The sequence below is a fragment of the Leptodactylus fuscus genome, chromosome 2, assembly GCF_031893055.1.
Source record: "Leptodactylus fuscus isolate aLepFus1 chromosome 2, aLepFus1.hap2, whole genome shotgun sequence".
NCBI classification, from domain to species: domain Eukaryota; kingdom Metazoa; phylum Chordata; class Amphibia; order Anura; family Leptodactylidae; genus Leptodactylus; species Leptodactylus fuscus.
Window position 1 is genome coordinate 10437564 of NC_134266.1, and position 102104 is coordinate 10539667.

Below are 102104 nucleotides of genomic sequence, written 5' to 3' on the forward strand. Positions count from 1 at the left end.
AGCATGTGTTTTTCTTGGAATGCTGTTTCTTTTTGGACGCCATGCATAACGCCTTTTTTTATAACCAAACAACTCATTTTTTGTTTCCAAAATGAAGCTGCCTTGTCCAAATGTGCTTTTTCATACCTCAGGCAACTCTATTTGTGGCGTACGTGCAGAAACGGCTTCTTTCTCATCACTCTCCCATACAGCTTCTATTTGGGCAAAGTGCGCTGTATAGTTGACCGATGCACAGTGACACCATCTGCAGCAAGATGATGCTGCAGCTCTTTGGAGGTGGTCTGTGGATTGTCCTTGACTGTTCTCACCATTCTTCTTCTCTGCCTTTCTGATATTTTTCTTGGCCTGCCACTTCTGGGCTTAACAAGAACTGTCCCTGTGGTCTTCCATTTCCTTACTATGTTCCTCACAGTGGAAACTGACAGGTTAAATCTCAACGTTTTGTATCCTTCCCCTGAACAACTATGTTGAACAATCTTTGTTTTCAGATCATTTGAGAGCGGGCTGTCCATGTTCGACGACCATCAAACTTAACTGAACTTGAATTGTTTTGTAGAAATCCACAGACCACCTCCAAAGAGCTGCAGCATCATCTTGCTGCAGATGGTGTCACTGTGCATCGGTCAACTATACAGCGCACTTTGCACAAGGAGAAGCTGTATGGGAGAGTGATGAGAAAGAAGCCGTTTCTTCAAGCACGCCACAAACAGAGTCGCCTGAGGTATGAAAAAGCACATTTGGACAAGCCAACTTCATTTTGGAAGAAGGTCCTGTGGACTGATGAAACAAAGATTGAGTTGTTTGGTCATACAAAAAGGCGTTATACATGGCGTCCAAAAAAACCAGCATTCCAAGAAAAACACATGCTACCCACTGTAAGATTTGGTGGAGGTTCCATCATGCTTTGGGGCTGTGTGGCCAATGCTGGCATCGGGAATCTTGTTAAAGTTGAGGGTCGCATGGATTCCACTCAGTATCAGCAGATTCTTGAGAATAATGTTCAAGAATCAGTGACGAAGTTGAAGTTACGCCGGGGATGGATATTTCAGCAAGACAATGATCCAAAACACCGCTCCAAATCGACTCAGGCATTCATGCAGAGGAACAATTACAATGTTCTGGAATGGCCATCCCAGTCCCCAGACCTGAATATCATTGAACATCTGTGGGATGATTTGAAGCGGGCTGTCCATGCTCGGCGACCATCTAACTTAACTGAACTTGAATTGTTTGTCCAAAATACCTTTATCCAGGATCCAGGAACTGATTAAAAGCTACAGGAAGCGACTAGAGGCTGTTATCTTTGCAAAAGGAGGATCTGCTAAATATTAATGTCACGTTTCTGTTGAGGTGCCCATACTTTTGCACCGGTCACATTTTGGTTTAATGCATATTGCACATTTTCTGTTAGTACAATAAACCTCATTTCAATCCTGAAATATTACTGTGTCCATCAGTTATTAGATAGATCAGACTGTAATGGCTGCTGCAAACACCAAAATATTTAGAACTAAAATGATTAAGATTAATAGGGGCCAAAGTTTTTCATAGGACTGTATATATAGTCCTAGGAGTCCTGACAGTGTCATACATGATGTTTTTAGTTGATGTAAGCTCTAGATTGTACCAAACCTATTTTACCTATAACATTTCTTTGGATCGTACCATGTGAATCCAAAATGAATCTTCAGAGGTTCTGCCGCTCTAGTCTAAATAATGAGGAGGAGTCTTAATAATGGGGTATAATGAAGGTATGATTTAATAACAATGGAATGAGAAAAGAGCATCGGGCCTATGAGGCTGGAGGGTCCAAAGTTTGTCCATAGAGCTTGAGTTCACATGGCTGTGATAGATCTGAAGGGATTCTGCATGTAGAGGAGGGTGAAGCTCCTTCAAGAAAACACTTGCCAGCAGCAGAGCCCTCAGATGACGTCCTCTGGAGGAGTTGGATGAGGATCTTCTCGTACACTGGACAACCTTCTCTAGCACATCATCTTCTTTCTGTAGCTCCAGTCACTTTTCCTCAACGTCTTTGAGATAACAGAATATTTTGGCTTCTCATTGACATTACTGATGATTCTTGATCAGTTCATCCCATCGAACAAAGGTGTTAGAAGTATGAGTGGGGCCCTTCACTGGAGGATCTTTGAGGACCCATCTCCCTGCAGTCACCTCCTCACATAGACAGGAAGCCAGAGAAGGAACCTGAGGGATAAAATGGACGTTCATCTTGGTCAATATGGGCTTCCACCAATAGTGAATGGTATGAAAATATTCCATATAAAGAAGAGGTCACCCAGCCCTTTAGAAGGACAAAGTTCCAAACTTTGTCTTCACTTTAAAAGCAACAGGACATAGGAGAGGATAAGGAAAGGCTCGGCCGACATGTCCTGGCCCAGCTAAGATGAGATTTGTTGGACAACCAAGCTTTTCCCACTGACCCATTATATTCTGTGGCACTATAGACAACCTGTGTATTATCACGGGCCCAAACTTCGTCTGTTCTCTGTCTATTCTATAAATCCAAGGAGGCGGCACAGGCCACGTTTCTCCACAGAACCCTTGTTGCACATGTCCGTGTAAATTTACCTAAAATTACACTTGAAATCTGGAGGGGTCGCTTCTGTTTGGCCCTCTTCATACCCTGATAGAGTGATGACAATGGAACCCTTTAAGATTTGGTTCAGGATCCAGTTCGTCGGTTTGGACCCAAAGTTAATACGGTTTGAACCAGAAATGAAAAAAAATAAATTTATAAAATCATATCTGACCTAAGACTGTATCTCGCCCTCTGAGGACTCCTAGGACTGTATCTAACCCCTGTCATATCTGACCCCCTTGTGAACAGATGTGTCTATGGGTATTGGTTGCGGCACTGGAATAGATCTTTTTTAAATTTCGTTGTATTTTGGGGGTTTGTCAAGGAATAAAACTGGCTACGTTTTCCTGAATTACTCTTAAAGGGAAAAAAAATCACTTGCGGAGGTGAATAAGATTACTCTGGGTTTTGCAATGTCTCCAGAAAATACATAGAAATAGCCAAATTATGCATATGTCAGATACATGACTAAATTGACTGTACTTGGTCTTGGACACAGTACAGACTAAATGTTCTGATTTTGAAAATTCAATTTAAGATTGATGCATCTGCTATAACGCTGCACCTCACTGATATACACAGCCGCTGCTGCTCTAACAGTGTGACAGACAGACAGAGGGACCTCACTGACATATACACTAATCCCCAGAACCCTTCACACTGTATCATCTGTGTATTATCTCTGCATATCAACTAACCTATCTACCTGTACGTCTGGGGTGATGTTCTTGTGACACTAACCTATCTATCTGCAGGACTGCGGTGATGTTCTTGTGACAGCAACCTATCTGCAGGGCTGGGGTGATATGCTGGGTCTGGTGACAGTAACCTATCTATCTGCAGGGCTGGGGTGATATGCTGGGTCTGGTGACAGTAACCTATCTATCTGCAGGGCTGGGGTGATATGCTGGTTCTGGTGACACTAACCTATCTATCTGCAGGGCTGGGGTGATATGCTGGTTCTGGTGACACTAACCTATCTATCTGCAGGGCTGGGGTGATATACTGGTTCTGGTGACACTAACCTATCTATCTGCAGGACTGGGGTGATATGCTGGGTCTGGTGACAGTAACCTATCTATCTGCAGGGCTGGGGTGATATGCTGGTTCTGGTGACACTAACCTATCTATCTGCAGGGCTGGGGTGATATGCTGGTTCTGGTGACACTAACCTATCTATCTGCAGGGCTGGGGTGATATACTGGTTCTGGTGACAGTAACCTATCTATCTGCATGGCTGGGGTGATATGCCGGTTCTGGTGACACTAACCTATCTATCTGCATGGCTGGGGTGATATGCCGGTTCTGGTGACACTAACCTATCTATCTGCAGGGCTGGGGTGATATGCTGGGTCTGGTGACAGTAACCTATCTATGTGCAGGGCTGGGGTGATATGCTGGTTCTGGTGACACTAACCTATCTATCTGCAGGGCTGGGGTGATATACTGGTTCTGGTGACAGTAACCTATCTATCTGCATGGCTGGGGTGATATGCCGGTTCTGGTGACACTAACCTATCTATCTGCAGGGCTGGGGTGATATGCTGGTTCTGGTGACACTAACCTATCTATCTGCAGGGCTGGGGTGATATACTGGTTCTGGTGACACTAACCTATCTATCTGCAGGGCTGGGGTGATATGCTGGGTCTGGTGACAGTAACCTATCTATCTGCAGGGCTGGTGTGATATGCTGGGTCTGGTGACAGTAACCTATCTATCTGCAGGGCTGTTAGATAAACATAACTCACAGCCATCATATCCCTGTCCAAAGGGAACTAAGAATCAATGGGACATGTGGTGGTAATGAGGACATAGCTCAGAACCAACTCAGTGACCTGTCCAGGGCCACCAAGGTCTCTCTTACACTACAGATGATTTTTTGCAAGACTTCTGGTTAGAAGAAGCTCAATACAGGTGTGTATCGCCCCCACCCCCCGCCACAATGACTTTCACACTATAGCCCAATAGGTCGACGGCTTTTACCACAGGTCAGGTTATTCTTCTGGGCTCCTACTAGTGAGAGAACAAGAGAGTGATGGCTCTTTTATTTGTTGAGGGTCCTTGTTCTGTGTAACTGGCCGCCATGTCTTTGTACACACATCCCCCGACCACATATTTCTGATTTACTTACTTGAACTGGACCATCGGCTGAGCCCTTGCTCCTCTGCACAGGTTCCCCCAGTATAATCCGGCTTAAGAGAGCAAGTGAAGAAGCAGGAGCCACCACCAGCGTAACACATCCTGGGTGGAGAGGACATATAAGAGGAGCTTAAAGATAGTATCATCCTACTAGGGTAACCAGAAAAGCCACCCTGTCTGATCGGTGGGGTCCAACACCCAAGGCCCCTGCAGATCACCTTTCCATACCGCTAGCTAGGACAATGACGAGACAATTAAAGAGACATGATGACAAGAGAGATGTAAAGACGAGAGGAGAGAGATGAGATGACGAGAGAGATAAGAGAGACGCGGCACCTGAGGGATCACTTGGCCGGGCCTGGGATTATCTTCAGTCACTGCCGTGGCAGAGCTGATCCCTGTACCCATATGATCGCCATTTCAAGGCTTGATTTGAGTGGCTAAGCCACTGCTACAACCTATCCTAATAGTTTAACCCCTTCCCACCTGTGCCATTTTTTATTTTTGTTTTTTAATCTAAACCCAATAGCTTTTTTTTATTTTTCCATTCACACAGCCATATGAGGGCTTAACGTTTACGGGATAACTTGTACATCAAAATGGTCCAATCTGTTATTCTGTACAATGCATAAAAAAAAAAAAAAAATTCTGAATAGGGTAGAAGTGGGGAAATTCAGTGTTCAGTAAATGGTGACCCTCTAATCTAACACAATGCCTCGTGAGAAACCGACCAGCAAAACGCATAGAGGATTCAGTGTGTGGGTTATACTGTTTCACTCTGCTGCTTGGATCTAGGACAGAGAATATTAATAGGCTCTACAAGTATATCCCGGGGTGTAGCAAACCACTAGCTGACTAATTTATGTGGGATTCAGGAAGTACCAGAAAATAGTTGTGCCGACCTTCGCGACAGTGAGCACCATCACATTCCATGGAAAAGTGTTTTATATTGAGCTCCTTTACTAGTAACTTAATAAAAGCAACCTTGTAACTTCAGTTATTAAATCCTTCCGTGATTTCCTTCATATTCCTCAGTAATCATCACATATTATAGATGGAGTTATAGAGTCAGATACAGATGTCCTTGATACAGACAGCCACCAAACCTCAGGAATATGGTTGTCAGCAGCTCACTGTCACCTCCAACTAACACAGGAACATTTCCATGCGGACAGAAAAGGTGCAAAACCTGCCCGCACATACTGACCACTGACAACATAGAGATACCAAACTCTAACAGGGAATATCAAATCCGGGGTATGTTCACCTGTAACACACCTAATCTAGTGTATTTAACCCCTTAGCGACCCTTGATGTAACTGTACGTCATGGGTCGCATGGGGATGTATGGAGCGAGCTCACACGCTGAGCTCGCTCCATACACGGCAGATGCCGGCTGTATAATACAGCCAGGACCTGCCACTAACAGCAGCGGTCGGTGCCCGAGCCGATCGCTGCTGTTAACCCTTTACACACTGCGGTCAAACGCGACCGCAGCGTGTAAACAGCGCCGGCGGCATGGGCGCCGCCATGTTTCCCCGATCACCGCCCTCCTGAACGTCACATGAGGGCGGTGATCGGTTGCTATGACAGCCTGTGACTATTGAAGGCTTCCAGGCTTGTCTCTGCACCAGATCTATTAGACGATGCCAGAGGCAGCCTCTAATAGAAGTGCTGGGATTCTGCTATTCACTGCAGTACTGTAGTATTGCAGTAAATAGTATGGGCGATCAGACCCCCTAGGTTTCAAGGTACCTAAGGGGTCTGATCATAAATGTAACAGAAGAAAAAAAAAAGTTTTTAAAAGTATTAAAAAAATAAAAAAAAATATAAAAGTTCAAATCACCCCCCTTTCCCTAGATTAGCTATAAAAGTAATTAAAGAACATTAAACATAAACATATTAGGTATCCCCGCGCTCCAAAATGCCCGAACTATTAGAATATTAAAACATTTATCCCGTACTGCGAACAACGTAGCGGCAAAAAAAATAAAAACAGCCAAAAAGCGTTTTTTTCAACACTTTGCCTCTTATAAAAAATTGAATAAAAAGTGATCAAACCATCAGATCTTTCCCCAAATGGTATCAATAGAAACGTCATCTTGTCCCGCATAAAAAGACACCACAACCAGCTCCATACATGGAAATATGAAAAAGTTACAGGTGTTAGAACATGATGACACAAATTTTTTTTTCTATTTTGCAAAGTTTATCATTTTTTAAAAGTATCAAAACATTTCAAATACTATATAAATTTGGTATCACCGCGTTCGTACTGACACGTAGAACACAGGTAACATGTCATTTGTACCAAACAGTGAACGCTGTAAAAATTAAACCCATAAGAAAATGGCGCAAATGCATTTTTTCTCCAATTGCACCTCATTCTGAATTTTTTTCCAGCTTCCCAGTACATTGCACAGCATATTGAATGGTGCCATTACAAAGTACAATTTGTCCCGCAAACAATAAGCCATCATGTGACTCTGTGAACTGAAAAATGAAAAAGTTATGGCTCTTGAAATGTGAGGAGGGAAAAACGAAAATGCGAAACCAAAAAATGGCCTGGTCCTTAAGGGGTTAATAATGTGCACCAAATGTCCCACTGAAAATCTATATGTTGGAGATACCGGACAGCAGCTTAGAATGTGGATGAATTCACATCGCCATACAATTAGAGAACGAAGAATGGACCTTCCCGTGTCAAAACATTTCTGCAATGAGGATCATAATATCACCGATCACATGAAAATTTTGGTGTATAAACTTATGACCCTGCTTCAAACACTGGAGAAGGGGTTAAATCTGTCACATGGGTTTATGGCATCTTACAGAAATCAGTGACCTGAAACCCTGAGAACTGATAAGAACCTGGAATTGTTTACATTGTTTCTACCAATAACCCTCTATACCCCCCTTTCTCCTAGATTTCTATCCCTATGTGTCCTTTTGTACATAAATCTGCTCCTTCAGAAATGGTTTTTAAATTTACTTGAGAAAGGAGCAGAGAGGTTCCGAAACGTTGTCATCATTATTAGTTAGCCATTAAAAAGGTATCAACTACTGAAGACTATCAAGTTTTGTATATATATATATATATATATATATATATATAGTTATGCAGTTTTATAATCTCATTAGGATTTATCTCAGATGTGAATCTTAGATTCATGTGATATTGATTCAGCACTCCAACAAATGAGCAGGAAGAGGCCTCGGGACATCATCAATGTAGCGTAGCCATATCCAAATTGATGATGTCCATAGCGGTACCCTGATGTTAATTTCCTTGGAGAAAACCAGATGCTCCTCCCACCAGCCCAGGAACAAATTGCCATAACTTGGGGCCACAGGACACCCCATCGCAGTACCCTGTAGCTGGTGGAAGAAGACTCTGGTAAAGATTAAGTCCTTTCTCCAGTGGATGAAGTCCATCAATGGTAAAATCAAGAGATTATAGTCAGCAAAATGATTTCCTACACAGTTCAAAAAGTGTCATCATCCGGCACTATGAGAAGCTCTTCTGGCTGATCATACACCTCCTGTCCTGGGTATATAAGTTGCACTTTGCTCTTGCTGAACCTCATGTACCGATGTCCACCATTAGGGTATCAGGAACTGTGGATATAACTGTAATTCATCTGTAGGGCTGCTTATTGATGTCAGACTGAGCACCTAGTATTGATCTCCTGAGGAACCCATTTCAGTGGAGATGGGGGGGAAACGCGTTGAAAATTTTGTATAGCTAGAGGCAAGATTTTCGCAAATCCTGTATTTAGTTCCATCAGCATCTATGGACTATGCGCCCCTGCCTGTTTTTCCTACAGCATGCAGTCTTTGTTCCATATGAGAGCAGTTAAGACCTCATTGTGTTGTTGGCGTGGGCAAGATCGTAATGAGCTACATCAGCCCTGTAGACCTGTGTTTAGGTTTGGTGATTCAGGCTTTGGTGTTTTCACGAGGATCTCTTAATCTCCTCTTACTAGGTAGTGGGAGTGCACAAAGTATATTTATCCATGAAATTGCCTAAATTATAGTGGCCTACAAGTCAGGTGAATTTAGTAGTGATGGAGGGACCTCAGTTGCACTAGCGCACACATCCAAAGCATCTTATTCTATAATCTAGGGATTGGATAGCTGGGGTGAGAGATTATTAATATAGCTCATTATGACCCGGTTCACATCTACGCATGGGTTTCCATTCGGGGAGTCTGCCTGGAGACCTCCCGAATGGAAACCTAATGAAATCAGAGGACCCCATAGACCAAGGGTAGACAACCTTTGGCACTCCAGCTGTTGTCAAACTACAACTCCAAGCATGCATACTTAGGTCCGAAGGCAAATGTGAACCAGGTCTAACATTTATTAAGTTTCATTTAAGCCATTATTTTACTGTGAAAATTCAATCGATCTATTAACTTTGTATCCCCTGAGATGTCGTTATATCATAATCTAGAAGGACACTTGGCTGCCTCCAGAATCATCACCCCCATCATCCCGCACAGTGCAGGATTATAACCTTATATCATAATCTAGAAGGACACTCAACTGTTTGACTTCTCTCTCTCCGGAGTCTTCAGACTTCCCAGATGTTTCTGGATTCTTCTCCAGATGTCGGACTCTGAGCTGGATGAAGAGAAAAGCTTCAGGTTATAAATAAATAGGAAGAATGGGAATTAAAACTTAGCAATCACCCCCTGGGCTGCAGGCCTTCCTGCCGGTGACAGGGCTCGGAGTAGACGTCTACATGCACATTACATGGGTGACGTGCCTGTGCCCATGGCTTCTTAGTCCCACCAACTGCTGTCAGTGAGCCCGGGCCTGGACCTGTGTTATGTTTTCAGGAAAGAGAAGAAAAGGACCAACTTGGGGGATGAAATGATAAATCCGCACTTACCCAGGATGTTCTTGATGATGCTCTTTATTGGTTACCATAAAACACAACGCGTTTCAGAGTACAGGGAACTTCTTGTTGGCAAAGGTCATACAAATGTGCTAACCTACCCCCCTTATATAGGAGAAAGCAACTAAGTATAAGGGGGTAAACAATGTCAGAAATACAAGTCCAATAACAAGTAATAGACAATGTCATGGAATAGTTATTGCAGAACAATTCTGTACACCATGGAAAGACTATTGAACTAATAATAAATAATGATAAATCCTTGACAACACCTTTCACCGAAACCCTACCGTCCACATGTCCACCTGTCCATTCCCTCCACCTTGACCTGACCCTTGAAGATGACCACACCTTTCCCTGTCAACCTACCCTCCACATATCATGGTGGAGGATATGAAGTGGTGAACAAGAGCCTTCATAACGATAAGACCTTTCACCAGGATCTTCCCCTCTACATGTTCACCCGTCCACAGCCTGCACCATATCCAGACCCTTCATGACAGCCGCACCTCTCACAAGGACCCTACACATGTTCACCTGTCCACTGCCTTCACGTTCAGGCCGTTCTTCTCCAGTTCCTTTAATCTCATACAGCTGGAAAGTTGTGACTGAAGACCGAGCTCCTTGTCCACAAAGATCTTCACCTTCTGCTCAATCTTCATCCCTGAAAGTCATCATGTAAATGTAGTAAATCGTGAATCACTGACATGTCCTACATAGCAAAAATTCCTCTCTCCAGTCATCTACACAGTCAGGTTCATAACACATAGCCCTGTAGTCACCATCAGTAATAGAATGGGTTGTCACAGGATACCACCGTCCCCGCCAGCTCATTACATCCCGGCTGTAGCCACCTTCATCTGAGAGCTATACAAGTAGAGCAGATCCTGCCCATCTGGGTATAATGGAGACCAACCCCTAACACCAGTCAGTGACCACACCACAACAGAGAACCAGGCTGACCAGCGGTGAAACACATGTGGTATTATACATCTCCCCAGATCAGTGACAGTCACAACGCTCCCATTATAATATTACACACACCCCCATCAGTGTCAGTCACATTGCTCCCAACATAGTAGTATACTCATCAGTGTCAGACCCACCGGCGGTTGGTGACATACCTGTAAGGATATGGTGCGCCGTTTGGATGCAGGATAACGCTGGGGCACAGAACACAGAATCACAGATGAGGTTAGTATCCCGCAACGCCTCGCCTGTAATGTAACAGTAATAACTTACTGCACATGGTGGAGGATGGAGACATGGTGGTAGCTGTGGTCATGGCCATCAGGACTGACAAGTATTCCCTCCTTTCTGTCTGCACAGAACCCATACTTTATATGTAAAGATTTATCTATCAATTCTTACCGAATATCTTGGCCTGAAACGTTCCGACTGATGACAGTGGAGGGTCCTCCAGAAAATCCTCAACTTTATCTCTGTGTGGAAGTTTTACTGGAAAATTGATGTCTGGTCTGGAATAAACCCCTGTACAAAGACAAGATGATGATTCTAGAGACTGCCTGATCCTATTACAGGGGCAATATCATGACTATGTCATCATTATACACCTCTCAGAAGGAAGTGTATATAAGTGTATGATATATAGTCCTAGGAGTCCTGACAGTGTCATACACTATATATTATATATATATAGTCCTAGGAGCCCTGACAGTGTCATGCACTATGTATTATAGATATATAGTCCTAGGAGCCCTGACCGTGTCATACACTATGTATTATAGATATATAGTCCTAGGAGCCCTGACCGTGTCATACACTATGTATTATAGATATATATAGTCCTAGGAGCCCTGACAGTGTCATACACTATGTATTATAGATATATAGTCCTAGTAGCCCTGACAGTGTCATACACTATGTATTATAGATATATATAGTCCTAGGAGCCCTGACAGTGTCATACACTATGTATTATAGGTATATAGTCCTAGGAGCCCTGACAGTGTTATACACTATGTATTATAGATATATAGTCCTTGGAGCCCTGACAGTGTCATACAGTATGTATTATAGATATATACACTCACCGGCCACTTTATTAGGTACACCTGTCCAACTGCTCGTTAACACTTAATTTCTAATCAGCCAATCACATGACGGCAACTCAGTGCATTTAGGCATGTAGACATGGTCAAGACAATCTCCTGCAGTTCAAACCGAGCATCAGTATGGGGAAGAAAGGTGATTTGAGTGCCTTTGAACGTGGCATGGTTGTTGGAGGGTTGGAGGGCTGGTCTGAGTATTTCAGAAACTGCTGATCTACTGGGATTTTCACGCACAACCATCTCTAGGGTTTACAGAGAATGGTCCAAAAAAGAAAAAACATCCAGTGAGCGGCAGTTCTGTGGGCGGAAATGCGTTGTTGATGCCAGAGGTCAGAGGAGAATGGCCAGACTGGTTCGAGCTGATAGAAAAGCAACAGTGACTCAAATAGCCACCCGTTACAACCAAGGTAGCCAGAAGAGCATCTCTGAACGCCCAGTACGTCGAACTTTGAGGCAGATGGGCTACAGCAGCAGAAGACCACACCGGGTGCCACTCCTTTCAGCTAAGAACAGGAAACTGAGGCTACAATTTGCACAAGCTCATCGAAATTGGACAATTGAAGATTGGAAAAACGTTGCCTGGTCTGATGAGTCTCGATTTCTGCTGTGACATTCGGATGGTAGGGTCAGAATTTGGCGTCAACAACATGAAAGCATGGATCCATCCTGCCTTGTATCAACGGTTCAGGCTGGTGGTAGTGGTGTCATGGTGTGGGGAATATTTTCTTGGCACTCTTTGGGCCCCTTGGTACCAATTGAGCATCGTTGCAACGCCAAAGCCTACCTGAGTATTGTTGCTGACCATGTCCATCCCTTTATGACCACAATGTACCCAACATCTGATGGCTACTTTCAGCAGGATAATGCGCCATGGCATAAAGCTGGAATCATCTCAGACTGGTTTCTTGAACATGACAATGAGTTCACTGTACTCCAATGGCCTCCACAGTCACCAGATCTCAATCCAATAGAGCATCTTTGGGATGTGGTGGAACGGGAGATTCGCATCATGGATGTGCAGCCGACAAATCTGCGGCAACTGTGTGATGCCATCATGTCAATATGGACCAAAATCTCTGAGGAATGCTTCCAGCACCTTGTGGTATCTATGCCACGAAGAATTGAGGCAGTTCTGAAGGCAAAAGGGGGTCCAACCCGTTACTAGCATGGTGTACCTAATAAAGTGGCCGGTGAGTGTAGTCCTAAGAGCCCTGACAGTGTCATACACTATGTATTATAGATATATATAGTCCTAGGAGCCCTGACAGTGTCATACACTATGTATTATAGATATATAGTCCTAGGAGTCCTGACAGTGTCATACACTATGTATTATAGATATATAGTCCTAGGAGCCCTGACAGTGTCATACACTATGTATTATAGATATATATATATAGTCCTAGGAGCCCTGACAGTGTCATACACTATGTATTATAGATATATAGTCCTAGGAGCCCTGACAGTGTTATACACTATGTATTATAGATATATAGTCCTTGGAGCCCTGACAGTGTCATACACTATGTATTATAGATATATAGTCCTAGGAGTCCTGACAGTGTCATACACTATGTATTATAGATATATAGTCCTAGGAGCCCTGACAGTGTCATACACTATGTATTATAGATATATAGTCCTAGGAGTCCTGACAGTGTCATACACTATGTATTATAGATATATATAGTCCTAGGAGCCCTGACAGTGTCATACACTATGTATTATAGGTATATAGTCCTAGGAGTCCTGACAGTGTCATACACTATGTATTATAGGTATATAGTGATGGGCATGAAGAAATGATAATAGTCACGTATGACAAACTTTGATTAGAATTGTTGCCCACAAAATTTCATATTCCATCCCAACAGTCATTGTCTAAAGATGAATAAACTATGTATGATCAGATGTGAGCATCTTACCATCGACAAGGGCATGGTCTGTCAACCAGTTGCGGCCAAATGCTTCCTCCAGGCTCTCAGCGTGCTTGACAAGAAGGACTTTTTGCAGTGGAGAGAGGGTAACGGGGACAGGAATCTTTTCTGTAAGGTCGTTCATTTTCAGCTTTATAAAGACGGCCAGAAAACAAGAAGAAATATATCTAGAAGTGATTCCCCCAGGAACGGGCCACCATTAGATGATCCAGAGGAATAGAAAGATTTACATTAACCCCTTGAGGACCGGGCCTCACTTTTCAAGACAGATATGTGTCACTTTATATGGCACAAGTGATTTTGAGATTGTTTTTCGTGACTTGTTGTGGTTCATGTTAGTGGTAAATACTAATCAATATTTTTGTAATTAATTTAATTAAAATTTGAAAATTTTGTAAAAAAAAAAATTGCAAATTTTAAAATGTGAAATGCTCTTCTTTTCAGACAGGTAGTCATATCCCCCAGATACACTAATAATATTATCTCCCATATCTCTGCTTTAGATTGGATCATATTGGATGATTATCTGGAGGAAGCCACAAACCTGCCCTCAGCACATGTCTATATCTAGATGTGCACCAAATCTGCAGCCCTGCCTGACCTAGGACCTAAGTTTGAAGACCAGGAGCCCGACCATTACAGGTGAAGGCCAAGGCAGGAGACTGCTGCACCTATAAGGAGAATGTCCGTCCATCGTTTCCCACATGTTCCGTTCAAAGCCATGATATAAAGGCCGGCCACGAAGGCCACCATTTCGTAGGGATAGAGGACTCAGATCAGATCCCAGACAATGCAATCCTCTGTCCACAGGCAGTCATACATTCATTAATCATCTGTCTACCTACAATCGGCCGCTCTCTTACTATAATTGCAATTATACTAATGAATGGGTTACTTACATGGGGGGCATTTTGGGGCTCCAGGTCCTTCTCTTTCCATTCACTCCGATCTGGGCCAAACCTGTAAGATCTGAATAAATTACCAGAATGAGGTAAGTACATTGTATGGTGACTACAGCCCAGCATGGTGACTCTCAGCATATCATCTTGGACCCTTTTGGGCCTGGGGGAGATCTATGGGTAGCACATGTGTGGGCGTTGCACTATGTGCTCAAAGTTCAGTTGATCTCACCTTTGTTTCACCCAGGTTATGGTCTCTACCTCTTTTTTTACGTAATTCTCAGGGACCAGCCCCCAACATCCAGTGCGGTGAGATGCCGCCATCAGCCATCCTTTTGGATTGTCGGAAACCCCAGTAGTGTCCACAAACACCACATCTCCAACACAGAGCTTCAACTCATCATCGTTCTGGGGCTCAAAGGGAAAAAGTGCCTGAAGGGTCTACAAGAATGGAAAGGAAGAGACTCAGTCATGGCAAAGGGTCAACCGGAGTCAGTAACACATGCCATGGGCGCTGGTGGAAGATGATGTACAATGCTCATAGTGTACCTGCCATTACGCCCACCAGTACAGTGCCAGCCATAGTGCATGCCCGTACAGGGCTAGATATCATGCTTTACTATGCAGTGCCAACTAGCATGGCCTCCAGTATTTTGCCCCCATACAGTACCATTCTCCCAACTAGAGGACAGATAAGCAACTGCCGCATGTGAGGGCCAGGATGATCTGCTGTCTTGTATGGTCATATATAAATGGAAGCTGAGTAGTACCTGGTAGTGAACAAATCGCATGTCTCTGGAAAAAATTGCCGCCTCCCACACACAGCTCTGAGTTGGGCTGATAGATTTTGCCAAGCGCTCGAGCGTGGCCTGGTGATGTGGAGAGAATTTATGAGCCAGAGTAAGGTGAAAATCTCGAGAGACCGGTTTCACTGAGCAGCCTACAAGGCAAACAGAAGATTCATAAACATTAGACACATCTGGATTTCCCACCAGATCCCCTAATCTTACATAATCCCAGAGCTCAATCTCAGGGGACGTGAATGGGGTTGAGCAGATCTTGAGATTTCAGGATCGATTTTAAAATCTGATTTCCAATCATTTTCCAGCCGATCCCGATTGTGAAATTTGCTCGATCGCCGATTGGGATCCGATCTTTCCTGATCCCGATTGCTCAACCCTAGTCAATGCTTCTCTATGAGAAAAGTCACATTTAGGGTTGAGCCGATCTTGAGATTTAAAAATCTGATTTCCGATCATTTTCCAGCAGATCCCAATCGCGATCATGAAATTTGCTCGATCGCCGATCGGGATCCGATCTTTTCCGATCCTGATCGCTCAACCCTAGACGTGATATCTCACAGACAGGACCTAATTCAGACATGGACCCATAAATACAAATATTCTAGACATGGACTATACACAACAGGACCTTATATTTATTACATGAATTCCTTGTTACTTTCCAATTGACCGTGTCTCTTTCCACTAACCTAAACAAAAATTTGCATGAATTGATCTTACCTATTGAAGACCCTTTTCCTTCGTTGAAAAATTAATTGCGTATCAGGTCAAATTAATTGGGGCAGATTAACTAATACAATCTAAAGGTTACACAATGAAAACAGTCTAGACAGTCTTATACTATCCAGGTTTATCACAGTGATGTTGGAAGATACAAATGGAAGGTACAAATTACTAATCTTGTGTAATATTAGACATTGTAACCCTAGACTTAGGCCCGTTTCACATCTGAGTTTGGGTTTCCGTTCGAGGAGATGACCCAGCAGCAGCAGAAACAATCACTGCCACCACCACCACCCTAAGAGGCTCTCAAAGGTCTGTCTTGGGCAGACTTTTTGGATGTTGGAACTGCACAGTGGCTGAAATTGCTATCACCACTGCCACCACCCTCTTCATCTGATGTCACCTTCTCATCATGTACAAAATCCACAAAATAATCATCATTATCGGCAGTGTCATCATCTTCCCTATTTTTATCTGACACATCATGGCCAAGTACACCCTCAGAATTTCCACCAGATTTCCCCAAAGCTTCCCTACCAAAATGACTAACATTAGTAGTACCACACCTCCTGACACAACTACCACCACCACCAGTTATCATGTCTTCACCCCCTACTTGCACACAGTGCTGATTGTTCTCATCAAAAAGAGGAGGAAGATGGCTCTGACTAGGAAAAATAGATTGCTCATCAGGTCAGTGAAGGATGTGAAGACATGATTGACAGTCCAGGAAGGTCCTGTAGCTTAAGCTATCCAAAGAGTTTTCCCTAATACATTGCTTCATCTATCTTGCTCTGTTTGTCTCCTCACTGTTTACAGCTCAATTCTTAGGTTTCAGACCACCTCTGCTCTCTAGCGGCTGTGGCTGGCTGGTGATATCCGGCCACATCTAGTCTTTTCTCTTCACTGTGATTGACAGCTTTTGTAGTGCACTTGGCAGCTGAGCTCTGAACGGTCTAGAGCAGAGCTGACCAGTCTGTCATGGTGGTCTGGTGGAGGTGTCATCTATTATAGTTATCTGTGGTCTGGTGGAAGCATCATCTGTCGTGGTGGGAGGCATTGTCATACAGTGTTGGCCAAAAGTATTGGCACCCCTGCAATTCTGTCAGATAATACTCGTGTTCTTCCAGAAAATGATTGCAAGCACAAATTCTTTGGTATTATCTTCATTTAATTTGTCTTCAATGGAAAACCACAAAAAAGAATTGTCAAAAAGCCAAATTGGATATAATTCCACAGCAAACATAAAAAGGGGGTGGACAAAAGTATTGGCACTGATGCTTCTCTAATTTGTGTAATTAACAGCACCTGTTACCGGAGGCACCTAACAGGTTGCTATCACTAATCTGCCTGTAATTGCTTAGATTTGACTATTCTCCCATTCTATTTTTCAGAACTGAGTGCTCTGTATAATGCAGTGAGATAAATCACAGACCCTTCACTATCTCCACCATTACTGTAATGCCTTGTGCTCCAGCTTACAGCACTTCCTATAGTGTATATGTCATCAGTATTGCAAGGTGTCCTCCTACCACTGTCTATTGACTGAGTCTGTTAGGTGGTGCTAAAATGTCATAGTCAGAGTCACACATGTCTTTTCTGTATTTCCTGGTCAACATGTGGTGGCAGCCATGTTTGTTGTCTGAGATGAATGGACATTTGTTTGATTTTGTTAAGAATCAAACAATCTGGAATATTTGGGTCAAAACTGGTTCCCGATGAATCGGTTTTCCCCATCTCTACTCACTAGTTTTGTGGTGGATGAGATCGAAATCTCCTTTCATCTGGTGACAGAATCTTTAGAATCCTTTAAGTATAATGGAAGCCCCTTAACATTCTTATCTATACTCACGGCTGGAGTTATATTCTCAGAGTCTATAGGTCTACCTGGTATCGGGATGACCCTCGTGCATAGAAGATCCAGACTGTCCACTTTGCACTTTGCAGAAAAAAATCAGACACATATACATCTACTAGAATTCTGGATAATACCACATACTGTAGGTATCAGCATTGGTCAGAATTCACATTACCATGGTCCTATAATCTGTATATCTGACTATTGCTATGATACCTCACCTGTCATGGTGCAAACCTGATGGCAAAATCTCTCCACAAAACTCTTGATGGCGTCTGCAGCTTCCTTGTTCAAGAAGAAGCCAATGAATGAGCTTGATGAATACAAGGACAGAGATACGGTCTGAGGGAAAAGCGTGAGCTCGCCTGCGGCTTTAAGTGCGGCGTAGAGACACTCGACCTTCCCATCTTCACACTGGGCAGAAGAAAAAAATTAGGAGAATTATGTTCACAATATAAGGAGCAATGAAAACCCAGGCCTTAGTCTAAAAGTCCTCATTTCCATGTCTGGGGCTCAACACAGTCAGACTTAGGTAATCTATTATGAGACTGCTTCATATTTCTACATGGTCTTTTTTCGGCTCCCGTACCCACGTAATATTGATATGGCTTCCATGCTTTCCACATGTTAAGTCACTTTGTGACACCCACCACAGATACAAGATGATTTGACAATGACCTGAGATTGGTGAGACTGGTCTGAGGGTCACTGGTAGACTGCAGTCCAATAACTGACCACCACTGGTGTCCAACCTCTACCAGAGACCATCTGTAGAGAGGTCTCATATGCTAAGCTGACCTGTCCTTCAATGGTCTCATTTGCCATTCAGGTAAGGTCTGATAACTGTGAAGGCCTCACCGTGAAGAAGTCACTCAGCGTGATGTGGGGGAAGCGGCCATGAGCTCTGTTTTTCCCGCAGAGCTGGAGGCTCTCTGCCTGAAATTGTTGTAATGATGTTCCTAGAGGTCCAGTGGGAACCAAGAACACAGCGTACTCCTGAGGTATCGGGTCATTTAGAGAGGGATCACAGCGATGTTCCTGTAACCTGTGTGGACAAAAGAGCAAATAGAATTAAAATAGACTTACACGGAATACATCACGCTTCATCCATGTCTGCAACCGGACAAACATGTGATTATAGTGGGCCAAGTGCAGGAATGGTGGCCTTACTAGAATCACAATGACGGGTTCCTGCAGCAAGGTCTAGATCTCCATGTGGGGGTTAAAGGATGAAAACCAAGGGATCACTTAGATGTGTACAAAGTCAAACCAGGTTCGTGACACATCGGGGTCATCCCCAATTCACACCTGCTATGTTACCACATGACTGAAGCAGATCCAGGAAAGTTATGTCATCTATCCCAGCAAGAGCCCTTAGCGCCTTGTGGTTTGTTGAAGAAGAAGGATGGACCTGTTGCTTCTGGGCTGACTAGTTATGATGGTGATAATGGTAAGGATGGAGATAATACTGATGATGATGAGGGAGATGCTACTTATGGTGATGATGATGATGATGATGGAGATGATACTTTTGGTGATGATAATGATGGTAATGATACTTATACTGATGATGATGGTGGTGATACTTATACTGATCTGATGATGATGATGATGATGATGATGATGATGGTGATGGTGATAATGGTCCCAGCCAGTGGCGTAACTACCACCATAGCAGCAGAGGCAGCTGCCACAGGGCCCGGGACATTTGGGGCCCGGTGACAGCTACCCCTGCTACCCCCGCTCTTATCACAGACAAACTGTTGTAACTGCGATAAGGCCGGGGAAAGCTTGTAGGACCTGTAGCTGAAGGACCTTTGTGTGACGTCAGCCGTCACATGACTAGGTGGGCGTGTCTTTATAGCACGTGCAGTCCTGCAAGAGAAGAAGAGAATGAGAGATGTGCTGCTAGGTACTGAAGGGGAGGGGTAATGTGAGATGCAGGATGGAGAGTGTGTGTGAGTGTGTATGTATGTGTGGAGGAGGCGAGAGGACAGTGTCCTGATATCTGTGTATGAGGAGGGGACAGTGTCCTGATATCTGTGTATTAGGAGGAGAGGGGACAGTGTCCTGATATCTGTGTATTAGGAGGAGGGGGAGGTTAGTGTCAGTAGATGGATCAGTACTGTACACATTGTTTGTATTCAGACTTGCCTGCAATTGCTGTTACTAATGACTGTCTAATAGTAGTCAGGGGCCGCTCTGTGTATTGTATTGTACTGAAGGGGAGGGAGAGGTGAGATGCAAGATGGAGAGTGTGTGTCTGTGTGTGTATGTATGTGTAGTGTGGAGCAATTGAGGAGCAACAGTAACCTAGGGGCAGAAATGGAGGGGAGGACATGAAAATGGGGGTAGAGATGAGGGGTGCATGAAACTGGGGACAGATGGAGGGAGGGCAATGAAATGTCATGTGACATCCGTGTGTTATTAAAGATCGCCAACACAACCAAAGACTGCAGTGGAGCCGGAGACAGGTAAGTAACTTTTTTTTTATGTCTGTATCTCCCCTCGGTCTCCGATTATTATACTCTGGGGTCTGAAAATACCCCAGAGTATAATAATTGTTCATGGGTGTCCATTATGGGGCATAATCCCGTGTGCAGGGGCCACAATGGGATGTAATACTGTGTGCAGGGGCCACTGAAGGACATAATAGAGCGCGCAGGAATGTGGCGTGGGGGGGGGGGGGTCGGTCGGTCAAGGTCTTCGGTGTTGGTCAGGAAGGGGGGGGGGCCATGTCAAAAGTTCACCACGGGGCCCCACCATTCCTAGTTACGCCACTGGTCCCAGCTCTACCTCTTTCTACAACAGGACATTCTGAACTCTAATGACTGAGTATAATGTGTGCACACAAAGCACCGATCACCAAACCACCCAAATGTCCTCACAACAACACATAGACCAACCAGAAGACTCACCAGCGACCTGCAGCCTGGACCGAACTCCACCCAGTAGAGGCCAAAGCTTTGTACCTGAAAGACACCACCATCAATGAGAACTGCACAACTACTGACAACCATCCTGTAAATATATAATGCCTGAGAGGTTGTCACAGCCCCGCCCCATGTTACTGACATCACTGATATAATATAATGACAGGTGGGGGCGCTCTGGGGCTCCTCTGTGTTTTTCCCATGTTCACACACTGCCTCCCATGTGTTAGTATTACACCTGCAGATATCAGCCATCCTTCATCCAGCAGGGGCTATTCCACCATCTGCAGGGGGCGCTCTCTCCCTCGCTCCTGCCCCCTCTCTTATCTTTGGTCTTTATGGATTATACTCACACTTGGTGCTCAGGAAAGCCTTGGCGCACGAGAACTTCTGGCCATGTGTTCTCTGCCCCGGCTCTTCTATGTATCTTGGTGTAGAGCGGAGCCTCAGCCATGTTGCAGCAGAAGATTTGTGACATCCTGTGGTGGAGGAGGAGGTGCGAGCTCACACCTCTGATCTATGTGATAACATCTCAGACTTCTCAGCAGCACACTGCCAGTATACAGTACATCCTTGATACCAAACCACCCCCCCACCCCCATGGATTCTCACTGTAGCGCCCCCACCTGGTCAGTCATAGAGTATATCGAAGATCATCAATTACACAACAGCCCCACCCCAAATTGGGCCACACTGGTAATGACTTCCGCTTCTCACCCTCCATACAATACATCTGCCCCCATCTTATGGTTCATAATGGGATCTGCCTCCAGCTATATTGGGGAACCTACACAATTTGGCTCGCCATCTCCCTTCAGGTTCATCCCTTAGGTGTTGGATGGGGCGGAGGTCAGAGTAATTAAAGATTTTTTGCAACAAACTTTCTGCATTCTGTGATAGAATTGTCAATGAAGCAATTGCCAAATACACTGCAGGTAACGAGTATAAGTTACCCCTAATCCAATAGTGGTCTGGTTGGTGGAGACCACCCCAAGACAGATCAGAGACCCAGGCTACACCTTAAAACTGGTGTCAGAGCATAGGTGCACCTTTGGACTAAGGAGAAAATCAATTTACAAGCCAGGTCAAAACCAGGAGAGCACCGAAATATCCAAAATGACAGTAGAATAATCACGGGGTTCGAGCCAGGTCAAGAATTCACTGATCAAGCCAAACCATCAAGGGATCAGATCATCAGGAATCCAGCAGATTACAAGGTAAATTCTGAGAACACTGAGCCAGACTACAACGTAATCGCAGGCGCCTGATACAAGGCAGTGCTAGGTGGAAATACCCCGCCTCAGCTCAGGATCGGACAAGGCTTCTCTCTGAATGACTCCAATCCCAGTCACAGCTTTACTGGGCAGCATTGCAATATTAAAGTGATTGGTGTGAGCAGTGCTGCACTGAAGAGAATGGTGGATACAATAGGGCGGTACAGATAGTGAGAATCTAATCGAAAAATGGAAGTGACAATTGTACAAAACATCTTGGTCTGCTGAAGAATTAAGATTTCCCTTTACCGGAGGAAAATGCTGAAGCCAACCCCTGAAAAACAGCCCAAAGGCAGTACCCCTCCTCTACCAAAGTATACTCCTGCTACAATGTAGTCAGGAAGACAACACTTTCTTACACCCTGTGATGAATGGCCCAGAGTTATGGTTTTTTTCACTGCCTTCTCAAATTTACTCGACCTGATTAGCAAGATGCCAGAGATAGTGTCCAATTGTCCAAGCCCAATTCCTCCCTGGAGGTAGCTTGGCTCATCCCTTTGTCTCAACCATTGTCATGATTGTGCTAACTTCGTTATTCTTAGCAGGGGGTGTCTAGGATCAGTGGACTGAGAGCCTTTGCTATCACCTTTTAGCAGACAAGCTGACTCCATAGGAGCCTTTCAAAGAGTTATGACTGTATATAGTCATACTGGTACAAGGTGAGGGGGGGGAGCTGCCCACCTTGCTGACCTCATCGTGGGAGGGGGCTGAGTAGAGATATATTGTCACACATGACAAGACCCCAGGCTATTGTTGTTCTTCCTGGACTTCTGGGATGTGTCACAAAGTGCTGTGATCCTGTGGAAGCTAATCCCTTGGACTAAGGTGCCTATTGCCTATGGAGATACCATGCACCCTGGACTATTCTGCTAATGGCATAGTCAAACCCTTACCACCTAAGGATTACTTATGGACTCTAACTACTTATGGACTCTAAAGGACTTGTAACCATGTAGAAGGTGTGGATGATGTAGAAGGTATGGATGATTTTGATAATGTAGAAGGCGTGGATGATGTAAATGATGTAGAAGGTGTGAATGATATAGAAGGTATGGTTGATTTAGATGACGTAGAAGGTGTAAATGATGTAGAAGGTGTGAATGATATAGAAGGTATGGTTGATTTAGTTGACGTAGAAGGTGTAAATGATGTAGAAGGCATTTAGATGATGTAAAAGGTGTCGATGATGTAAATGATGTAGAAGGTGTGGATGATGGTAGAAGGTATGGTTGATTTAGATGATGTAGAAGGTGTAAATGATGTAGAAGGCATTTAGATAATGTAAAAGGTGTCAATGATGTAGAAGGTGTAGATGATGTATGTGATGTAGAAGGTATGAATGATTTAGATGATGTAAAAGGTGCCGATGATGTAGAAGTTGCAGATGTACAAGACGTAGATTATGTAGAAAATGGAGATGTTGATGGTGTAGCTGATATATAAGGCATAGATGACGTAGACAATGTAGATGATGCAGAAGATGTAAGTGATGCAGGTGGTTTACATGATATATAGATGTTGTAGAAAATGGAGACGATTTAGACGGTATCTGTAGACCTTTTGCCACCACTATAAATAGTTGCTAAAGAAAGAGACAGCAGCTATCTGTGGATTGCAGTCTTGATTTTGACCTCACAAAATAAACTACTTATGATTTTAGTCTAGTGCTAAGAAGTATTCTAAAGTCTCTTCTGTGATGGATTGACTATTTTCCAGTTTGGTTAACCTTCTCAGGACTAGACCATGAATCCACCTTGTTGACTTTGCTATACCCAACTGTCTGAGCTACCGTCTACCTCAATGCCGGGTCTGCACTGCTATCTAAAGTGAGCACCCAGCTGACTGGTCAGTTCTGGTCCTGGACATCTACTTCAGCACTACGTTATGAAGCCTCTGACAACTGTGTAGACATTATATAGACAGTGGCATCTGTCGCCCTTAGACCTCTGTTAATAAAACGTCTACTGGGTGGCATGTTCTTTATTGGACGCCTCAACATGGACACAGTAGAAGAAAAGGTCTAGTGACACATGGCATTCTGATACATGACGGTTCCTAACGCATCCACCAAACACGCCATAAACACACAGAGATCCCATCACCAGAGAAGACTCCGAGTCACAGCAGAGTTTTCCAAGGTTTATTCTTTCACAACTCTACAAAAATACAGTTCTATGTTGGGAGTAAAATCAGCATATCATGATTTGCTGTCAGGTAGGAGGTTGACGGGACACGGCCTCCTTGCCAAGGAAGATAATACTGTCCGTGTCCACATATCCTCCAGTCGGGAGTGTAGAAATGTCAGTACCAGGAGTGTTACACGCTACATGCTGCACGACCCTCTCTTCTTCCATTCCCACTGGACTGTCCACAGTCATGACCACTCTGCTCCACAGCTGAGTGGCCAGCAGGCCATTTGGCACAGGAAATGGGGTCGTTCGGCAGTGAAATCCTTGGAAGCGACAGGTTTTCAATTTTTTTAAGGTGCAAATATTTTGTCGCAAGTGAAGATAAAATTGTTTGGGTCAAACTTGCCCTGTGCGTCACGGTCATCACACTGTGTGCATGGCGCTGACAATACAAAGTGTGTGTGACCATCGTGTCCATCTCATTGGAGTCCTCCACCACTTAGCACTAGACCCCGCAACTCCCCTGCACTCAGTCCCGTCTCTGTGTCTTCCTGGTCTGTGTCCAGAGAATCATCATCGCTCTGTCCTCCCAGCATGACCTGCTGTACTGCCAGTGTGGCTCCATCTGATGTCAGCGACTGTAGACTGTCTGCTCCTAAACCGCCCGGAGCTGAAATCACAATGTGGTCAGAAGGCAAGAACATAAGGGAATGGGGGTGAGCACCAGGCATAGAGCATGAACATCCAAATACTACAGGTGACCAAGTACAGAAGGCAACAGCAGGGAGGGTGGAGGAAAAGGCGGGGTATCTACAGGAAGTAGAGGAGAGGGAGGGGTATATAGAGAGGCTGGAGGAGAGGCCGGGGTATGTACAGATGGTAGAGGAGAGGGCAGGATATCTAGAGAGGGTGGAGAACATATGTTAGGTTTGGGAGGTCTCACCATCAGATACGCCCAGATCCCCTCCCGGCTGCGGGGTGCTCCCAGCAATGGAGTCAGGCCAGAACCTCTGCACTGGGCGGCTCTGCCCACTCTTCTTCTTGGCTTTTGGGGTATCAGTTGTGCTGGAATCCAACATGGGCTGAAGGATTCTGCGCCTGGCATTTATAAACCTAAAAATAGATGGTGGAGGCATCAGCAGAGAAGGAGGGGCAGACAAATCAGAGCAGAGGGGGCGGGGCAGATAATAAGAGCAGAAGGGTCGGGGCAGATAAATCAGCGCAGAGGGGGCGGGGCAGATAAATCAAAGCAGAGGGGCGGGGCAGATATTCAGAGCAGAGGGGGCGGGGCAGATAAATCAGAGCAGAGGGGGTGGGGCAGATAAATCAGAGCAGAGGGGGCGGGGGAGATAAATCAGAGCAGATTTCTATTTGCTTTTCCTGCTTACACAGCTGAGGGTTTGTTACATGCTCGGACTCACCAGTTGTTGACCTGCAGGAGGGTGAGGTTCGTCTGCGCTGCAATCTGCTTCTTCTCATCTTCTGTTGGGTACGGGTGCTGCAGATATGGAGAGGAGATAATAGTCTGTTTACACAGGCAGCCACTCCTGAGAGCACGGCCCCCCCATACTAACAGGCAGCCAAAGCGCACAAAGCAAGGCCACAAGAAGGGCCCTCACCCCACATAACTAGGGCAGGGGCATATAAACATGAGGGGGGGGTCACAATACTTACCCCAATGTGCTGGAAGAGCCAGGACCTCATGACGTTGGTGGCCTGTTTGGGGAGGACGCCCCTCTTGTTTTTTCCAGATCCATCATCTGTATGTAAGAGGCCGAGATCCTGACTGAGCTGCAACTGGAGCTGGAAAGGGAGACAAAGGGTTAACAGAAGGACACTGGTGGGGCAAATAATAAGTGGATGGGGGCAGATAAAAAGGTAGAAGCAAAAGATAATTGAAGGAAGGACAACCATGAAGAGGAGAAGATATCAGAGGGAAGAGCAGATTATAGGGAAAATAACAGGTGCTCTGTCTGTTTCTGAGCGACCATCACCTGTGAGTTCTGGATTCGGATGGTACCAGGAGACAAAGCTTGAGCCACAACTTGCCCCTGCGGAGTGACTACGGTCACAGGTTGGTACACGGTGCCACCTGCTGGTGAGATAAATTAAAGACTTTGTAAAGAAACAATAGGAAGTGACATCATCACTTGTGTGGAGGGACCGGTCTGTACGTGGTACCTGACACCGTGGCCACTGCAACATTTCCTTGCTGGAGCGCTGACGCCGGAACTACAATGCCCTGAGGGCTGAGGGCGCCGCTGATCCCACTCTGTAAATATACACAGAAGCAGAGGCAGTGAAGAGGAGGGCAATGGGAACATATCTGACAGGCATCAAGCAACCCCCCTTCATTGGTGATCTACCTGTACTGTGGAGCCTACTATATTATATATATTGTGAAGGGGGGGTCTGGTGTATTATATAGTGATTATGTAGTGGGGGGTCTGGTGTATTATATAGTGATTATGTAGTGGGGGGTCTGGTGTATTATATAGTGATTATGTAGTGGGGGGGTCTGGTGTATTATATAGTGATTATGTAGTGGAGGGTCTGGTGTATTATATAGTGATTATGTAGTGGGGGGGTCTGGTGTATTATATAGTGATTATGTAGTTGGGGGTCTGGTGTATTATATAGTGATTATGTAGTGGGGGGGTCTGGTGTATTATATAGTGATTATGTAGTTGGGGGTCTGGTGTATTATATAGTGATTATGTAGTGGGGGGGTCTGGTGTATTATATAGTGATTATGTACCTGTACTGGGGAGTAGGGTCCTCCTGCCTCCCCGCTCAGCAACGTTTCGCTGTTCATCTTGGTCTTCAGACAGGAGATGTATCGGCTACAGAAGTCCTTGCACAGCTCGTTGACCTTCTCTAGCTCCAGCAGATGGATCCTCAGCACCTGAATGGCCTTCACCATCTGCAGAAGGCATCACAAAAAGTCAGGTATGATGGTGCGGAGGCTCCACCCCAGGACTCTCCCCCAAACAGGCTTGTCACCCTGCAGTAGCAAGGTGTGTTGTATCAGAACCGTCTCCCCCATATATGCAAAATCTTTAATCTAACATGTGACTGATGGGGACTGTGATCCAAGGACCAGCAGGTGGCACTGTCCACAGCTGGCTGAGCAGGGTATCTGCCATATTTGCCCCAGTCACACTGCACTTGACTCCTCTACACACCTCCCCATGAGCTTCTGAAAGTCACGGTCCAGACGGTCCCTCCCCAGATGTCTCAATGCTGCGCTCTAGAGTGACCCCCAGACTCAAGGCTATGCTCCAGAATGCCCACCCAGCTCCAGGCTGTCTTTCCCCACCCATCAAAGATCCTCAAGGGTACATTCCAGACTGAACCCCCCCCCAGACTCAAGACTATACTCCAAACTGTCCTCTGCCTCACCACCAGAGCTCCTCAAGGCTACAGGTTGTCCTCCCTCTGCCTGCCAGAGCTCCTAAAGGCTATGCTACATGCCTGTCTGCCGCCATCTCCCCTTCAGAGATCACCAGGGCTATGCTCCTGGCTGTCCAGGCTGTTCCACTCCGCCACCCCTTCAATGCTCATAAGAGCCTACGCACCAGGCTGTCCGTCTCTGGGTCATCTGAAAAGAAGTCCTTCCCTTCCTTGTGCTGCCTCCTCACAAAGGTCTCTATGTCCAGGTCGAAGCTGGCAGATGTGGTGCTCTCAGAGCCCTGGGTACAGCCCTCACACTTCTCAAAGAGCAGAGCGAGTAGAGGGAAGAGCGGGTGCCTGGAGGGCGAGAGAAGAAGAAGAGGAAGAGGAGGAGGAGCGGGTCTACAGGTGAGTCCCCCATGTGTAACTACATGTACGCTGCACTCAGCCTCCACCACACCTGTATATAGCCTGCTTATCCGTCTCCATGGGGCTGTCCCCAGCTGCTGGGCTCTGTGACGACTGCTCCGCACTCACTGACTCCTGCTCCGTCTTAAACTGGGTGACAACCTGAATCTGGAGAGAAGTAATGACAGGAGATGGACCTGAGGCTCTGAGCAGAACCCTCTACACATCACCCCCAGAGCAGCGCCCTCTATACATCACCCCCCTCCAGTGCAGCTCACTCTACGCATCAGCCCTAGAGCAGCGCCCTCTATATATCACACGCAGAGTAGCGTCCCCAGAGCAGCGACTTCTACACATCACCCCCAGAGAAGCGCCCTCTATACATCACCCCCCTCCAGTGCAGCTCATTCTATATATCACACCCAGAGTAGCACCCCCAGAGCAGCGCCCTCTATGCATCACCCCTAGAGCAGCGCCCTCTATACATCACCCCCCCTCCAGTGCAGCTCTCTCTATGCATCAGCCCCAGAGCAGCGCCCTCTATATATCACACCCAGAGTAGCACCCCTAGAGCAGCGCCCTCTATGCATCACCCCCAGAGCAGCGCCCTCTATGCATCACCCCCAGAGCAGCGCCCTCTATGCATCACCCCCGGAGCAGCGCCCTCTATGCATCACCCCACTCCAGTGCAGCACCCCTAGAGCAGCGCCCTCTATGCATCACCCCCAGAGCAGTGCTTTCTTTACATCAGCCCCTGAAGCAGCGCCCTCTACACATCACCCTCAGAACAGCACCGTTGCAAAGCATATGGATCCACCTGTACAACAAGAAGTTACCGATCACACAGAGAAGACACCCCTCCCCATTGTGAATACTTGTTGGGCATCCAAAGTGCAATTTTGGATTAGGGAAGTGCACGCAATGGGGAGTCTGCCGCAGAGAACCATGGGAAAGACAATCAGACCCTTTATATTGGCTGTTCTCCATTCTTTAGTGGATTTACGAGAGCTACTACAGGCACTGTCCACTAGGGGGCACCCTCATTCTGCACCACTTACCTGCGGCTCCTCCGGGTAGTTCTCCATGCCCATCTGCTCTGTGGACATCATACTGCACTGACCGCTGCTGCCCTCATCACAGCTGCTCGGACCTGGGGGGGGGGACAGAAGATTCATGACACAATGCAATAGATCAGGGACGGCTCTGCAGATGGCCGGGTATGGGGGGTGGCCTCCACCCGCGACCAGGTATAGGGGACGAGCTCTACACATGGCCAGGTATGGGGGACGAGCTCTACACATGGCCAGGTATGGGGGCGGGCTCCGCACGTGGTGGGAGTGCACACATTAGGGGAAACACTTTCAGAATACACATAGTGGGGTGGACATAATTTCAGGGTGTACACAGAGAGGTGACATTTTCAGGGTGCGAATAGTTGGAGGGACAAATTTCTTGAGTGCACACACTGGGAGCAGAGGTCATCTGCACATGGACATAGTTGAACGTGGACACATTTTCATGCTGCACACAGAGAAAGGGAAGAATATATTTCCAGGCTGCACGCAAAGAGGAGAAGGGCACATTTCCAGGTTGCACACAGAATAGGAAACAATTCAAAATTGCACAGAGAAGAGGACACATTTCCAGGTTGAACACAGAGACTGGGAGATCATTTTTCCACGTTGCACACAAAGAGGAGGAGGACACATTTCCAGGTTGCACATAGAGATTAGGGCATATTTTAAGATTGCACATAAAGAGGGAGGACATATTTCCAGACTGCACACAGAAAAGGGGAAGGCACATTTCAGTTGCACTCAGAGAGGAGGGGGACACATTTACAGTTGCACACTGAGAATAGGACACATTTAAAGATTGCACATAGAGAGGAGAGGACACATTTCTAGGTTGCACAGAGAATAGGACACATTTCCAGAATGCACATAGAGAAGGGGAGGACACATTTCTAGATTGCACACAAAGGGAGGACACATTTCCAGGTTGCACACAAAGGGAGGACATAATTCCAGGTTGCACTCAGAGAGGGGAGGACACATTTCCATGTTGCACATAGAGAAGGGAGGACATAATTCCAGGTTGCACAACACCCTCCTTCCACAAACATCTCTCATGGTTTTCCCTCCCCTCTAGACTCCGCCCCAGGGTTATTACCCCTCCCTCGGGCACCAGTACTGAAGCCCTGGCAACAGCCGTGTGCCCACTCTGATTGGCTGAGCGCTGAGGGCGCCGAAGGCTATTGGACCATCAAGGAAGGCGCGGTCATGAGAGGGAGGCGCGTCCACGCAGGACGAGGGCGTGTCCAGGGTCGAGGACAGGGAGGGGGAGGGCCCGGGGACGCGCAGGGACAGCAGTGTAAGAGGCCGGGGGCGCGCAGAACGGGGAACTGAGGAGCCGGGCGGCGGTGGCCAGGTGTGTATGTGAGTCGGGGGGCGGGGGCGCTGCGGGGAGGCCGGGGCGGCGGTGCGGGCCGGCGGGCGGGCGCTGTGACTGACAGCTTACCCGGTGCCAATCTTCGTCACACTGACAAGCGGCTGCAGCAATCGGGACCCGCAGGGGCGCCTACGTCATCACGTTGTACGCCGCATATTAGCATGAGGCAGCCTAGAGCACCTGCGTCATCACGTAAGGGCGGCCCCATGTGGTGTTGTCATTTGGACGTCGGTCTCATGATTCGCTGAAGCGTATAGTACTCATAAATATTTAATGAGTCCCCGCCCACAAGCGACTAACCTGGAGCATGCGCAGTGCGGAGAGAGAGGAAGTCATCTATATACATATATGTGCAGGCTATAATCAGACTTCTAAACAGAGGAGAGAATGTAGAGAGGTGTATAGGAACCTATATGTGTATATACAGGTTATAACCAGACCTATATACAGAATGTAGAGAAGTCTATATAGGAATCTATATATATATATATATATATACTAGCCTCTGCCCGAGACCTCGTCTGCGTGTTGTTGACGTCGATGATCTGCCTGTATTCAGGAAATTGCTGCTGTCGAAGCTTTGCCTGCTCCGGCGTTTCGGCAGTTCTCAAGCTGGCCTGCTGCTGAAATTGTTCCTCACGCTGTGCCTGTGATTGTTCCGGTATCTCAGCAGCTCACTGGGACGCCATATAATGAGCGTGTTGTTGGCGTCGATGATCCCCCTGAGCTCTGCTTGAGGAGAACTCTGTGACTTCTGGCTCCTTCATAGCTCTCGCTATTTTAGAATTTTGCAACAAATTATATTTTCTTTTTCCTGGCATGTTTAAAAGTAGCAAACTGCCAAGTTGGATTAAAGCTGTTTTCCCATCCAGTGTGTCAGCACTGGAGCAGATCAGATAATATGCAAATGCTTGTACAGAATGGAATCAGTGTTATCGGTCTGTTTATATAGCTAACAGACCAGGCTTTATCAGCAACCTCCAATTAGCTGAGTCCTGCCGGCAAGAGCTATATATATATATATATATATATATATATATATATATATATACTAATATTACTAATAATATATAATATATTATAATAATACTATACGTATAATAATATACTTACTATACTAGTTTGGATGTTTGTTCCTCAATCACACAAAAACGGCTGAACGGATTTGAATGAAATTTGGTACATAGTTTGTAACTTCGATTAACACATAGACTACGTTTTCGTTAATCGAACTTACAATCTATCTATGTGCCAAATTTCATTCAAATCCGTTCAGCCGTTTTTGTGTGATTGAGGAAAAAACATCCAAACTTTCACCTTTATAATAGTAGGATAGGATGCGATACAGGATATAACCAGACCTATCCTATCCTACTTCCTATCCTATCCTACTAATATTATAAATGTGAAAGTTTGGTGTTTGTTCCTCAATCACAGCTAAATGGCTGAATGGATTTGGGTGAAATTACCCACATACCTACAGATTGGGCAGGAAGGAAACAGGCTACTTGCCATGTTGGTCGGTCCCCCGAACTCGCCACCGCGCCTGGCCAAAGTTGTCTCCAGCTCTGCTGCAGGACCTGTCATGACGTCAGTGCAGCAAGTCGGCTGGGCTCCTATTGGTGTGGGGCGGGCCGTGCGGACAGCCGAGCGGCCCCATATGTTTTCGGTGAGGTGTGGGCGGGTCGAGTCATCAGGTATGCAATGAATAACATGGCGGCTGCCCGCAACTCAAGACCGCCGCTGCCATGCCAGCTGGGTGTGTGGTGCCTGATGCCAGCGTAGTATGTGCTTACGTTATCACCCATGCGGCGGAGAGCTGGCTGTCCACGCGTTCTGTACAGCCTGAGGACCTGCTCTCTGCGGAGGACGCGCTCATGCCGGCTGCTGTGGCTCCCGCCCCACACATGCCTTCCCACCATCTAGAGGGTGAGTAAGCCTGCGTGGCCTAGTCTGCCAGTGCTGCAGCGCACGGTCTCAGGGAGCGGCTTTGGCGGATGCCGAAGGTATGGCCTTTGAGGGTGCTGGTGTTGAGGAGAGAAGCCGGAGTCTGAGTAGAGGTGTAGTGTTCCAGGGCCAGCCTGCGGGGGAGTGGCGTGCAGGGGTTCCCTCGCCGGGGTTTGATAGTCTAATGAACCGGCGGGGGCCGTTGTGACGTCACGCAGAGGGGCCCTGCTGGTGCGCTGCGGAGGAGGGTGGGGCCTGGGCCCCGCTAGAGGTGCCTAGCGCAGGGGGTGAGGGTGCCGCGGATGAAGTCGCGGGTACTGCTAGTACTATATACAGAGAAACCAGAGGACGAAATGTAGAGAGGTCTATATAGTAATCTATATGTATATATATATATACAGGATGTAACCAGACCTATATTATATACAAAGATACCAGAAAAGAGAATGTAGATTAGTCTATAAAGACAGTGTTGTTCACCTAATATACAGTCCAGCCTGGGCTAATCTATATGTTATTTATGCTGCTTTCACATTGCAGTATTTGGTTAATGATTTAGTTTTGTGATTGTGAGCCAAAATTAGGAGGAGAGGCTAAACAGAGATCAGGTGTAATGGAAATATTTGTACCTGTTCTGTGTTTTGAACCCACTCCTAGTTTTGGCACACAATCACTGATGGCAATCACTGATCAAACACTGAAAGCAGCCTCTGAGTGTTTTTACGTTCTGGTCACCAAATACTCGGTGTGAGGGAGAGTTGTTGTTAATCTGAAAAAAATATTTATTACTTAAGCATTTTCACTGCTGTAGTGCGCATATATACCCTGTAGCGAAGCCCCCTTTAATGTAAAAAATAAACTCCATTATATCAGTGATATATTTGGTGTTCAACCAATATACAGTCTGGCCTGTGCTAATTTGAAAAAGCGCTTGTTCTGTAATATAAGTGGACTGACATAATTCATGTCTAACACTGACTAGAAAATGCCCTTTTAGTGCTTTAGTACTTTGATATTTTTCTTGAAATATTTTTTGTTCGTGTCATCAGCCATCTGGGTGCACTCATCATTGTGGAAGGCACAATGGATCAACACGAGTATGCATCTATCCTTGCGTACCAAGTTCACCCCTACAGGCGAATGGTTTTTCCTCAGGATGATGGCATCTACCAGCAGGATAATGCAATGTGACATAAAGCTCGCAGTGTACGTGTGTGGTTAGAGGAGCATCAGGATGAGTTTACTGTACTCCCTTAGCCAGCAAATTCCCCAGACTTGAACCCAATTGAGAATCTATGGGACCACCTTGATCGGGTTGTTCGCACCATGGATGCTCAACCGCATAACCTAGCGCAGCTGGCCACGGCACTGGAGTCGGCATGGCTCAACATCCCAATGAACATCATCACAACATCCTCTGTCTTCCTGCACGTCTCGCAGTGGTCCGCTCTGCCAGAGGTGGTTATTCTGGATTTTGACAGGTGGTCACATTAATGTGACTGGACTGTGTATATATGCACACAGTGTCAGAATTGTTGCCAAATCACAGTAAAATGACTGCAAAAAAACAAAATATGGCAGAGGACAGGCAAAAGGAGGGGGAGGACTAAACACTTTGTGCAAGTGCTAACAATAAGAATGTGAGTGGCAACAGTAACACTTCTTCTGGCCTTAAAAGACCTGTCAGTAGCCACAGTGCTGTATTTTTTGAGACTAAAGATGTTTTTGAAAGCAGAGGACATCAACTATTGAGAGAGAATTGTGTGTTCCTCCTCAATATGTATCTTACCATGCTGTCTTTCTGTACTGTCAACCATGTCTTCTTCTCATTGACAGAAATCCCATTCTCTAGTAGTCATGTGACATCTGATGAGAAAGATATTCCTTCTAGCCCAAGACTTTCTCTTTTTCTCCTCTATTTGATGATTTGGATGAGAACAGTATTTTTTTGGATGAAGAGGTGGAAGAGTGTGTTGTTGCAGGTAGTAGTGACAAGGGGTATGCTACTGGTGTTATTGCTTATAGGGGCACTAGGGGGAAATCTGTTCGAAGTTGTGAAGGCAGAGAGAAATCCCATTACCATGATAAGTAACGAGAAAGTGAGAAAGATGATATTATTGAATCCAATGATGATTCTATTACAGATAAAACATGGCAGCTGTATCAGGGTGACATCACAGGAAACGGGTAATGGCAGTTGCAGTATTTCCCCCAGATTTCCAGTCCCAACATCCAAAAACCCTGCTAGGGTAGATCTAATGCAAGCTTGTGTGATGGTACTGGCAGATACGTTACTGGTGTTGGTGGCAGCTGCTACATTCTGTCATCTTCCATGTAATCTGTCCCCAGTCATCCAGATGGTCTGAAAGTTTAATCCCCATCTGGTCATGTTACTGGTGGTGCAGTCGCTGATGTGCTACTTCGTAGAATCCACCATGTTTCGCTCATTGATGGCAGCGCACAGTCTCCAAGGAGAATACCTAGCCGCCATTATTTCTCTAGGAAGGTTATCCCTGCTAGATGACAATGAAGACCTATCCTTGTAACTGTCCATGTGAGGAAAGGTGCAGCCACCCTCAACATGTGGAGCATAAATAATAGGCAGGGCCAATAGCTGTCATTGCCCACTGAGTCTATGTTTTGATCATCAGAGTCCACAGTCTAGAAACCATGGCTGTAAGGTGCAGTGCACATTGAGTGTCGGTGTTGCACATGTTGGAGGATTAGCAGCAGAACATGGTGAATGATAACTGAATGCAGCAAACCACAGGCATAATGGAAGGGAGAACAGCGAGGAGAAGACCAATAACTCCCACCTTATGATCACTTTTAGAATATAAATAGAGCTTTTTCGGGCCACCTACGCTGATTGCATGCCCCAAATTTTCTGGAAATTGTGTCAATTGTCACTCTAACATGATGGTTATGTGACATTTTCTCCTACACAGGGATAACCGGCAGGATCATCCATGTTCTTTTCTACCTCCCAAGTGTTGTTCACAGGGTCATAGAATGCTTTCCATTTCAGAAGATATTCTAGCTTTTTCACCTGCCAGGAAGACACATCCTGATATCATCATCTTCCATTTACTGTACTGCAGCTGTTGCTGCACCTAAACAGCTACCACCACTCACCAGACATGTCCTGCTGCATACTCCCTCATATTTCACTATATCAGTGTCTGTGTACTGTACTGCATACACTATTATAGATACTGTATGTAGTCCTAGGAGCCCTGACAGTGTCATACACTATGTATTATAGATATCTATAGTCCTAGGAACCCTGACAGTGTTATACACTATGTATTATAGATATATAGTCCTGGGAGCCCTGAAAGTGTCATACACTATGTATTATAGATATATAGTCCTAGGAGCCCTGACAGTGTCATACACTATGTATTATAGATATATAGTCCTAGGAGCCCTGACAGTGTCATACACTATCTATTATAGATATATACAGTCCTAGGAGCCCTGACAGTGTCATACACTATGTATTATAGATATATAGTCCTAGGAGCCCTGACAGTGTCATACACTATGTATTATAGATATATATAGTCCTAGGAGCCCTGACAGTGTTATACATTATGTATTATAGATATATATAGTCCTAGGAGCCCTGACAGTGTCATACACTATGTATTATAGATATATAGTCCTAGGATTCCTGGCAGTGTCATACACTACAGTATGCATTATTTTACTCACTAGAGTGCAAAAAAAAAAAAAAAAAATTATTCCAACATTGTAATAAAAAAAAAAAAAAAAAAAAGAGGCCTGTCTGTAGCGTCTGGTACCGATCGTTTCACACACTTCAGTGTGGTATTTCAGCAGGTTGCCTGCAGTATATTCTTCTCGCTTCCTGCATGTCTTTCCCCCCTCCTGCTGAATAGGACACAAAACACTTCTACAGATTAGATAATATGCAGATGTTTGTACAGAATGAACTCCGTGATATCTGTGTGTTTACATAGAGAGATAGACTCACTACAATTAGCTGAACGGATTGTCCTGTCTGCAAGAGCACTGAGTAAGTGACCACACTTGTCCTATAGGTCCGTGGTTATAGCAATGCTGCGTAAACAATTGGAGGAATAAATTCACATTGCAGGCAAACAAAACAGAATTTCTAAAGCGATATACATATCGTGGTTCTCACTACTTTAATAAGAGCGCCACATCCTCTGCAGCAAGCAGGGACTTGACACCCAATTCCTTATCTAAGAATTAAACAGAAGAGTCACCCAAAATGTCACTGTTTTAGGCACAGAAACATATTCACCACCCAAGAAAGTTGGCTAAGCTCTAACAATAGCCGAGGGTCCCGTCCCTCCTCCCGGAAGTCATTTCAAAGGTCTGTTACTGTATTGATTTATAAGGCCTCTTAACTGATTCACATCGATGGGAAATCTCATTGCCCCACTTCTGGTCCAAAAAAACCCCCATGTGCCCCCACTCCTCCAGGACAGCAACAGGGGTTCAAGGAAACCCCTCCATACCCAGGAGACCCCTACGAAACAGCCTTAACAGACTACACTACGAGAGCCGACCCCCTTCATTAAGGCAGCAGGACATCACCCTGTAGGCTGGACACAGAAAAGAACAGGGGAAAGGAAGAGGCGACCAGGCTTCAGCATCAACTCCTCTATTTAGGAGCCACTTCTGGGCACCTAATATCCTCAGATAAGGTCCCACAGTCCTGTGGAAAAAAGCTGGAGAGGAGGTGTGACCACCCTGTATCTCCATTCCTGTCCTCTGGAGGTTTCTCCAACACCACCAGTAGTAATGTGGGGGCAGCTGACCGGCAAGTACTGACAGCAGCAGCTGACCGGCAAGTACTGGCAGCAGACCACAGCTGATCAATGAGTACTAGCAGCAACAGCAGACCACAGCTGATCGGTGAGTACTGGCGGCAGCAGGACAAAACTGTCTGGAATCTGCAGTGAGCAATGGCAAAACATGGGCCCTGTGGCAGCTGCCTCTGCTGCTATTGCGGTAGTTACGCCACTGGTCCATGCTGTATAAATCATTATACAATGGTCTGAGCCCTGAGAGAGAACAGGAAGTCCTGAAATTATCAGACCGAAAGGAATAACTAAATGAGGTCACACCAGGAGATATGTACACAACGAATGGAGGAAAAAATAAAAATTCAGGAGAGCTTCTTTGAGCCACTGTGAAGCAATGTCTGTGTTTCTTTTCCTTGGCACTGCCCACACAATGGCTATTTTTTTTTCTGAAGAGAGATATTCTTAGAGATATTGTCCCGAACAGTCAGTATTTGGACTGTGCCATGGAGGAGGCCAGCCACAGGCTGTGGGTCACCCTACCACATGAACCTTACCGCCTACTGATAATGAGAGCAATGGTGTCAAGCAAAAACCGTATACCTGTATATACCACCACCACTGAGACACAAAACAGTGCACAGACCATCAATGAAGTCACTATAGTTTATTGGGTCATGCCACTTCTACAAAATAATAAGCAATAATTATAGAACAATGAAATTACAATTGACCTACAAGCACAAGGTTCCCCTTCCCCACCAGCCATGAATGTAAAATACTAGGACCGCATGGGCGTTTCTCAAGCCCTCCACCTAAGAAGCACTGAAGTGTCTGCTCCTCTCACTGGGGTCTCTGTCACTTGATTCACTGACACGACGTTCCCGCTCCCGTGTCACAAAGTTTAGGAGATCAATGGCGGTCACCACTCCGAAAACCATCTGCTTCTTACTGGACGAGCCATCATTGTGATCTGCTGAGAGACAGCTTATAACTTAGAGAAAAGACACATATCTGCCAGGTAAGACAAGGGTCAAAGAAAAAAGTGACAGAAGGGGAGAAGCTGACCAATAAGAAGATTGGGTGCTTCAGGTGGAGGAGGAGGTGCTGGATGACGACGCTCTACAGCAGCCACTTACACTGAATTTGCTCATGGACCACAAGAGCAAAGTGATCTGTCTCCAGGATGCGGGAAAGTTTCCCCAGATTGTCCAGGAGTTGCACCTAGAACATAGAGGAGAGTATCAAAGACTAACACGGGACCACAATACAGTGGATCAGTGGTTAAGTGCACAGATGTAGTAGGTACAGCTGTAACATCTGAGGATCTGAAAGAAATCTAATTTTTCTGAGGTAATTGAGTAACTTTCACGCCTGCATCCCCTCAGAAACAACACACCTCCTTGTCCTTGGCCCTTGTGTCAGATGGGTCGGAGCTGCAATATCACATCCATCCATGGGCAAGAGAGGTGCTATCTATTTCTGTACAGACATGTTCTTCAGTCAGTGTCAACCTACCTGTGTAAACTGCTTGTAAATGACTTTGGACACAGGATCTGAAGGTTTTACCTTCCCAGCCAGCACAGAAGACAACATGTTCCCTAGTGTTACCATCCCGAGCACCAACCTGCAGGATATAAACACAGCTACAGTCAGACAGCAGAGACAAAGTCACAGTATGAAGTAGAGTAGCGACACACACACACACACACACCATAGAAGTGACAGTGGAGAGAAAAACCATAGCACTAGCAGTTGCCAGACTCTGCAATCCCAGATAGATTTATGGACTCCCCAGTAAACCAAATACACAGCTCAAATAAAGCCAGACATACAAGAGCAAAGACTCACCCGGACTCGGACACAATGGGAACCTGGTCGAAGCCTTTTTCTCGGAGGAGTTGGATTGTCTGGTTGCAGCTCACAGTAGGAAGAACAGTTAGGGGGGCAGAAAGAGACAGCGACGAAACCTTGACGTTCCACCACCTGAAGAGGGGTAATAGAACAGACAATGATGTGCATCATGTTATACCACCATATTATATGGGAGGACGGCGATATAAGGACTAGTCATAGCAGCTCGCCCTGTTGGACATGGGTGTATATGGGAACTGACGTCTCCTCAGTCTTCTTAACTAGGTCAATAAAGGACTTAACCACTTGTTCTAGATCACCCTATACACACGGTGAATCTTCCCCGAAATCCAGGGACCTCCACCTCACAGACTGACAACCCATAGATCTGACCCAAACAATGTGGAAAGAAAAGATGGAGGCTCATCTCACCAGGGTTTTCTGCCCTCCAGGTCTTCCACCTTAAGGAAATGTTTCTGAGTCATCCATTTATCACTGAGGAACTTGGACCTGAGATGAAAAAAAAAAAAAATGGGTGGCAGTGTTTTGGGTGACTGCTTGGCATATGGGGTAACACCCAGAGGCATGGCCCATACATAAACTTACATGTAATTGCGCACAGAGTCCGGCAGGATCACAACACATCTCTGGCCTTCTGTCAGCTCTTCTGCGGCCTTCACAGCTGCACTCATAGCACTGCCAGAGCTGCCACCTGCAAAGAGAAACACAGCGAGAGGCGTTACATACACCCCTTGTACGGTCCTCACAATTTATGAGGAGGTATGCTCCTTGTCTAATAGAAAGTCTTATCTACACCCAATTCTGCTGTAAATTGTAATAAACTCAGAGGACCAACCCATTCTGCTAAGCCCCACCCTCTTTCCAGAAATATGGCAACGTGTTCAAATATTATAAATTGTTACTAATTTTTTGCTCAAAAAAAACTATTTTATAACGTCAGTTTTCTGCCATAAAAGGATTAAATATTTCTATCTGTAGTCATCACTTGCCAGCCGAGGACAACCGGTACCACCAGCACTTGCCAGCAGAGAGCGACCTACAATTACCGCCAATGCTGGATTGTTTTAGCTACTCACCACACAGTAATCCTTCCTCTCTGATCAGTGCTCGGGCCATGGAGAAGGATTCCTCGTCATTGGATTTATACCATTTATCAATCACCTGCCAGAGCAGCAATAACGTCAGATCAGAGAGTATCACATATTTATCACTACCACATACAGTGTTGGCCAAAAGTATTGGCCCCCCTGCAATTCTGTCAGATAATACTCAGTTTCTTCCAGATAATGATTACAAGCACAAACTCTTTGGTAATATCTTCATTTATTTTGCTTGCCATGAAAAAACACAAAAGAGAATGAAAAAAAAGTCAAATCATTGATCATTTTACACAAAACTCCAAAAATGGGCCGGACAAAAGTATTGGCTCCCCCAGCCTAATACTTGGTAGCACAACCTTTAGACACAATAACTGCGCACAACCGCTCCCGCTAACCAGCAATGAGTTTCTTACAAGGCTCTGCTGGAATCTTAGACCCTTTTTCTTTTGCAAACTGCTCGCGGTCCCCCCTGAGATGTGAAGGGGGCCTTCTCCAAACTGCCACCAAGAGATCTCTCCTCCTCCCCCACAGGTGTTCTATGGGATTCAGGGCTGGACTCATTGCTGCCACTTTACAAGTCTCCAGGGCTTTCTCTCACCACCATTTTCTAGTGCTGACCTGAAGTGTATTTTGGGTCATTGTCCTGCTGGAAGAGCCCTGACCTGTGAGGGAGACCCAGCTTTCTCACACTGGGCCCTACATTATGCTGCACAATGTGTTGGTCGTCTTCAGACTTCATAATGCCATGCACACGGTCAAGCAGTCCAGTGCCAGAGGCAGCAAAGCAACCCCAAACCATCAGGGACCCTCCGCCATGTCTGACTGTAGGGACCGTGTTCTTTTCTTTGAAGGCCTCTCTTTTTCCCTGTAATCTCTATGTTGAGGCCTTTTCCTACTTTTGTCTCCTCTGACCAGAGAACATTCTTCCAGAATGGTTTTGGCTTTCTCAGGTAAGTTTTGGCAAACTCCAGCCTGGCTTTTTTATGTCTCTGGGTAAGAAGTGGGGTCTTCCTGGGTCTCCTACCATACAGTCCCTTCTCAGTTAGACGCTGACGGATAGTACGGGGTGACACTGTTGTACCCTCGGACTGCAGGGCAGCTTGAATGTTAGTCGAGGTTCTTTATCCACCATCTGCACAATCTTACGTTGAAATCTCTCATCAATTTTTCTTTTGCGTCCACATCTAGGGAGGTTAGCCACAGTGCCATGGGCTTTACACTTCTTGATGACACTGCGCACGGTAGACACAGGAACATTCAGGTCTTTGGAGATGGACTTGTAGCCTTGAGATTGCTCATGCTTCCTCACAATTTTGCTTCTCAAGTTCTCAGACTTGAACTTGGTCTTCTTTCAATTCTCCATGCTCAATGTGGTCACACAAGGACACAGGACAGAGGTGGAGTCAACTTTAATCCATTTCAACTGGCTGCAAGTGTGATTTAGTTATTGCCACCACCTGTTAGGTGCCTCAGGTAAGTAACAGGTGCTGTTAATTACACAAATTAGAGAAGCATCACATGATTTTTCAAACAGTGCCAACACTTTTGTCCCCTTTTTTATGTTTGCTGTGGAATTATATCCAATTTGGCTTTTTGACAATTCTTTTTGTGGTTTTCCATTGAAGACAAATTAAATGAAAATAATAACAAAGAATTTGTGATTGCAATCATTTTCTGGAAAAAAGAAGTATTATCTGACAGAATTGCAGGGGTGCCAATACTGTATGACAATGCCTCCCACCACGACAGATGATGCTTCCACCAGACCACAGATCACCATGAGAGATGACACCTCCACCAGACCACAGATCACTATAATAGATTACACCTCCACCAGACCACCATGACAGACTGGTCAGCTCTGCTCTAGACCGTTCAGAGCTCAGCTGCCAAGTGCACTACAAAAGCTGTCAATCACAGTGAAGAGAAAAGACTAGATGTGGCCGTATATCACTAGCCAGCCACAGCCGCTAGAGAGCAGAGGTGGTCTGAAACCTAAGAATTGAGCTGTAAACAGTGAGGAGACAAACAGAGCAATATAGATGAAGCAATGTATTAGGGAAAACTCTTTGGATAGCTTAGGCTACAACTTTAAATATGATCTTGGAGATGGGAATATCCCTTTAATTCACAGTGTTCATAATCATGATGGCCAGCTCTGTTGGGGAACCCCCTGCTCCCAGTGCAGGTGGTGGGTGACAGAAGGATACTGACTATGGTGAGCTCCATCCTGGAGAATATCTCCCATCCCTTGCATGATAGCACTGGGCAGTACAGTCAGTGACCGACTACTTCACCCCAAGTGCGAGAAGGAGCGCCATCGGAAGTCTTTCCTACCTGCTGTAGTTAAGCTGTACAACCAACATCGGGCTAAGCAGAGATCTGAAAAATCCTTAAGTTGTGATATCCCTCCTATTTTTTTTCTTTACCTTTATATCTGTACCTACTGTATTGTAATACCTCTACCGAGCAGCTTTTGTATCATTATTGTATTATCTATGCTGTGGTAACACAATGAATTTCCCCATGGTGGGACTATTAAAGGATTATCTTATCTTATGATCCAAGCTTTTACCGATAGGTCCATCACAGTGGGAATGAAGTCGAATCCAATCCCTTCCACCTCGTAGCCAGTCTTGACTGTCAGTTTCTGCACCTCAGGCTCTGCTTTAATAGAACCTTCTTCTCCGCATATCTAACAAAATGAGGCCCAAAAGGTCACCACGACCAATGACACCTCTCAGTCATAGATCACTGCGACCATGGACACCTCTCAGTCATAAATCACTGCTACCAGTGACACCTCTTAGCCATAGCTCAACGCGACCATGGACACCTCTCAGCCATAGCTCACAGCTACCATAGACACCTCTCAGCCATAGCTCACCGCTACCAGGGACACCTCTCAGCCACGGCTCACCGCGACCACCTCTCAGCCACAGCTCACCGCGACCACGGACACCTCTCAGCCACAGCTCACCGCGACCACGGACACCTCTCAGCCATAGCTCACCGCAACCACGGACACCTCTCAGCCATGGCTCACCGCGACCACCTCTCAGCCATAGATCACCGCGACCACCTCTCAGCCACAGCTCACCGCGACCACGGACACCTCTCAACCATAGCTCACCGCGACCACGGACACCTCTCAGCCATAGCTCACCGCGACCACGGACACCTCTCAGCCATAGCTCACCGCGACCACGGACACCTCTCAGCCATAGCTCACCGCGACCACGGACACCTCTCAGCTATAGCTCACCGCGACCACGGACACCTCTCAGCCATAGCTCACCGCGACCACGGACACCTCTCAGCCATAGCTCAACGCGACCACGGACACCTCTCAGCCATAGCTCAACGCGACCACGGACACCTCTCAGCCATGGCTCACCGCGACCATGGACACCTCTCAGCCACAGCTCACCGCAACCACGGACACCTCTCAGCCAAAGATCACCACGACACATGACAACACTTTCTATACATCGGAGCTTCTCAAACTTTTTTCACTCAAGCCTAACAAGCAAACAAATGCCACTGCACTGTACACATAATACTTTCACCAGTGCAAGCAAATACCTCCATACAACACACAAAATACCTTTAGCAACAAATACCAGTGTGCAGTACAATATACCGCCCCAGCAGTGCCAAATACTAGCATCCTTTAGAAAATTCCTGTTAGAAGAACAGAAGAGCACAGGGCAGCACATGCTATTCTGAATGTGCCAGCATCTCCAAGTACCACCGTGCAGCGCAGCAAAACTACCTAGCAGCACATCTCACCCTGGAATCACCAAATGCTGCGCTGCAGCACAAAATATCTCCGAAGAAGCCCCACATGCAGCATCACTAGTAGCAGCATTGCGCCCCAACTTTCCTCTCCAACAGCCATCTGTAGCATGCTGGCAGGAGCGTTGTCCACAACTAAAACTTTCTAGTAAATCCTTCCCCAATTCCTGCCCCTACCCCCCCACTCCCAGTATCAGTCTTTGAAGTCTCCAGATTAGAACATTCACCCTACAGACTCCAACTGAGCCTCTCCTAGGTGAAGACCCTGTGGACTCTTAGTGATGATGTTATCATGCAAGGCTGGTAATATCAGTGCAACTTCTGCTGGAGACTCCCTGCTTTGTGCCGAAGCTGATAGTAGTGGGGACATGTGCCATTCCAGCCCGCGAGCTGCACCACATTAAGGAGATCCGCACTGGTCTAGTCCATACATCACCATGACAGACACTTCTTCACCATGTTCTTCACCATGTTCATAATCACTATCCAAGCTCTTACCGATCGGTCCAACACAGTGGGAATGAAGTCGTATCCGATCCCCTCCACCTCATATCCAGTCTTGTCTGTGGCGTTCAGCACCTCAGGCTCTGCTAGAATAGAACCTTCTGGATCCACTCCGATGATCTAACCAAATGAGGAAGACACAACTTTTATTGGACAGTCCTGTAGAAGTCACCGAGCCAGAAATATCATAGGTGGAAAGGACCATATAGGGGCAGGTGGCTCATGCTCTATCACTGACCTCCACCTGCCGCCCCTGTACGTGGGACATATATGGTGCATATATAAGATTTCCACCCCCCTACCTTGCAGTTTGGGCACTTTTCCTTCAGTTTCCGTGCCAGTCCAGTGATTGTCCCTCCAGTGCCAGCTCCAGCCACTACCATGTCCACTCGCCCTGGGGAAAGAAAAGTAACACTTCACAAAACGAATCAACACCAGAAAACGATGGTCACAGCTCCAGTCAACATATCTGGGGTACCTGGGCCTCTACTCCAGTGACCACACCCCATCTTTATGCTATAATGGCCCCCCATTTTATAACATTCACTGTGTCCGGTATATATCACACAGGAATGGAGACTCCACTGTAGGACCACTCACGTACCATCACACTGCTGGATGATCTCCTCGGCGGTGCTGTCATAGTGAGCAAGAGGATTGCTGGCGTTCCGGTACTAGAAAAGAAGAGCAGCCGTGATCCAGGGGCCACATGGTAAAAACCACTGTACCTTATAACTCCTCCCTGTCATCTCGTACCCCCCTCTGTACCTTATACCTTCACCCAGTCACTTCGTACCTTATATCTCCACCACGTCACCTTGTACCTCCTGTGCCTTATAAGTCCACTCCAGTCATTTTATCTCCATAGACATCACCCTCAGCTTCACAAACACACAACAAGTTTCCTAAATCTTCACTGCCTCCTTTGTCATCTGCCTAGCTCCTGCCTGCGGTTCACGCTCATGCAACATATCTCAAGTACCTGATCCAGAATGTGAGAATTGGGGATCTCATTCTTCAATCTCCAAGCAACCCCAACATGCGACTCCGGGGAATCAAAGCGGGCATTGGTTGGGGTGCGGACAATCTCTGCTCCGAGAGCACGTAGGACATCTACCTGTGGAGATAAAGTCCCAGCCCTGTGAGGAGACAGTCAGCAAAAGCGCATACGCCATATTGTATACACTATATACCAGGCATGCCCCGTGGGCCAATTGCGGCCCGTGTTCAAATTTTACTCAGCCCGCCAGTACTGTTGCTTTTTGAGGGGGTCCTAACAGATTCCAACTGCTTTTTTAATAGGCAGTGGAGATCATATTAAAGGGATCCTATCATTAAAACTTATTTTTTTCTGCCCACCACTTAGGAATAGCCTTAAGAAAGGCTATTCTTCTCCTACCTTTAGATGTCTTCTCCTCACCGCCGTTCCGTATATAATCCGGTTTTCGTCAGTACGCAAACGAGTTCTCTCGCAGCACTGGGGGCGGTAACCAGCACTCAAACAGCACTGGGGACGTCCCCAATGCTGCGAGAGAACTTTCCAGCGCCGCCTCCATCTTCTTCAGGAACGGGTCTTCTTCGCGTCTTCTTCCGGCGGTCGCTTCAATCTTCTAGGCCTTGGGCATAGGGCAAAGCCGACTGCGCATGCCCGCTGGCCACAAGAAAATGGGGTCCATTGTATTGTGTGGGGACAGTGATGGGGCTAATTTTTGAGTCTGAGGAAGTCAAATGTGTACCATTTGCAATAAATAAATCATAAGATAATTTCATATTGAATGTCATAGATGTGCGGTATTGCATAGTGCATGGTCAGCTTTCTAGCAGTATATAATACCACACATCTATGGAGGACGTGAAATGTTCCCTATAATGGTTAAAGCTAAGGCCCCACATAGTGAGCCACAGCCAAAAAGTGCTGCCGGAAAAAAACGCAGCAAAAACATATCATTTTTCCTGCAGTGGTTTTCCTAGAAAGTCTGCTGAGTTTTATTCTGAAAACTTTCTGCTTAAATTAGATCTTCAGATTAGATTAAAACAACCCTCACACATTTTCACCTCACCAAATCTGGCCTTCCTTGGAAAAAGCTTGGCCACCACTGCTATAGACTATAAATAGGAGGTCATATCAGGGAAGGATTCAGTCATACTGTCCTAGTCCCAGAATGGATCAAGTCTAGAGATGAGCAAACGGCCAGGGTCGGTATGAATTTTACAAAGATTTCAGGTTCAGCCAAAATCAAAACTTTTGGGGTTCGCCATCCACAAACTGTTATCAGGAGAGGTGAGGGAATGTGAGCATGAAGGGTTATTATTTATATGCACCTTAGCTTGATTGTTATACTCTGGGTCTAACACTTCTGGTTGGTGTAGAAATTGGTGCAAACCTCATGAATATTCACCATCTCAGATTTTTTGTTTCCAGGCGGTTACGGGTGTATAGACTACTCTACATGGGCAGAACCATGGAGGAGAAGTAAGGTAGGCCACAGAGGAGAGGGCCTCCTACAGAGGCAGGGTGGACAACTACCCACATCAGATAGGTATTATATTTGCTGTCCACTCCTGGTCTCTTCCCTGACCACGTAGGTCACGTATAGGTGGATTCACAACTGGCTTAATGATCGGGCACAACGAGTAATACTAAATGGCTACACATCGAACTGGAAGAAAGTCAAAAGCGGGGTGCCGCAGGGCTCTGTTCTGGGCCCAGTACTTTTTAATATCTTTATAAATGATCTGGAGGATGGAATTATTGGGGAACTCATAAAATTTGCAGATGATGCGAAGATAGGAGGAATAGCCAACACTAGAGAGGAGAGAGAGAGTGTATTCAAAAGGACTTAGACACACTGGAACAATGGGCTGAGGCAAACAAAATGGTATTTAACAAGGACAAATGCAAAGTTCTACATCTGGGTAACAGAAATGTAAAAAACATATATAGTATGGGAGGAATAGAACTAAGTGATAGCACAGAGGAAAAGGACTTGGGCATAATAGTAGATCACAAATTCAGCATGAGCCAACAGTGCGGTGCTGCTGCAAAAAAGGCTAATAAAATTCTGGGATGTATTAAGACAAGCATTGAATCTAGATGAAGAGAGGTCATTATTCCGCTGTACTCTTCCCTGGTCAGACCACACCTGGAATACTGTGTACAGTTCTGGGCGCCTCAATTCAAGAAAGACATCGATATATTGGAGCAAGTCCAGAGAAGAGCGACCAAAATGGTGGAAGGTCTGCAAACCATGTCCTATGAGGAGCGGCTAAAAGAATTGGGATTGTTTAGTTTGCAGAAGAGAAGGCTGAGGGGAGATTTAATAGCAGTCTACAAATATCTGAAAGGTAGTCACAGTGCAGAGGGATCGACCCTATTCTCATTAGCATAAGGAAGTACAAGAAGCAATGGGATGAAACTAAAGGGAAAGAGATACAGATTAGACATTAGGAAAAACTTTCTGACAGTGAGGGGAGTGAGAGAGTGGAATAGGCTGCCACGGGAGGTGGTGGGCGCTCCATCAATGGAAATCTTCAAGCGGAATCTGGATAAACATATAGCTGGGATGATTTAGGAAAACCTGCACTCGCAGGGGGTTGGACCCGATGGCCCTTGAGGTCCCTTCCAACTCTACCATAAAATAAAATTAAAATAAAGTATATGACACCGCGCTCCACCACTTACTTTCTCCATGCTCATCTTTTCTGGCATCACAATAATACAGCGATATCCCTTCACTGCAGCCGCCAGAGCCAAGCCGATCCCTGAGGAGGAAGGTATAGACTGATATATTATCAATACAGTATTACACAGACAGTGGGGGGGCGCTGCAGCAGGCATCAAGCTAGAAAGACATGAAGTCAAAACAAGACATTCCACAGGAATTTGTGGCTGTTGTGGTCGGGGCCCCAGGATCAGGAAAGGCCCAGGAATGTCTCTACAGTTCTGACATCTGGAACATTCCTGGACAGAAGGCAGAACCGGTCTAAGGGCTTCTATATACAACACCCCAGAAGTGTGCAGTGTGGGTTATGTGGTGGGGGGAGATCTCATGTAACATGTGTTTGGGGTGTATTCCTTATGTAGTGTAGTGTGTGTCCTGGGAGGTGGGGCGGATGTCATGCAGTGTGTGTTCTGGGTGGGGAAGAAATACATAGTGTGTGTTTTGGGGGAAGAGGGGGTGCCACGTAGTGTGTTCTGGGAGAGAGTGAGGGGGAAGGTGGCTGGACACATCTATGAGCCTGTGACTGACAGACCTGCACTGCCGGTACGGTGACCACTCCATCCTCACTGTGATTATTGGACACATCTCCATATAACACGTCCCCACAGCACATGGGCGTTTGTGCTCACCAGTGTTTCCGGACGTTGGTTCTATGATGGTGTCTCCTGGCTGAAGCGTCCCATCTCTCTCCGCGTCCTCCACCATCCGCAGACTGATACGATCCTTCACACTGCCGCCAGCATTAAAGAACTCACACTTAGCCACTGCAAGGCACAGACATGAGTTGGTTGGGATGGAAATGAGAAAACTTGTGCAGACAGCGCAACACAAAATGGCAAAGATAAGGAAACTCTCCACAGGACAAGATGGCGGTCACTCACACAGTACTCTATCAGGGGTACTCACATAGCTCACACTTCAGGCCATGTCTCTTCCCAATCTTATTGATCCTGACCAGCGGGGTGTGCCCAATCTTCTGCAGGATACTTGGGAGGATCGATGGGCTGGGGACCCTGGAAGAGAAGGCATCTTTTAGTCCCTGCCAAGGTTGCAGTGGGCAAACACGCCTAGAGGTATCTTGCCATTTTGTACTTACAGGGGCACGTGGTGATGCGGGGAGTCATCTGTTGCCTTTCCCAGCTGCCAAGTGCACTTGCTGGGGAGGTCTGGGCGGATCCACTTCCTGTCTGCACCAAGCTCGGCACTCACACTGCCATTGGTTACATGATTGTCATTGAGGTGAGGACAAGGGCCGGACTCCGACACAGGGGGAACAGACGGCATTATGAACTGAACAAAGGAAACCGGGGTTAAGACATAGGAATCTGACAACAGTGATATAGAGACGGTCGGTGGTTATATACTGCACCAACAAGATCTGCTCGTGTGTATTCACAATATATCAAAGGATGAGCTTCCCCTTTCAATATTCTGCACTACAGAGCGCTTCAGTATAAATAGACCTCACTAGAGAGTAAACATCGCACCTGGGGCAGGTAGACGGCACACCTACACCTGACACCGAGTAACCATGACTCATCACAAGTTCCAGCCAAGCCCCTGGAGGATGGGAGCTGCTATGACATGAGCCTTCACTTCTAGTACCTGACAGAAGTGTGCGGCACACACCACCTTTCACCTCTAGGATCACACGCAAAACCCTTCCCCTCTAGGGCCAGACGGGGCACGACCCTTCCCCTCTAGGGCCAGACGGGGCACGACCCTTCCCCTCTAGGGCCAGACGGGGCACGACCCTTCCCCTCTAGGGCCAGACGGGGCACGACCCTTCCCCTCTAGGGCCAGACGGGGCACGACCCTTCCCCTCTAGGGCCAGACGGGGCACGACCCTTCCCCTCTAGGGCCAGACGGGGCACGACCCTTCCCCTCTAGGGCCAGACGGGGCACGACCCTTCCCCTCTAGGGCCAGACGGGGCACGACCCTTCCCCTCTAGGGCCAGACGGGGCACGACCCTTCCCCTCTAGGGCCAGACGGGGCACGACCCTTCCCCTCTAGGGCCACACGGGCACGACCCTTCCCCTCTAGGGCCACACGGGCACGACCCTTCCCCTCTAGGACCAGATGGACATGACCCCTCACCTCTAGGACCAGACTAGCACGACCTTTCACCTCTAGGACCAGATGGACATGACCCCTCACCTCTAGGACCAGACTAGCACGACCTTTCACCTCTAGGACCAGATGGACATGACCCCTCACCTCTAGGACCAGACTAGCACGACCCTTCCCCTCTAGGACCAGATAGACATGACCCCTCACCTCTAGGACCAGACTAGCACGACCTTTCACCTCTAGGACCACACAATAGAACCTTCACCTCTACAACCACACACAAGACCCTTCAAGTCTTGTATTAAACCGGCACACGACTCGGTCCCGGCCTCCTCACCTGATCGCTGCGGGGCTCGCTAACTCGCACCTGGTCGGGTTCGCAGCCGCTGCAGTCAGGGAATCTGTCAGCCAGGACACGGCCATGTGATTTGTCCACGAGCACCAGGATGTCCTCTCATTGGTCAGATGGAAGGCGGTGGTCCATAGGCTAAGCCGTGATTGGAAACAGCCCGGGAGGAGGGACTGCGCCAAGCAACAGCTACTGACCAATCACAAGAGCACAGACGGCCGATGGACGCAAGAAGAAGCACGTGATCGAGTGACGGAGATTTCGCTACCTGAGAACGAAGCATGAGGGATGATGCAATACCGATTGCGCATCATATAATAGCGCCGTGACGTCATGATTCATGGCGTGAGGTAATAGACTATAGGTGATAATACTGATGATACCCATGTAATACTAACAGCACCACAGAATACAGATAATCCATATAATACTGATAACACGGTGTCTGTGAGGTAATAATACCATATAATACTGATAACACAGTATCTGAGAGGTAATAATGCCATATAATACTGATAACACGGTGTCTGTGAGGTAATAATGCCATATAATACTGATAACACGGTGTCTGTGAGGTAATAACACCATATAATACTGATAACACAGTGTCTATGAGGTAATAACACCATATAATACTGATAACACAGTGTCTGTGAGGTAATAATACCATATAATACTGATAACACGGTGTCTGTGAGGTAATAATACCATATAATACTGATAACACAGTATCTGAGAGGTAATAATGCCATATAATACTGATAACACGGTGTCTGTGAGGTAATAATGCCATATAATACTGATAACACGGTGTCTGTGAGGTAATAACACCATATAATACTGATAACACAGTGTCTATGAGGTAATAACACCATATAATACTGATAACACAGTGTCTGTGAGGTAATAATACCATATAATACTGATAACACGGTGTCTGTGAGGTAATAATACCATATAATACTGATAACACGGTGTCTGTGAGGTAATAACACCATATAATACTGATAACACGGTGTCTGTGAGGTAATAACACCATATAATACTGATAACACGGTGTCTGTGAGGTAATAACACCATATAATACTGATAACACAGTGTCTGTGAGGTAATAATACCATATAATACTGATAACACGGTGTCTGTGAGGTAATAACACCAAATAAGACTGATAACATCATATAATACTGATAACACAGTGTCTGTGAGGTAATGACATCAGATAATACTGATAAAACCATGTAAGGGTGCATTCAGACTACGTAACGCCGGGCGTGTATGAGAGCCGTACACGCCGGCATTACGGCAGACTGCCGAACACTTCCCATTCACTTCAATGGGAGCGCTCGTAACAGCGGCGTTTACGAGCGCTCCCATTGAAGTGAATGGGAAGTGTTCGGCAGTCTGCCGTAATGCCGGCGTGTACGGCTCTCATACACGCCCGGCGTTACGTAGTCTGAATGCACCCTAATACTGATAATGCAGTGTATATGAGGTAATAACACCATATAATACTGATAACATGGTGTCTGTGAGGTAATAGCACCAGATAATACTGATCACACCAGATAATACTGAAGAAATACCAACTGTGAGGTAAAAACACCATATAATACTGATAACACCAGATAATACTGATAACACAGTGTCTGTGAGGTATTAACACCATATAATACTGATAACACAATGTCTGTGCGGTAATAACACCATATAATACTGATAACACAGTTTATGAGAGGTAATAATGCCATATAATACTGATAACACAGTATCTGTGAGGTAATAACACCATATAATACTGATAACACAGTGTCTGAGAGGTAATAATGCCATATAATACTGATAACACAGTATCTGTGAGGTAATAACACCATATAATACTGATAATAAGGTGTCTGTGAGGTAATAGCACCATATAATACTGATAATAAGGTGTCTGTTAGGTAATAACACCATATGATACTGATAACACAGTGTTTGTGAGGTAATAACAACATATTACACTGATAACAAGGTGTCAGTGAGGTAATAACATCATATTAAACAGATAGTGCAATGTCTGTGACGTAATAACACCAAATAATACTAATAACACAGTGTCTGTGCGGTAATAACACCATGTAATACTGCTGACGCACTCTCTGTGAGGTAATAACACTATATTATGCTGATAACACATTCTGACACTGTCACATGTTGTCTCTCATGGCAGGACGGACAACTGGTACTGGCAGGATAATGCCCACACACAAGGATTCCCCAGGAATGTCTCCACTAAATTACTTTCTGGTCTGTCAACAGATTTATTGTCAATCATCATTTATCGCCATTTATGGGACCAGCTGGAGACTTTGAACATCATCTGTTCATGGTGTATACTTTGATAGTACAGCCATGGAGTTTGTATGTTCTTCCTGTGTTTACAGGGGTTTTCTCCCATACTCCAAAGATATATTGATAAGGAGTTTAGGTTGTGTAGCCCTACAGGGGACAGTGCCGCTATGTTCACATCTGTGTACCAGAACAACTGTTAGACTGCTAAAATAGCACACACTGACTACTGATTATAGTGAGACCTGTCAGATGTTCGCTGTTTTAAACTGAATCCGTAGACGAAAAAGTTGGATTTATAATCCCTTTCTGTCTGGCACTGCAATGGAGACTCTGATACAGATGTGAACCAAGCCCGAGGGGCCAATATCTGTGAAGCACTTCAGAATATTTTTGCGATAATATAAATAAATAAGACCTAGATATGTGTGCAAGCCAATGCATTGTCAGGGACATGTACTCCCTGACCATGGTTCACACTAGCACTGGCTCTCCATTGGGGTCCCGAACTATGGAGAGGTGGACATCTAAAACGGTAGCAGCACACAAAGCCAAATAGACCTCATTGACTGAGCCATCAGTTGTTCTTCGTTTTTAAAGGGGCTCTATCAGCAAAATTTTGCTGTATGAGCCCCACATATGCGTGAATAGCCTTTAAAAAGGCTGTTCAGGCACCGCTAATCTTATTTTAAACCCCACTCCCGTTTTAAAATAAAACTATAAAAACAGATATGTAAATCATACCTTTGCATGCACAGGGGGTGGTCGTGCACGATCCGACGTCATCTTCGGTCCCACCTTCCTCTTCTTTCTTCTTCCAGCGATGTCCTCCTGTCCTGGCTCTTCTCCACCTTCATCTTCTTTTAGGTATTACATTTATTGTGATACGGATCAGGCTAGGTTTACATCTCTATAGGAGACGCTGCCACAGATTCCATCTAAAATTGGAGGAGATTAAAGGCTTGCATGGAGGATCTTTCTCTCCCCTGGTTTCAGTATAAAACCGGCGGACCCCATTAGCAGACAAGTTCTTTATTGCATAAAACATTTGTTTGACCTATAACTTTATTTATTTATGTATTTAGCTTACTTGTATAGCAAAAATGGACAACCCTTTTAACTTTTAAATCAGCCAGGAGCATATAAAAAAAATTAAAAAAAATTAAAAAATTCATACTCACCTGTCTTCCCAGCGCTTCCCAGTACTTCTGCTGAACGGGTCTCTTTCTGTCTCTCTTCAGCGGTCACATGACAATTCAGTGATTGATTCCTATGACAGTAAATATGTAAAAAACTACAGTGGGGCAAAAAAGTATTTAGTCAGTCACCAATAGTGCAAGTTCCACCACTTAAAAAGATGAGAGGCGTCTGTAATTTACATCATAGGTAGACCTCAACTATGAGAGACAAAATGAGAAAACAAATCCAGAAAATCACATTGTCTGATTTTGTAAGAATTTATTTGCAAATTATGGTGGAAAATAAGTATTTGGTCACCTACAAACAATCAAGATTTCTGGCTCTCACAGACCTGTAACTTCTTCTTTAAGAGTCTCCTCTTTCCTCCACTCATTACCTGTAGTAATGGCACCTGTTTCAACTTGTTATTAGTATAAAAAGACACCTGTGCACACCCTCAAACAGTCAGACTCCAAACTCCACTATGGTGAAGACCAAAGAGCTGTCAAAGGACACCAGAAACAAAATTGTAGCCCTGCACCAGGCTGGGAAGACTGAATCTGCAATAGGCAACCAGCTTGGATTGAAGAAATCAACTGTGGGAGCAATAATTAGAAAATGGAAGACATACAAGACCACTGATAATCTCCCTCGATCTGGGGCTCCACGCAAAATCTCACCCTGTGGGGTCAAAATGATCACAAGAACGGTGAGCAAAAATCCCAGAACCACGCGGGGGAACCTAGTGAATGAACTGCAGAGAGCTGGGACCAATGTAACAAAGCCTACCATCAGTAACACACTACGCCGCCAGGGACTCAGATCCTGCAGTGCCAGACGTGTCCCACTGCTTAAGCCAGTACATGTCCGGGCCCGGCTTAAGTTTGCTAGAGGGCATTTGGATGATCCAGAAGAGTATTGGGAGAATGTCCTATGGTCTGATGAAACCAAACTGGAACTGTTTGGTAGAAACACAACTTTTCGTGTTTGGAGGAAAAAGAATACTGAGTTGCATCCATCAAACACCATACCTACTGTAAAGCATGGGGGTGGAAACATCATGCTTTGGGGCTGTTTCTCTGCAAAGGGGTCAGGACGACTGATCCGGGTACATGAAAGAATGAATGGAGCCATGTATCGTGAGATTTTGAGTGCAAACCTCCTTCCATCAGCAAGGGCATTGAAGATGAAACGTGGCTGGGTGTTTCAACATGACAATGATCCAAAGCACACCGCCAGGGCAACGAAGGAGTGGCTTTGTAAGAAGCATTTCAAGGTCCTGGAGTGGCCTAGCCAGTCTCCAGATCTCAACCCTATAGAAAACCTTTGGAGGGAATTGAAAGTCCGTGTTTCCAAGCGACAGCCCCAAAACATCACTGCTCTAGAGGAGATCTGCATGGAGGAATGGGCCAACATACCAACAACAGTGTGTGCCAACCTTGTGAAGACTTACAGAAAACGTTTGACCTCTGTCATTGCCAACAAAGGATATATAACAAAGTATTGAGATGAAATTTTGTTACTGACCAAATACTTATTTTCCACCATAATTTGCAAATAAATTCTTACAAAATCAGACAATGTGATTTTCTGGATTTGTTTTCTCATTTTGTCTCTCATAGTTGAGGTCTACCTATGATGTAAATTACAGACGCCTCCCATCTTTTTAAGTGGTGGAACTTGCACTATTGGTGACTGACTAAATACTTTTTTGCCCCACTGTATATATCTAATCCAGTGATTGATTCCTATGATAGTAAATACAGTATATAACAGACTTTACATCTAATTTTATAATAGCTCTTATCATGAAAGCTGTAATTTGGATGAAAGATTGGTGACTTAGGGCTTGTTCACATGTGGGCGGATTTTGACAGCAGATTTCGCTTCAAAATCCGCCCCTTTACAATGGTGGTCTATGCAGACTGCCGGGCTTCTTTTTTTCGCTAGCGGCGGGCTGCTGCTAGCAGAGAAAAGAAGCGACATGTCCTATCTTCAGGCGGAAACCGCAGCACGCTGGGCCGCGGCTTCCGCCTAGCGGCAGCACCCTCCTATGTCGGCTCATTCATTTGAGCCGACATAGGAGGGGAAGACCGCGATGGTCACGGTAGGCGGGTTTTGACCAGAGAGAGACGCAGCTCGCCGCGTCTCTCTCTGTGTCAAAACCCGCGCGGACGGCCAACGTGTGAACTAACCCTAAGACAAATCCTGGGCTCCTCAAATCTGTTGTGCAAGGTGTGCTGTTGATCTCAGAGGTTGGCTGAGAGGTTCTCACAAGTCAAAGCTGTTTTCTGTCCCAAGGATATGGTGGGAACTGAAGGATCATCTGACCGACTGTTAGTTTTGTCTAACCAATGTCCCTGGTTTCTCTGATAAGAATAAAAAATGCATTAGATATCCAAATATGCCTTCAGCTATGAGACCAGTGCCACATAATGACACTCTATGAGTACCAAAGCCACCAGAGACATGGAGCCTAGCGGAGGCAGCCGATGAAGATGTTGCAGTCCATAGGTCAGAGATGGGAAACAGTGCTGATTCAGACTTTGAGCCATTTATGTTTGATGAGCTTCATCTTATAACACAGCCAGAAGCTCTGAGCTGTTTGTGTCTTTTAAGTAGCGGAGCTTCTCAGAGAGCTCCAGAATTTCTGAGCTCTTATCAGTCGGTTTAATTGAATTTGACTGATAAGGGCTGAGATAGGGAGTCTGTATGTAATGCAAACTGACTCAAATCCAGCTCTGCTACATCAGCTTCACACTGTGGTAATTAATTTACAACCAATCCCATGCAAGTGAAACCCCGCCGACCTATGTGCCAAGAAAACCAGGAAGTGAAGAGCGCACAACAGCCTGCAGGTTAGTGAACAAGCGTCATGGGAATACCCCTTTAATATAATAATTTACGGCACCACAGGAATAATATAATAATGTACAGCATCAAGGAATCCTATCCTATCCTACTATAATATTATAAATGTGAAAGTTTGGATGTTTGTGTGTTCCTCAATCACGCAAAAACAGCTGAATTAAATTTGGCACATAGATAGTTTGTAACCTCGATTAAAACATAGGCTACTTTTTCTCCCGGTAAATGACATGGCTTCGCGACATATGAATTTATGTTCACATACTATATTAAACTGCTCTTGGCAGCAGCTTATTTCAGGTTCTGATAAAGTCAGGTCTGTTATCTCTCTATGTAAACTCTCAGCTAACCCCAGTCCATTCTGTAAATGCATTTGCATATTATCTGATCTGCTCCAGGCAACATGCTGACACACTGGATGGGAAAACACCTTTAATCCAAATTAGCAGTTTGCTACTTTTAAACACACCGGGAAAAAGAAAATATAATTTGTCGCAAAATTCTAAAACAACTAGAGCTATGAAGGTAGCCAGAAGTCAACAGAGTTCTCCTAAAGCGGAGGGGGATCATTAGCGCCAACAACACGCTCATTATATAGCGTCTCAGTGAGCTGCCGAGATGCCGGAACAATCATGGGCACAGCGTGAGGAACGAGTTTAGCTGCAGGCCAGCTTGACAGCTGCCGAAGCGACGGAGCAGGCAGATTATCAACGCCAACAACACGCTGAATATATGGCATCCCAGCGAGCTGCTGAGATACTGGAAACAATCACAGGCATAGCGTGAGGAACACATTCAGCAGCAGGACAGCTTAAGAGCTGCCGAAACACTGGAGCAGGCAAACCATCGACGGCAGCGATTTGTTTAATATAGGCAAATCATCCGTGCCAACAACACGCAGACGAAGTCGCGGACAGAGGTTAGTTAATATAATAATTTATAGCGCCATAGGAATAATATAATAATTTACAAAAAACCATTGGGTTAATATAATACAGTACACGATGGGATTATTATAGTATAGCACCGTGGGATTAATATAATAATGTGTACAGCACCTTGGAAGTAATATAATAATTAGAGATGAGCGAACAGTGTTCTATCGAACTCATGTTCGATCGGATATTAGGCTGTTCGGCATAATCGAATCGAACACCGCGTGGTAAAGTGCGCCATTACTCGATTCCCCTCCCACCTTCCCTGGCGCCTTTTTTGCTCCAATAACAGCGCCGGGTAGGTGGGACAGGAACTACGATACCGGTGACGTTGAGAAAAGTAGGCAAAACCCATTGGCTGCCGAAAACATGTGACCTCTAATTTAAAAGAACAGCGACGCCCAGGTTCGCGTCATTCTGAGCTTGCAATTCACCGGGGACGGAGGTTTCCGTCCAGTTAGCTAGGGTTTAGATTCTGGGTAGGCAGGGACAGGCTAAGATAGGAAGGAGAAGACAACCAACAGCTCTTGTAAGAGCTAAATTCCAGGGAGAAGCTTTTCAGTGTAACGTGGCACTGACGGGCTCAATCGCCGCAACCCAGCTTTCCCAGCATCCTGAATAGAATACACTGACAGTGTACTCCCGTATACCCCATATATACACCCCAAATCCCCGTTCCAACGGTGTGCCCCCCCACCTTCACCCCAGAAATACCCTACAAGTCCCCTAGCAATAGAATTGGGGCTATATACACCCACTATTTTTGCTACTGCCATATAGTGCCATTGTCTGACTGAGAATTCAAAGAATATATTGGGGTTACATATAACTTCAATTCCAGGGAGAATCTTGTCAGTGTAACGTGGCACTGACAGGCTCAATCGCCGCAACCCAGCTTTCCCAGCATCCTGAATGGAATACACTGACAGTGTATTCCTGTATACCCCATATATACACCCCAAATCCCCGTTCCAACGGTGTGCCCCCCACCTTCACCCCAGAAATACCCTGCAAGTCCCCTAGCAATAGAATTGGGGCTATATACACCCACTATTTTTGCTAATGCCATATAGTGCCATTGTCTGACTGGGAATTCAAAGAATATATTGGGGTTACATATAACTTCAATTCCAGGGAGAAGCTTGTCAGTGTAACGTGGCACTGACGGGCTCAATCGCCGCAACCCAGCTTTCCCAGCATCCTGAATGGAATACACTGACAGTGTATTCCCGTATACCCCATATATACACCCCAAATCCCCGTTCCAACGGTGTGCCCCCCCCCACCTTTACCCCAGAAATACCCTGCAAGTCCCCTAGCAATAGAATTGGGGCTATATACACCCACTATTTTTGCTACTGCCATATAGTGCCATTGTCTGACTGGGAATTCAAAGAATATATTGGGTTTACAAATACCCTCATTTCTTGCTACTGCCATATAGTGCCAGTTTCTGACTGGGAATTCCAAGAATATATTGGGTTTACAAATACCCTCATTTCTTGCTACTGCCATATAGTGCCAGTTTCTGACTGGGAATTCAAAGAATATATTGGGGTTACAAATACCCTCATTTCTTGCTACTGCCATATAGTGCCATTGTCTGACTGGGAATTCCAAGAATATATTGGGGTTACAAATACCCTCATTTCTTGCTACTGCCATATAGTGCCATTGTCTGACTGGGAATTCCAAGAATATATTGGGTTTACAAATACCCTCATTTCTTGCTACTGCCATATAGTGCCAGTTTCTGACTGGGAATTCAAAGAATATATTGGGTTTACAAATACCCTCATTTCTTGCTACTGCCATATAGTGCCAGTTTCTGACTGGGAATTCAAAGAATATATTGGGGTTACAAATACCCTCATTTCATGCTACTGCCATATAGTGCCATTGTCTGACTGGGAATTCAAAGAATATATTGGGGTTACAAATACCCTCATTTCTTGCTACTGCCATATAGTGCCAGTTTCTGACTGGGAATTCAAAAAATATATTGGGGTTACAAATACCCTCATTTCTTGCTACTGCCATATAGTGCCAGTTTCTGACTGGGAATTCAAAGAATATATTGGGGTTACAAATACCTTCAAGTCCTGCCACTGCCATATAGTGCCAGTTTCTCCACTGGGAATTCAAAGAATATATTGGGGTTATAAATACCTTCAAGTCCTGCCACTGCCATATAGTGCCATTGTCTGACTGGGAATGCAAATAATATGTTGGGGTTACAAATACCTTCAAGTCCTGTCACTGCCATATAGTGCCATTGTCTGACTGGGAATGCAAAGAATATATTGGGGTTACAAATACCTTCAAGTCCTGCCACTGACATATAGTGCCAGTTTCTGACTGGGAATACCTGGCCGACACCAGCTCTGCCCTCTCCGATCCCTCTGTGCTCTACAGCCTACACTTATTTTCTCATCTTTTTTTCTGCACTGCACATCTCTTGCCTACTTCCTTTGGGATCTCAGAAGTGGTGGTCTCAGTGCTGAGAAACACATCTGAGTCCCCCATGCAATATGCATTAAGAGAACCCTGGAGCCTACCATAGCATCAAGCCTGGCTAAATGCAGAGAAAGATTTTGGACCACTTCCAGAGATGGTAATTTCAGCGCTGCAGTTGGCAATGGATGGTGTAATGGGATTAGCTGAGGGATCGCTGTCTTGACCACTTTTTGGCACAAAATGAAAGTCCAATCCAGCCAAATATGATGCAAGGACACCTACATATCCGTCTGTGACACATTGGGGAGTTCACCCTCATCCGCCCTTTTGGCCTGCACCATAATGCGCCTCTTCCCAGCTAAGCTAAGTGCTGAATTTAGGGACCGCCTCATGTTTGGGGGAAAGTGCTGGTGTGGACGGCACAGTGAGGTGGCGCAGTAGACACTGCCCAAAAAGGGCAGAGTGTCCCCCAGCCGGGACTCCAACATCTCCTGGGCCAGATTTTTGGAGATGAGGCCGTTGAAGCCTTGGGCATGTGGGTGGGTTGCGCTGTACTTTAGCATGAAATGAAAGGCCTGGGAGATGGGGAGTTGCTGGGAAGAGGCGCATGATGGCGCGGGCAAAAGGAGAAGTGGCAGGAAAAGGGGAGGATGAGGGAGAAGTCAACAAAGTGGCAGAGGCAGATGAAGTGATGTCCTGGCTCGTCCTCTGGAGTGCATCGCCAGCACTGTGAGCAGAGGCAGTGGCATGAATGGTGGGCGACGTTTGTCCTGCCGTTGCTGCCTGCCACTGATTCCAGTGCTTGGATTCCAAATGACGGTGCATTGAAGTGGTGGACAGGTTGCTCTTCTCAGGGCCCCTACTCGATTTCGAGAGGCAAATTGTGTAGACGACACTATATCTGTCCTCGGCGCATTCCTTGAAAAAACTCTACACCTTCGAGAAACGTGCCCTCGATGGGGGAGTTTTTCTGGGCTGGGTACAAAAGGGAACATCTTCGGACATTCCGGGTGTGGCCTGGCTTCGGCAAAGCAGCTGACCTCTGCCTCTGGACATGTCTCTGCCTCTAGCTACCCTTTTTGGTGCTGCACCTGCCTCAACATCCACACTACTTTCCCAGCTTGACATCCGCCTTGTCCAGGTGGGGTCAGTGTCCTCGTCGTCCACCACCTCCTCTTCCAACTCCTGTCTCGCCTCCTCCTCCTGCACAATGCGCATGTCAACTGGCTGCCCTGACAGCAACTGCGTCTCATCGTCGTCGATGAGGGTGGGTTGCTGGTCATCCGCCACCATATCGACCGGAGATGGAGGAGACTCTAGTGTTTGAGCATCTGGACACAGATACTCGTCTGTTAGGTCCGTGGAATCGCGAAATGGAGGGGCAGGTTGCGGTACAGTCAAAGGAAGGGAGAACAGCTCTGGAGAGCAGGGACAGTTGGGGTTATTGTTCTGGGAAGATTGGGAATTTTGGGTGGAAGGAGGACAAGACTGTTGGGTAAGAGGAGGTAGAGGCTGGCTGGCTGGTGGACAATGTGCTTTAAGCGTTATCCGACAGCCATTGCAAGACCTGTTCCTGGTTCTCGGGCCTACTAAGGCTACTAAGGTTAATGTTGAACTTTTGTGCAAAGTGCAGAACTTAGGGCTCGCCTGATGTTAAGGGACACACGCTGGTACAAGGCTCAACTCACCCTAAGTGCCAAAAACACTGCTGGTGCAAGGCTCTACTCATGCCAAGGGCCTCAATCTCTGCTGGTAGCTCAGCTTAAGGTCCTGTAATTTTGTTTGGAAGGGCTCATGTTAAGGGCTAGAAAAGTGAATTTTGGAAGGTCTTACCACATCTCACACACACACACACACACACACTCAAAATGACAGTTAAGGGTGAGGGCTTTTGGATTTCCCATTGTCTATTCCATCCGTGGTTGTCATGGGGAACGTGATTTAAAGGGGTGGTTGTTACTGTTTGTTGAGCTTAAATTGGGGTTTGTGTCCATCCATTTGGGGAGTAAAGAAGGTTTCCAGGTATTTTCCCACTTTGATAGAGGTTTTTTTGAATGTGTAAAGTGTGTAGTTGTTAGGCTGTGATGTTGGAGTAATAGAGGGTCTTTGGTGTGTTAGATGCCCCCAGACATGCTTCCCCTGCTGTCCCAGTGTCATTCCAGAGGTGTTGGCATCATTTCCTGGGGTGTCATAGTGGACTTGGTGACCCTCCAGACACGGATTTGGGTTTCCCCCTTAACGAGTATATGTTCCCCATAGACTATAATGGGGTTCGAAACCCGTTCGAACACACGAACAGTGAGCGGCTGTTCGAATTGAATTTCGAACTTCGAACATTTTAGTGTTCGCTCATCTCTAATAATAATGTACAGAGCACCATGTGATTACCGTATATACTCGAGTATAAGCCGACCCGAATATAAGCTGAGGCCCCTAATTTTACCACAAAAAACGGGGAAAACTTTTTGACTCGAGTATAAGCCAAGGGGGGGAAATGCAGCAGCTACTGGAAAATTTCAAAAATTAAAATGGTCGGAGTTTTTGGGTGCAGTAGGTGCTGGGGAAGGGGAGGGGGTGTTTTGGTTGTCTGTCTGCCCCTTCCCTGAACTTGAGGACTGGGGTTTTTCCCCCCACTTGGAATTCAGCCTGGCTGAATATAAGGTATCTGCAGTGCTCCTATTAACCCCTTCCCGACAGAAGAGGAGCACTGCAGATACTCTATATTCAGTAGACCGGGCACTTTCAGATACAGGGATACCTAATGTGTATCACAGTAATTTTCTACTGCCGCTACTTTTATTGTTTTGTGGGGTTTTTTTGGTTTTTTTTTTTAAAGCTTTTTTCCCACTATTTTATGGGAGATTCTATACATTGATATTGCGACTGGTCATAGCCCCCCCTCCTATGAAAAAAATGTTCTTTGTTTTTTTTCGCTGACTCAAGTATAAGCCGAGGGGGGCTTTTTCTGCACAAAAACTGTGCTGAAAAATTCGGCTTATACTCGAGTATATGCGGTAATATAATTCAGTACACCATGGGAATAATATAATAATGTACAGCGCTATGAAATTAATATAGTAATGTACAGAGCACCATGGGATTAATCTCTCTATCCTATAAAAATGAATTTCTGTCTGTCTCTTCTCTATGCGCAACCAAACGACTGTACCGATCTTCACCAAATTTGGTACAGAGATACTTCAGGTATCCGGGAAGGTTTAAGATGAGACTCCAACTTGCTTGGACGTACCATTGCTGAGATACAGCATTCCCAAAACAATGCCCCCCCTTAGCTAATACAAACCTGCAAGTCTTTCACTCATATTCCAACTGCAATACACACGGTCACTCCACATGTACAATCCAACACTGATTTCCAAGCTGAGATACACGCATCAGAGGATTAGATACACAGGTCAGCACACAGTATCACATGTCAGAGGATTAGATACACGCGTCTGCACACAGTTCCACAAGCCAAAAGATTAGATACGCGTGTCTGCACACATGTCCACAAGGCGAAGGATTAGATACATGCGTCTGCACATAGTTCCACATTCCAGAGGATTAGATACATGCATCTGCACAAAGTACCACACGCTGGAGGATTAGATAAACAGGTCAGCACACAGTATCACACGCCAGAGGATTAGATACACGCGTCTGCACACAGTTCTACATACCAGAGGATAAGATGCGCGCGTTTGCACAAAGTAACACATGCCAAAAGATTAGATACGCGCGTCTGCACACAGTTCCAATTGCCAGAGGATTAGATACATGCGTCTGCACAAAGTACTACAGGCTGGAGGATTAGATACACAGGTCAGCACACATCACACACCAGAGGATTAGATACTCGCGTCTGCACAAAGTACCACACTATGGAGGATTAGATACGCATGTCTGCACAAAGTACCACACTATGGAGGATTAGATACACAGGTCAGCACACCGTATCACATACAAGAGGATTAGATAAACGCGTCTGCCCATAGTTCCACATGCCAAAGGATTAGATATGCACGTCTGCACACGGTTCCACATGCCAGTGGATTAGATGCACGCGTTGCATAAAGATCCACATGCCAGAGGATTAGATACACAAGTTAGCACATAGTATCACACACCAGAGGATTAGATACGCGCATCTTCACACAGTACCACACACCGGCCGGAGGATTAGATATTCGCATCTGCACACAGTACCACAAGCTGGAGGATTAGATACGCACATCTTCACATAATACCACATGCCAGAGGATTAGATACGCGCCACTGCACACAATACCATATTTCGGAGGATTGAATATGCTCCACTGCACACAATACCACACACCGGAGCATTAGCTATGTGCCACTGCACACAATACCACATGCTGGAGGATTAGATACGTGCATCTGAACACAATACCACACAATGGAGGATTAGATACGCACGTCTGCACACAATAGCACACGGAGAGGGTTACATACACGCGTCTGCACACAGTACCACATGCCAGAAGATTAGATACGCATGTCAGCACACTACCACACGTGGGAGGATTAGATACACAAGTCAGCACACAGTAACACATGCCGGAAGATTAGATACGTGCGTCTGCACACAGTTCCACATGCCAGAGGGTTAGATACACGCGTCTACACACATCATCACATGCTTGAGGATTAGATGCACAAGTCAGCACACAGTACCACATGCCAGAGGATTAGATACACACATCTGCACACAGTTCCACATGCCAAAGGATTAGATACGCGCATAATCACACAGTATCACACGCCAGAGGATTAGATACACGCATCTTCGCATAGTACCACACACCAGCCAGAGGATTAGATATGTACGTCTGCACACAATACCACATGCAGGAGGATTAGATACACACAGCTGCACACGCCACAGGATTAGCTATGCGCAACTGCACACAATACCACACGCCGGAGGATTAGATTTGCACGTCTTCACACAGTTTTACATGCCAGAGGATTAGATACGTGCATCTATACACAGTTACACATGCCACAGGATTAGATATGCACGTCTTTACACAATACCACACAGTGGAGGATTAGATACGCACCCCTGCAAACAATACCACACGGCGGAGGATTAGATATGCAGTACTGCACACAATACAACACGGGGAGGTTTAGATATACGTGTATACATACAGTACCACATGCCAGATGATTAGATACGCATGTCATCACACAGTACCACACATCGGAGGATTAGATACGTGCGTCTATACACAGTTACACATGCCAAAGGATTAGATACGCACATCTGTACACACTTCCACAAGCTGGAGGATTATATATGTACGTCTTTACACAATACCACACGATGGAGGATTAGATACGTGCCACTGCACACAATACCAAACACCGAAGGATTAGATACACGCTACTGCACACAATGCCACACGGGGAGGGTTAGATACACGCATCTGCACACAGTACCACACGTCAAAGGATTAGATACGCGTGTCTGCGCACAGTACCACACACTGAAGGATTAGATACACAAGTGAGCACACAGTACCACATTCCAGGGGATTAGATATGTGCGTATGCACACAGTACCACACGCTGGAGGATTAGATACACAATTCAGCACACAGTACCACACGCAGGAGGATTAAATACGCATGTCTGCACACAGTACCAAGTGCCAGAGGATTAGATACACGCGTCATCACACAATTCCACACGCCAGAGGATTAGATACGCACCACTGTACAAAATACCACACACCGGAGGAATAGACACATGGCTCTGCAAAGAGTACCACATATTAGAGTTTTACTCCAGGTTTCCATAGCGACCCAGCCATTTTTCTTCACTGCCTTATTTCAGCTTTATAGGGGCAGGGTGCTGTGGATGACACTGTTACACAAGGTTACATACACACAGCTTTACTCCAGGTCTCCGTAACAACCGATCGCAGGTTTTTCACTGATATCCGAATTGAGACGCTTATGGAAACACACAAACGATATACAAAATACACCAGTTCAAAACTGGACAATTCTTATGGGATCACCACACAATCAAAAAATGAAATATACCCGTGCGAAGCCGGGTCCTCCTGCTAGTATAATATATATTTTTTTTTAATGTAGATTGTGAGTCCCATATAAGGATTAGAGATGAGCGAACAGTGTTCTATCGAACTCATGTTCGATCGGATATTAGGCTGTTCGGCATGTTCGAATCGAATCGAACACCGCGTTGTAAAGTGCGCCATTACTCGATTCCCCTCCCACCTTCCCTGGCGCCTTTTTTGCTCCAATAACAGCGCAGGGTAGGTGGGACAGGAACTACGACACCGGTGACGTTGAGAAAAGTAGGCAAAACCCATTGGCTGCCGAAAACATGTGACCTCTAATTTAAAAGAACAGCGCCGCCCAGGTTCGCGTCATTCTGAGCTTGCAATTCACCGAGGACGGAGGTTTCCGTCCAGCTAGCTAGGGCTTAGATTCTGGGTAGGCAGGGACAGGCTAGGATAGGAAGGAGAAGACAACCACAACAGCTCTTGTAAGAGCTAAATTCCAGGGAGAAGCTTGTCAGTGTAACGTGGCACTGACGGGCTCAATCGCCGCAACCCAGCTTTCCCAGGATCCTGAATGGAATACACTGTCAGTGTATTCCCGTATACCCGATATATACCCCCGATACCCGTTCCAACGATGTGCCCCCCCACCTTCACCCCAGAAATACCCTGCAAGTCCCCTAGCAATAGAATTGGGGCTATATACACCCACTATTTTTGCTACTGCCATATAGTGCCATTGTCTGACTGGGAATTCAAAGAATATATTGGGGTTACGTGCACCCACAATTTTTACTACTGGTATACAGTGCCATTGTCTGACTGGGAATTCAAAGAATATATTGGGGTTATAAATACCCTCATTTCTTGCTACTGCCATATAGTGCCAGTTTCTGACTGGTAATTCAAAGAATATATTGGGGTTATAAATACCCTCATTTCTTGCTACTGGTATATAGTGCCATTGTCTGACTGGGAATTCAAAGAATATATTGGGGTTACGTGCACCCACAATTTTTACTACTGGTATACAGTGCCAGTTTCTGACTGGGAATTCAAAGAATATATTGGGGTTACAAATACCCTCATTTCTTGCTACTGCCATATAGTGCCAGTTTCTGACTGGTAATTCAAAGAATATATTGGGGTTATAAATACCCTCATTTCTTGCTACTGGTATATAGTGCCATTGTCTGACTGGGAATTCAAAGAATATATTGGGGTTACAAATACCCTCATTTCTTGCTACTGCCATATAGTGCCAGTTTCTGACTGGTAATTCAAAGAATATATTGGGGTTACAAATACCCTCATTTCTTGCTACTGCCATATAGTGCCAGTTTCTGACTGGTAATTCAAAGAATATATTGGGGTTACGTGCACCCACAATTTTTACTACTGGTATACAGTGCCATTGTCTGACTGGGAATTCAAAGAATATATTGGGGTTATAAATACCCTCATTTCTTGCTACTGCCATATAGTGCCAGTTTCTGACTGGGAATTCAAAGAATATATTGGGGTTATAAATACCCTCATTTCTTGCTACTGGTATATAGTGCCATTGTCTGACTGGGAATTCAAAGAATATATTGGGGTTACGTGCACCCACAATTTTTACTACTGGTATACAGTGCCAGTTTCTGACTGGGAATTCAAAGAATATATTGGGGTTACAAATACCCTCATTTCTTGCTACTGCCATATAGTGCCAGTTTCTGACTGGTAATTCAAAGAATATATTGGGGTTACGTGCACCCACAATTTTTACTACTGGTATACAGTGCCATTGTCTGACTGGGAATTCAAAGAATATATTGGGGTTATAAATACCCTCATTTCTTGCTACTGCCATATAGTGCCAGTTTCTGACTGGTAATTCAAAGAATATATTGGGGTTATAAATACCCTCATTTCTTGCTACTGGTATATAGTGCCATTGTCTGACTGGGAATTCAAAGAATATATTGGGGTTACGTGCACCCACAATTTTTGCTACTGGTATATAGTGCCAATTTCTAACTGGGAATTCAAAATGCGCAAGGCTCCCGGAAAGGGACGTGGACGAGGCCGTGGGCGAGGTCGGGGGAATGGTTCTGGGGAGCAAGGTAGCAGTGAAGCCACAGGGCGTCCCGTGCCTACTCCTGTGGGGCAGCAAGCATTGCGCCACTCCACAGTGCCAGGGTTGCTTGCCACATTAACTAAACTGCAGGGTACAAACCTTAGTAGGCCCGAGAACCAGGAACAGGTCTTGCAATGGCTGTCAGAGAACGCTTACAGCACATTGTCCAGCAGCCAGTCAGACTCTGCCTCCTCTCCTCCTATTACCCAACAGTCTTGTCCTCCTTCCTCCCAAAATTCCCAAGCTTCACAGAACAATAACCCCAACTGTCCCTGCTCCCCAGAGCTGTTCTCCGCTCCTTTCATTGTCCCTCAACCTGCCTCTCCACGTCACGATTCCACGAACCTAACAGAGGAGCATCTGTGTCCAGATGCTCAAACACTAGAGTCTCCTCCATCTCCGTTCGATTTGGTGGTGGATGACCAGCAACCCACCCTCATCGACGATGATGTGACGCAGTTGCCGTCAGGGCATCCAGTTGACCGGCGCATTGTGCGGGAGGAGGAGATGAGACAGGAGTTGGAAGAGGAAGTGGTGTATGATGAGGACACTGACCCGACCTGGACAGGGGGGATGTCAAGCGGGGAAAGTAGTGTGGATGTTGAGGCAAGTGCAGCACCAAAAAGGGTAGCTAGAGGCAGAGGCAGAGGTCAGCAGCTTAGGCGAAGCCAGGCCACACCCGGAATCTCCCAAGATGTTCCAGTTCGTACCCAGCCCCGAAAAACTCCCACCTCGAGGGCACGTTTCTCGAAGGTGTGGAGTTTTTTCAAGGAATGCGCCGAGGACAGATATAGTGTTGTCTGCACAATTTGCCTCTCGAAATTGATTAGGGGCTCTGAGAAGAGCAACCTGTCCACCACTTCAATGCGCCGTCATTTGGAATCCAAGCACTGGAATCAGTGGCAGGCAGCAACGGCAGGACAAAGGCCGCCTGCCGTTCACGCCACTGCCACTGCCTCTGCCACTGCCTCTGCCACTGCCACTGCTGACTGTGCTGGCGATGCACTCCAGAGGACGAGCCAGGACACCACTTCATCTGCCTCCGCCACTTTGTTGACTTCTCCCTCATCCTCCCCTGTTCCTGTCTTATCTCCTTCTCCTGCACCATCAAAGGCACCATCAGGCGCTTCTTTACAACAACCCACCATCTCTCAGACATTGGAGCGGCGGCAGAAATACACTGCTAACCACCCACACGCGCAAGCCTTGAACGCCAACATCGCTAAACTGCTGGCCCAGGAGATGTTGGCGTTCCGGCTTGTTGAAACTCCCGCCTTCCTGGACCTGATGGCAACTGCGGCACCTCGCTATGCCGTCCCTAGCCGTCACTACTTCTCCCGGTGTGCCGTCCCCGCCTTGCACCAGCACGTGTCACTCAACATCAGGCGGGCCCTTAGTTCCGCGCTTTGCACAAAGGTCCACTTGACCACCGACGCGTGGACAAGTGCATGCGGACAGGGACGCTACATTTCACTGACGGCACACTGGGTGAATGTAGTTGAGGCTGGGACTGCTTCCCAAACTGGCCCGGTGTACCTCGTCTCCCCGCCTAACATTCCTGGCAGGGACACGAGAAGAACACCCCCCTCCTCCTCCTCCTCTACCGCCTCCTCCTCCGCCACCGCCTCCTCCTCCGCTGTTAGATTGACCCCAGCTACGAGTTGGAAACGTTGCAGCACTGGCGTTGGTAGACGTCAGCAGGCTGTGCTGAAGCTGATCAGCTTGGGGGACAGACAGCACACTGCCTCCGAGGTGAGGGATGCCCTCCTCGATGAGACGGCAATATGGTTTGAGCCGCTGCACCTGGGCCCAGGCATGGTCGTTTGTGATAACGGCCGGAACCTGGTAGCAGCTCTGGAGCTTGCCGGACTCCAACATGTTCCATGCCTGGCCCACGTCTTCAACCTAGTGGTGCAACGTTTCCTAAAGAGCTACCCCAATGTTCTAGAGCTACTGGTGAAAGTGCGGCGCATGTGCGCCCACTTTCGCAAGTCGACAGTAGCCGCTGCTAGCTTAAAATCTCTCCAGCAACGCCTGCATGTGCCACAACACCGGCTTTTGTGCGACGTCCCCACACGCTGGAACTCAACGTTTCAGATGTTGAATAGAGTGGTTGAGCAGCAGAGACCTTTGATGGAATACCAGCTACAAAACCCTAGGGTGCCACAAAGTCAGCTGCCTCAGTTTCTCATCCATGAGTGGCCATGGATGAGAGACCTTTGTGACATCCTACGGGTGTTTGAGGAGTCCACAAGGAGGGTGAGCTCTGAGGATGCGATGGTGAGCCTTACAATCCCGCTCTTGTGTGTTCTGAGAGAATCCCTGATTGACATCAGGGATAACTCAGATCACACAGAGGAGTCAGGGATAGCATCCGATCCGTCACAGCTGGAGAGTAGGTCCACACATCTGTCCGCTTCATCGCGTTTAATGGAGGAGGAGGAGGAGGAGGAAGAAGAGTTGTCCGATGATGTGATGGTGATACAGGAGGCTTCCGGGCAACTTCGAATCGTCCCATTGTTGCAGCGCGGATGGGTAGACATGGAGGATGAGGAGGAAATGGAGATTGAACTTTCCGGTGGGGCCAGAGGAGTCATGCCAACTAACACTGTGGCAGACATGGCTGAGTTCATGTTGGGGTGCTTTACAACCGACAAGCGTATTGTCAAAATCATGGAGGACAACCAGTACTGGATCTTTGCTATCCTTGACCCCCGGTATAAAAACAACATCTCGTCTTTTATTCCGGTAGAGGGGAGGGCCAATCGCATCAATGCTTGCCACAGGCAATTGGTGCAGAATATGATGGAGATGTTTCCAGCATGTGACGTTGGCGGCAGGGAGGACAGTTCCTCCAGTAGGCGACCAAGTTCTCACCGGTCCACACAAACGAGGGGCACACTGTCTAAGGTCTGGGACACCTTGATGGCACCCCCTCGCCAAAGTGCCGCCACAGAGGGTCCTAGTGTCACCAGACGTGAGAAGTATAGGCACATGTTGCGGGAATACCTTTCCGACCACAGCCCTGTCCTCTCCGACCCCTCTGCGCCCTACACGTATTGGGTGTCGAAGTTGGACCTGTGGCTTGAACTTGCCCTATATGCCTTGGAGGTGCTGTCCTGTCCTGCCGCCAGCGTCCTATCTGAGAGGGTGTTCAGTGCAGCCGGTGGCATCATCACTGACAAGCGCACCCGTCTGTCAGCTGAGAGTGCCGACCGGCTCACTTTGATAAAAATGAACCACCACTGGATAGAGCCTTCATTTTTGTGCCCACCTGTGTAAAGCACCCCAACATGAAACTCCATGTCTGTACTCAACCTCTCCAATTCCTCCGCATCCTCATACTCATCCACCATAAGCGTTGCACAATTCTGCTAATACTAGGCTCCCTCCAACATGATTTCCCCCAACTCTGCTGGTTAGAGGCTCCCTCCACCCTGATTTCCACCAACTCTGCTGGTTAGAGGCTCCCTCCACCCTGCTTTCCCACAACTCTGCTGGTTAGAGGCTCCCTCCACCATGAATTTGCCCAAACTGGGCTGGTTAGAGGCTCCCTCCACCATGAATTGGTCCAAACTGGGGTTTTTAGAGGCTCCCTCCACCATGAATTTGCCAAAACTGGGCTGTTTAGAGGCTCCCTCCACCATGAATTGGTCCAAATTGGGGTTTTTAGAGGCTCCCTCCACCATGAATTTGCCCAAACTGGGCTGGTTAGAGGCTCCCTCCACCATGAATTGGTCCAAACTGGGCTGGTTAGAGGCTCCCTCCACCATGAATTGGTCCAAATTGGGGTTTTTAGAGGCTCCCTCCACCATGAATTGGTCCAAACTGGGCTGTTTAGAGGCTCCCTCCACCATGAATTGGTCCAAACTGGGGTTTTTAGAGGCTCCCTCCACCATGAATTGGTCCAAACTGGGCTGGTTAGAGGCTCCCTCCACCATGAATTGGTCCAAACTGGGTTTTTTAGAGGCTCCCTCCACCATGAATTGGTCCAAACTGGGGTTTTTAGAGGCTCCCTCCACCATGAATTGGTCCAAACTGGGGTTTTTAGAGGCTCCCTCCACCATGAATTGGTCCAAACTGGGGTTTTTAGAGGCTCCCTCCACCATGAATTTGCCCAAACTGGGCTGTTTAGAGGCTCCCTCCACCATGAATTGGTCCAAACTGGGTTTTTTAGAGGCTCCCTCCACCATGAATTGGTCCAAACTGGGGTTTTTAGAGGCTCCCTCCACCATGAATTGGTCCAAACTGGGGTTTTTAGAGGCTCCCTCCACCATGAATTTGCCCAAACTGGGCTGTTTAGAGGCTCCCTCCACCATGAATTGGTCCAAATTGGGGTTTTTAGAGGCTCCCTCCACCATGAATTGGTCCAAACTGGGCTGGTTAGAGGCTCCCTCCACCATGAATTGGTCCAAACTGGGTTTTTTAGAGGCTCCCTCCACCATGAATTGGTCCAAACTGGGGTTTTTAGAGGCTCCCTCCACCATGAATTGGTCCAAACTGGGGTTTTTAGAGGCTCCCTCCACCATGAATTGGTCCAAACTGGGGTTTTTAGAGGCTCCCTCCACCATGAATTTGCCCAAACTGGGCTGTTTAGAGGCTCCCTCCACCATGAATTGGTCCAAACTGGGTTTTTTAGAGGCTCCCTCCACCATGAATTGGTCCAAACTGGGGTTTTTAGAGGCTCCCTCCACCATGAATTGGTCCAAACTGGGGTTTTTAGAGGCTCCCTCCACCATGAATTTGCCCAAACTGGGCTGTTTAGAGGCTCCCTCCACCATGAATTGGTCCAAATTGGGGGTTTTAGAGGCTCCCTCCACCATGAATTGGTCCAAACTGGGGTTTTTAGAGGCTCCCTCCACCATGAATTTGCCCAAACTGGGCTGTTTAGAGGCTCCCTCCAGCATGAATTGGTCCAAACTGGGGTTTTTAGAGGCTCCCTCCACCATGAATTGGTCCAAACTGGGGTTTTTAGAGGCTCCCTCCACCATGAATTGGTCCAAACTGGGGTTTTTAGAGGCTCCCTCCACCATGAATTGGTCCAAACTGGGCTGGTTAGAGGCTCCCTCCACCATGAATTTGCCCAAACTGGGCTGTTTAGAGGCTCCCTCCACCATGAATTGGTCCAAACTGGGCTGGTTAGAGGCTCCCTCCACCATGAATTGGTCCAAACTGGGTTTTTTAGAGGCTCCCTCCACCATGAATTTGCCCAAACTGGGCTGTTTAGAGGCTCCCTCCACCATGAATTGGTCCAAACTGGGTTTTTTAGAGGCTCCCTCCACCATGAATTGGTCCAAACTGGGGTTTTTAGAGGCTCCCTCCACCATGAATTGGTCCAAACTGGGGTTTTTAGAGGCTCCCTCCACCATGAATTTGCCCAAACTGGGCTGTTTAGAGGCTCCCTCCACCATGAATTGGTCCAAATTGGGGTTTTTAGAGGCTCCCTCCACCATGAATTTGCCCAAACTGGGCTGGTTAGAGGCTCCCTCCACCATGAATTGGTCCAAACTGGGCTGGTTAGAGGCTCCCTCCACCATGAATTGGTCCAAATTGGGGGTTTTAGAGGCTCCCTCCACCATGAATTGGTCCAAACTGGGCTGTTTAGAGGCTCCCTCCACCATGAATTGGTCCAAACTGGGGTTTTTAGAGGCTCCCTCCACCATGAATTGGTCCAAACTGGGCTGGTTAGAGGCTCCCTCCACCATGAATTGGTCCAAACTGGGTTTTTTAGAGGCTCCCTCCACCATGAATTGGTCCAAACTGGGGTTTTTAGAGGCTCCCTCCACCATGAATTTGCCCAAACTGGGCTGTTTAGAGGCTCCCTCCACCATGAATTGGTCCAAACTGGGTTTTTTAGAGGCTCCCTCCACCATGAATTGGTCCAAACTGGGGTTTTTAGAGGCTCCCTCCACCATGAATTGGTCCAAACTGGGGTTTTTAGAGGCTCCCTCCACCATGAATTTGCCCAAACTGGGCTGTTTAGAGGCTCCCTCCACCATGAATTGGTCCAAATTGGGGTTTTTAGAGGCTCCCTCCACCATGAATTGGTCCAAACTGGGGTTTTTAGAGGCTCCCTCCACCATGAATTTGCCCAAATTGGGCTGTTTAGAGGCTCCCTCCAGCATGAATTGGTCCAAACTGGGGTTTTTAGAGGCTCCCTCCACCATGAATTGGTCCAAACTGGGGTTTTTAGAGGCTCCCTCCACCATGAATTGGTCCAAACTGGGCTGGTTAGAGGCTCCCTCCACCATGAATTTGCCCAAACTGGGCTGTTTAGAGGCTCCCTCCACCATGAATTGGTCCAAACGGGGGTTTTTAGAGGCTCCCTCCACCATGAATTTGCCCAAACTGGGCTGGTTAGAGGCTCCCTCCACCATGAATTTGCCCAAACTGGGCTGTTTAGAGGCTCCCTCCACCATGAATTGGTCCAAACTGGGCTGTTTAGAGGCTCCCTCCACCATGAATTGGTCCAAACTGGGTTTTTTAGAGGCTCCCTCCACCATGAATTGGTCCAAACTGGGGTTTTTAGAGGCTCCCTCCACCATGAATTGGTCCAAACTGGGGTTTTTAGAGGCTCCCTCCACCATGAATTTGCCCAAACTCTGCTGGTTAGAGGCTCAATCCACCCTGATTTTCAAAACAAATGTTGGTGCCAACCTCAACTTACTACAAGGGCCAAATTCACTGCTGGTGACAAGCTCTCCTCACTGCAAGTGCCAAATACACATGTTTCAAGGTGTTTTCCTACTGTCAGAGAGGTGGTATTGAGTGTGTAAAGTGTGTAGTTGTTAGGCTGTGATGTTGGGGTAATAGAGGGTCTTTGGTGTGTTAGATGCCCCCAGACATGCTTCCCCTGCTGTCCCAGTGTCATTCCAGAGGTGTTGGCATCATTTCCTGTGGTGTCATAGTGGACTTGGTGACCCTCCAGACACGGATTTGGGTTTCCCCCTTAACGAGTATATGTTCCCCATAGACTATAATGGGGTTCGAAACCCGTTCGAACACACGAACAGTGAGCGGCTGTTCGATTCGAATTTCGAACCTCGAACATTTTAGTGTTCGCTCATCTCTAATAAGGATTAGAGATGAGCGAACAGTGTTCTATCGAACTCATGTTCGATCGGATATTAGGCTGTTCGGCATGTTCGAATCGAATCGAACACCGCGTGGTAAAGTGCGCCATTACTCGATTCCCCTCCCACCTTCCCTGGCGCCTTTTTTGCTCCAATAACAGCGCAGGGTAGGTGGGACAGGAACTACGACACCGGTGACGTTGAAAAAAGTAGGCAAAACCCATTGGCTGCCGAAAACATGTGACCTCTAATTTAAAAGAACAGCGCCGCCCAGCTTCGCGTCATTCTGAGCTTGCAATTCACCGAGGACGGAGGTTTCCGTCCAGTTAGCTAGGGGTTAGATTCTGGGTAGGCAGGGACAGGCTAGGATAGGAAGGAGAAGACAACCAACAGCTCTTATAAGAGCTAAATTCCAGGGAGAAGCTTGTCAGTGTAACGTGGCACTGACGGGCTCAATCGCCGCAACCCAGCTTTCCCAGGATCCTGAATGGAATACACTGTCAGTGTATTCCCGTATACCCGATATATACCCCCGATACCCGTTCCAACGGTGTGCCCCCCCACCTTCACCCCAGAAATACCCTGCAAGTCCCCTAGCAATAGAATTGGGGCTATATACACCCACTATTTTTGCTACTGCCATATAGTGCCATTGTCTCACTGGGAATTCAAAGAATATATTGGGCTTACATATAACTTCAATTCCAGGGAGAAGCTTGTCAGTGTAACGTGGCACTGACGGGCTCAATCGCCGCAACCCAGCTTTCCCAGGATCCTGAATGGAACACACTGACAGTGTATTCCCGTATACCCCATATATACACCCCAAATCCCCGTTCCAACGGTGTGCCCCCCCACCTTCACCTCAGAAATACCCTGCAAGTCCCCTAGCAATAGAATTGGGGCTATATACACCCACAATTTTTGCTACTGGTATACAGTGCCATTGTCTCACTGGGAATTCAAAGAATATATGGGGGTTATGTGCACCCACAATTTTTAATACTGCTATACAGTGCCATTGTCTGACTGGGAATTCAAAGAATATATGGGGGTTATGTGCACCCACAATTTTTAATACTGGTATATAGTGCCATTGTCTGACTGGGAATTCAAAGAATATATGGGGGTTACGTGCACCCACAATTTTTAATACTGGTATACAGTGCCATTGTCTGACTGGGAATTCAAAGAATATATGGGGGTTACGTGCACCCACAATTTTTAATACTGCTATACAGTGCCATTGTCTGACTGGGAATTCAAAGAATATATTGGGGTGACGTGCACCCACAATTTTTGCTACTGCTATACAGTTCCATTGTCTCACTGGGAATTCAAAGAATATATGGGGGTTATGTGCACCCACAATTTTTAATACTGGTATACAGTGCCATTGTCTGACTGGGAATTCAAAGAATATATGGGGGTTATGTGCACCCACAATTTTTAATACTGGTATACAGTGCCATTGTCTGACTGGGAATTCAAAGAATATATGGGGGTTATGTGCACCCACAATTTTTACTACTGGTATACAGTGCCATTGTCTAACTGGGAATTCAAAGAATATATTGGGGTGACGTGCACCCACAATTTTTGCTACTGCTATACAGTTCCATTGTCTCACTGGGAATTCAAAGAATATATGGGGGTTATGTGCACCCACAATTTTTAATACTGGTATACAGTGCCATTGTCTGACTGGGAATTCAAAGAATATATGGGGGTTATGTGCACCCACAATTTTTAATACTGGTATATAGTGCCATTGTCTGACTGGGAATTCAAAGAATATATGGGGGTTACGTGCACCCACAATTTTTAATACTGGTATACAGTGCCATTGTCTGACTGGGAATTCAAAGAATATATGGGGGTTATGTGCACCCACAATTTTTAATACTGGTATACAGTGCCATTGTCTGACTGGGAATTCAAAGAATATATGGGGGTTACGTGCACCCACAATTTTTAATACTGGTATACAGTGCCATTGTCTGACTGGGAATTCAAAGAATATATGGGGGTTATGTGCACCCACAATTTTTAATACTGGTATACAGTGCCATTGTCTGACTGGGAATTCAAAGAATATATGGGGGTTATGTGCACCCACAATTTTTACTACTGGTATACAGTGCCATTGTCTAACTGGGAATTCAAAGAATATATTGGGGTGACGTGCACCCACAATTTTTGCTACTGCTATACAGTTCCATTGTCTCACTGGGAATTCAAAGAATATATGGGGGTTATGTGCACCCACAATTTTTAATACTGGTATACAGTGCCATTGTCTGACTGGGAATTCAAAGAATATATGGGGGTTATGTGCACCCACAATTTTTAATACTGGTATACAGTGCCATTGTCTGACTGGGAATTCAAAGAATATATGGGGGTTATGTGCACCCACAATTTTTACTACTGGTATACAGTGCCATTGTCTAACTGGGAATTCAAAGAATATATTGGGGTGACGTGCACCCACAATTTTTGCTACTGCTATACAGTTCCATTGTCTGACTGGGAATTCAAAGAATATATGGGGGTTATGTGCACCCACAATTTTTACTACTGGTATACAGTGCCATTGTCTGACTGGGAATTCAAAGAATATATGGGGGTTATGTGCACCCACAATTTTTAATACTGGTATACAGTGCCATTGTCTGACTGGGAATTCAAAGAATATATGGGGGTTACGTGCACCCACAATTTTTAATACTGCTATACAGTGCCATTGTCTGACTGGGAATTCAAAGAATATATGGGGGTTACGTGCACCCACAATTTTTAATACTGGTATACAGTGCCATTGTCTGACTGGGAATTCAAAGAATATATGGGGGTTATGTGCACCCACAATTTTTAATACTGGTATACAGTGCCATTGTCTGACTGGGAATTCAAAGAATATATGGGGGTTATGTGCACCCACAATTTTTACTACTGGTATACAGTGCCATTGTCTAACTGGGAATTCAAAGAATATATTGGGGTGACGTGCACCCACAATTTTTGCTACTGCTATACAGTTCCATTGTCTGACTGGGAATTCAAAGAATATATGGGGGTTATGTGCACCCACAATTTTTACTACTGGTATACAGTGCCATTGTCTGACTGGGAATTCAAAGAATATATGGGGGTTATGTGCACCCACAATTTTTAATACTGGTATACAGTGCCATTGTCTGACTGGGAATTCAAAGAATATATGGGGGTTACGTGCACCCACAATTTTTAATACTGCTATACAGTGCCATTGTCTGACTGGGAATTCAAAGAATATATGGGGGTTACGTGCACCCACAATTTTTAATACTGGTATACAGTGCCATTGTCTGACTGGGAATTCAAAGAATATATGGGGGTTATGTGCACCCACAATTTTTAATACTGGTATACAGTGCCATTGTCTGACTGGGAATTCAAAGAATATATGGGGGTTATGTGCACCCACAATTTTTAATACTGGTATACAGTGCCATTGTCTGACTGGGAATTCAAAGAATATATGGGGGTTATGTGCACCCACAATTTTTACTACTGGTATACAGTGCCATTGTCTAACTGGGAATTCAAAGAATATATTGGGGTGACGTGCACCCACAATTTTTGCTACTGCTATACAGTTCCATTGTCTCACTGGGAATTCAAAGAATATATGGGGGTTATGTGCACCCACAATTTTTACTACTGGTATACAGTGCCATTGTCTAACTGGGAATTCAAAGAATATATTGGGGTGACGTGCACCCACAATTTTTGCTACTGCTATACAGTTCCATTGTCTCACTGGGAATTCAAAGAATATATGGGGGTTATGTGCACCCACAATTTTTAATACTGGTATACAGTGCCATTGTCTGACTGGGAATTCAAAGAATATATGGGGGTTATGTGCACCCACAATTTTTAATACTGGTATATAGTGCCATTGTCTGACTGGGAATTCAAAGAATATATGGGGGTTACGTGCACCCACAATTTTTAATACTGGTATACAGTGCCATTGTCTGACTGGGAATTCAAAGAATATATGGGGGTTATGTGCACCCACAATTTTTAATACTGGTATACAGTGCCATTGTCTGACTGGGAATTCAAAGAATATATGGGGGTTATGTGCACCCACAATTTTTACTACTGGTATACAGTGCCATTGTCTAACTGGGAATTCAAAGAATATATTGGGGTGACGTGCACCCACAATTTTTGCTACTGCTATACAGTTCCATTGTCTCACTGGGAATTCAAAGAATATATGGGGGTTATGTGCACCCACAATTTTTAATACTGGTATACAGTGCCATTGTCTGACTGGGAATTCAAAGAATATATGGGGGTTATGTGCACCCACAATTTTTAATACTGGTATACAGTGCCATTGTCTGACTGGGAATTCAAAGAATATATGGGGGTTATGTGCACCCACAATTTTTACTACTGGTATACAGTGCCATTGTCTAACTGGGAATTCAAAGAATATATTGGGGTGACGTGCACCCACAATTTTTGCTACTGCTATACAGTTCCATTGTCTCACTGGGAATTCAAAGAATATATGGGGGTTATGTGCACCCACAATTTTTAATACTGGTATACAGTGCCATTGTCTGACTGGGAATTCAAAGAATATATGGGGGTTATGTGCACCCACAATTTTTAATACTGCTATACAGTGCCATTGTCTGACTGGGAATTCAAAGAATATATGGGGGTTATGTGCACCCACAATTTTTAATACTGGTATATAGTGCCATTGTCTGACTGGGAATTCAAAGAATATATGGGGGTTACGTGCACCCACAATTTTTAATACTGGTATACAGTGCCATTGTCTGACTGGGAATTCAAAGAATATATGGGGGTTATGTGCACCCACAATTTTTAATACTGGTATACAGTGCCATTGTCTCACTGGGAATTCCACAAATAATTTGGGGATTCATTCACCCTACATCTCAGGCTCTTGCCATATTCACCCAGGTTGTCAGTGCTGCACCAGCTCGTTCCCAGACAGCTCGGCCCGAAAAACGCGTTACCTATATAGAGGATTTGGACAATGAAGACAACATTTTCTAAATCTAATGTCTGCACCTTCTCCAGAATTAAAATAAAGGCAGCGTTTAACTTTAAAATAGCACTGCACAAAGGAAGAGCTTATCAGCTTGTCTCATGACATGCTACTGAAAAGTTTCATTTGTGTATCTTAATGTAAATATAGTTGTATAAGCTTTTTGGGTTTTAGGCACTGCCAAGTTATTTATTACCACCCACTCCCTTATAATGATGATGACGCCAAAGTCACTGTGGGTGTTCAGAGCTCACAGCTTTGGGTGACATTTGTCTTGCTCTCTGTCGGTACCAGCTGTCTTTTTGGATACCGTAAAGTTATGTTGACTTTATTAACAGCTATAGAAGCTTTAGCCAGGTTGTGACGGTGTGTAACCCTAACAACACTAAGTGGGATACACATTAATAGTCAGTCTATGTACGCTAAACGTATCACTGAAGTAATTTTTTTTCCCTCTCCCCTAATATAAGAAAGGAACAGACATTAGACCTAGACCGGGGTTCGAGGCTTGAAAAAATCCAGTATTATTTGTTCTTCATGATGTGAAATATGTGTTGAAAAGCAACCCAAGATGAAGTCAGCCATGTGTGCCAGTGTGTTACTTGGCATGCCTTTGCTGGCCCCAACTGTAAGGGTCACTCTCCATTTCCTCCATTTTCCACTCCCCTTCACACCATTTGTGGTGAAGCAATGGGATGCACTGAAGTGCACCCTCTAGCCTCGTGTGGGATAGGGACATCAGATGCCACTCCAACCCCCTCGTCTTCCTCCGCCAGCCAACGGTGCGAAGATGAGAGGAGTGTGCTCTGAATGTTTTCTGCCTAGCAGAGGCTAGTTCTCACTTACGAAAATGGCCCCACTTTGACCTGTATATCAGGCACAATGGTGTAGGTTTCAAAGAAACATGGCACCAACAAGTTGGAAAACGTGGGCCATGCGTGGACCGTGTTTGAGTCTGGCAAGCTCCAGATCTGCTACCAGGTTCCAGCCATTATCACAGGCGCAAAAATGCCAGGCCCCAGGTGTAGCAGGGAAAAAAAAATGCCATCTCAGCCAGGATGGCATCCCTGACCTCGGAGGCACTGTGCTGTCTGTCCCCCAAGCTGATCAGTTTCAGCACGGCCTACTGACATCTCCCCATGCCAGTGTTACAGTGTTTTCCGCTAGTAGCTGGGGTGGAGGTTGCAGCTTCGTAGGGTTTCAGTCTACTCCTGCCATAAATTTTGGCCTGGGAGAGGAGATAGGCCACCCCAGTTTGCACCCGGGGAACAGACTCCACCACATTCACCCTGCCTGTCATTAAAGATAAGCACTGCAGCATCCCTGACCACAGGCGCTTGTCCATGTGTCGGTGGTCAAGTGGACCTTGCAGCAAAGCGCAGAGCTCTGGGCCCGACTGATGTTATGGGACACATGCAGGCGCAAGGCAGAGACAGCACACCAAGAGAAGTAGTAACGGCTAGGCCCAGCATAGGGAGGTGCCCCAGCTGCCATCTGCTGACGGAAGGCCTGGGTCTCCAGAAGCATAAACAAACACCAACATCTCCAGGGCCAGCAGTTTATCGATGAGGCTGTTACAGGCTTGGGCATGGGGGTGGGTTGTATTGTACTTCTGCCTGCAATGAAAAGCTTGGGAAATGTGGAGTGGCTGGGAAGAGGCGCATGATGGTGCAGGCCAAAAGGGCGCATGAGGGTGAACTCCCCAATGTGTCAGAGATAGGTGTGTAGGTGTCCTTGCATCATATACTTGCACCATATTTGGCTTTGGAAGTTAATTTTGTGCCAAAAAGTGGTTAAGACAGCGATCCCTCAGCTACTCCCGTTACACTGTCTATTGAAGTTACCATCTGTGGAAGTGGACCACCATTTCTAAGATCCCAAAGGAAGCAGGCAAGAGATGTGCAGTTCAGAAAAAAAGATGAGAAAATAAGTTTAGGCTGTAGAGCACAGAGGGATCGGAGAGGACAGAGCTGGTGTCGGCCAGGTATTCCCACAACATGCGCCTATACTTGTCCCTCCTGGTGACACTAGGCCCCTGAGTGGCAGTAATTTGTCCAGGGGGGCCATTAACGTGTTCCAGACCTAGGAATAAGTCTTCCAACAGGGTAGAGTTTTGCATGCCTTTGCTTCTACCCACTGTTTTTGCTGCTTAGCTTCCCTCCACATCTACTCTGCTTTCACCCCTAAACATCACCCCAGTTTATGCCTTTGCTTCTACCCAGGTTTTTTGTTGATTTAGCTTCCCTCTACATCTACACTGCTTTAGCCCCTAGACATCACCCCTGTCCATGTGGGGTCGGTGGCCTCGTCATCCACCAACTCCTCTTCCAATTGCGCACTGCCCCCTTACTGCAAACCGCACATGACCACAGCTTGCCTTGATGGCAACTGTGTCTCATGATCCCCACTTAGGTCCAGACAAGTCGGTGGCGGGTCCAAAACCCCAAAATTGGAAGGAAATGGCAGATGCTGCAGTATTTCTAACACCTGTTCCTGGTGCTCGGGCCTGGTCTGTGTTGTACCCTGCACCCTGCTTAACGCATCTGCCATATCCGAAGTTGTGCTGAGCGCATGCTAATGTTTCGTGTCCAGTGCAATGGATGGGATGGGATTTCACATAAGTCTGCCACCCATGGCCACTCATGGTTGAGCAACTGAGGGAGTTGACTTTGACGAACCCGAGGGTTTTGGAGTTGGAACTACATCAAAGGTCTGTGCTGCTCACACACTCTGCTCAACACATGATATGTTTAGTGCCAGCAGTGTGGAGACGTCGCACAACAGCCGTTGTTCCAGCAGGTACAGGCGTTGTAGGAGTGCATAGAGGCTAGCAGCGGCAACTATACACTTTAAAAACTATCCGCACAAGCGCCACACTTTCACCAGTAGCTCAGGAACATTGGGGTACCTTTTTCAAAAGATTAGCAGCAATGAGTTAAAAACGTGGCCCAGGCATGGAATATGTTGCAGGCTGCCAAGCTACAGAGCCAATCCCAGGTTACGGCCATTATCACACATGACAACATGCCTGGGCCCAGGTGCAGTGGCAAAAACCACATTGCCGTCTCATCGAGGATGGCATGACTCACTTTGTAGGCAGTGTGCTGTCTGGCCCCCAAGCTGATGAGCTTCAGCACGGCCCGCTGACGTCTCCCCACACCAGTGTTGCAGCGTTTCCAGCTCGTAGCTGGGGTCAATTTAACAGCGGAGGAGGGTGGTGTTTCAGCCCTCCTCCCAGGAATGTTGTGTGGGGAGACAAGTCAGGCCACCACATTTTGCGACCCGGTCCACGCCTCAACTACATTCAACCACTGTGCCCAAATTGAAAGGTAGCGTCCCTGTCCGCATGCACTTGTCCATTCGTAACTGGTCACATGGAACTTTAGGGCTAAGCGCTGAATTTAGGGACCGCCTCATGTTTGGGGGAAAGTGCTGGTGTGGACGGCACAGTGCGGTGGCGCAGTAGACACTCTGCCCAAAAAGGGCAGAGTGTCCCCCAGCCGGGATTCCAACATCTCCTGGGCCAGATTTCTTGAGATGAGGCCGTTGAAGCCTTGGGCATGTGGGTGGGTTGCGCTGTACTTTAGCATGAAATGAAAGGCTTGGGAGATGGGGAGTTGCTGGGAAGAGGCGCATGATGGCGCGGGCAAAAGGAGAAATGGCAGGAAAAGGTGAGGATAAGGGTGAACTCCCCAAAGTGTCAGAGGCAGATGTGGAGGTGTCCTGGCTCCTGGTCTGGACTGCAGCGCCAGCCCTGTCAACAGTGGAAGAGGCAGTGGCCGCCAGGCCAAACGACGATTATCCTGCGCTTGCTCTCACCCACTGAGCCCAGGGCTTGCCTTCCAAATGATGGCACCCGCAAGAGGTGGTGAGATTCCTCTCCGCAGATCTCCAAACCATCTTGGACTTGCAAATTGCACTAAATTTGTCATGTAACTGACATGTATATGATGAGTCTATCCATTGTCTGTTCATTTTGGTGAAAGTCAGCCTGTCAGCTGACAGACAGCTGTGCTTGTCAGTGATGATGTCACCGGCTGCTTGTACCCCCAGTTTTTGCTGCTTAGCTTGCCTCCACATCCACACTGCTTTTGCCCCTACACATCACCCCTATCCATGCCTGTGCCTCTAGCCATAAGTCTGCCACCCATGGAAACTCATGGTGCAGAAAGTGAGGGAGCTGACTCTGAGGAACCCTTGGGTTTTGTAGCTGGTACTCCATCAAAGGTCTCTGCTGCTCACACACCCTGCTGAACATACGGTATCTAGGGTTAGAGCGTGTGGTGACCTCGCACAACAGTAGGTGCTTCAGGCAGATGTAGGCCTTGCTGGAGTGTATTGCGGCTAGCTCCAGGTACTGTAGACTTGGGAAAGTGGGTGTCCAAGTGCCGCACTTTCACCCTTAGCTCAGCTAATTTGGGGTATGTTTTTAAAGATCATTGCACCACTACATTGAACATGTGGGCCAGGCATGGAACGTGTTGGAGGCTGGCAAGCTCCAGAGCCCTCCAACAAGCTAAAAAACCTGGCCCCAGGGGCAGCGGGGATAAACAAATTGCCATCTCATCCAGGATGGCATCCCTGACCTCAGAGGCAGTGTGCTGTCCGTCTCCCAAGCTGATGAGCTTCAGCCCAGCCTGCTGACGTCTCCCCACACCAGTGTTGCAGCGTTTTCAGCTCGTAGCTGGGGTAAATCTAACAGCGGAGGAGGAGGAGGGTGGTGTTTCAGCCCTCCTCCCAGGAATGTTTTGTGGGGAAACAAGTCAGGAAAATTCTTGAAACGGGAGAGTTTTGCATCTTTGCCCTTGCTGCCTATGGACATCCCTTTGCCTCTAGCCACCATTTTCCCTGCTTTGCTTGCCTCCAAATCCACACTGCTTTTGCCCCTAGACATCACCCCAGTCCATGCCTTAGCTTGTACCCCCAGTTTTTCCTGCTTAGCTTGCCTCCACATCCACACTGCTTTTGCCCCTAGACATCACCCCAGTCCATGCCTTAGCTTGTATCCCCAGTTTTTCCTGCTTAGCTTGCCTCCACATCCACACTGCTTTTGCCCCTAGACATCACCCCAGTCCATGCCTTAGCTTGTACCCCCAGTTTTTCCTGCTTAGCTTGCCTCCACATCCACACTGCTTTTGCCCCTAGACATCATCCCTATCCATGCCTCTTCCCCTAGCCATAACTCTGCCACCCCTGGAAACTCATGGTGCAGAAACTTTGGTTGCTGACTTTGAGGAACCCTTGGGTTTTGTAGATGGAACTCCATCAAAGGTCTGTGCAGCTCACACACCCTGCTCAAGATATGGTATTGTAGGGTTTCAGCGTGTGTGAATGACGGACAACAGCCTGTGTTTGGACAGATGTAGGCCTTGCTAGAGTGTTTTTAGGCTAGCAGCGACTCCTGTGCACTTGCAAAAGTGGGCGCACAAGCGCCGCATTTTCAACAGTAGCTTCGGTACATTTGGGTATGTTTTTAAAAAACTTTGCACCACTAGGTTAGACGTGGGCCAAACATGGAACGTGTTGGAGGCTGGCAAGCTCCAGAGCCGCTACCAGGTTCCAGCCATTATCACAGGCGTAAAAATGCCAGGCCCCAGGTGTAGCAGGGAAAAAAAAATGCCATCTCAGCCAGGATGGCATCCCTGACCTCGGAGGCACTGTGCTGTCTGTCCCCCAAGCTGATGAGCTTCAGCACCGCCTGCTGACGTCTCCCCACACCAGTGTTTTAGCGTTTGCCGCTAGTAGCTGTGGTGGAGGTTGCAGCGTCGTAGGGTTTCAGTCTACTCCTGCCATGAATTTTGGCCTGGGAGAGGAGATAGGCCACCCCAGTTTGCACCCGGGGAACAGACTCCACCACATTCACCCTGCCTGTCATTAAAGATAAGCACTGCAGCATCCCTGACCACAGGCGCTTGTCCAAGTGTCGGTGGTCAAGTGGACCTTGCAGCAAAGCGCGGAACTAAGGGCCCACCTGATGTTGAGTGACACGTGCTGGTGCAAGGCGGGGACGCCACACCGGGAGAAGTTGAGACGGCTAGGGACGGCATAGTGAGGTGCCACAGTTGCCATCAGGTCCGGGAAGGCGGGAGTTTCAACAAGCCGGAACGCCAACCTCTCCTGGGCCAGCAGTTTAGCGATGTTGGCGTTCTAGGCTTGCGTGGGTGGGTGGTTAGCGGTGTATTTCTGCCGGCGCTCCAATGTATGAGAGATGGTGGGTTGTTGTAAAGAAGCGCCTGATGGTGCCTTTGATGGTGCAGGAGAAGGAGATAAGACAGAAACAGGGGAGGATGAGGGAGAAGTCAACAAAGTGGCGGAGGCAGATGAAGTGATGTCCTGGCTCGTCCTCTGGAGTGCATCGCCAGCACTGTGAGCAGAGGCAGTGGCATGAACGGCGGGCGACGTTTGTCCTGCCGTTGCTGCCTGCCACTGATTCCATTGCTTGGATTCCAAATGACGGTGCATTGAAGTGGTGGACAGGTTGCTCTTCTCAGGGCCCCTACTCGATTTCGAGAGGCAAATTGTGTAGACGACACTATATCTGTCCTCGGCGCATTCCTTGAAAAAACTCTACACCTTCAAGAAACGTGCCCTCGATGGGGGAGTTTTTCTGGGCTGGGTACAAAAGGGAACATCTTCGGACATTCCGGGTCTGGCCTGGCTTCGGCAAAGCAGCTGACCTCTGCCTCTGGACATGTCTCTGCCTCTAGCTACCCTTTTTGGTGCTGCACCTGCCTCAACATCCACACTACTTTCCCAGCTTGACATCTGCCTTGTCCAGGTGGGGTCGGTGTCCTCGTCGTCCACCACCTCCTCTTCCAACTCCTGTCTCGCCTCCTCCTCCTGCACAATGCGCATGTCAACTGGCTGCCCTGACAGCAACTGCGTCTCATCGTCGTCGATGAGGGTGGGTTGCTGGTCATCCGCCACCAAATCGACCGGAGATGGAATGGAGGAGACTCTAGTGTTTGAGCATCTGGACACAGATACTCGTCTGTTAGGTCCGTGGAATCGCGAAATGGAGGGGCAGGTTGCGGTACAGTCAAAGGAAGGGAGAACAGCTCTGGGGAGCAGGGACAGTTGGGGTTATTGTTCTGAGAAGATTGGGAATTTTGGGTGGAAGGAGGACAAGACTGTTGGGTAAGAGGAGGTAGAGGCTGACTGGCTGGTGGACAATGTGCTTTAAGCGTTATCCGACAGCCATTGCAAGACCTGTTCCTGGTTCTCGGGCCTACTAATCTTTGTACCATTCAGCCTAGTTAATGTGGAACTTTTGTGCAAAGCGCAGAACTTAGGGCCCGCCTGATGTTAAGGGACACACGCTGGTACAAGGCTCAACTCACCCTAAGTGCCAAAAACACTGCTGGTGCAAGGCTCTACTCATGCCAAGGGCCTCAATCTCTGCTGGTAGCTCAGCTTAAGGTCATGTAACTTTGTTTGGAAGGGCTCATGTTAAGGGCTAGAAAAGTGAATTTTGGAAGGTCTTACCACATCACACACACACACACACACACACACACACACACACACACACACTCAAAATGACAGTTAAGGGTGAGGGCTTTTGGAATTCCCATTGCCTATTCCATTTGTGGTTGTCATGGGGAACGTGATTTAAAGGGGTGGTTGTTACTGTTTGTTGAGCTTAAATTGGGGTTTGTGTCCATCCATTTGGGGAGTAAAGAAGGTTTCCAGGTATTTTCCCACTTTGATAGAGGTTTTTTTGAATGTGGAAAGTGTGTAGTTGTTAGGCAGTGATGTTGGGGTAATAGAGGGTCTTTGGTGTGTTAGATGCCCCCAGGCATGCTTCCCCTGCTGTCCCAGTGTCATTCCAGAGGTGTTGGCATCATTTCCTGGGGTGTCATAGTGGACTTGGTGACCCTCCAGACACGGATTTGGGTTTCCCCCTTAACGAGTATCTGTTCCCCATAGACTATAATGGGGTTCGAAACCCGTTCGAACACACGAACATTGAGCGGCTGTTCGAATCGAATTTCGAACCTCGAACATTTTAGTGTTCGCTCATCTCTAATAAGGATCAATATGTAAAAAAAATTTTCCTATCAGTATGTCTTTGTAGAATGGGAGGAAATCCATGCAAACACGGGGTGAACATACAAACTCCTTGCAGATGATGTTCCTGCTGGGATTCAAACTCAGGACTCCAGCGCTGCAAGGCTGCAGTGCTAATCACTTAGCCACCGTGTAGCCCCTAGGCATTAATATAATAATGTACGGAGCACCATGAGATTTATACAGCACCTTGTGAAAGTATTCGGCCCCCTTGAACTTTTCAACCTTTTGCCATATTTCAGGCTTCAAACATAAAGGTATAAAAATTTTATTTTTGGGGGAAGAATCAACAAGTGGGACACAATTGTGAAGTGGAACGAAATTTATTGGATATTTTAAACTTTTTGAAGAAAGGAAAAACTGGAAAAATCGAGTGTGCAAGTTTATTCAGCCCCCTTGTGTTAATACTTTGTAATGCCACTTTTAACTGCGATTACAGCTGCAAGTCGCTTGGGGTTTGTCTCTATCAGTTTTGCAGATCGAGAGACTGAAATTCTTGCCCATTCTTCCTTGCAAAACAGCTGAAGCTCAGTGAGGTTGGATGAAGAGCGTTTGTGAACAGTAGTTCCCTGTCGTCCCTACCAGCGGCACAATGTGGGGTATTTCGTGCCCCTGTGTGCTGGTAGGACAGGCGGAATTTTAATTAGCCATGTATTAATTTCACATGGCTTGTTCCCTTTAAGAGGGCACAGATACCTCCCCCCTGTGCGTTTTTTTCTGTCCTGTGTAAAGGATCGGACAGGTGGGGAGGACTCTGTGTCCTCCTAAAGAGTAAGAGTAAAGAAGAAGTTTCAGGTACTTACCTGTTCAGACCTGTTCAGGTGTCTTCAATGATGCACTCTGCCCCTTTGAACTTCTGTGTCGGTCCTGCAAAGATAATAGGTAAGATTAAGGTTACCTATTTTACCCACCTCCCTCACGCGATCCTTCTACCTTTCCCCGGCATCCAGTCCTGCTGGGCTTCGGGAGCCGCGCGCAGCCAGCCGGCGTGTTCGCGCGGCTCCATGAGGGGAACTTCCGGTTTCGCGGAACCTTTCCTCTGCGTAGGAGGGTTCCGGCCTGTCGTTTGGTAATGTAACACCGGCAACTTCCGGTTTTTGGCTTTCGCCGCTCCGGGACCACGCGAACAGCAGCGTTGGACACTGGAGGTCCTCAGGAGCTTAAGGTACGTGCCAAAGTAGTTGGCTCAAGGGGGGAGCGTGACTTGAAGGGCTAGGAGTCTTATGAAGGGCAAAAGGAACGGAGCTCTTTTGACTAAGGCCACGCCCCTTCCGGATATGGGGCTGTAAAAGGAGGCAGGTTGCATCCCTCATTGCCTGCTAGTCTAATCCCTAGCTGGTTTCTGCGCTGTGGCTTGTGGTTTCCGCTTCAAAACTACATTTATTCTACTGCAACTCTGCTGAAGGTTGGTAAGTGGTCTGCAGAAGCTGGGTGAGTCTCCTCATATGGTTCCTTGAATGTACTCCTCTGATGTTTCATATTCCATGCTTAGGTATCGCTGAAAACTAGTTTCTATTTGTCATGTCTTCCTCTTCTACCCCTCCCGGGGATCAAGTGAGACGGAAGAGGTCTTCTAAAAGGAGACACCTGGCTTGCATTGATTGTGACGTTCCACTACCTGATGGTAGGTGCGGTTTTTTTCGTCTGCTAATTCTCCCAATGGTGGGAGTATCCTGAATGTCATTGTTTTGCCTTTAGGCTATGACTGGTCACGCTGCCAGCAATGCAGGGGACCTCTGCGGGAGGAACCCGTTACCAGTGATATGGTAGCATGGGTCAAGGAGTACATGGTGAGTACGTTAGCCGCAAAGAGGGGAAGGGTCCCCCCGGCTTCTAAGTATCCTTGTGTTTTTTGCAGGATGATTCTTTAAAGGATATCCGTACTTCACTGCCTCAGCTCACCAAGAAGCAGCGCGTGGAAAGGCGTTCTGCTTCACTGCCCTCCCTGGAGCGCCTCCAGGTGGAGGAGGTGTCCATATCATCGGACGATCAGTCCTCCTGTACCAGCAGACCAATTTTCCATCGGGAGAAGACTAATAAACTGCTGAAGGCCATCCGGTCGTGGGACCAGGTTGGCGAGGGGGAAGCCTCTGCGTCCACCTCTGGGAAGCGGAGGGTTTTCCAAGTGGACGCCTCCATGGCCAGCCTAATGGAACAAGAATGGAAGCAGCCGGAGAAGGCTTACGTCACCACCAGAGCTTTCAAAGCAGTATATCCGATTGATCCCTCCCAACTGGATCGCTGGGGTCCGCCACCCAAGGTGGATTTAGCCATCTCTAAGCTTTCCCGTCGCACTGTCGTGCCCATCGATGACGGGTCAAATCTTCAGGATTTGCTTGATAGGAGAGTGGATTCAACGCTCAAGAAGGCGTATTCGTCTGCTTCAGCCCAGGTGACGGTGGGCATCGCCTCAACGGAAGTAGCTGATAAGCTTCAAGCCCGGCTGGACCGCCTGGAACGGGATATCGACTCCGGGGTTAACAGGGACGACATCCTGGCATCCATGGGGGAGATCCGTCTCGCTATGGATTTCCTGAGAGAATCGGCAAGACAGCAGGTGAAGCTGGCTTCCAAGGCCATGGCCCTCAATACCGCCGCCAGGAGGCCCTTGTGGCTCAAACCTTGGCGGGCTGATGTCGCCTCCAAGTTTTCTTTGTGTTCCCTCCCCTTTCAACCTGGAAAGGTTTTCGGCCAAGGGCTGGACGATCTGATGGAGGGATTGGCTGATGGTAGAGGGAGATCACTACCACAAGCAACCAGAGAAAGAAGGCCTCCCCCTTCTAGGGGTCAAGGCTCCACGTCTCAATACAGGCCTCAACAGGGAAGCCAGAGACGCCCCAGATACCGTCCGAAGGGGGCGGGTCGCGGGATCCCCAAGGAGGACCCTAAGAAGAAGGGGTTTTGAGGAGACGCCGCTCTCTGTGACCAGCTCTCCCGTAGGAGGGCGCCTTTCGAATTTCCTTGTGGCATGGCATCTTCACATTCTGGACCCATGGGTCCTTCAAGTTGTTCAGCGAGGATACGCAATAGAGTTCTCCCATCCTCCGGTGGATCGTTTCATCACTACGCGGGTCTTACCAGTCCTACAACAAGACTGCCTGGAGGCTTCCGTCGCAGAATATCTCTCAAAGGGGGCCCTGGAAAGGGTCCCTCCTCCCGAAGTGGGTCAAGGAGTTTATTCACCCGTGTTCTTAGTTCCAAAGTCCACAGGAGGGTGGCGGATGATTATAGATCTTCGGTTCCTCAACCTCTTCATAAAGAAAAAACCTTTCAGGATGGAGTCCATAGACTCAGTAACCAGTTTCCTATTGCGCGACGAGGTCATGGTCACCCTGGACCTAAAGGATGCCTACTTACATATCCCCATCTTCCCGCCACACAGGAAATATCTACGTATAGCCGTTCTTATGGCTGGTCACAGAGAGCACCTACAGTTCACTGCTCTGCCATTCGGCATATCGTCAGCTCCGTATGTATTCACCAAGATGGTCGCACCAGTTGCCGCCGCTCTCAGACTTCAAGGCCTTTTCGTGGTTCCCTACCTCGACGACTGGCTTATAAAAGCTCAGTCTACTTCAATTCTCCATCACCACCTCCAGATAGCCATCGCCTTCCTCCAGGAGTTAGGTTGGCTGATCAATTGGGAGAAGTCAGAAATAGTGCCATCCACCCGGAAGAAATTCCTGGGGTTTGTTCTGGATTCCCAGAGCATGCAGATTTTCCTATCTCGTCCAAGGCGAGCAAAAATAGAAGCTTCGGTTCGGGGCCTTCTCAGGTCCCGATGGATCACCATTCGCACCGCCATGCGGGTCCTAGGCCTGATGTCTTCTTCAGCCAAGGCGGTCCCTTGGGTTTTATGGCACTTGCGTCCCCTTCAGATGGAAGTGTTGAGAGCCTGGAACGGATCTCCACGGGGACTGCACAGGAAGATCTGCCTTTCTCCCGGTACCCGTCTTTCCCTCAGATGGTGGAGACACCTGAAAGACGGAAGGTCCTCGGTTCAACCTCGTTGGACCCTGTTGACAACAGATGCGTCCCATTCGGGATGGGGAGCCCACCTGGACGGCAGGACTGTCCAGGGTCTGTGGAGGAATCCAGAGGTAGGAACCTCCAACCTGAAGGAGCTAAAAGCAGTTTATCTGGCGCTGAAGTACTTCGCCCCCTTTCTCGAAGGGAAGGCAGTCAAGGTCCGGTCAGACAATATGACGACGGTAATATACTTGAACAAACAGGGCGGCACCAGGGTTCCAGCCCTACTGAAAGAGGCGAACTTGATCTTCACGTGGGCAGAGAAGAATCTGACCCACCTATCCGCTGTTCACATCAAGGGCTCCCTGAACATAGTAGCGGATCAGTTGAGTCGGGGTATCCCTGTATCAGGAGAATGGTCTCTCAATCAAGACATATTCCATCAGATTGTCCAAACATGGGGCCTTCCGGATGTCGACCTCATGGCAACCCGACTCAACGCCAAGGTGGAAACCTTCTGCTCTCTGTACCAGGAGGACAATGCCTTGGCAGTGGATGCCCTGTCCATCCCATGGAGGTTCAGGCTGATATACATCTTCCCTCCAGTTTCCATCATACCCAAGGTATTGATGAAAATCAGACAGGACCAAGTCTCGGGAATTGCCATAATCCCGTTCTGGCCGAAAAGGACTTGGTTTGCCCAGCTCATGTGGATGAGTCAAGGCAGGTATTGGAGGCTTCCCCCCCTCCCAGATCTGGTGACACAAGGAGAGCTGAGACACCACGATCTGAGGAGATTCAATCTGACAGCCTGGAGGTTGACCAGTCCCTATTAAGGAATAGAGGACTGTCTCAAGGCGTCCTAAGGACTTTAGCCAGCGCCAGAGCCACCTCGACCAATAAGAATTACCGTAGGATCGGTAATATTTTCCAGGATTGGTGCACGGAACACGAAGTGGACTCCTCCGATCCCCCTGTGAGGGCGATCCTGGATTTCCTTCAGGACGGCCTAGACAGAGGGCTTGCAGCTTCTACCCTGAAGGTACATGTAGCCGCTTTGTCCGCCTATCTGGGGAGGCGGTTGTCTCAGGATCCTTTAGTGAGCACCTTTATCAAAGGGGCAACTAGGCTGAGACCAGCAGTTTCTGCTCCTGTCCACCAATGGGACCTCAGCAAGGTCCTAACGGCACTTTGTGTTGCTCCATTCGAACCTCTGGAGGAGGTGGATCTAAAGTGGCTGACCTATAAGGTATCTTTTCTCCTCGCTATCACCTTGGCAAAAAGGGTAGGGGAGCTTCAAGCACTCTCATCGGAAGCTCCTTACATTGCCTTCTTTGAAGACCGTGTTCAGTTGAGATTTCTGCCAGGATTCAGGCCGAAAGTTTCTTCTAGGGCGAATGTGAGTCAGCTCATTTGCTTGCCAACCTTTTTTCCCGTGCCCACTTCCCCTGAGGAGGAGAAGTGGCATACCCTAGATTTAGTCCGGAACCTGCAGATTTACCTTCAGCGCACACGCGCTTTCAGGAGATCTGAGAACTTGTTAATAAATTATGTAGGGGGCCATAAAGGCCGCAAGGCTTCTAAGGCCACCATCTCTCGCTGGGTGAAGGAAGCAATCAAGTTGGCGTTTGTGAGTCAGAACTTACCTCCGCCGACCGTCCTAAGGGCCCATTCGACGCGGGCAGTATCGACCTCTTGGGCAGAGGTCAAGGCTCTCACCTTGGACCAGATTTGTGCAGCAGCATCCTGGTCTTCAGAATTGACCTTTGTGAAGCACTACCGACTTGATCGGTATGGCTCAGAAGCTACTGCCTTCGGGCGTACTGTATTACATTCTGCTTGTGTTTAATCTCCCACCCTTATGGGGATTACTTGCTATTTCCCCACATTGTGCCGCTGGTAGGGACGACAGGGAACAAAGGATTATGTAGATAATCTTGTTTCCCTTAGTCCTAACAGCGGCACAAGGATTCCCCCCCTATTGTTGTTTATTTTGGAATGTATGTATTATTACTTGTTATTTACGCACAGGGGGGAGGTATCTGTGCCCTCTTAAAGGGAACAAGCCATGTGAAATTAATACATGGCTAATTAAAATTCCGCCTGTCCTACCAGCACACAGGGGCACGAAATACCCCACATTGTGCCGCTGTTAGGACTAAGGGAAACAAGATTATCTACATAATCCTTTGTTTTCAGCTGTTTTCACAGATTCTCGATTGGATTCAGGTCTGGACTTTGACTTGGCCATTCTAACACCTGGATACGTTTATTTGTGAACCATTCCATTGTAGATTTTGCTTTATGTTTTGGATCATTGTCTTGTTGGAAGATAAATCCCCGTCCCAACCTCAGGTCTTTTGCAGACTCCAACAGGTTTTATTCCAGAATGGTCCTGTATTTGGCTGTATCCATCTTCCCATCAATTTTAACCATCTTCCCTGTCCCTGGAGAAGAAAAGCAGACCCAAACTATGATGCTGCCACCACCATGTTTGACAGTGGGGATGGTGTGTTCAGGGTGATGAGCTGTGTTGCTTTTACGCTAAACATATCGTTTTGCATTGTGGCCAAAAAGTTCGATTTTGGTTTCATCTGACCAGATGGGAATAATGGGAATAATAGAATAATGTACAGCACTATGGAATTAATATAATAATGTACAGAGCACTGTGAGCTTTATATAATACTGTGCAGCCCCATGGCATTAATATGTTATATACAGCACCATGGGATCAATATAATAATCTACAGAGCACCATGGAATTAATATAATAATGTACAGAGCACCATGGAATTAATATAATACTGTACAGAGAACCATGGAATTAATATAATAATGTACAGCACCATGGAATTAATATAATACTATACAGAGAACCACGGAATTAATTAATATAATAATATACAGCACCATGGAATTAATATAATACCGTACAGAGCACCATGGGATTAATATAACAATGTACAGCATCATGGAATTAATATAATAATGTACAGAGCACCATGGAATTAATATAATACAGTACAGAGCAGCATGAGATTAATATAATACAGTACACCATGGGAATAATATAATAATGTCCAGCACCATGGGAATAATATAATAATGGACAGCGCCATGGAATTAAAATAATAATGTACAGAGCAGCATGGGATTAATATAATACTGTATAGAACACCCTGGGAATAATATAATAATGTACATAGAACCATGGGATTAATATAATGTTTAATCAGATTTTATTAAATTTTTCAAATATAACAGAAAAAGACAAAAAGAAGGTGAAAAAACCGATGGCATAATGGCACGCAGGCTGCGCATGTAAGCAAGAGGACAGGGGTGACACCCTATCCAGCGTTATAGAACATACTATATCAACAAAAGGATGGAATGCTCAGAAGTATGAGGCCATGAAGACAACGTTAATAAGGAAATGGGGGGCAAAAAAATAGATAAGGTGAACACACAAAGGGAACTGCAGTCAGGAAAACACAGGAAAAGAAAAAAAGGGGTGCACAACAGAGGGAGCGAAGGATGATCAGCAACCTCCTCAGGGGAGGGGGTGAAAGGATAGAAAGGTAGAACTATATGGGGAGAAAAAAGATAATTTAGTCAAATCCTGGAACACTACTCAAGGCCGCCAGAGAGCCTCAAACTTGGAGAAGTCAGGGGAATCCTGCGCCACCAGAGCCTGCATTCTTTTTATTAGGAGAAGCTCCTGTAAAAATTCCATCAGACAAGGTGCGATAATGTATAGCACCATGGAACTGAAATAATATTGTACAGAGCACCGTGAGATTAATACAATAATGTACAGAGCACCATGAAATTAACCCCTTGCCGGGTGTTTAAATTTGGCGGCCACCATAGCCACCCGGTGCTAATGCCCGTGATATCTGGATCTGGATCTGTGATGTCTCTCTGGAGCCTCGGTCAATGGAGGCGCCTGGGCGCCACCATTTTCCTGGGGATCGCAGGCACCTGGAGCAAGCTCTAGGGCCTGCGTCCTGTTTCTATGACAGCCGGGAGCAATGTGATGACTCTTAGGCCTCATTCTATACTTTCTATTGCAGGCTACTCTATGTACTGAAATGCTGGAGCATGCGGATCATCAATGCCAACAACACGCTGTTAAATATTATATATTTACAATATTCTCTAGCAGACATGGAGTTAACACTCTACTGACATCATAGTCTTATATTCTGGGGACATGGGTGCGGTTAGAGTACACCATTTTAGAAATCTCCCTACATAGCTGTAACATGGAAGGTAACACCCACTCTCATGAACATAAATGAGTGACAGACACACACGTCGTCGTCGTCATCCATGAGGGGAATCCATGGGGAATCTATGGCAGGTCTGTCTGCCATCCCTCTCTGTCATCCTGGACAAGATGTCGTGAATATTCCAGATGACCAGACCAGATGACAAGCATGAACCAAGCTGTAACTACAAGATATCCAGATGATTTAACTTCTCTGAAGATGTAAGCTATTGACAATTGACTGATATTTGTGTTATTTGGACATTTTCCCTGTTCCTGTGTTTTCCTTCAAGATATTAATAAACCTCTACACTGATTTATAAACAAGCTGACTTCTTCCTATCGTGGATAAGGCCTACAACACGTGACATAAGTCTATCCCACAATTTCAAGGCCAGGTACGGATATTTAACAGTGGACACAAGTCTCACCGGCAAATACAAGATATTTAACACACGCTCATTATATGGCTTCCCAGCGAGCTGCTGAGATGCTGGAACAATCACGGGCACAGCGCGAGGAACGAGTTCAGTGGCAAGCCAGCTTGACAGCTGTCGAAATGCCGGAGCAGGCAAACCATCGACGGCAGGAATTTGCTGAATATAGGCGGATCATCGACGCCAACAACCCGCAGACAAAGTCGTAGGAAGAGGCTAGTCTTCTATAACACAATGAATCCTGCACATAATGGTCACTGACTTATCTGCAGATGTTACATTCTAGTGGCTACTGGACCTTTGATGACATCACAGTCACGTGACCTATATGACAAGCCAATCACAGAGCACTAAAGGACCTCCCCTTTGTTTAATTTATGCAGGTCCTTGCAGTTCTCTGTGCTCTGTGGACCCTGACTCGAGTATAAACCAAGGGGGGCTTTTTCAGCATAAAAACTGTGCTGAAAAAGTCGACTTATACTTGAGTATATACGGTAATAATGTTTATTACTTTGGAATTAATATGATAATGTACAGAGCTCCATGGGATTATTATAATAATGTACAGCACTATTCAATTCATATAATAATGTACAGAACACCATGGCATTAATATAATAATGTACAGTGCACCATGCAGTTAATATAATGTACAGCATCATGGAATTAATATAATAATATACAATGCATCATGGGATTAATTTAATAATGTAGAGAGCACCATGGGATTAATGTAATACAAAACACCATGGGATTGATAAAATAATGTTTAGAGCACCATGGAATTAATATAATACTGTACATACCAGCATACTTTATAGCACCATGCAAATAATATAATGATATACAACACCTTGGGATGAATATAATAAAATACAGAACACCATGGGATTAATATAATACTGTATAGCGTACCAATGGAATAATATAATAATGTACAGCACCATGGAATTAATTTAATAATCTGTAGTGTACCATAAAATTAATATATTACTGTACATTTAGTAAGGAATTGATATAATAATGTACAGAGCACCATGAGATTCAACCAACCGCCCCGCCCCACCCCACCTCCAACCCCCCCCCCATATAGCAGCCACCAACGAAGAGGAAGATGAGACTCCATGGACTGTTATAACCCAAACCCCCCCCCCCCCATACCCACCACCCACCCAACCCAACGCCCCCCCCCCCCCCCCCCCGCCCACTTTACTAGCTTTGGCAATGCCAAATACCTATTCGGACGTGCCAATAAAGCATTTTTGATTTGATTTGATTAATACACTCAGTGGTCAAAAGTCATGGGAAGGTACCAGATGCGCCATTTATAGCGCGTCCCCCTCTGTGAGCCCTGATAACTGCAGCAAGACAACGAGGCATGGACTCCATGAGGTGTTGGCAGCGCCGCACCTCCCATGAGGTGACCTGAAGCGACCGCTTCAGGCGGCGCCATGCCAGGGCCACGGGGAGGGTGGAATTTTTGCTGACCTAAGACTGGACTGGCTTAGGGTCACCGTCACTGAGCGGTGGATTGCGGAGGCCGCTGGAGCAGTGCCTGCTCCCTGCCTGCTCTCTGCCTGCTAAAGACGCTCACTTCGTTCGGCCCTGCCCCCTCCATTTGGCCCTGCCCCCTCCGTGCGCCCCACCCCCTTCCACTTGGCCCCGCCCCCTCCGCTGCGCCCCCTCCTCCGGGGGAAGGGTAGCTTTCTGACGTCTGCCTCAGGCGGCAGAAAGCCATGGTTCACCCCTGGGTGTTGGAAGAGTTCTGGACGGATATTGATTCACACAGTCCGCACTGCAGCCCACAATTGGTCCTGTGTAGTTGGCGCTGGGTCCTTAGAGTGGACACTGGTATCCACAGCATCCCATAAATGCTCTATGGGGTTGAGGTCGGGCGAGCAAGCAGGCCAAACGAGGGTCGTGAGATTACTGGTGTGTTCATTAAGCCAGTCCTGTGTCACCAACTAGTGAAGATTTGTTGCATTGTCCTGTTGGTACACAGCATCCCCATCAGGGAACTCCAACACCAGAAAGGGGTGCAGCTGGTCTGCCTTAAGTTGCACGTATCGAGCACTGGTCATTGATCCCTGCATCCGGACAATGGTACCCAACTACGACCATGTGAACATGGCTCAGACCACCTCCCGCCTGTTGGCATGCAGGATCCATGGCTTTATGGGGCATATGCCACACTCTCACACGCCCATCGGATCTGTACAACTGGAACCATGATTCATCAGACCATGCCACATGCCGCCACTATTCCATGGTCCAATGACGATGATCGCGGGCCCATTCCAGTCTCTGAGCTTTGTGTTGCGGCGTCAACAAAGGGACACGGGTCAGGCATCGACTGTTGAAGCCTATGAGGTGCAGTTCTTGTCATACAGTCCTGTTGGAAATGGGGTCCTGGCTCCCCATATTCAAATCGGCGGTGATTTCACCCACAGTAGATCGCCGAGAGCCCAGTACGACTGTGGAGGTGACGTCCGTTCATCAAACACTTGTGGTCAACTGGTGTGGCAGTTTATGCTGCTACCAACATTGTGCAGGTCCACCCAAATTACAAAATCGCCAAAATGCTATGCCCCATGCATCTTGCACTGTCGACATTAGCGCCATAAGCCACATTGCGAAATATAAAACAAAACAAAGACACCGAGCGCACTAAGTGTAATATTTGAGAGTACACAAATGATTAAAAACTGGGTAAGTATTTACGTGGACCAGATGGCCTCTCACCTTATGAGGTTGTGAAAAGTCACAACACTTGAAATCTTATTAGGGTGAGAGTGGCAGCAGTTCAATCCGTCACTGGAGGACCGGAGGAAATACTTTGGTCCCCTTTTCCTCTTCAGTATAAGCCACATCGCGTCAAACTGTTTGAGCGACAGAATCTGCACTGGGACAGGCTTTCCCGTGGATTTTGGCCACTTAGTATATGTGTATATGAGTAATATCTATAAGTAATAACACAACAGTCACTAACAATATATAGATATAGATCTATATACTGTATGTGACTAATATGAATAATAAGTAACACAACAGTCACTAAGGATGCATATATCTACAGTCCTATGAAAAAGTTTGGGCACCCCTATTAATCTTAATCATTTTTAGTTCTAAATATTTTGGTGTTTGCAACAGCCATTTCAGTTTGATATATCTAATAACTGATGGACACAGTAATATTTCAGGATTGAAATGAGGTTTATTGTACGAACAGAAAATGCGCAATATGCATTAAACCAAAATTTGACCGGTGCAAAAATATGGGCACCTCAACAGAAAAGTGACATTAATATTTAGTACATCCTCCTTTTGCAAAGATAACAGCCTCTAGTCGCTTCCTGTAGCTTTTAATCAGTTCCTGGATCCTGGATGAAGGTATTTTGGACCATTTCTTTCTACAAAACAGTTCAAGTTCAGTTAAGTTTGATGGTCGCCGAACATGGACAGCCCACTCTCAAATGATCTGAAAACAAAGATTGTTCAACATAGTTGTTCAGGGGAAGGATACAAAACGTTGTCTCAGAGATTTAACCTGTCAGTTTCCACTGTGAGGAACATAGTAAGGAAATGGAAGACCACAGGGACAGTTCTTGTTAAGCCCAGAAGTGGCAGGCCAAGAAAAATATCAGGCAGAGAAGAAGAATGGTGAGAACAGTCAAGGACAATCCACAGACCACCTCCAAAGAGCTGCAGCATCATCTTGCTGCAGATGGGGTCACTGTGCATCAGTCAACAATACAGCGCACTTTGCACAAAGAGAAGCTGTCAGGAAGAGTGATGAGAAAGAAGCCGTTTCTGCACGTACGCCACAAATAGAGTTGCCTGAGGTATGCAAAAGCACATTTGGAGAAGCCAACTTCATTTTGGAAACAAAGATTGAGTTGTTTGGTTATAAAAAAAAAGGCGTTATGCATGGCGTCCAAAAAGAAACAGCATTCCAAGAAAAACACTTGCTACCCACTGTAAAATTTGGTGGAGGTTCCATCATGCTTTGGGGCTGAGTAGCCAATGCCAGCACCGGGAATCTTGTTAAAGTTGAGGGTCGCATGGATTCCACTCAGTATCAGCAGATTCTTGAGAATAATGTTCAAGAATCAGTGACGAAGTTGAAGTTACGCCCGGGATGGATATTTCAGCAAGACAATGATCCAAAACACTGCTCCAAATCAACTCAGGCATTCATGCAGAGGAACAATTACAATGTTCTGGAATGGCCATCCCAGTCCCCAGACCTGAATATCATTGAACATCTGTGGGATGATTTGAAGCGGGCTGTCCATGCTCGGCGACCATCTAACTTAACTGAACTTGAATTATTTGTCCAAAATACCTTTATCCAGGATACAGGAACTGATTAAAAGCTACAGGAAGCAACTAGAGGCTGTTATCTTTGCAAAAGGAGGATCTACTAAATATTAATGTCACTTTTCTGTTGAGGTGCCCATACTTTTGCACCGGTCAAATTTTGGTTTAATGCATATTGCACATTTTCTGTTAGTACAATAAACCTCATTTCAATCCTGAAATATTACTGTGTCCATCAG

The 102104-nt window shown here is 46.6% G+C and overlaps 3 protein-coding genes across 4 annotated transcripts; all 3 read right to left on the minus strand.

The window, feature by feature from the left end:
* Positions 1–1811: 1811 nt before the first annotated feature.
* Positions 1812–21397, minus strand: LOC142194320 (ubiquitin-associated and SH3 domain-containing protein A-like). Its single transcript, XM_075263368.1, has 14 exons — positions 21221–21397; positions 20853–20906; positions 18793–18979; positions 18156–18348; positions 15321–15490; positions 14783–14991; positions 14551–14620; positions 13640–13781; positions 11014–11133; positions 10767–10859; positions 10180–10306; positions 9289–9365; positions 4732–4841; positions 1812–2205 (listed from the first exon to the last, which is right to left on the minus strand). Exons 1-14 carry the CDS (start codon positions 21343–21345, stop codon positions 2068–2070), a joined length of 1815 nt encoding a protein of 604 aa, XP_075119469.1. The 5' UTR covers positions 21346–21397; the 3' UTR covers positions 1812–2067.
* Positions 21398–24281: 2884 nt separating this feature from the next.
* PKNOX1 (PBX/knotted 1 homeobox 1) lies at positions 24282–30670 on the minus strand. 2 transcript variants are annotated; one of them, XM_075263372.1, is made up of 11 exons: positions 30592–30670; positions 29130–29221; positions 28124–28239; positions 27849–28020; positions 27029–27193; positions 26452–26542; positions 26265–26362; positions 25945–26073; positions 25692–25768; positions 25214–25383; positions 24282–24940 (listed from the first exon to the last, which is right to left on the minus strand). In XM_075263372.1, exons 2-11 carry the CDS (start codon positions 29178–29180, stop codon positions 24750–24752), a joined length of 1260 nt encoding a protein of 419 aa, XP_075119473.1. In that variant the 5' UTR covers positions 29181–29221; positions 30592–30670; the 3' UTR covers positions 24282–24749. The 2 variants fall into 2 exon arrangements, with proteins under 2 accessions (XP_075119473.1, XP_075119472.1); XM_075263371.1 differs by having other exon boundaries at positions 26265–26365.
* A 7262-nt stretch (positions 30671–37932) lies between these two features.
* Positions 37933–50775, minus strand: CBS (cystathionine beta-synthase). Its single transcript, XM_075263373.1, has 16 exons — positions 50673–50775; positions 49361–49554; positions 49171–49277; positions 48894–49028; positions 48225–48304; positions 45525–45659; positions 45147–45216; positions 44845–44936; positions 44537–44662; positions 40217–40301; positions 39726–39831; positions 39552–39629; positions 39117–39251; positions 38784–38892; positions 38405–38489; positions 37933–38238 (listed from the first exon to the last, which is right to left on the minus strand). The coding sequence occupies exons 2-16, from the start codon at positions 49546–49548 to the stop codon at positions 38081–38083; spliced, it is 1689 nt and encodes a 562-aa protein (XP_075119474.1). The 5' UTR covers positions 49549–49554; positions 50673–50775; the 3' UTR covers positions 37933–38080.
* Positions 50776–102104: the final 51329 nt, after the last annotated feature.

Bases quoted from the DNA above. Each gene is read 5' to 3' on its own strand.
- LOC142194320 (XM_075263368.1), bottom strand. From the start codon at position 21,345: ATGTCACAAATCTTCTGCTGCAACATGGCTGAGGCTCCGCTCTACACC. The intron at 18,349-18,792 runs GTGAGGCCTTCA...TCTTCTGCCCAG, and splicing joins CGCTGAGTGACTTCTTCACG to TGTGAAGATGGGAAGGTCGA. The intron at 4,842-9,288 runs GTTGAGTGTCCT...CTCTCCACCCAG, and splicing joins GGAGAGAGAGAAGTCAAACA to GATGTGTTACGCTGGTGGTG.
- PKNOX1 (XM_075263371.1), bottom strand. From the start codon at position 29,180: ATGATGTCCACAGAGCAGATGGGCATGGAGAACTACCCGGAGGAGCCG. The intron at 27,194-27,848 runs GTGCGTAGGCTC...TGCCTTCTGCAG, and splicing joins ACCCAGAGACGGACAGCCTG to ATGGTGAAGGCCATTCAGGT. The intron at 25,769-25,944 runs GTAAGTATTGTG...CCATATCTGCAG, and splicing joins GGCTCTTCCAGCACATTGGG to CACCCGTACCCAACAGAAGA.
- CBS (XM_075263373.1), bottom strand. From the start codon at position 49,548: ATGCCGTCTGTTCCCCCTGTGTCGGAGTCCGGCCCTTGTCCTCACCTC. The intron at 45,660-48,224 runs GTAAGTGGTGGA...TTATCTCCACAG, and splicing joins AAAAGATGAGCATGGAGAAA to GTAGATGTCCTACGTGCTCT. The intron at 39,832-40,216 runs GTGAGTAGCTAA...TTCTCTTTGCAG, and splicing joins AGAGGAAGGATTACTGTGTG to GTGGCAGCTCTGGCAGTGCT.